This window comes from Rhyacophila brunnea, unplaced genomic scaffold (genome assembly GCF_057557595.1).
Source record: "Rhyacophila brunnea isolate RB1 unplaced genomic scaffold, BYU_Rbru_1.0 scaffold_3, whole genome shotgun sequence".
Lineage (NCBI taxonomy): Eukaryota > Metazoa > Arthropoda > Insecta > Trichoptera > Rhyacophilidae > Rhyacophila > Rhyacophila brunnea.
In genome coordinates this window covers 52,357,499-52,469,529 of record NW_028232965.1, presented here as the reverse complement: position 1 = coordinate 52,469,529, position 112,031 = coordinate 52,357,499, and the positions used below count along the sequence as shown (strand labels likewise).

General features: G+C 34.4%; 5 protein-coding genes across 6 annotated transcripts; 3 read left to right on the top strand and 2 right to left on the bottom strand.

Moving 5' to 3' along the window:
* Positions 1-16,634: 16,634 nt before the first annotated feature.
* Positions 16,635-27,506, top strand: LOC147068527 (uncharacterized). The gene is made up of 7 exons (XM_085952998.1): positions 16,635-16,845; positions 18,652-18,746; positions 19,245-19,355; positions 20,705-21,550; positions 25,077-25,189; positions 26,140-26,283; positions 27,283-27,506. Exons 1-7 carry the CDS (start codon positions 16,635-16,637, stop codon positions 27,398-27,400), a joined length of 1,638 nt encoding a protein of 545 aa, XP_085809124.1. The 3' UTR covers positions 27,401-27,506.
* A 2,175-nt stretch (positions 27,507-29,681) lies between these two features.
* LOC147068526 (uncharacterized) lies at positions 29,682-32,967 on the top strand. Of its 2 annotated transcripts, XR_015071405.1 has the most exons (3): positions 29,682-31,081; positions 32,032-32,569; positions 32,628-32,967. XR_015071405.1 is itself a non-coding variant. In XM_085953387.1 (2 exons), the coding sequence occupies exons 1-2, from the start codon at positions 29,850-29,852 to the stop codon at positions 32,258-32,260; spliced, it is 1,461 nt and encodes a 486-aa protein (XP_085809513.1). In that variant the 5' UTR covers positions 29,682-29,849; the 3' UTR covers positions 32,261-32,967. The 2 variants fall into 2 exon arrangements, 1 of the variants encoding a protein (XP_085809513.1); XM_085953387.1 differs by having other exon boundaries at positions 32,032-32,967.
* A 1,567-nt stretch (positions 32,968-34,534) lies between these two features.
* Positions 34,535-38,870, top strand: LOC147068525 (zinc finger protein 277). The gene is made up of 2 exons (XM_085952228.1): positions 34,535-34,975; positions 37,693-38,870. The coding sequence occupies exons 1-2, from the start codon at positions 34,705-34,707 to the stop codon at positions 38,778-38,780; spliced, it is 1,359 nt and encodes a 452-aa protein (XP_085808354.1). The 5' UTR covers positions 34,535-34,704; the 3' UTR covers positions 38,781-38,870.
* Positions 38,863-71,949, bottom strand: LOC147068524 (brefeldin A-inhibited guanine nucleotide-exchange protein 3). The gene is made up of 23 exons (XM_085952227.1): positions 71,582-71,949; positions 69,779-69,912; positions 69,252-69,371; positions 68,326-68,500; positions 67,156-67,285; positions 66,186-66,365; positions 63,891-63,986; positions 63,055-63,285; positions 59,701-59,928; positions 59,561-59,616; positions 58,391-58,704; positions 57,768-57,935; positions 55,692-55,875; positions 53,358-53,481; positions 52,890-53,085; positions 51,333-51,474; positions 49,670-49,916; positions 47,698-47,794; positions 46,359-46,526; positions 46,077-46,283; positions 44,986-45,159; positions 40,879-43,527; positions 38,863-39,659 (listed from the first exon to the last, which is right to left on the bottom strand). The coding sequence occupies exons 1-23, from the start codon at positions 71,664-71,666 to the stop codon at positions 39,462-39,464; spliced, it is 6,303 nt and encodes a 2,100-aa protein (XP_085808353.1). The 5' UTR covers positions 71,667-71,949; the 3' UTR covers positions 38,863-39,461.
* Positions 71,950-73,401: 1,452 nt separating this feature from the next.
* Prp6 (pre-mRNA processing factor 6) lies at positions 73,402-102,422 on the bottom strand. The gene is made up of 18 exons (XM_085953369.1): positions 102,232-102,422; positions 101,853-101,912; positions 101,069-101,192; positions 100,531-100,661; positions 96,060-96,319; positions 95,879-95,943; positions 92,928-93,123; positions 92,554-92,747; positions 91,007-91,277; positions 89,150-89,286; positions 87,335-87,412; positions 86,443-86,659; positions 83,328-83,491; positions 83,075-83,251; positions 81,476-81,609; positions 80,646-80,796; positions 79,536-79,646; positions 73,402-74,738 (listed from the first exon to the last, which is right to left on the bottom strand). Exons 1-18 carry the CDS (start codon positions 102,324-102,326, stop codon positions 74,514-74,516), a joined length of 2,790 nt encoding a protein of 929 aa, XP_085809495.1. The 5' UTR covers positions 102,327-102,422; the 3' UTR covers positions 73,402-74,513.
* Between the last annotated feature and the right edge of the window lie 9,609 nt (positions 102,423-112,031).

The window sequence follows — 112,031 nt, the reverse complement described above, 5'->3', positions numbered from 1 at the left end:
TATTTACATTGGAATAAGGGTGAGTCTTACCGATTGTTGTCAGATATCTATAACCCTCTTTGAAATAAGTAACCATTTTTCTGTTCAAATATTGTTCGCATAGTTGGCTTTTTGCACAGTATGAGAACAGTTTGATGATGAACGTAATCAGTGCCCAGAAGATGATCTAAACCTGTAATGTTCACTACCTACTAATGATTAATTGATAATTTATTTGTGATGCTGACACATGTGTTATTTAATTTGTAACGCGGGATGTCTGAGTGTCTTTTACATTAAGTTGAAGAATGACTATGGGGAAGTGTGCTACTTAAAGTTGGACATGCCTGTTGTGGATAAACCATTGCTTACAACAAACTGAAACTTGTTTTAGTGATATTGATAGGGAAACAACAGAAGGGGCTGCATCAGGCAGATGAACGGAAGTTCGATTTTATCTAAATTATTACCTATTATTTGAATTGATCTAATCAAAAGTATGGATGTGGTGGTGAAGCCAAAACGAAATGACTACCTAAGTATAACTTTTAATATAAAATAATGTATCTGTTTTTAACTAAAATGACAGCGAGTGATATTGTACCTTGATGCTTAATTATAATGAATTTTTAAAATAAAACTTTGTTTCCCAAAACACTTGTCTTTTTCTAAAACATGAACAATGGATATACAGTCGAACTTGGTTATTACGAGGAAGATGGAACCGACGGAATTTGCTCGTTATAAGCATTACTCGTTATATCAGGGAATACGTATTTTTAAATGAGTGGTCACATAACACAAAAAGTCGCAATTCAAACAAAAATACTCAATTAGAATTTTTCCTTGAAACAAGCATGGCATTCATAAACTACAAAAGAAGTTGTTTATTGTAATGAACGCTGGTAGGTACCTACATACTGACTTCACAAACCTTGGATTTTTTACATGGCATTTCAACCATATGCATGGATACTCTTTCAATATTGTCGCCGAAAACACCATTTAGGTAGGTACTTAGACACTTAACTAGTGTCATATACGTAATCCGATCCCGGCGGCATCCTGTCGGTCGGATTTTATTGCTCTTAGGGTCGAAATGTTTTGAAACGATCGCCACATTAACAGTTTTAAGAAAATTTTTGACGATATTTTAGCTCGGTATATCCGATAAGCAGCTTGTTATAAAAGTGAATAAATGTATGGAGAAAATCATAAACTAAAATGTCAACGAATGTTTCCTCTCGTATAAGAAAATAGGTAAGTATAATTTGTATAATGTGTGTTAAAGAGATAAAGATATTATCGTGATAATCGCGATGGCCAAGTCATAATGTGTCTGTTTATAGAGTTGTGGGTCTCGGGTTCGAATCCCGGGTCTGGCAAATTCACATGATGTTTTTCAATGTGTGTTTGGAGCTAATAGGTTGAGCAAGTAGTTAATATTATTTTCTAATAAAAACAGAAAATCTGTTAAGTCAGCAAGTCCATATTATGCTGTGCTTAGAATGGAATATGATGATAATTAAATTAAGTTTGTAATCTTTTAACCCAGTCAGTATACCCTGGACTGTGTTATTTATATGCAAATTAGTGGTCCAGGTGGTTCTTTTTTTGCCATCACTTTCATACGTTTAGGCTTCAACTATATACAAAAAGGTTTTCTTCAATAACCTTGGTAAAAGTACAGTATACTCAGTATCGTCAAAGAATATGTGAAAAAGGTCAACAAAATACAAACCCGACCTACCAAGTCCGACGGCTAGACAACCACAAATTACAGGGTGTAGCGGTCTACGTTAACATTGTAGGGGCGGTTCGGATATGGGTATTTACGCGGTGGCGTGCGGATGTATAGAACGCCCATCAATCCGCGGCGGCGTCCAGTCGCAGTTATTTTGATCGTACCGCGTAATATACCCATGTCCAAACCGCCCCTGAGATGTTTACCTAGGCTTCTATAATCTAGCCGTTGTAAAAGGCAGTGGGCCTAAAATTTTCTTGTTTTGACAATTGATTATATATTTATATATATATATATATATAAGTATAGGTATGATTTTTGCACTTTTTTCTTTGGATTTCTTTGGATCTTGGTGTATAGTCATAAAGAAACTAAAAATCGCCTTGTTGACGATATGGAGTACCTACCTACCTTATAATTTACCACAAAGAGGGAATCATAATAATATAGAGTTTTAGCAATCCAACGAACATTTCGAAAACAAGTTTTAGTATGGGTGAATTGGTAGGTAATAGAAGAATAAAATTATTATTGGATAATATACCTACCGAGATCTACATTGTAAAAGGTAATTATCAATTTACAATGAAACCAAATAAATATGTTGAGTGGTTTTTATTATTCTAGGAATAATTTAAAAAGTCAGCCTTAATTAGGTACACTAATAATTACCTGTAAAAACGTACTATGTAATTAGTAGTGGATTAAGATAGTTAAAGATATTGATAGCAAAATACCACAGAACATATTAATATTATTATAAAAGCCATCGCAATGGACCAAAGTTCTGAAGCGGAGTACCTACCTCGTTTATGGCCTGACCGCCATAAAACCTAAGTAAAAAAAACGCGTAAGTATAATACGTAACTTAAAAATAGCATATTTTTTAACAATTTGTGTTTAAGTTTATCCCATATTTTTCCACACTCGAGATATTTCGCCTGTTATACCAATGCCCTTAGAGTAGCACAGCGTGGTATGGAGAGGTGCATTCTGGGCATAACGCGAAAGGACAAAAAGAGGATTGAGTGGATAAGGAAGCAGACAAGGATTTGCGATGTGATAGAGTTCATTAAAAGCCTCAAATAAAGATGGGCTGGACGTATAGCTCGAAGAATAGACAATCGTTGGACAAATTTAGTCACCCGGTGGTATACAAGAGGTACGAAACGTCCGCAAGGTAGATTTAGAGGCCGCATGATGAAATAATAAACGGTCTGCGGAAACAGGTACGTGGCAACGCAACGCACAGCACCGAGAGAAGTGGAATCAGCTTGGAGAGGCCTTCATCCAGCAGTCGAAAGATTCATGCTGATGATGATACCAATACCACACCCAGTAGGGTAAGCCAGTTGTTACCTGCAAAATACAGACTTTCGTCGGTATTTTTTTCTTATCGTAAAATAAAACGTAAGTACAGTTGTAGGTATGAGTCTGTGGGATTATATTTTTCTATCAGAGATTTTACGTCATAATTTTATTTTACTCAAGTAATTATATACCTAGGTACATGGCCCCCACATCCTGAAGCGGGCCCCAGGCTAGAATCTTTGGCGGCCCCCCTACCTATCGCTAAAGGTAAAGACAGTGTGACTATCTACAGTTGTGTATTCTTAATAGTGTTCGAGGTAGAAATTAGGTTATTTTTAGCGATTTTTTTGTATTTCTAATACACCCACTTGAATTATGGAGTTACTTATCGAATATTAACAAACAATTAATAATCAAAAATTGCATCGCACAACCATATCGCACCCCCAGTAAGATACTGTCGTAAGTCTGAAATGGGCGTTTTCGAGTTATGGATGTGGTTGGATTCGTATTTTTTTTTGCTATTTTAATAAAATACTGTCGTATCTCAAACTCAAATAGTGTCAGAGAGAAAGCACTTAATACAGTACATTACTTTCCGAAAACTGTTAATAGATAATAAAATAGTGTTGTAACTAAGTTACGACAGTATTTTACAAGAAGCTTTCTAAAAAACTAAAACAATACTTTTCAAAAAAATACTGATGTAACTCTGTTACTACAGGAAAATCTTAAGATACAGCGTAATTTTCTCACTAATTGCATGGACATTAATTGTTCCAAAGTATTCAAACAAAAAAAACTGGAAGCAGCAGAGGCAACAATTTTTGTTATCAACAATTAAATGGAAGTAAAATACAAGAAGTATGCAAAAAATACTTTATCAACACATTTGGGGTGAGTGAAAGGTACTGCTCCACTGCGTGGAAAACAAGAGATCTCCTTTCCGGAACGCCAATTCCAGAACAAAGAGATCACCATGGCGATCACAAAAAAATTGGTGATGATTAAAAAAATGATATAAGAGCTCACATTAAGTCTTTCCCAGTGATCGAGTAACATTATTTGCGTGCACAGACGTCTAAATTGTATTTAGATGGTAAATTAACAATTGCTGAAATGTATCGGTTATACAAAAAACAACAAGCTGACAGCAATATGCCATTTGGAAAAGAACACTATTATACGCATCCATATTTAATGACGAATTTAATATTGGCTTCTTTAAGCCTAAAAAAGATTTGTGCGTCGAATGCGACCTATACAATAATTCTTCACCAGATGAAAAAAAACAACTTCAAGAAAAATATGAGACACATCAACCTGGAAAAAAGAGGCAAGGGATGAAAAGACCAAAGACGTAGCAGAGTCCCGAACTAATGGCCAAAATAGTGTCATTAATGTAGCTGTATATGATTTGCAGGCTGTTTTACCGCTTCCTTGCGGAAATGTGTCAACTTTCTATTATAAACGAAAGTTTGGCAATGTACAATCTTACAGTCTATAATATCACTGAAAATATTGCAAACTGATACATGTGGGACGAGAGTCAAGCTGCATGAGGATCCAATGAAATTGGTAGCTGTGTACTCGATTACAATGCATGTGAAAAATATCACCACAATGGGCATTTTATTTTTTACAGTGACAATTGTGCCGGGCAGAATAAAAATAAATACATTGCTGCAATGTATTTATATGCCACCGGGAATTCACAAAAAAATACAACAATCTCTCATAGGTTTTTGGTCACCGGGCATAAACAAAATGAAGGCGATATCGTCCGTTCTACAATTGAGCAGCAGAAGACTAGGGCTCTAAAAAGTGGACCAATATTTGTGTCCAGCCAAATGATTACCATTGTACAAACAAGTAAGAAAACAGGACAACCATACATAGTTAAACCCATGACGACAAATAATTTTCTCAACATGAAAAAACTAGCAGATCAAATCGGTAAAAATTACAACACAGATGAAAATGGAGAAAAAGTTTTGTGGCAGAAAATTAAAGTTATAAAAGTAGACAGAGACTATCCATACATTATTTTTTTTTAAACCAGTTATCATGAAGAATGTAGGAAATTGAATGTTCGACAACAGCAAATAGGTAAATCGTTACCAATAGATGGTCTCAATTTATCCAAAGCATATCAAGAGTGGCCAAAAATAACGACAATTAAAAAGATGGAGTTGCTTTCCTCTGCACCGCTAAACATCGTGAATTTTATTATGATTTTTTTGCTTCTCTTCCAAGTGATGTTTAAAAATTAAAAATCGTATGTAAAAATTTTATTTTCTCATTAAATAAAATAATTAAGTATTTTTTTGTTTTTTTGAACTAATAATTGTATTTTTCTTTTTTTTTCAATAAATCTTTAAAGATTGTACCATAACTTAATATTTTGAAAACCTTCCTTTACAGTGCCCAACAAATTAGTTGAAATTATTAGAGTGATGGTAGGGAAATTTACATAGAAAGTATTGAGTTGATTCAAATTTTACCATGAAATTGTCAAATATCCTAATAAAATACAGTCGTAACTCAGAAATATTCAAATATCTCCGTTTGTATATGTTTTAGAGAAAAATGATGAATACAGTTGAAAATAGATCATGTTTTTCCATAAAAATGAGTAATAATTTTTACATTCAGACTTTTCCTGTATTTACAAAGAATATTTGAAACTTCAAATGGCTCTCCTGCAAAATGCCAATTTTTGACTTACTTCAGTATTTTACTGAGGGTGCGATATGCTTTTAATTTTGCTTAAAGTGAAATAGCGCCGCAGGCGACAGTTTTTTAGTATTAGTGCAATTTTATGATGTGTGTTTATCTCACTTGGCTGGTCAATTTGCCAAGCCAGGCCCCCCTTAAGCCAGGGCCCCCAGGCTGGAGCCCTGTCAGCCCCCCCTTGTGGGGGCCATGCCTAGGTATGTATATTAATTAGGTACACGAAAAATGGGAGTAATAATACACTAAACTTTTATTTGGTAAATGGACTGGTGAGAGGCAATAATAATTATTTTACAATCGAAATTCTCTTATGTATGCTGTGACGTTCCGTGGGGGTACGCAGGTCATGCGTTGCATATGAGCGGCACATTATAAAAGGCGAATACGAATATTGCAACTTTTGAGAGAGGTAGCGATTTTCTGTGAAGTTTAAAAAATAATCTAAACATGTAAAATCTTGACAGCATAATAGTTATTTGTAAAAAATAAATGTTGGTTTATCGCACAGGATTTTTTCATGTCAGTACCACAGACCTCCACGTACCTAAAACGGAAATTATATAATTATCAGTACATGGTGTGTAAGCCGATGTTTATGCCGCTCGGCCATCGTGGGATTGGCTTATAATGTCGCGGGTCCCAGGTTCGAATCCTGGGTCTGGCAAATACCTACATTTTTCTATAATCTAAGACCTACACATATTGTTTTTCAATTTGTGTTTGGAGTCAGAGTATGGACTTAATAGGTTGAGCAAGTGGCTAACATCAACATCCATTTCTCGTAAAAACAAAAATCTGCCACTCTGTGGAGGCCCATAATATGATCCTATTAGGATCGGATATGGTCAAAAGAAGTAGAAGAAGATGATGTATATGTCAATTTAAAGATTTTCTGTGTATTTTTCGATTTAAGCGTTTTTTCTATAGTCTAAGGATTTAGGGTAGCCGAAAATAAATATTAAAATGGGTAAGTAGATTTGCAGACGATTTGAAAATAAAAGGGGACTATTTATTCTAAACTGCACTTTACCCAAAGACGTCACTGTATGCATGGCACCTTTTTTTGATCAGCCACTAATTATCACATTTTTACACATATCAATATTAGATATAATAGTCTCCCGAATGATAATGATTTCCAAGAATTATTATTCCTAATAAAGTACAATATTTTAAAATCCACTTGAAGTTTTAATTTGTTTTTTCTAGGGCGATACAAATTAATAATTAGGTATTTATGTAAAAACTTGGAACTCATAATTGATTCCATTTTTATAATAATTAATGAAGATTACTTAATTAATTTCAATTAAAAAATTACATCTGATAGGTAATATTATTATTCCCAATAAATAATTTTAAGTTCTTGGTAGGTATGTATATATTAATATTAGTATTAGATCATTAGGATGTATTTATTACAAATGGCCAAATCTACTAAATAGGTACCTACCTACATAATCTAGGTATGAACCTAATGTAGATGTAGCTTCACTAGTAAGTTTTACTTAGTAAAGGCAAAGATTGTGAACGTTATAGATTGGTTTGGTTTTTAATTTATTTGAAAAAAAAAACTTTCATAGGCATAGTTAAGTAGGCTTCACATTACACTGTTTTTTTTCTTCGTCATTTTCTATACTGTTCCATGGTACACTGCAACCGCTTTGCTGAAAATAATCGCACGGCAATAAAGGTAGTTCTGACTAGGGACTCGAATCCCGGGATCCCGCGCTATTTTCGATACATATGAATCCCGGGATTGATAAACATAATTCCGAAAGTTTAGGGATTGATTTTTTTATCAATTTTTATGGAAAATTAAAAAAATTCGAAAATATAACAGAAAAAAAACTTTTAATAACAAATAACTACATTAGAAATAAACTGAGTTTGAATGAAGTTTGATTTATATCCATGTGTAAGTTGCCGATTCATTTTATTTTTTCACATAAATTAATAAAAATGAGAAAGATTGGAAAAAAAGAATGCTTCGCACTATTAACAAAGTTTTTCCACCATGATCTCATTCGTTTTACGGCAGTTTCATATTTGGCTGACTAATTAGATTTATAAAGCGGAAAGGCCATAAGTACACCATGATTTGCTTTACTATTTTAAATCTTGCTAATCCATTCATTAAGTCTTTACTATCAGAAACAGCAATCTCATATTAAATTCACATTATTATTTATATTACAATATTATTTACACCGTTAATGTTAATGTATGAGTCAGAGTATGGACCCAATAGGTTGAGCAAGTGGCTGACATCCATTTCTCGTAAAAATAAAATCTGTTAATACAAACCTCTACTCTGTGGAGGCCCATATGATCCTATTAGGATCGGACATGGTCGGAAAAAAAAATATTTACTCCATTAAACTTATGCATTGCCAAGATTGAATGTATACAATATTAACAACAAATGTCTTAAATTGTATAAATTATACTAGATTTATTTTTGACTGATTTTATCAATGTTATTTTTAAATATAAAAATTTTATATTGACAATGGAAAAAAATGCTAATCCCGGGACTAGTTCCGGGATCCCGGGATTGTCAAATTGTAATCCCGAAATCCCGGGATCAGATTTTTGGCTCGGGATTGGATTCCCTAGTTCTGACGTATCAAACGGAAAACACCACAGTAAGTATTATGATCTCTTCACACTGCTTTTCGTTACCTACTATTTATAGCAGTGGTCTCCAAACTCAATAAGGATGTGAGCTACTTTCAGAAATTGAAATTGTCTGCTGAGCTTTTTTCGTGGGGTGGTGAAGTGATTTTTTTCTATAATCTAAGGGTGAGCTCCTACTTATACCTACATATTCCTTCTTTATAATTTTTTATAATCGTCAAACATTTTATCGTACCATACATAATATTATTATATTACTTAAAATAAATTAGGACATCGGACTTCCGGTTTAATTACCTATTTATTTATAAACAAAATAATAATTATTTCAAATCTCGGTGAGTACCTTGTCACTCCCATCCGAATGCAATTATTAAGATGTACATCCGTGAGTCTGTTTCTATCATCTGTGAGTCAGTTCGAGAAATATTTAATTTCGGAGTCCAATAATAAAATTTTGAGAGGCAAATTTATAAATATGATAAAAAATATCCTACGCGAGCTACCGAAAATGCCGCCGCGAACTATCGGTAGCTCGCGAGCGACCGTTTTGCGATCACTGTACTATAGTCAATGCCGTGGTAATATTTATAACAGCTGATCACACAGCCTCCTATCCGGTGACGTCCCTGATAAAATCACTGAATACCTACCAATAATCAATATCGCCGCATCAACATTATTAGCTTGAATTAATGTTTGAATCGTTAACGGTTGTTTGGTATCGTAATAGGTTTTTGGGTAATCATTGCATCATTCTTTCTTCCTCTTTACTCGACGTTTAAATGTCATGTTAAAATGTACCCAAACAGTGACGTCCCTACACAAAATATCGCCCCTAGGTAGCGCCAAAATGCCGCCCCATTTGTTATACTAACAGTATTTTTATCATCCTTCCATTACATTACTAACAATATTATCAATCATCATCAGCCTGAATCTATCCACTGCTGGATGAAGGCCTCTTCAAGCTGCTTCCACTTCTCTCGGTCCTGTGCATTGCGTTGCCACGTACTTCCGCAGAACTTTATCATTTCATCGATCCAGCGGCCTCTAGGTCTGCCTTGCGGACGTTTTGTACTTCTTGGATACCACTGGATGACTAGATTTGTCCAACGATTGTCTCTTATTCGAGCTATGTGTCCAGCCCATCTCCATTTAAGGCTTTTAAGGCATTTAAGACTAACAATATATCGGTATGCTTACCACTAAAACAAAAGTACAAAATTTAGATATAGGTAAAAAGCGAATAAATATTATAATATAGGTAATTTTGTTAGACACTTACTCTCTGGTTCTATTTGGTTCATATTTCTGACACGCATGGTTTATACCATTTAACAATACACTGATTTATTATTTTCACACCATTTTTACTACCTATGCTATTATTGTACAACATGTAAACAAAATAATTTCTATAGAGGTATACCAAATGATTCTCCTCAATTTGCCGCCCTTCGAGTAACTGCCGCCCTCAAGCGATGCTGAATCTGCCTAACGGGACGTCACTGTACCCAAGCAAAGTATGTATTACGATTACTATTTTTGTTTTTCAGCGAACGATAGGACGAACAATTAGTAACCTAGGATATATATATTTTTTAATTGATTAACATGATAAAGTTTCATCGTGATTGGAATTTAAAAGACAAAATAGCACAGCAGGCGATGATAATTAAGTATTTTTTTATTGATATTAAAATGTAGCTAATATTTTTTGACACCATGGCACCCACAAGATAGGGCTCTAGCCTAGGGGCCGGGCTCAGGGGGGGGCCGGCGTGACGGGTCGACCAGATAAATGAGATAAATACACATCTTAAATTTGCTCTAATAGCAAAAAAAGTCGCCTGCGACGCTAGTTTACTTTGGAGTTATTACCATTTTAAAATATATGGTTGTTGGGACGTGTTGAATAATTCTCGACAACTCCATAATTCGATGTGTTAAAAAATTGCTAACATACAATGAATTTTATTTGACCTCGAACACCATTTGAAAAACAATACTGGAGAGCGTCAGACTGCCTTTAACCATGGCGATAGATAGGGGGGCCGCCGCCCAAGATCCTGGCCTGGGGGCCCACTTCAAGATGTGGGGGCCATGTTTGACACACATGCAAGTTGCAAACGTAGACACCATGGCCCGCTAGACACTCCATCTCAGCCTCAAATTAAGCCAAGTGCAGCTCAGCAGCCATGGACATTACTATTAGGCAGGCCATACATAGTATTATTATGCAGAAATATTAAATATATATTCTATACCACAAATTATTTACATTAATCTAATATGAAGATGTGCCAGTATTATTAATTTATATGAGAATCGAGTTCGAATCGAAGTAAATCAGAATACCGAAAGAAATAGATATCTACTCAGTACCTACCATTATTATCTTATGCCTGAGCAATCTGTTCATAACATAATACTTCTTGCATATTGTAGTGTACCTACGTGCCCGGACAATTGACTAGGGTTTCCATATTTGACGATGATAAAAAGAGGACATATTTCATCATCATCAGCCGCCCCACAGTCCAATACCGTAGGCGTACGGAGTCTCCAACGGTGATCTCACAATACATCCTACATGTGATTTTCTCAATTCTGATTGTTTCTGCGATGTAACTGAAATTGAACCCGCGGCACTCCAATGCTTGCTAGATCTCGATGTGATCCCGAAATGTAATCATTTTACAATGTATTCTCAATATTTATTAATAAACAAGGATTAGTGTCGAGTAAATATTACAATTAAATATTATATTAATGTACTTACCACAATTATTTCGTTATAATATTATTATATCAGTGGCGCACCCAGGGGGGGGGGGCAGGGGGCCCTGGCACCCCCCAAAAATGAAAATTAACAGAATGATTTTAAACATTGAAATTGAAAGCCAATAAACTATACCTTTGGGCTTAGACAAATAAAAACACGGCAAAAAATGATTTGTAATAATTCTCCAGCACCCTTTTTAGAAAAATTTCATAGATTTTTATATCTAACACAAAAATGTCGAAACACTAATGTCAGGTTTTTATAGAAACACAATCCCTAATGGAACTGTCAAAAAATTCTCGGTGTCCACCCGAATTCCGGAGTGGCGTAGGTCATGGCTGGGGAGGGCTCTAGCCTGGGAGCCTGGGCTGTGGGGGGCCCGGCGTGTCGGGTTGACCAGATAAGTGAGATAAATACACATCATAAATTAGCTTTAATAGTGAAAAAAAATCGCGGCGCTATTATAGGTACTTCATGGCCATGAACATTTTCAATTATGTACTTATATAATTGTGTAATATATTTTTTGATTATTATGTGTTGATACTCGACAGCTCCATTATTAAAGTAGATGTATTAAAAATCGCCAATAATTCACTGTATAAGTACTCTTAATTTGAACTAAAACACAATTTTACACAGTTAATGTAGTGTTTCACACTGCCTTTAATCTTAGCGGTAGGTAGGGGGCCCGCCAAATATCCTAGCCTGAGGGCCCGTTTCAGGATGTGGGGACCATGGTGTATGTACACCGAGTGCAATAGACAAAAGACCGATAAACGAGAAATTAGGCTGTGAAAAAGAAAAAGAGCCTATGGGACTAATTTACATTCTCCTCCTTGGGCCCCCCCAATATTAAATCCTGGGTGCGCCACTGTATTATATTATTTATTTTGGTTACATGTCAATTGTACGTATAAAAATACACTGTAGCACAGTTCGCCGTGAGCTTTCTTATCGGAAAGAGATGACCGTATACTATACGGTCTCCAATTTTATTAGATTCAATAATATGAACTTAATTCAATTTCCATAGCTTTTTTTTCTATAGATTTTTGCAAAATTCATGAATTCAAGAATGAAAACCTAACCTAACCTAACAAATAATCCAGTATATCGGCTATTTTCGATATTTCTTTGCTGCTGGCTTCCTGTAAAGTGTAAACCTACAAGAACCGTGTTTTATTTAGACATGAATTTTGTGTCAGTACTATACGACCCAAAGAGGTTGGACGGTCTTTAATATAAGGCCATATACCTATTTCCGATACAACATTTCACGTTCACGGTGAAGTGTGATACGGCGAACTGCATACATACAAGTTTCCGGACACGATTTATTTTCTAGTAGGTATTAAAGAGAAATAATAAAAAGTCTTTCAACAGAAAATATTTAGTTTTTTTTACCTACTATGTTAAACAAGATATTTTTAATTAAAATAATTATCAAGCTGCTATTAATTACATACAGATATAAAGAAGCTAGTAGGTAAATACCTATACAAATAAATCAATGAAAAAATATTTTGTCAATTGATTTTACAAAATAGGAATATAAATTAATGTTCATAGCTGAAAAAGAGGACATTTTATGCATTATTCGATAAAAATGAAAAAAGATACCGGACACGGACATTGACCTCAAAAAGAGGACTTGTCCAGATAAAAAAGGACGTCTGGGAACGCTACAATAATTGACGACCGTGATTAATTGGACGCACTATAGATTCACGTGCTTATAAAAAAACCATTACATACATACTGCGAATGCGATATTAAAAAAGCAGTCAAAGTTGCTGGTAGGTAAACAATAACAATATTATTTACTAGCAACATGCTATTGTGTTTCATCAAGGGCTGGTCCTAGCAAGTGCGAGCCCCCTAGATATATTACTTCATAGAGCAAATAATTGAAACAACTAGATACTTTGGTCAAATAATGATATCTTCATTATTTTTATGCTACTTATAATATTTTTATCTGACATTTTTATTTCATCCATGGCTGTTCCTAGTAAGTGCGAGCCCCCTGGGTACTTAAAAGTGCAAATAATTGAAACAACTAGGTAGGTATTTTGGTCAATAATGATAATTATTTTTATTCTAAGTATAACATTTTATCGGAATTTTTTATCAATAATTATTATAATAAAACTGATCAGTATCTAATCAAGATTATGTTTTTGCGTTTTTCGTAAATTTGGTAGGTACCTAAAATTTGAGTCCTCGCCCTGTACCACATGTTTTTCATTTTCTTCTAATAAATGTGTGTTTTTCTGATTTTTTTCCCAAATTATGTATGAATAAATACTAAATAGTGTTGTTATAGGTACACAATTATTATTCTCATCCGGTCATAATTTGACATATGGGGCGGACTACTAGGAAAAAGATAAAAGGGGAAGTGGATATATTATTTGAAAGGAAGATAGATACTTAATTAGAATTAAGATGTCTTCAAACTCGTATGCGAAGACGATGAAACGTGGCGATGAAGGTTAAACTATGAACTAAACATACTTTGACCCCCTAGTCGTCTCATGTGTGAAATTGGAGTGACTCCGTCATGGCCCCCACATCTTGAAGCGGGCCACCCTTCCTATCGCTGGTGTTAAAGGCAGCTGGACTTTCTTACAGAATCATTTTCTAAATGTTGTTTCAGGTAAAATTAAGGGTAGGTAGTGTAGGTACCTTCGGTGTATTTTTAGCGATTTTGTGTATTGTTTAAAAAATCCATTTGAATTATGGACTTGTCGAATATCGACACACAGTAATCAAAAATTGCATCCCACAACTAGACATTTTAAAATGTTAAAATTCTACAAATAAAATAGCACCGCAGGCGACTTTTTCCACATCAAGGCAAATTTGTGATGTATGTTTATCTCACTTATCAGGTCGTCCCGCCATGCCGGGCCCCAGGTTAGGGTCATGTCAGCCTCCCCTTGTAGGGGCCATGGACTTCGTTAGGCACGCTCGCTGTGAGGCTCACGCCAGAACCATATGACTATGAGTTATAATGGTTATTTTAATGTCCTCGAAATTTTCAGTATAACATATTATTGTTGAACATAAGGGATACAGTGATATGTGAAAGCAGATATAAAAACAGCGTGAGGTTATACAAAAATTAGAGATACTCAACCAGTGAGCTGAGTTTTTTAATGGGAAATATTTAGTTCTAGCCACCAAATACCTACCAACCAAACGATTCTCCTCGAGTTGACGCCCTTCGAGTAACTGCCGCCCCTAAGCGACGCTCAATCTGCCTACCCCCACGGGACGTCACTGAATCCCAGTCGTGGAATTCGGATAAGGATAATTAATAGCACTCACCCGGAAAGTGAAAGATGTGAGTTTGAGTCGCACTTGGTACAACGTTTACAACGATTTTTTTCTAATATAAGTATGTTTGATTCCGATGTTTTTTCCGGTATTCCGGTATTTTCTTTAAAGATAAAATTGCCTACATAATATTTGCCTATAGTCTGAACCTATCTATTTACTGATTAAAATTTAATAATTTAAGATAGGTAGGTACTTTACGATCCTATTAGGATCGGACATGGTCGAAAGAAAGGTACTTGCGTATTTTCTTTTGTTTGTGTAGGTATACCCTTTCTACAATAGTTTTATGGAAGTTTTGTTGATTTTGAGTCGTAGGTATTTCTTCGTGAACAGCGATCACCAAACTTTGAAAATTTAATGAAAGAAACAAAATCGACGGACGTTGGCAGCCAGCCAATTAATATCTATGTTTTCAAATAGGTACCTACGTCATAGATTAAATACGCACAATACGTAAAAATAATGTCTAGCTTGAAATTTGGTGGTAAATATATATTTTCTTGATTAATTGAGAAAATATTTATTTGGTAAAAATAATATTTTGCAATATTGGGTAGCAATGGCGAAGGGTGGAGGTAGGCTGTTAAAATCTGACATAGATAGTGGACATTAAACATTGTTTGTCATACGTATTTGTTTTTATTGAACTAAGACTACAATAATTTACAGATGGTGTTGGTTAGTTTTTAAAAATCAATTAAACCCTGCCTAACCAAACCATAATAGTTTTGATATATTTTGGGCAATACATCGTGTACACCTTTTCATTCATACTTATTTGTTTTCGTTGAATTAGAAATTCATATTACACAATATGCTGTTGGTTATTTAAAAAAAATCATTGAGCCCTGCCTAAACCAAACTACATTACTTAGATTAAAAATATTATTCTATCTATAAAATATTCAAAATTATGTAAGTATGATTTAATCGCGTAATTTTAGATACCTATATTATAGATAGACAAGTATGTTTTGACTATTACCTATTACCTATGGTTTCGTCTTCGCAGGGTTTAATTGATTTTTTTAAATTAACCAACACCATTGTAAATAGTAGTCTAAGTTGAATGAAAATAAATACGTATGACTGACAAAGTTTAGTGTGCACTATTTGTGGCGGATCTCAACAGCCTACCTCCACCCTTCGCCACCGCTAGGTAGAAGGGTGGACTAGGGGTCGATCCACTGTCGAATGAAGGTCGCCCCTATTTGCGTCCACTATTCTCAGTCCCCATTGTCACGTACATCAATGCGTACATCCGACGAAGTCATCAAGTTCGTCGATCCAGTGGATTTTAGGGGATCCCTGTGGTTGTTTAGTACCCCTTGGGAACTTGGGTAGGTACCACTGTATGATTGCAATAAATTTGTCGATCTCCGGCCTATTTCCATTTAATAGGTTTGGCGACAACGACTATAATATTTATGATATTGCGAAATTGCAGGTACTTGTATTATTAATCTTATAGGTAACCAATATTCTTATTCGAGTTGTGTGAAAAATCTATCATAATAAACTTTAAATTTAATAATTGTAGGTAGATTATAAAATCATGATGAATATTTTCTATTCTAGTAAGTTGATACTCTTCGATAATAAGATAAAACTCATTTACATTTAGGTACCTTTTCTATTTGCTATGTGCAGATGCAAGGGTAGGTTAGATAGGTACATATTATTATACCCGCATTTCAAATTTACCAATCGTGGCAAAAACCAGGTAGTTTTTTTCTGCACCCTTGCAAAGCGAAAAAAAAATCTTATTCATAGAAGAGATTTCTAATGCATTATGTGCTCACGAAATACCGTTCTTTATTGGGCAAAAGCACCCATCGAATTGTTCCGTATGGGGTTTTACAACCTTAATGCTTTTCTTAGAAAGGTTAGGAGGGGTGGAAATATGAGTGCTCAGTACTTTAAGTTAGATTTTGAATTACTACCTGCAAGTTTTAAATGTTTTAAATCAGTATCATTCGAGAGACCCTTCGGATAAGATTCTTTTTATTTTTGCTACCTAACCGTAAAATCTGTTTGAATATTTTTAATTTTATAATCGATTGTTTATATTATTAATCTTCGTTTATAATGTCTTATCTTCCCGAAGGCAATAGTATTATTCAACAATTGTGGTTAATAGTTGAGTGGAAAACGTCTAAAAACAAACACAGTGGATATTCTCTTGTCAGTAGTGAAGATTTGGCTAACAATTTGAGTTTACAAGATCTTCACACGGGAAAAGTTGTGAAGATCAAAAGTGGTAAAAAAGTGCGGAAGGCCAGCATTGTCATAGTATCTGGTAAGTAATTTCAAATTGTTACGTAGTGTGCAATTCACAGCATGCTTTTTTTTAATTTTTGCCGCGTATTTCAATTACTAGGGCGTTATTAATATATCATATCATTATATAGATTATAGACGATACATCGATAGGGATAGAATCACAGAACTACAAAGTTGTACAGATTAATAAGATTGTGTGTTCCTTCGGTAGGCAAAATGGTTAATTTTTCTAATATGACAAAAAACAATTTTATCAGAATAAAGGTTACACCTATGTCCATATTTGTAATTAAGATTTCATATAGATTAAGAATTATATTATTATCATATTATTGATATTATTAGGTAGGTATGTAGTAAAACATATAACCTGTAACTAGTGACAACCATAGGCAAAGTGCCACCCACAGCACAGATTACAATTAAACTCATAATAGTGTTTCTATCGACTATCTATATCGACTAATCTACACATAACCGTGCAAGATAATTAATTATGTTATGTTAATCTGATATTAATTATTGAGTTAATTAAAGAAAAACCAACAAAAATGATGAATGATTAAAATTGCCAGCTAAATTTAGATAATGAATCGACATTTTTTCATCTTACTTATTACTTTGGACACAACGTGTAGGTATTTGTGTTAGTCGTGTACAACGTTATTATCCAATAAAATATATTTTGAAAAGGGTTACGTCCTTCTTTCGTTTCTACAGTCGATATTATTACAGAAATACTATTAAGCAAATAGTTTACTAGAGATTTTAAGCTAATTTCAAAAATTTTAACACATTGTTGTACCTCTACCTACTATTTTTGTTTTTCTTTCAAACAAACCGTGCCGAGTCGACAGCATGGTAATAGTTTTCAAGCGATCTATTCTCCATAATTGGTGCCGCCCTTACTTATTACATTAGACTATTTTATTAGACGGACATGCAATTTCTAGACAATATGACCTATTTACCTAGGTACCTACCTATTTGCCTAGTTTAAGCCACCTTTTATCTCACCTCATTAAAATAATGTTACCTACCATCATTTTTTTCTAACGTGTTAACGTTGTCAACAGTACTGTAATTATTATAATAATTATGTAGTATGATACTATAATTTTCAATCCGCGAAAAATGAAAAATATATAGGTATACTTACCATAATTTTAATGAAATCCTCAGAATTATCGCTCCGTTTCGTGGATATATAGTAATTTAATTTGATTTACACACTTATTTTTAGAAAATACAATAATTGGATAACAGTATTAACATTTTCGTAAAATTATCGAGCACTCCGGTTCGTAAAATTTTCCATTTCGAGCGCTGGTATATTTATACTATCGTCTCTGTTCTGGCAGAACACACTAACTGGAGAATACTAGTTTTGAGTAATTTGAATTTGAAGTTGTTAAAATGTTTGAAACAATGGTCTATCATGTGAGTTTATTAATTAATCGTAAAAATGATGACTTTAAAATAAAGACTGTTTATTTATCCAGAATGTTTCCAGACAGTAAAGTTTGAAATAAGGAACATTTTGCTACTAACTCAATATTTCATTTTTTCGAATTAGTGTCTTCTCCCAGAACAGTGACATTATTTTTAACACCTTCGAACTATCAGCAACGAAGATAGCAACACTACATGCTTATTACATTTATTTTTATAAAACTGTTGGTAATCATTGTAGAGTGTAGTGGTATATTATTCTATGACTATACCTAGTATTTTTGAGAAAACCATATAACCTACATGAATATATCTTTTTCTAATCAGTAAACATTATAGTATGATGTAGTTAATCTGATACTATTTTCAGCTGATAGGGGATTCCTGGAAATGGAAATAAAATTGCTACAAGAAGCTGTCCAGCAAATAGGATTATTGAAAAAACCAATCATCAACAAAGAAACCGTAAGTTGACCGATTATGTTAATTAATTTTAATTTTACCTATATTCATGTACCTTGTTAAGTAATCCATTTTCATGAAAGTGATTACCGACAGAGCTGTTGAAAACACTGTTTTGTTGTAGGTATTAATAGATTTTTGTTTTTACGAAAAATGCATACTTGCTCAACTGATTAGGTCAATATGCTGGCTCCAAATACACATTGAGACACAAATTGAACCCAGAACCCACGGTATTATTGGCTTACTGTCGAACAACATCTTCTTGGCTACATGTTAAAACTGTGATCTAATAGCTCCTCCCATTTTTAACCGAACTTCCATTATAAACTAACAAGCTAATCCCATTTAGTCGACGACAGCGCCTTCCAGCTTGTGTAGATGTTATAAACCCAGTATAAGATTAGAAGCGTTGTGCAGGCATCTCAGCATCTGATGGTTATGGTTGGATATATGTGTCCTGCAGTCTGCGTCTAATGAGCTTTTTATTTTGTTTTAAAGAACCAAGTAGCAGCGGCCAGCAGCGCAACCGCACCAGACAGCATTCCAGAAGGACTTTCACACAGTGACTCTGATTGGCACCCTGACTCCACCGACGGTGATTCTGAAAATGTAAGTCATCATAGCATCTCCCAGTTTTTTAAAAAATTTCTGATAATGTTATTTTTATAACTATTATTTAGTTCTTGTCGGTTTACGGGAAGCCAGCAGCAAACAAATTTTGAAAATAGCCGATGTACTGGATTATTTGTTAGGTTAGGTTACATTAGGTTTTCATTCTTGAATTCATGAATTTTGCCGAAATCGGCTATGAAAATTAGCGCGGTTCCCGCCTGGCTTCCTGTAAACCGACCTGTACCGATTATTTTTATAGTAATATAGGTCTTCTATATGTACAGGAGGTCCTTGACTTTTGTACATTATTAGTTAGTTTAGACGACTAACTTATTGTAACAATTATAATACCTCCATACCTACCATAAATATGATAAACTACCCTCTATAGCAGCCTTGTGTATAGAATAGATTGCGCAGGACCGTTTTCATCCGCTGATCATTTGAGAATGTCCTATTGAAGTTGATAAAACTGATCCTGATCGTTATTAAATTATATGGAATAATATTTTAATAGACTCAGTGCAATCCCACCAAGAACTCTCAGTGATTAAATTGTATGGAAACTAATTTCTTACCATTGTTTCTTTTATATTCACTTAAATTGACAAATGGGATCAAATCCTGATATCCAAATCTGCTGAACAGGCACACTTATTTCAACGAAATCTACTCAAAAGTTTTAATACAGTCGAACTCAGTTATTACGATCTCGGACTTAGCGAGATCTCGGATGTAATAAGGAAACATTCGTTGACATTTTGGTTTATGATTTTCTCCATACATTTATTCAATGTTATAAACGAGCAACTTATTGGATATACCGAGCTAAAATACTGTTGATGTGTCGATTGTTTAAAAGCATTTCGACCCTAAGCAATAAAATCCTATCGGACAGGATGCCGCCAGGGTCGGATTACGTTTATGACACTAGTTAAGTGTCTAAGTACCTACCTAATTCGTGTAAAAAGTATCCACGCATATGGTTGAGAAATCCAAGGTTTGTGAAGTCCAGATGTACCTACCAGTGTTCATTACAATAAACAACTTCTTTTGTAGTTTATGAATACCATTCTTGTTTCGGAGATTTTTACGATGGTTTTCAGATTTTTTATTTTTTGTGTAATGTGACCGACCGCTCATTTAAAAATACCTATTCTCTGTTATAACGAGAAAATTCACTCGGTCCCATCTTCCTCGTAATAACCAAACTCAACTGTATTTGCATTCTTCCTTTTTTCTTCTCCTTAAAATGGTACACCTCTAAGCAGCACATTACCTGCTTACTCCATTAGACGTTGTTCGGTTACCTACTCCTTAATATTACATGGATATTTTATTCACAGGAGGAGCCGATGAAGAATGTTAAAAAAATAAATTCTAAAGGCAACAAAGGATGGAGGAACAGTCCAAAATCCCTTCAGCAAGTTAAACCTGCAGCTAAGACTTTAAATCAACATCCAAATGCGAAAGAAAACCACCACAACAGGCATAATGCTCCAGGAATATCTGATTTTATGAACGATCCGAGAAGACAATCCGGCAACATATCCAATTCACCCGGACAGTTTGTAATCGACATGGGATCTTACGCGTCTGAGAGAAACGATGAGGTCGCAGAATCCCCATCGCATCTGCACGGTTATAAAGAGAGACAGAAGTCTTTTCATATGCTGAAAAACGATGTCGATGTTAATAGAAGTGTCAAAATGGTTGTTCCGCCGATGACTTTTGACCAGCAGACCCAGACCAAAGTCAGTAATGCGGATGGAATAAATGTGGAATTGTTGTATGACAATCACAATCAATTAAGTGCTGAAGTTTCATACTTGCATAAAACAGTCGTCGATCTGAGGAATCAAATGGAATCGATGCAGAGATCCATGGCGGAGATGAATCACTTCGGAAGACAAGAAGCGTCCATGATTGATGTTAATCCGCAGTCCAACACTCAAATGGAATACATTGACAACATGGAGACCATGGATGAGACCGTCCATGGCAACAGCATTATTCTGAGAGATTCAAACAGCAGGCATTCTACAGACCGGCTTGTGAGTGTGAATGTGCCAGCTAAATCGGATGTGTTGTCTTACACATCGTATTTACCGACTTATCAAAACGATGAATCTCCCTTGCCTGCTCCTTCCCCTAGAGGCCGTCAAAATTCAATTGAGGAGTCATCAGATATGGTAAGAATCAAAACTTTTCCAATTAATTACCCATCAAAATCAAATTAGGTTCACTAGGGAATGCGAACCAATGAGATCATGTCACCAAGTAATATGATTTACTAAATTGAGACACCTGCATCCTCCAAGTAACATGCTGACCATATGACCATAAAATTCCAATTTTGTATGCTATTTAAAAATAATTACAAGATAAAAATAACTTTTTATATACCACGTTTTTAAATTTTCTGTTGTTAAATACTTACTTCTGTTTTTAAATACTTTTTTTAAATTTTTTTGATGAATTATCCCAATGACATTATTAATGGACAACGCACTCAATACAGTAGCTAGCAAGTAAATTCGCCGTTGCGGCATTCGCACATGTATAGGTAGACGTCACGCATCGTGAATTTATAGCAATATGACCTTTATTGTAATGGCGTTAGAACAGTGTTTCTAGTGTCAATGTTCATTTGAGCGAACCCGTACGAACCGAACCATTCGGCAGACCCGACAAAAAGCATCAGGAATTTATAGCAATATCACCTTTATTGTAATAGCGTTAGTTAACAGATTATGCCATTCGGCAGACCCGACAAAAAAGTGAGTGTGATTTTTTTTCTAGATGCTTCGTCCATATTAATGTCACTGAATTATCCCATCAACTTGAAAGAAAATGATCAAATGCGTAATAAATAGAGCAATTATAAGAAATTTTCAAACATTTATTAATTGAATAACATATATGAGATTTTTACAAACATTAATACCAGAGCCTACTTTGTTTCCAATTTTTTTGGAGTGCCGGTCAACCGCGTGGAGGTGAGGCTTGGCATATTGAGCATAATAGGCTAAGTGTAGTGTAAACTACAAAATGTCATTTTGACATTTCATATTGATTTCCATAGTAACGCACGTATATATTAATAATTTAGTTGCTAGGACCCCCTTAGCAACCGATAGTAGTGTTAGTTAGTTGTTAGTTAGATTTAGGATTTCTTCCGAAATAACTTTTCATATAAAACAGAATTAACTGAAAAATTCTTGAATTCAATTCTGCTTAAAGATGGCTAAAAGTATTAAAAGAATGCATTGTCATCGTGTTCTGATATTCTAAAAGTTTCAAATGTCTAGCTAGTCGGGAAGATAGTTAAAAATCGATTGCAAGATTTGTATTGGACAAACAAGAATACGAGCTAATAAAAATGTGGTAATAAACATATATATGGACTTGTAACAGCATTGCCAGATAACTATTTTACCAAATCGGGATTTTTACCATGTGAAATTTAAAGAAAATCGGGATTTAGGAGCAAAAAGCAAGGCAACCTTTAAATTACAGTATAATATTTTTTCCCCGACACTCGCCTATTTGTACTTGGTTGAGGATTTTGCTTCCTGAAGACTTTCTTTCTGCGGCTTAACGGCCCACATGAGCATGTGTGTAGGTCAAAATGGACCTTTTATGGAATTTTCAGATCATAACCCTGGTATTCCTTAAACGTTGTAGATAATCTATTTATATAATTTTGAAACCTTATTATCCTTTATATTTATTTTAAGGGGGAGAGGCATGCCAGCAGAGAACCTAGCGAAAAAATACGAAGCTGCAATTTGAGATTTTTTTTTGATAATTTACAATTTCAACTGTATTAATTAATAAATATGTAGGTATCTGAAAACATTAAAAAGATTTTTAATTTTTTTCTTAATTTAAAGATAATCTTACAATTATTGTAAAATAATACAATTCTAAAATAAAATTTGATATAAATAAAAAGGATTTCAAGTTATACACATTTATATTTTTATAAAAATCGATGATTTTTAAAATAAATATAAAAAATATTAAAACGATGAATTAGTCAAAAATCTAAAACTTAATAAACTAAATTTTAATAATAAATATGACCATAAAATATAATGCAATAATAAGATGTGACCCTGCAACGAATTCACGTTTTATTACATTTTTTTTACAATTGTAAGTTTATCTATAAATTAAAAATAAAATCAAAATCTTTTTGATGTTTTCAGATACATGTTTATTAATTAATACAGTTGAAATTGTAAATTATCAAAAAAAAAATCTCAAATTGCAAGCTTCGTATTTTTCCGCTAGGTTCTCTGCTGGCGTGCCTCTCCCCCTTAAACATTTGATATTTTAGGGATTTGAAATTTTGTGTGAACATAGTAAACATGCTTTATAACAAAATGCCATCAAAATCTCAATTTTGGTCAGAATTGCAGTTGTCTGGTTTGCAGATTAAGCAGTCGATATGCGTATATCATGATGAGTTGAACAAGTAATTCCGATTTTATAAACACAATATAACACCTGTTGCTTGCATCTTTAAATTCATCTGAGAAAATACCCGTTCGGTATAGCAATTAGATATTAGTATGTATGCTTAAAATAAATAAAATTAGTATGTAAACACCTGTGCATCATGCCGTCGGTCCCTATTAAAAAAGTCGGATCTGCAAAATGCTATTTTTCAGTACGAGCAATCAAAGATGTTTCATCAAATATCCTTTGTGACCTATTGCTTGCCATAATGAGTAAAAATACGGGTTATAGAAACTTTTCTAAACGTTTATAAAAACATCCGTCTGTCCGGTGAACATAGCAGCAACTGTCAGATCCGACGCATCTTGCTCACCCACGCCCAGCCTTAGGCCCAGGTTCTTACCAACCGACATTGTTATTCGGACACTCTCGGTAGATCCGTCATTTTTAACTTGAATATCTCGAAATTTTTCAAACAAACAAAAAAAACTGTGATTGTGGTATAAATGTTTAAAGTGTTTCAATAACTTTTACGTAATAATCCGAAAATGACAAAATTTCAGATCAGACTTTTTTAATAGGGACCGACGATGCATTCATCGCATTTTTTGCTCTTAACCTAAAGGTCTTATTTGTATTTGTTAAGTTATCGTGACTGTCCTGAGTGTAACGATCTATTTTTGCTTAAAAAAACGGGACGTGTCTTAGCAATCTTAGCAATCACTATTTTGACAATAAGTTAACGCGATGTTTGCTTAAAACTATTATTGTTATGTTATATTAATGCATAGCCATAGCCATTGAATACTGGATTGAACACTGCGGCAAATTATGGAGTGAAAAGCATAAAATTATAAGTAAAATAAAATGGATGACACACGTCATGTATAAATAGGTTCGCCATGCCTGCATTTGTCCAACAACAAAGTGCAATCCTTTGCAATTAATAATTGTATTACTAAATATATCAAGTAATGCTACTATTAAAAATAAATGTTTATTATTGTGAGCCTTTTTGTTTTCCTCTTTGTTTATATATAATATATCCAAGAGGCAGAAAACATCCAAAAGGTAGACCTAGTATAGGCTGCTGGATTAATGAATAATTCTTCGGGAACGCACAGGACTGAGAGTTTGGAGAGGCCTTCATCCACAGTGGAAAGATTCAGGCTGATGATGGTGACGATATTATATTTAAACATGTCTGATATATTATACAGCTGGTGTATATTTAATTTGTATTGTTTTCAGATGCCTATCGGTAGTGGGACAACAGTTATCCCACGACACATCTTTCGTCAAATAAACTGGACTTCATACTCTCATGCTACAAGAAAATTACTGATGGCTGTATTTCCCAGAAGGTAAAAAACATTCTGTCAACATTTTCAACAATTTCCTAAAACTTACCTAAAATTTCTTATTTTTCTCAATCTTACTATAAAATCGATCACTGTTTTTAAGCCGGCTCGCACATCAAAACTGCAACGTGTCAAATACGTCGATGTGACTTTTAAGTTTGAAAAAAACATCTAGTGCTGCTTGCAACAAATCGCGTGCGTCTCGGGCTGCGAGTCGAAGCCGCCAGAATCTATACGCACACCTACGAATTGGTCATTCTCATAATGTGCCAATATGACGGGCCGGATTTGCTATGGGGCAAAATGGGCTTCAGTCATGGGCGGCCGAGTTGGTAGGGTCCCATTATTTATGGCTCGAACATGCTTAATAAAAAGCATTGTTAAATATAATAGTAAGTTTATCAGCATGCATCAATGGAACAATTCTGTCATTGGACCGATAAAAAATCACACATTGTAATTAAAATTATTTAACCCAGATAAGTTAGGTCACGCACGATGCCCGAGCAGCTAATGCGTCGGCTTATATTGTCGTGGGTCTCAGGTTCGAATCCAGGATCTGGCAAATATTCATTTTATTTTTCATTGTGTGTTTATAGTCAGAGTGTGGATCTAATAGGTTGAGCAAGTGGCGAACAGTCAATTCTCGTAAAAACAAACATTTATGGAGGCTCATATGAGGTTAGGTTTTTGGGGTCCATACGTATTAGCACAGGACCCCTTCAAAAGTAAATATGGCACTGTCAATATGAGTCGAGGGGGTTAAAGGGGATGGTTCAAAAATGTCATGATGTTGCAGAGGAGTCGAAAGATTCCATATAATTGACTAACATTAATTATTGAGAATTCTATTAATAAATATTTTCTTCATGTAGCTCAGTGTCAATTAATTTCATATGAATTGTTTTGGCGATTGATGTTTCTTTTTCTTCTAACACAAAAATTATTTTCAGAACCCTGGCGACACACTCATTAACTGGAAAGTCTTCCCCAGCATTCACAAACAGGCCGGCCAAAATGCAACTCGATGTGAAAAAAATTACTGATATAATTGTTACAGTCACAGAGATGTGCAAAGTTCCTGAAAATTTAGTAAGGTAATTCAACAGCTTTTCATATTATATTATTAATATAAAATTTATTATTGTCAGCTTGGAATAATTTACTTCAGCTTTCAGCAAACTTTTTCAAACCTAAAGTTATCACAAGCAATATTGCAATTCTCTACGTAAATTTGTTATCAAAAAATTGCCTTAAAAAGTTTATAATTGATAAACATATCCAAATGAGACAATTAAATTATAATTGTATTTAAAAAATATGTATATTGTAAAAGTCAGTTCTTATATTTACATGACACATGACACATGGTTTATGACCTAAGTCCTAAATTAGATCATATATTTAATGTAAACTGAACTCTTGTAATATATGTATAAACCCATCTTTGTATGGATCCCAAAATATTGTGTCAATCTAGATTCTAGAAATTATCTTATGTGCACCATAGACTAAAATAAATAATGTGATTTTTACTGCCACCTGGTCGAGATATACTAAAGCTTTTTTAATAGAAACATATTTTTTTACAATACAAAAATTAGATGTCATTATAAGTCACATTTGTTCATAGATACCTATAGAGATTTCACCTTAATATAACTTCAACGATGTATAACTCCATTAACGCTTCACTCAGCGGCGAAAATAGTAATTCATTTTATAGAAAAATCGATGTTTGAAATACATTATTTACATCAATGAATTATTAAAAATCCTTTAGATACTTTCAAGAGAACTAATTATTAACTATACTACATTATAATAATGAAAAAAAAACCATGAAATAATAAGATAATAATAATAAGACACGTTTAATTCTTACTTACTTATTAAGTATTTCTTTGACTTTATAATATATTTTTAGATACGTTGATTGGTTACAACAATTTAAAATCAATAAGCGTCATATTTTGCCACTAAATGGCTCTAGTAAACATAGGCATTCGCCTTAATGGGACGCTTATTATGTTAATATTTTTGACACAACGCATTTTAGGCACGATCATTTATATTTATTTTTCTCTTTGTTTCAGGAATATCATAACAACAAAGTGTGCAGATGAGAACAAAATGTACAGGATGAGAATGGAGAAGATGAAAAGCAAGAAAACTCGCGAATTTGATACAAACCAAGAAAATCAGTTTCCATAAATCAAAATATTGATACCTACAAAATATTATTGTATTGCCATTATATTATCATATACATTATTGTTTTTATTGTTATAGTTTATTATTATGTATCATTCTAAATACCATTTCATACCATTGATAGTCTTTTAGTAATTTTTTTCTTTATAATTATTATTATTTTTAATATATAATATTACATCAAAAAATCTCGTAGTTTTATTTTTTTATGAAAATTAACTTTGATATGTTAACTGCCAACCTGGTTATTATTGTCATGACGCTACAAAACCTCTGATGAATTAATTTTGTGAACATTGGTTTACACTAGCCTGGGGGCCCGGGGTTAAGAAGGGCCCGGCGTGACGCGTCGACCAGATAAGTGAGATAAACACAGTTCACAAATTTGCTCTAATAGTTAAAAAAAAGTCGACTGTGGCGCTATTTTACTTCAATGATATTAATAATTAAAAATGTTTGGTTATACGATGCAATTTTTAACTGTGTGTCGATACTCGACAACTCCATAATTCAAATGGATGTACATATTATTTGGAAAACGCTACAACAGCGGGTCGCACTGCCCTTAGCGATAGGTGGGGGGGGGGGCGCCAAACATCATAGACTGGGGGCCCGCTTCAGGATGTGGGGGCCATGACCAGTGGCAAAGGGTGGAAGTGAGATTCAACATAAATAGTGTATAGCAGTGGCGAAGGGTGGAGGTAAACTGTTAATATCCGCCATAAATATTGCACACGAAACTTTATTGGTCATACGTATTTGTTTTCATTGAAATAATACAACAATTTACAGATGGTGTAGGTTAATTTTTGAAAATTCAATTAAACCTTGCGAAAACCAAGCCATAATAGACAATAGTCAAAAAATCCTCGTATATCTATAAAATATCTAAAATTATGCAATTAAATGATACGTAACTTTGGATATTTTATAGACAGAATAATATTTTTTATCTATTATAGTTTGGTTTAGACAGGGCTTAATGAATTTTAAAAATGCACCAACAATATGTCAAATATGTATTCTTATTTCAACGAAAACGAATAGGTATGAATGAAAAAGTGTGCACAATTTTGTCTTATCACCCAAAATATACCAATACTATTATGGTTTGGTTTAGGCAGGGCTTAATTGATTTTTAAAAACTAACCTACACCATCTGTAAATTGTAGTCCTAGTACAATAAATATAAATACGTGTGACTAATAAAGTTTAATGTGCACTATTTTTGTGCGGATCTCAACAGCCTACCTCCACCCTTCGCCACTGGTGTATAGTCCAAAGAGATTGAGTTACTGAAGTATTCTTTACATAATATTAAATGCACTGGAGAAGCTGCCAGTGCAGATATAGTTGCTGCAAAATAATTTATTTCCTCATTGTCCAAAATATTTAAAAATACACACATCGTTTTTTTTATATTGCTCTACTTTTGTATATTCAACATTCATACACATTTTCAGGAACCAATTATGTATAAGCTTGAACATATTTTTTTTTTATTACAAATTGTTTCCCTTCTCCAAACCAATGCAATCCACTCTACTGGTTGCTAGATATAGCATTCGCTACAATAAATTATTTAGAAATCTTTCATCAAAATTTTTTCGATGGAAATAATACATTATTGATATTGAACAACACTACATCGTCGGTGTTTTGTAAAAAGGGCGAATTGATCAAAATGCTACTTTACAGGAGGAGGATTTTTAACTTTTGACATTCATTTGTTTTTTACTTGTAGATGATTATAAATATCTAACAAGTTTATAATAAAGCTTAGAAAGAATACTGTCATTATAATAGGTATTATTATATAATATTTTAAAAGGCCTAATATGTCACATTTGCTTTTTATTTCGTAATTTTAATTAATTTAATTTTAGTCGATTATCGTTTTTAAGTACTTTCCTGTGGAGATAAAAATTCGCCGTTTTTACACAACAAAGCTAGTGGGGTACATATTGTATTTTCATTAAAATCTCGATTTCACCAAAATGGTTGATTCGCCCTTTTTACAAAACACCGACGACATATGAGTTTAGTAATAAATATTAATAATAATGTAATTAGATTTTTTAAATATATAGTGACTCACAATTTGTCATCCATTACACTTTGTTTATTTCAATTACATCTTTGCAAGTGGTAAATATTTTTAAAAATATCCATGTTTACTTGGAGTTAACACATGTTACACCATTGTAAAGTAAGTGGGAAAGATTTGGCACTCTGCCAGCAGATATGTATGAATTTAGACTGACGTCTAGAATGGTTTTCTAGGTCAGAAAACGCATCATGTTTCATTTTACTATTTTCCCTGCCCATGCTTAGGTTAACAAATTTACCTGTAGTGAATATTTGTTGACTGAATGCAGAAGCGGGGTTAGATCAACAAAGATCACAATAAAAGTCGACTATTCGATTAATTCAGTGTTAGACATATAAGATGTCGCCCAAATGTGAAGTGCCCTCCCTCGGTGAAATTTCATTGACGATTGTGGCGAGACAGCTCATCGACGTGTTGACGTCCCTCGAGGCTGAAGATGATCTATCGCTGGCGTTCGCCGTCATATCTTCATACTTTGAAACCCTAGGTGCTACGGGAGACATACACCAAGATCTATTAAACCTGATATTGAATTCCGACTATTTGGAACCGACGGCGAGATTTTTCGCTCTCAAACTGCTGCTTCAAGACAATGTCAAGACTTTAATTACAGGCTTATTCCCCGTGTGCTATTACACCAGAATATTAGACACAATTTTAAAGCAAGGAACCGGATTAAATGCATTAAATATGAAGGGAGTTTGGGTAAAAGATGACCAATTACATGTTTTATACGAATTAATCAAATCACTAAATTGTTTGAATGTTTTGAATATACCATATATTGCAAACGACGAGGTGCTCAAATGTATCGGAGAGTACAGTGAAAATTTAAAAATGCTCGACGTATCGGGGGAAACTGACATCACCGAAATCGGCATACACGCATTATGCTCGGGATGCCCGTCTATAAGGGAAACCTTGACAGTGGTCAACATTGGTTCGTACGGAGAAGAAAACGTATGTCATATGGACGTCGCATTGTTGATAGTGAATTTACCGAACTTAACAAATCTCGGCTGTTATTCCTTCGTCGGTAAATCAATTCATCACATTGTGAATTGTAAACTGTACCCGGAATCTTTCAAAAGTAACTTGCAGTATATACACGATACGAAGACTGACAAAAAAACAATGAATTCGATAATAAAGGTGTGCCCGAGTCTGGAGACTGTTTATTTTGAGGAACCAGACACGGGCGTCATAGCGTTAATCGAGAAATTACAATATGTCAACCGCATTAAGCTGAACAAGTTTCAATGTCACGAGTTCCATCAATTGATCGAACGATGCGGCCACAAATTGAATTCGTTGATGCTGTCAATGGCGACGGGCTCGCTCAACTTGACACACATAGCGGACAAATGCAGAAACCTTCAAATAGTCGAGTGTTTTAAAATGGACGTTCTGACCCACGAGGAGGAAGTTAAATATCAAAAGTTGGAGCACTTTGAAATATTACACACTAATATCAGATCGTCCACATTGAAATATTTATTGACATGCTGTCCTAAACTTAAGAAGATAATTGTCGGCGAAGAAGTGAAACTGAATGACAATGATTTTGCAAGGTATGTAATTCAAAATTACGAATCCATAAAATATTAATAAAACAAATATTCTACAAACCATTATTTCCAATTAATAAAAAAGGAATGTCGTTTGATATTGTAAAAATTTCAGTTTGCATAGGAGTTTGAAAATTTTTCCCATTAAAGGTATTTTTTTCAAAATTCTTAATCATCCTTGCCCTCCCAGTCAAAAGCCTCTAACTAAATAATATTATGGTCATGTAAGGTGATTCATAATAATCTAACTGAATGATTGACTTATATGCATATAATATAATGTCAATGCATATTTGAATTGGGGCTCATTAGTTTGACAGTCGATTACCTACCAGCATTTTGAAATAACCGCACAAACCGTCAAGTACATTTAGAAATGGAAATAGAATACTATTATAAATATATTATTATAGAACGTATATTATTTATGGACACAGTAGGGATATTATAAGTATTCTGAGATGCCCTTTTCGGGATCGTAGCTTTAGGGACTGACGCTTCTAAGTGTGATACTCCATTATCCACATAGTCGATTGAGGAATAAAAAAAATGCAATCCACGTCCTGTTTAATACTATTTCACCAACAAATTGAGCTGAATTTGCTAGTTTATAAATATATGTACGGTGGGAAATTGCTGAGAACAAGAACCAAGAAAAATATAAAAATAAATTTAAATGGAGGTAGCTGACTTTGAAACCGTTAGTTTCAATTTTAATAAAATAATATTATTCTCTTGAAAGTCTAGACCTAAATACATATGCCCATGAGCAAATTGTCCAATAATGTTTGTAAAATTTGATCACTACGGAAATTCGCGCAAAGCTAGCGGTGCGAAACATCCGGACGGCGGATTTCAAGGGGCATATTATGTTTGGTTTAGGTATAGGTTTAGGACCAGGTTTGGACCTAACTGATTCATTCATTAATATAATGTTTTCTTTTATTTTACAGATTACTGCAGCAAAGAGTTCTGGAAAATCTTGAAGGAATATGGTTCCCGCTTGCTCCACTTCTCACCAGTCAAACTGTGGAAACATTAATGGATCGCTGTCCGAAGCTTCAAAGCTTAGGCCAACTGAGCGGATGGTCAATCACGCCGGATGATATGATGCTCCTTAAAGCTATCATCGAGAGTACAAATACAGACCTGGTACTATCCCCACAAGGAGTATTTTCGTGATGTTTCAAACAAGCTTTCGCTTTTACTTATTTTATTTGAAGATTGATTTCACAATATTAAATCCTTTTTATAATTATTAAATACAAATCACTTTTTCAAATATGTATATTATTCTAAGAGGTTTATAATAGTTGTTCCTGCATAACATTACATTTACTAATAATTAGAAAATCAATTATATAAAGGAGCATGACAATATTATACAAAAAGCTTATTACATACACAACGCTATGAACATTGCATAATAATTATATACCTACCTAGTTAAATATTGTTTGTTTTTTACATAAATAAGTTAAAAAAACATGGGTACAGAAGAAACAACAAAAATCACAGGCAAAATATTTATATTCAAGAAAAAATTTAGAACGCCTTATTAATATTAATTATATTCTGTGTCTTTGAGTTTATCTTCAGAGTAATTGAAATTGAAAAATTAACATACTATTAGTAATATCATCTCCATATATAGCCACTGGCTGCATTTTTAACAAGCTTTTATAGGTGTATCCAGTAATAGAAATCTATATAACGAGTTGTCCTATTGTAATATGTATATCATTTAAAAAATATATACGCTAGCTTTTTTATTAATAACTTATTGATATAAGTTTGTTTTGAAGTCTGATTCAATTTATTTGATTGTCCTTTGTTTGTTTTAAAAGTCAAATAAAGATATTTGCATTTTCAAACACAAATTATTTTTTATATTATGATTTTTCTATTTTAAAATCACGTTAGATACTATTTTATTTATTGTGGTATTATTTATAAATGGCCCACAAATATAGCGTTTTCACTTTCGTTTCTAATAGTGGAGATAGATGATTGTGTAGAATCTTTCTAAAGGTCTACATTTATAGTGGGACTTCTTTGTCATCATTAGACAAAACTCAAGAGACAGCAAGTAGGTATATGAAATAAAAAATGTAACAGAAAGATACAAATTTGTACAAGTAATTTTTGATTCAATTGTGTAATAGTGTATCCACAGACTGCTACATATTATCGCAGATTATTATTTTGGCTCCTAAAGACTGAGCCACACATCACTTTACTGCAAGTTGCAGCACCATGTGGTCTAGACCTAAGCGGAGCATATATACACACCCACAGAGTTAAGGGTCACCTAACAGACTTTTCTTTAAGGGGGATAGTAGATTCAAATTGTTTTCCCAACTCATTGGGTTGTTTTCATTGGCCCCACTTCTCTCGGCATTCTACAACAAGGAAGACCTATGGCACTCTTAACTATCTGGGGCATACAAGGTTAGTTTTAATATTCCGATGCAGCATGTCTCAATGCCAACACAGTGCGGGCAACATCCTAATTATTATGATCGTTAAGCCAATCGATTGTGCAATCGACAATTGTGCAATCGATACCCACTTGTGGAGGCGGCAGCACTCAATAACTCGTAGGTGAACACCCTTAGTCAAACCTTCAAGTCAGGTTTTTGTCACTAGACGTATGGAAGTATCTGGGTACAGTGGCGCACCCAGGGGGGGGGGAGGCAATCAATATTAAATGCGTGTCATATGACAACCTTTAATCCATTTATGATACAGACATTAATATTCAAAATAACGTACAGTGGAACCTTGATCTACCATTCTCGCATAAATCGTTTACCCGCACGGATCGTTCATTTTTGAAAGTCCCGCCAAACACCCATAATCCTACATTAACCGTTCCCAAATTTATCGTTTTCCTCGGTCTATCGTCTAAATATTATAGTCCCGTCACAAATATTAACCCGATTGACCGTTTTTGTTGAATATTTTTCATTTCGTCGCTTTCGTCGCTTCATTTGCACAAATCGGTCAGCGTTCAATCTCACCTGACCGTTCAGTAGCGTAGCTTTGTTTGCATAGGTCGCTCAGGCTTGCCTCGCATCTCGTATCACGAATTTTTATTCACAGTATTTAAGTTGCAACTAAAATGCCCCCCCATGAAGAAAACTAGAACTCTAGCTGAGAAACTTAAAATAATTCAAGAGGTTGATTTTTTTTAGATATCCCGCATTTATCGTTTATTTTTTGGGTCACTGGAAAACCGTAGAATCGGGGTTTCACTGTACCTATTTAATGTTTTAAAATTTTTCCCACTTTGTTGGTTTAAATGTGTACACAAGGTAGGTACCTACTTAGTAGGTCTACCTACCAAAGAGGTTGGTACCTACATTACAAAAATGATTGTAAAAAAAATCTGATGTTACCATACTCAAAAATAGCACCTGGCATTGAATGTTTTTTGTGGATAGCCTCTTTCTCAATAAAAAAAGAGAGTTTGCATCTGACAGTTCATCCGTTTATTTGACTTGTCTATGTATTTGACATTTCATTTGAAAAATGTGGTGGATGGGTTTATTGATTTTGTCGTAAAATTAGTTTTTTAGGGTATTAAATAATAATTGATTTCCCTCAATTACAAACGAATTGAAATGGAGAATGAACTCAGAATATCCAACATTATTGGTCCCCTGACCTTCAACGAGAATGCAGAAACAAACCCACAAATTATATCATCAGATCAACTATTCTTTCCTAGTCATGAATGCAAATGCATGCTGTGTGATGTTGTGTACTCTCTGCCGGAAAACCAGCAGGATTTGCTAACGCATTTATTTTTCAAACATCGATTGGTAATAGCAGATGTGGATCAGATTGCATCCCTTCGAGACTACATCATATTTTGGAAGGACAAATTTATTGGTATGTATTAATTATTTTCTCTTGACTTTCCATGAAAACAAATTCAATCATTCGTCCAATTTCATTTTATCGACTTGCATTGAGTGCCATCATGAAGTCATATCAGTTTTTATAGGATTCTTAATCAACATGGATATTACGAACAAAGTAAAATAGTGATAGATCTATCCAGTAAACAACGATTTAAATATTCGTGTTACCTCTTTGGTTGTTTACACAATATTATTATTTCCGTCTTAATTGTCTAATATAATCATTTTTCTTTAGTATTATTAGTCCTTAGTGTAAGTCAGTGGCAAAGGGTGGAGAAATGCTGTTAAGATCCGACATAGATAGTGCACACTAAACTTTGTCATTCAAATTTGTTTTCATTTAACTAAGACTATAATGTGCAGATAGTGTTTGTTAGTTTTTAAAATCCAATTAAACCCAGCTCAATCCATATATAGTCGATAATAGTCAAAAACATTCGTTTATCTATAAAACATTTTAAATTATGCCATTAAACCGTACATAGTTTTAGCACCTGTCCTGATCCAGATTTCCCTCTGATTAGCGACGGACAAAACATCGAGAGCGTCGACAGCTTCAAGAACCTGGGGGTACACATCACGAGAGATGGCATTTTGCTGAAAGAGCTCGCTATCCGAATGGGAATGGCTGGAGCAACATTCAACTCGATTCGGAATGTTTGGGACTCACAATTGTACTCGGTCAAAACCAAATGCCGCCTATTTAACGCTTGCATTCTGACGGTGCTGCTTTACGGTAGCGAATCATGGCACCTTACGAAGGCTCAGAGCAACCGTATACTGAGCTTCGAAAACAGATGTTTGTGACAAATACTGGGTGTGCGGTGGTATGACTTTAGGAGCAACGAGGAGATAAGAGAATGCACCAAGCAGCCTCTCATCACACTGAAAGTGAAGAGGCGACGTTGGTCCTGGCTCGGCCACGTGCTGCGGATGCCAGAAGAGAACTTCAATCTGGCTTGCCTGTTCTTCAAGCCGACCGGACTCCGGCGTCCTGGAAGGCCGCTAAATACAATCTACAAAGTGTATACGGCGGAGCTACGGGATGCTGGTTTGACCTGGAACGAAGCAAGAAGACTGGCGAGCGACAGGGATTCTTGGAGGCGCCGCGTGGTGTCCATATGCTCCAGTTAAGGGGCGGATATGGCCAAAGAAAAAGAAGAAGTTTTAGATGTTTTATAGAGAGATGAATATTTTTTATAGATTATAGTTTGGTGTAGGCATGGGTTAATGAATTTTAAAACACTAATATCATCTGTAATATGTATTCTTAATGCAATGAAAACAAATAAGTATGACTGAAAAAGTGTGTACTATTTTTGTCAGATCGCCCATAGCATACCTCAATTATTATGGTTTGGTTGGGCAGGGTTTAATTACATTTTAAAAACTAACCGGCACCAACTGCAAATTGTATTTTTAGTTCAATGAAAACAAATAAGTGTGACTGACAAAGTTTAGTGTGCACTATTTATGTCGACTCTGAACAGGCTACCTCCACCCCTCGTCACTGGTGTACGTAATTCATAATAAATGTAAGATGCTGACTTAAATATATCTACTATTTTCTTGTGATATTTCTTCAAAGAGGTCCGATTCTTACCAATCTATGGTTTAAATTCATTATCCACCCCCGTGCATTTCTATCTTCTCAGTATGTGGCCAGTCTTCTAATTCTTTCTATCCTGCATCCTGATTTTCCATAATTTTTGTCAGTGGCAGGTTTAAGAACGTTGAAGACTGAGGCACTGACTGATTTTGAGGTCCACCGAAAAAAATAAAAACCATAAATTTTAACTACCAATGTACCCAGGAAGAATGTCAACGTATGTCATTCCTAGAATTGCATGTAATTAAAGATAATTATTATTGAAGATAACAGTGATGAGGGGTAACATTTGCTTGGAAGTTACGAGTATTCATTTAAAATAAAAATTGTTTTTTGGCTTTCCTGAATAATTGGGTATTTGGCACTTGCATCCGTCTGCCTCTAAGGTACAGATAATATTAATGGCTATGATATTAGTTTTAGGGATTTTGTTATGCTTTGGGTAATATTGTATGTTCAATTTGTGAGAAATAGGCATCTTTTAAAGATTTTGGTATACATTACTGGTGTGAACTGTTTCGAGGCCCCCTTTTAAATCTTGAGGAATCGATCATGTCATCTTCGGTGAAGAAAATTGCCCCTGCATCTTGTTCTTGGTTTTATAATTATTACAATACATTTTGATGTTCTACAATCTCTAAATACGATGTCAATGTTGCCATTTCATAGTTCTGTATGTAGTATAAGCAGTGTCTCAACCTTTTTACACCTGCGGACCACTGAAAATAGTAGAAACGTTTTGCTGAGCCTTAACGCAAAAATAAAAAATATTATTTATATACTAACATATAAAAAGATCTGATCGCAGTTGATTTCATCATGTAAAACCATTAATCTATTTTATGAACAAAAACAGAATCCACAAATACTTGCAGGTTTTGAAGATTTTATTGGAATTTTTAGCATATGCATTTGGACACCAAAATTTCGTGGACCACTAGAAAATTTCTGTGGACCACCGGTTGAGAAACACTGAATTATAGGATAGAAGCGGGGGTCAGGCAATTGATATGTACATGAAAAAACGGAAGGATTTGCCCATAGCCATGGATCTAATATATATTTTTTGTTTTTAGGTTATGAGCTCGCAGAATTCTGTACAACAATGCTAACAGATAAAACACCCGAAGGAGAATTTTCCAAAAATGAAAAATATTACCTTTTAAGTGATGTCCTCCCCCAAGACAACCAACTGCGGAGAGACTTACAACGGACCAGATTAGAAAAAATACTGGCTCACCAAAAAATGGAGCGGGATGATAAATGCTATAAGAGAGAGTGCTTGTTTTGCAGAACTGTTCTCCAAGACACGAGGGCAAAATTTCTAGTCCACCTTTATGAAAAGCACAACTTCTATGTTGCTAAATCTGAAAACCTCATCTTCCTAGGTGAACTCATAGAATTGTTGTCTGATAAACTTGATAATTGCATTTGTATTTATTGTGAAAAAGTCTTCAAGGATAGGACTATACTCAAAGAGCACATGCGAAAGAAGGTTCATAAAAAAATAAATCCAAAAAACAAAATATATGACAAATATTTCATCAGTAATTATCTAGAGATGGGAAAAAATTGGCAATCTTATTTAAAAAATGTTGGTTTGCATAAACAAAAACAGAAATCCGTCGCCAGTACGTGCAGTGTCACATCAAAGAAGAGCAACAGAGAATCCAGTTCGGATAGCGATACAAACTGGTCAGATTGGGAAGAAAAAGACAGCCTGACGATTATTTGTCTCTTTTGTAAGTATTCAGCTGATAAATATGAAAAAATTACTTCTCACATGGCTGACGAGCACGACTTCAATTTCAATGAAATAACGAAAAGTCTTAACTTTTACGAAAAGGTTAAAATAGTCAATTTTATCAGACGGCAGATACATCTTTTGCGCTGTATTTCTTGCGACTCGCTGTCAAGTAATGTTGAAGAATTACTGCTGCACATGGAGCAGCAGAATCATTTTGTGATGGACGATTCCAAATTGTGGAACCAACCCGAGTTCTACTTTTCCACTTATGAAGACGATGGTTTACTCTTCTGTCTGGAAGACAACGATGACATCCAAGACGAGGAAGCGCTGGCCGAAACTTTAACGTTGACCACTTTAAACTCTGCAGATGCCAATATTCCTGAGCAAGTTGCAATGTCTGTACTACGGGATTAATAATAATAATATTTTTAATCTCAAGTATGTAAATATATACATGTACAATTTTATTGATCTTCAAATAAAACGAAGCATTTTTAAAATTAATTTATTTGTTTTAATTTACAAATATTTGATATTCTTGAAGTTTAAATTGTCTTCATAAAATTGTCATTAAAATAAACATATTTTTCTTTTTATATGCTAAGTTATTTAAACTCAGTTTTAAACTTTCCATTTTTATTATGATTGTTACTGGACCGCGGCTGTGCACATTATATAATGCCCTGTATACAAATAGGAAGCTTTAATTATAGAGGAAATATTTAAAACACCGCACTCTTTAAATATTCTCAATCTCGATTTTAAGGATTGTAGTAAAATAAGCTATTGAAATGGATCAAAATAAAGTTCACATAAATATGTGAATAAAAAGCTAATCTATATTTCCACAAAGCCCATATCTACAATCCACCTTAGATTCATTCAAAATATTGTGCAGTCGACAACGATCAATGGATGGCACCCATCCAATGAGATAAGCCGCGAACGGGTAATGGATTCAGCAAAAGTAATATCAATGACAGAATATTTTAATTAAACAGACTTTCCCCGGTTAAAGAGGATTATTAAAGACCATTGACCGTGGAATACACAGCTGATTTCATTCGGCCTACTAATCTAAAACACTTAATACTTTCACACGGTATCTTTCTTATTTGAAAAAGCTTCTATTCTCTGAAGGAGTAAGGAATCAGTTGCAAATTTGGACAATTTGGAGTAGCCGTTCTCTAATATTGGCGCTGTCATTTCAAATTGACTGCTCGGGAACGACAATATCAGTTCGAGGTAAGCTGCTAGTATGTTAGCCAGAGCAATTCTCTTCGCCTCAGTGTCCTGAAAACATACAATGCATTTATATCATTGAGATATTCTCACAGTTTTTGAAAACAAGGATAATTGGAAAGAATATTTACCAAAAAAGAATGAAAATAACCTAATTAAATTTGAAGGAAGGGCATGCAAAATTAACATGTAGATATCTTAAACTAAGTAGATGAAGAATACAGAAATAGGGAGGAATAGTTCAGAGTACATAAAAATATGTTGTATGAAATGGTGATCAACTTTATATATCTATGATCCTTCATTAAAAGTGAGCACAAAGTATAGGACGGTGGTGGCGAATCTATGGCACGCGTGCCATGATTACTGCCATTACGCCACTGTGAGATGATTTTGCATGGCACGTGAATGCTTTATTTTGAAGAATAAGAAATAACAGATCGCATTGTTTAAAAAAATAATAGAGAAATCATCTTCAATAATAAGCATTACGTTTAATGTAAACATGTAATTACATAGGTCTGTCTTTAGGGTTTATGGGTCACATATAATCATCGCACTATAATGGGGGAAGCCGCGCCGCGTACCTCTGATTTTGATAGATTTACATTGCGTGAGACCACTGTAGCGAGAGAATGTCTAATCTGATTGGAGCAATTCTGTTGTCAATTTGTGCGTAAAGAACCAAAACTAAGTAATACAGTAACAAACAATATTTCATTTCTACCCACAAAAATGGCTGTACCGAATAAGAAATAAAAACTTGATGGAGCTAGTAGTAGTAATTTTGGCAGACAGTTTCAAAATTGGTGGACCGAAATGTATGGCGTAATTGAAAAAAGTGGTAAAGCTATGTGTGTGCTAGAAGATCATCACTTTTAATGGGATTCTTAAAAACCATTTTTTCCACATGAAAAACTGCTCGACATATCAGTCGAAAAATAATTAATATTTTGGCTCGCGTACGTAAAAAGGTCCTCCAACCCTGGTATAGGGCATGGATAATGCTTGTCAATAAATGTCGCTTCAGCCTCACTAAGCTTTGTGTTTCATGGCGTTGAGCCGCCATTTGAAATGCATTTTATACAAGACAGTGATAACATTAATTATTGTCATTTATAGCTTTGAAACATGTCACGCATGGGAAAACACCGATATTTGCGACTACAACCAGGATACAAGGGTTTCTGAAGGAAGTTAAAATTCATTGTAATAATATGTACCAAGAAAAAAAGAATAGAAAAGTATACGATATGTGAAAATGTCTTACCTTTGCGATACTGTGAATTCTTTCTTGTTCAATTTCTGGCGGTATCGGTTGAGCTGGAAGCAGTGGTTCCACATGAACATTTGCCTTGACGGTGGCTTGGTAGCTTTTTATTTCGAATTTCATTTCTGATTTAAACCCATTGGTTTTCTCATTGTTGACAATGCTGGGCTGATTGCCGTTAGATATATTCAAAGCAGGTTGATAATCGACATGCTCTTTTGCACTTTCATCGTTGGCATCGGGGTTCTCATCATTTTCACAATCGCTAACGTGCGCAGAGTTAATTGGTTGTACTCGAAAATCACTAAACGTGAATGGTTTCGGAATAACACCCTCCGGAGAATTATTGTCTGCGACTATTTCTTCTTCAAAATCATTATTTTTGACGTTGGTTAAGTCTTCTGATAAGTCGGAATGTTCATTATCTGACGCGCCGTTTTCATCGAGGGAATCAAAGTTTATGCCGTTTAAACTTACTGATTTTTCACTGTTGGCGAGTTCAGCCGCGACGGAATCAATTTCAATTGTATTTATATACAGATCGCAAAGCATTTCCCAAGATTTCTTAAGATCCATTGATCTATTCATTGTACTTCTTATTTGACCTTTAAATGTCGTGTTTTCATTATCGATTAATACATATAGATCGGATAGAGTGATTTTCTTCATAGACACTCCTTGCAGATGCATTTCTGTGAGAGTCATCAGTTTGATAATCCAAGATGCTGTCGTATGCTTGTAAAGATTGGCGGCGCATTCTAAGTTTGACACTTTCTGCACGAGGAACTTTAGTCCGGGTCTTAGATCGAAACTTATGGAACGTTTGTAAGACATATCGAGGCACTTCAGTAATATGTCAATGTTCCGAGAGCTCAGAGCATATCTGTTGTTTAAAACTAACCCGCTCGTTTTAAAAGTGTCTAATAAAATATGATTCAGCGGGATTATATTTGAAGATCTCTGCAATAAAATTGTGGCGATGATCTGCACTAGAATCTGATGGGCCAGAAGTCCTATGACAAGACTCTTGTGAGGAATACGGATTATGTAAACATCGGGATTCAAAACATTCACGGCATCTTGCGGATAAAGGAGAAAAATATAACTTCTATCGTCAGTTAAAACGAGGTTCTTCACGGGAATTGATTGATTTTGGATTTGATATCGGTTGGAGCTTTGCATATTCTTGACATTCAACGAATGCTCTTTGCTATAGTCGTAGAAGAACACCTGCTGCGCCATGGAGTGCAGTCTGACGTTGTCGTTGATGGAGCTGTCGCATCTCGCCGCCACTTTCACGATCGCCAGATCTCCATAAAAGCTGTTCGAATTTTCATCAAAAGCCAACGTCAACTGCTGCAGGGGAGCAAGACTCGCGTTGCAGGCCCTGTGTAAACTGGCGCACGCTATTTCCCACTGCTGTTCTGACAGCAAATAGCCTGAAGTCAAAATTATATGTCGAATGCACGAGGCACCCAATCTGGCGATGATCTCGTGCGGTTGTGATATGCATTCCACCAATATTAAAAGCAGCTGTTTCAGAGCAAAGGTTACAGCTTTGATTTCGGCTATTTCGCTTTGTGCATCGTATTCTTCGTCGCTCAGACTTGTCGGCTCGCGGCGGTCTCCGCCGTTGGATTTATTTTGATGATTGTTTATAATATTTTTGGTATTGGCCCCTTGCTGCAGGTGATGCAGATATTTAACAATCAAATCGGTCGCCATGCCGCAGCACTGCTTGAAGTTGGGGGCGAAAGATTCCCATCCGACGCCGTCCTTGTTAACTTGTCGGAGCCAATTCTGCATTGCTGGCAGAAGTAAATGGTTTATGCTGTGTAACCCAAACACCGGTCCGGGAATGACCATCATGTCCTGCAATATTTTAAAGAGTGTCTCCAGCGCGGCCGTCTGAAACTGTTGCGGGCAGCTTATGGATGCCGAAACTAATCCTTCCACTAACAGATGCCAAACTTTTAAAATTCCGCTTGGCCGGTCCAACTTGACCAGCGAAGATGACGTTGTCTTTGTCAACGGTAAATTGGTTGACAATATTCTGTATGATATGACATTGGTATCCGGCGCATCGGTTATGTCGCAGAATTGTTTCACATGAAGCGCAGATTTGGGGAATAGCGCATCGACAACTTGCAGAGGCATGTCGATATTCATACGGTGAGCCGTGTTGAACGTCGGACATTTTGGCATACTGTACATCATTCCTAATATTTCAGCGCAACTTTCGATATATCTCAAAGACTCCTTGGAGATTTCCACCGTCAACTGAGGTTGATCGATGCCCATAGATATCATATCATTCTTTTCGTATCTTTGACTACTCCGCTGATTCGAATTGAACGTCATCTTCGGTGTATCCGGAGAATTCAGTTTGATATTTGACCCGTTATTATTTGAAAAGCTAGAGTTGCATCCCTTGATGTAGCTCAGCAGGCATAAAATACAATCTACCGCAGCGTTGGCGAACACTAAGGTGTTGTCGGTATTTAAGAATACTCTAAAGATTTCTAGCACTGCCGAGTATTGATTTGAATTATGTGCAGCTCGCAATGTCCCAAATAAAGGTCTCCAGCCGGAACGTATTTCTATTTGATTTGCCTCGACAAACTCGCAAATGCAAGATATTATTTGCTCCTGTAAAAATTAACACAAGACAAAATTAATTCATAAATTGTAGTGTAACAGCAAAATAAATTACTTATACAGTCGAACTTGGTTATTACGAGGAAGATGAGACCGACTGAATTTGCTCGTTATAAGCATTACTCGTTATATCAGAGAATAGGTGATTTTAAATGAGCGGTCATATAACACAAAAAGTCGCAATTCAAACAAAAATATACAACTAGAATTTTTCCCCGAAACAAGCATGGCATTCATAAACTACAAAAGAAGTTGTTTATTGTAATGAACGCTGGTAGGTACTGACTTCAGCTTGGATTTTTTACATGAAATTTAAACCATATGCGTGGATACTTTTTCAATATTGTTTCAATATTTCCGATCCCGGCGGCATCGATCTATGGTCAGATTTTATTGCTTAGGGTCGAAAATGTTTTTAAACAATCCACACGTCATTAACAGTTTTGAGAAAAATTTTGATGTTATTTTTGCTCGGTATATCCGATAAGTAGCTCGTTATAAAAGTGAATAAATATAAGGAGAAAATCATAGACTAAAATGTCAATGAATGTTTCCTCTTTACATCCGAGATCTCGCTATGTTCGTGATCATAATAACCGAGTTAGTGAGATACTCGGGGTTCCAGCGGCTAGCTCAAGTGTCCATCGAACCCCAGATTCACAAAAAAAGATATTTTAAATTGAGGAGAAATTAAATGAAACCACGTCTGTCTCGTGCGTAACTTGGTATTATCTTATATTTTATCATATCACATCATCATTTATACTTTTAAAATTAAATTAAATTTATCTTAATTACACCTCCGCCCAGTATATGATTTTCACACACCGGACGAAGGCCTTTACTTATGAATAAAAAAATTACGTAGTTGAGCAAGGAATCAGATTAAATGTTTTATGAAGCCGTTTCTAGAGGTCAGGGTTACGTTTCGACTTATGACTACTAAATGATTATTTTACACCGGGAGAAGCCCGCCTGTAACAGGGGTGTATCATTAGGCTGTATATAAATAAAATTACTTGAATAAAAAAAATAAAAGAACTTTTTATATACAACGTTTTTAAATTTTCTGTTGATATAAACTTGACTTGACTAGCTTAAACGATCAAAAAAATTTGTACTTGATAGAAATACTGAATAATGAAATGTCATTTCATATTGATTTCTATAGTAACACACGTATATATTAATAATTTAGTTGCTAGGACCCCCTAGCAACCAATAATGGTATCGAAATAACTTTTCATACAAAAGAGAATTAACCGAATATGAATTAAATTCTACTTAAAGATGGCTAAAGGGATTAAAAAAATGCATTGACATCGTGTTCTGATATATTCTAAAAGTTTCAAATGTCTAGCTAGTCGGGAAGTTAAAAATCGATTGCAAGATTTGTACCGGACAAATAAGAATACGAGCTAAGAAAAACGTTGTAAAACATATACTGACCTGGACATCGCTGTCACATAATTCCAAGCACAATAAATTTTCAAACGGCTTCAGCAACGCCTCATTAAAATGGAAATGTGGCAATTCTGTTTGCTCATTAAGTAACATAGTTACGGCGTCATGGATGCATTGTATAGCTTTTTTAGATATTCTTCTATCCTTACTGCAAGCCGCCTAAAATTATGAAAAAACAAAATTTTAAATGAAACCAATTCAAAGGCACTGAATGTCTTTAAAATCTTCTAAACAGAAGAAATGAAAGGTATCTAATAATTTGTATTTAAAAACGAAACTAATCTTACATTCACTCAATCAATAGATAATATAATATAGAACCATGTCCGAACCTAATAAGATCATATGGGCCTCTATGGAGTGGAGGTTTGTATTAACAGATTTTGTTTTTACGAGAAATGGATGCTAGCCACTTGCTCAACCTACTAGGTCCATACTCTTGACTCATACACAAATTGAAAAACAATATGTGTATTTGCCAGACCCAGGATTCGAACCTGGGACCCACGGCATTATAGTCCGGCGCTTAAGCCGCGCGGCCACCATGGGTGGATGGTCGTTGTAAATTAATTTAGTAAAATATTTCTTTGTCCACATTCACTCCCTAGTCTGATAAAAGGGCAATCGAGATAGTTGAAGATAGTTGATTTTCAAAGCAACATGTTAAGTTAATAATTGTTTTGCAGAATTTGGATTTTCTCTTGATAGTATTGTCAAATTGATAGCGTCTGTATCAGTGTATGTATTCAAAGTTGCATAGTTTCACAACTATGCCTCGGTCAGGTGGTATTGATTGAGGACAGTAAATAAAAACGGAGTGAGGATGCAACCTTGCCTGACTTCACTTAGGATTCTGAACCATTTTCTTTTTTTTGAACTATGATAGTCCATGAGGCAGAATGACAGTAGTGTAGTGGTAGCAGTGAAGCCTAATTACCCACAGAATTACCCAATACTTTTCTCATGGACTTGAAGGGCTGTCTGTGACAGTCAGTGTTACCATTTTTGACACAGCATTTATTACTGTCATGCAGAAATTTATTTATGACAATCTTGATAGAATAAATTTATTATACCTTCATAAAATGTGGGCCGACTATGGTCCACACGGCCATGTGGTGTGCGAGAGGTCTGGGCGCTTTCAAACATTGAAGAGTAACATCACCAGCTCTGCTCAGAAGACCACTGCCTCCCGTATTATTTCCTATCGTACATCGAGTGTTTCCGATTCCTTTCCACCATCTTACATTTGCTTGAACCGATTGCGAGCCTTCTGCACATAACTGCGGTGAGAGATGAATATTTAATATAAATCAGAACGATAATAATTATTACTTCTCAACAAAGTAATTTCATACCTGTTTCTCAGAAGCTATGCATAGTTGTTGAAGAAATCCACACAAGGCGGGAAGGTTTAGTTTACTCGCTGCATCGCTGAACAAGGCGTCGACATGCTGCGACAATGCACAGCATACTTTCGCCGCGTCAGTACCACTTATAGATCCAGATTGATTTGTTTTGTTGGCCTGTAAATGTAATGCATTGTATAGGAATATGTATTATTAATAGCAACGCTGCATCATTAATCATCACAAATTTTTTATACAATTACCGTATTGTCACATGATACACAATACAACACAAATAAAATTTTATTTTTAAAAAATGGGGTAGAAAAGCTTTCATTGACATGCTTGAATGATCTGTGTCGTTTGAATCATTTAGCCGGCTCTCAGATCTAAACTCGCCTCGTCTGCAGCGTAGCCATAAATCAAACCTTCTAGGAACGTCGATCCAGTATTTAATATGAAGACAGCGCACATCTAGCTAGCGACAGTTGCACGTAGCCTCTCGAAACGTATGGATATTTGGATGCGGCGATCGGTGGGCCGGTATAGGAATGACCAATTCGTAGGTGTTCATATGCGTTCTGGCGTCTTTGACTCGCAGCCCGAAAAGCATGCGATTTGTTGATAGCAGCACTAGATGTTTTTTTCAAACTAAAAAGTCACATTCGACCAATCTACGGAGCTCCATTTGGCAACGTGTGTTTTGTGAATAACGATGACGTCACATCGACGTATTCAACATGTTGCAGACGAGGCGAGTTTAGATGTGAGAGCCGGTTTAGATTATTTTCCTCTTCCAATAAAATGTTATCTTCACACTCATCTACATTGAATACAGATTGTTAGCAAGGCTACATTAATTTCTTGAAACCTTTTCGATAGATGCTAGACCGATTTTCTTCTAAGTTGTAACCATGTTGTAACAAATCCAATCCCTTGAGACTAGAATTCAGTTTTTTTTTTAAATATATTAGGTAAACACCTGTAATTGGATGGATGATTTCAAGCTAAGAGCCAATAAATTGCTGTAATTCCTTCTTAGTAAATGATATTTAAATGGGAGAAACATGGTATTATTTTTCGTTTGTTAGATCTCGAATACAACGCCAATGCCTTTTACAGAAAAATATTTTAGGTAAAAAACATCAAATTATATTCAGGACAATAATTATGTGACATCTACAATATAAACTTTTAAATATTAGTAACTGAGCTACCGAGCTTATTAAATTTATAACTACAACATGTCAACGAACTGATTCCCATAAGCCACATTGAATGTATATCTTGCATTCATGCTTTATTACAATAATTATATATTATATGCTATTCTACATTCTTGACTCACCTCTTGATTGCATTTTTCTATTATGGAAGCCACCGACATCTTTCTGTTTGTCGTTGGGCTATCAATATTGGACTGAAGAAAATTGTACACATCAATACTGAAAAGAAAAAACCATTCGTTTGAGCCAATTAATGTTCTGCCTATCATCCCTGTGCTATTTTGAGTTCAAAGCAGTGACTGAATGCAATTCAGACAGTAAAAAACAGAATGTTAATCAAGCAATACCTGTTCAAGTGTAATAGAAAGTTAAGGCGTAGTACGGGGTCAGTAATTATCCATTACTCAACACTCACTTCACCCGCTTCACATGTGGTCTTAATTACACCCCATTCTATACAGTCCACTTACTTATTTTAGCTCTTGTAGTCCAGTGTGTAAGGCGCTTCACATCTGGGGGCACCGGTTCCATTTCGGTGAGGTCACAATATATTCATGTGGTTTTCTCAAAGCCTGGGTGTTTATGCAATTATTTCATTTTGATAACATAACTGTCAGCATCACCATTTATTTGAGGTTATCACTTTAAAAACATATACAGTGGAACCTCGATATACCGTTCTCGCTTAAATCGTTTTCCCGCACGAATCGTTCATTTTTGAAAGTCCCGCCAAACATCCATAAGAACAATGTTAAATGATCCCGCATTAACCGTTCCCCGATTTATCGTTTTCCTTGATCTATCGTCTAAATATTCTGGTCCCGTCACAAATATTATCGACCGTTTTTGAATGATTATTTTTCATTTCGCTTTTGTAGAATTGTTCATACAGGTGGGTCGGCGCTCAGCCTCGCATCTCGTATCACGAATTTTTATAAGTCGCAACTAAAATGCCCCCATGAAGAAAACTAGAACTCTATCTGAGAAACTGAAAATAATTCAAAACATCGAAAAAATCCAGGAGAAAAACGAGCTTTTTATTTTTTATATATTCGGCATTTATAGTTTTTTTCTTAAGGGCGGACATGCTCAGCGTGGGTCAAAATGGAGCTTTTTTCTATTTTCAAAGCATGATCCTGGACATACCTTAAACGTTGTAGATAATCTATTTATATAATTTTGAAACCTTATTATCCGTTATATTTATTTTAAACATTTGATGACTGCATAAAGTATTTTTATTACATAAAATAGTATTCTTTTAAACCTCTCGCTCTAATGTTTTAGAATATAGTCATATTTCAGTACATAAATGTGCAGTGGTGTTAAGATTTTTTACGTTTATTAATTTTTAAACGCATTTATAAAACCATCAGTTTAATTTATATTGACATTGTTATGGTGAAATATTTACGATAAAAAATTATATTGATAATCTCTGTGATCCCAAATTTGACAAGAATTAGGCATTTTATTATTCAAAAAATGGGCAAGATTAACACATTTGAAGATAATTCTAAAGATACTCATTATAAGCTATGTCTTTGACCATTCAAGTGTTATAAAAATACTACGAATAATGATTGCTTTATAATAATTATTGACCTAAGAATAAGGTAGTGTTTTTTTGAAATACGCCATTTCTTTTAGCATTCCCCAGTGGTTAAGCTACAACATACGGCCGTAGCCATAAATTGACAAACTATAATTGAAGTAGGGAGTAAAATGATGTTAACGCGCGTGTTTGAACATGTACCCAACCGTTTTTTTTTTTTTTAAACGGTACATGACTATATTCTAAAACATTAGAGCGAGAGGTTTAAAAGAATACTATTTTATGTAATAAAAATACTTTATGCAGTCACCAAATGTTTAAAATAAATATAAAGGATAATAAGGCTTCAAAATTATATAAATAGATTATCTACAACGTTTAAGGTATGTCCAGGATCATGCTTTGAAAATAGAAAAAAAGCTCCATTTTGACCCACGCTGAGCATGTCCCCCCTTAAGGTCCCTTGAAAACCGTAGAATCGAGGTTTCATTGTAGAAGAGATTGTAGAAATGGTTGATATAGAAAATAATAATATTTACCAGGTTTCACTATCAGGTTGCGTTGGATTTAGATTGAAACTCTGCTGCAATCTGTCACTGAGGAAGTTGCCTTGTGAACTTTGTGTGAAAGATATAGTTTTATTACGGCCCGTTTGAAGAGTTATCAATGGGGTTGTTGTGTTACATTGCTGACCAAATAAGGTGTGCTCCAAGCGGGACACGTATTGGCACGCTTCAAATATGTATTTCCAACAGTCTACTGAACGCGATCCCAGTTCTAGCCCACCTGGAATAAAATGAGCCACATTTTCATAGGTAAGAAAGATATTGCCTGTCTTACCGATAGAATTGCTATTAGTGTGAGTTTCAGAAAATTCAATGAACTTAATGACAAATAGTGTCATCGCATATTTATATAGTTTGATTTTGCTTGACTGACCCAGAAGTGATCGTCATCAACAGCTCTCAAATCAAGCGGAATCAACAACTACATCTATTACAGACAAAAAATGTCTATAAATTAGAGGTGGGAAAACTGGCCGATTTTGAAGACTAAGTATACTTACTACCAGTATAAAAAAAGACTTAATTGTAATACATACTCAACTGGAACTAAAACTAACTCCATATTATTACAGTATAGTCACCATTTCTGTCCTTCACACTATACCAACTTTACAATCGGGGAAAAAAAAGAGAGAGAAATGACGATTTGAAATATCGGCTTTAATAGAATCGCTAAAAATACACCTCGGCCACATTATGAGAGGACAAAAATACAGCATTCCCCAACTCGTCATTCAAGGAAAGATCAATGGGAAGCGTAGCAGAGGACGGCGCCGCATTTCGTGGCTTAAGAACCTCCGTGATTGGTACGAGTGCAGCACCACCGAACTGTTCCGGGTAGCAGACGACAAAGATAAGATCGCCTTGATGGTGGCCGACCTCCGCTAGGGGATGGCACAATAAGAAGAAGAAAAATACACCGAGCGCTGAGCCGATTTTAAACACATTTGAAATTTATGAGTTTTTTTATGTTATATTATAATATTCTTGATGAATGAATATACAATGATTTTTTTTATTTCAAACATGTTTTGAGCTGACTTATTGACTGTGCCATCACCATATTCCCGAGGGAATGTAGTCCAATAATTACACAAAATTTATCACCTATTGTTTATACATAAGCGAGTCGCGGCGATGATATCATAGGTAGCAACAGTACCAACTAACTTGCAGATGGCGAGATCTCATAGCATGCGTTCGAACTTATCGAACCTATTTTGTATGGGTAGTACATGCCGAGACTCGAGTACGCAAACTGGTGACAGTATTTCTAACTCACCTCTACTATAAAATGTATGATGAGATTGCTCACTAAAACTGTGCTACCAGTGCTCATGTAGGATATATTATGTGAAATATGGAGAAACCAATATACATATAAGAAGATAGATAGAAATGATATCATAAGTGTCAAACCTGTGACTGAATAATAGTAATAGAAATCCAGTGGGTTAAAAGATGCAGTGAATGATGACAGGGCTGCCCTAAAACCCACTGGATCGGCGAATTGATGATTTGGCGACTAAGAAGCTATCGATCATTTGGCAGTGGATTGATACCGGCCGATGTTGATAGTTTGATTACAAACAATGATATTCGAATTAAAACAATATTAGAATAAAGCATACCGTACCAGAAATGAGTACATCGAGGGAGAGTGCGTGTGCCGATATTATTTTAGTTGATGGTGGCTCTGAGCATGCTGAATTGGCTAATAATGATAACAAGCTGCTACATCGACTTTGAAGGCATAATATGTTACTTATTCTTGCAGCCTGAAAGAAAAATATAAGTACATGATTAATAATGGGACCAATCGACGCATTTGTCATCATTTCCTTCTGTCTATATTAAATTTGTCCATGTCTGCTCCTTAGGCGGATTCAATAGTCAAGAGCATTCAAGAGTCCCTGTCACTTTTATGATACGTAGGTTTTTAGGAATCGGATTGGTTTAGGCCGGGTTGAGATTTTCTTGAGGCATCACAGCATGCGGCTGAGTCAGTTGCATATTCATCATAGGTTTGACAAGAGGTTGCATGTTCCGCTTTATTATCTCCTAGTCTCTAACAAAGTCCTACCATGCTTGTGCCGCAAGTATTTATTCTCAAAGTACGCAAGATGACTCATTAATAATTAAAATACATAATTATTAAATAGTTATGTAATTAAATTAATTAATATTAAGTACTTAATTAAAATAATTATTAGTTATTTTATTTATATCAATTACTTTATATAATAATTACAATTATTGTGCATTATGTACAATCAATTATCTCTGTGTTTACAATGACATAATATCGTGGCAAATTCATTCACAACAAACACAGTGCATAAAATATAACAGAGGCTATAATAATTATATTGCTTCAAACTTTCACGGTTATTCCAGGTACATATTTGGTTTTTGAGCTGTCACCGCATATTTCTTATAATTGATATAAGATATTGGGTCTAAGAAATAAATCGTATTTTTGCCTTTGCATAGCCATCGAAACACACTGGATCCCCGACTATGCTAATAGGGTCAACACACCACATTTAAAGATTTCATGACTTCCAGGTCATTCAGAAAATACCAATGTCCCATGTGACAGTATTTTTTTACTGAGCAATGTTCGTTGTCAGCTAACCTTAACATGTTTCGACACAAACATCTTTTACGCCAGCTAAAAATGTAACTGTGTACTTGAGCGGTATGCTTGCAATTTTTTTTTTTAAATAAGTGTTCATGACACCCGTATGGCCTCCACATGGCACAAGTATACCTAAACAGTGCAAGTTTACGCTTGAACAATGTTGTCGAAGAAAGAAATGTGAATGGTTCAAACTTGCGTAAGCCTCTGCTACACATATTCAGTTACACCAGCACTAGTGTGCATGCGTAAGTGTACTATATAAATTTTCACGTTGCTTTTTACCATTATCATTCATACACCCAAGTATACTTGAGCAAAAAAATTGCACAAATATACCGCTCGTGTATGCAGTTAGGTTTGTACCTGGCCATAGAGCAGTGTTTGCAATTAACTTTACACTACACTTTAAAATTCACTTTAGATTACACTTAACATATTCTTTTTTAAGAATGGCTTCTGCAATGAGTACAAAACGCTGAAAAATGAAGGAGAAGGAGGAATACAAGCCAAAACCAAATGTTATAAATAACTATTATACTATTTGCTTACCTTATGAAGTCCTTCAAGAGATAGCGCCACAAGCTCATCTCTAACTTTGTCTTTCTTTGATGAGAACCGTGTCTTTCTCGGCAAAAGTTTGTGCAACTTCACTCGCGAACTCAAATTCCCTCCAGAGTTGGAGTATTTTCCAATGAGTGGAGCGCTCAACAAAGTCACCATTGAATCCCACATGCAAGTGAGAACTCTAAAATGAATAAATACTCTTAAAACAAACTTCAATCAAATACGATAACTATATGGATAACTATTGAAAATATAAACATAAAAAGAAGATTAAATTATTCAAATAAATTATCCAATTGCATTACATATGAGCCAGGCCGCATAATGATATGGGTTATAGCCCTGGGCTTCTGCCATTATGAACTTGATTAACCAAAAACTGATAAATCGCACTTATCACAGGTTAGAACACTGATATCACAATATGTATGTAAAATAAACTTTTGAAATTACCTTCTAGCAAGCTTCAATGCCGCCGTCTTTTCAGGATTGTCAGCAATATTAGTGTTGGGGGTAGATACCTCCTTCAGTCGTTGCCAATCGCACATTACTTGACTCACACCCAGACCTCCAAAATCTTTAAAAAGATAATAGACCAGGAAACAAAATTAAGCAGGTATATTTTCAAATGACACTACTTATTAGAATAGCTTTGAATTAAATTGAGATTATTAGTCGCGAGATGATCCAAAATCCTCAGCGGTTACCAAAACGTACACTATCGAATGCACCATAGGAGAATGGTTTTAAAAATCTTAGTTTGCATACTAAATTTAAAGTGATTGCTTTTTTTCTCTTTCGAGAGTAAGCGTAGTTTTTAAGTCATGTTTTTGTAATTTTATTATTACAATTCCAATCAAATGAGTGAAAAAATCTATGCATCTCCATATATAGCACTGTCAGGAGAGGCTCCACAATTCTATGCCATTGCTGTGTCCAATAAACATAATCCCAAGATATTGCAATAATTTAATATGAATTTCATTGATCTAATTTCAAAGTGAATAAAACAGAAACTTAGAAGGTATAAAAAAAATTGATGGAAAGTTTTGAAATTTTCTTTGGGATGTGTGATAAAATAACATCTGAATATAGGTGAATATAAAATTATCAATCTATCTAAAGAAACACATCTTGTTTTTTTCATAAGCACGCCTACTAAACCTACTAAATTATCATTTAACACTTTGTGTGTAAACTAAAACAAAAATTTCTATCTCTATAAATAGTTATAGCGCCTGTACACATGCATGAGTTTATCTTCACCAATAGTGTGTATTTTAAACTATCGCGATAATAACTATTTACACGTAAAAATGCTGACTGTCTCGCCAATCTCATTCTTCAAGACTAAGCGAGACGCGATGTTGTCATTTTATAATACTATTTGACAGTCGTAAAAATCAGTTAACCTCAAAATGAGTCGCTGCGTGATGTAGTCCGTTTTTTTTTCTGGCAGGTTCGCCACTATTGTTCTACTGCGCAGGCGCAGATATCGAACAAATCCCAACTGTTGCGTGAAAATTCAGAAGCTTCCGAGCTTTTTTGATTCATGCATGCAATCTTGCAACTTGCAGGATAATACCCTATCCATGGAATAAGCCAAACCATATCGTTTATTACCCTCCAAACTTACGCTGTTTCCGTTTACAACATTTACTAACTAGTCGAGTGTTCATGGAAGTGCTTGCGAAACTGTATACAGACATCGCTTCGTGTTCCGTTATGCTTCACTCAAATCATAGTGTTCAGGTATGCTCGCATATTTGGATCAAGTATTCATTCTAATAAAATCAAAAGAATATCTATCTCTATGGTCACTTTTTAACAAGTTTGATGTCGATGGATGCTTAAACGTCAAACAAAAACAACACAGGACGTGATTTTTGCATTTTGCCACGAGATACCTCTAGTAGTAATACAATGCCAATATTGAAAATGAAAGATGTTAAAATCGCTACGTCACTTACATACTCATTATTTCTTATATTTTTCGATTAATACTACATTATGGCCGGATAATCCGAATGCCGAATAAACGTTATTGAATAAATAATATAATCATTACAATATAAACAAATGAAAGTAAATGGTTATCGTGATAGTATACCTACCTACCATATAATTATTATGCATAAATCGATTCCAGCATAATCATGTATGTGAATTGAGTTGTTAAAAATATTATATTATATTTATTTGATTTTCATGAATCTGCGTGATGTGTATTTACTAACGAGACTCTTAAATTCGAAAGCGTCGCCGCTTTTACGAAATTTGCGGCATTGTAAATTAGCTTCATCTACGAAAGCAAAGTTTAGTACCTATAAATAAAGCATTCATGATTGAATAAAATGAAGCACCAATTATAGGATCAATTGTAAAAATGATCATTAGACAATAATCAAAATAATTCACTGAATCATAATGAAATACGGATGAAAACAAGTACCTATGACAATTATCAGCAAACGCGGGCTGTCAGTTGCAATCTGTCAAAAATCGACTCTGCTGAATTTAGCAATTGGTTCGCTAAACTTATGGTAGAGGGGCATTAGGTGTTCGGGTTCGGCGAGATGCTTATGTACAAAATCTCCATGAACGGAATTATACGTTTTGCACGCCATCTGGCGTAAAATCGCATTCGAAAATATTGGATGAAAGGCCCCTAATATATGTTTACGCGTACATTTTATTGTTATGGCTGCGATAATACATACTGTCAGCAGTAAATCCATGCACGTGTGAACGGGATATTATGCTAGATAGTTAATTTGTGCTTATTACCGATAAGGAGGTTGACCAGGGCACTATGTTCCTGAGAAAGCGGTTGAAATCCGCCGGCCTCCAATATTGAAGTGGTGATGATTTGTTGGTATACTTCACACAGCCATGTAGCCGACAGGTATACCAGCACGCCGCTTCCGTGAACCTCTTCCACAAACTCATCCTCAGAAAGTGGCACCGATGTCTGTCAAAGAAACACATCACATCAAATGCACAATAACATTCGACAAAAGCGTGCAAATCTACAAGTGACTAATAAAAAGGATTCTACATAATTATGATTTCCCATTGTTATACAATTTTATCTATAGGTGGTTCAGGTAGCCATGTTGATAATGTGTTTCCCTATGGCACATAAACCGTGTTATGCATATGTGGATGACATTTTTTTATTATAATTTTATTTGGCTTCAACTATTGCATGACAAAAATGGAGTCTATGGAGATAAATTAATTTTAGCATAAACTTTAATTAAGACAATAATTTTATGTAATAGTTAGATATACAATAACCCAGTGGCGAAGGGTGATTTTTGGAAAGAGGTAGGCTGTGAAGATCAGAGAAAAGAGCACACTTATCAGGTATACTTACTACGGGAAATAAGAAGATAATACAATATTACACTCGCGTTTGAACTGAGAATAATGACTGGATGATAACATGATATAAATTATTTTTGTCTATGACTGAACTAAGTAACTTAAGTAATAATCATGAGATACAATTATTTTTTATTTTTAAAAACAATTTATAATTATATCATCTGATTGAACCCAGTAGAAATTATTTTTTTAAATCATCTTATTTATTTATTATTTGCTTAAAGCGGCAGTCATCTAAAATAAACATATCCATACAGAGTTTAGGCTGTTCGCCTATCGCTTATAAACTCTATTCAAATTTCCAGACATGTCTAACGTCACGTAAGCAACGGGCCATATAAAATAGACCTGGGATTATTTCTCCATTAATTCACTAGTTTAGTTGAGAACAGATTGCGCTTCTCACTTACTTTTGATTCTAAACTTAACTAAACGGTATTCTAAATTCTGATGATAGATTATCACCGGCCTTCTTGCGCTCTTAGGCGGAGATGGCAGACCGTGATAATGTCATGGCCAAGAAGCGGGGGTGGGGGACAGAAACGCATGGTGTATTTTGTCAAGGCTGGTTTATTTTTATCGTATTTGCGATTTGGCGGGCTGCAGACGTGGTGTCGCGGGCTGGGCTACTTGTTGTTTGGACTGCAGACGTGACTGGTGTCGCGGGCTGGGCTACTTGTTGCTTGGGCCGCAGACGTGGTGTCGCGGGCTTGGCTGCTGGGGCTTCGCATCCAAGGCGATGCTCGCTGTCCGATGGGAGATAGGATCGGGGCTAGCGGCTTGGCGTGCTGCCGATGTGGTCCTTTGTTTCCTGGAGATGCTTGAGAAGTCTGCCGACGCGGTCCTTTTGGCAGGAGGTGTATCTTGGCTTCGCGTCCGAGGCGAGCAGAGACGATGCTCGCTGTCTGGCGGCCAATCGAAGAGAGCGCGTGTTCAACCGTCAGATTCGGCGTCATCCCGCTCTCGGTCGCGAACCTCCCTGTTTTACCGGCAAATTGACCGGTGGCGGCGCTATCGGTAGGCCGCGTCTGTTTTGGCGGGATCGCTGACGAATTTGAATTTTTGATTTCGAGGCGGGCTCCGCTCGGCCGAGAACCGCGAAGAGTGGACGTAGGCTGTGGTATTTTGGGAAATATGATGGTTCGGTCCGCCCTTTGAGGTGGTCTCCTGTGGGAGACCTTCATCTGGTATCAAGATGATTCAATTTTTTGCAGATTTCTTTACATATTCATTTTAATTTTAATTAAATACTTGAAGATCTATATTTTTCTTAGAAGATAGGCTTAAAATAATCGCCTAGTATGGAGCCTTCACCACTGCAATAACCCTCATATTTTTAGCAAAAGTGGGGTAAGCCGGTAAAATCTATGTTGCTAAACAGTATGGGCGTGTTAAATAGCGGGAATCACTATAGTACTGAAGTACTCAATTCGCGTAGTGAATAAAATAATATGAAGTGATCTATCTACTTACAGTTTTTCCTTTGTAGTATCCTGAATAAATTAGTTTTAGATTAAGCATAAGGGCGGAGTATGTGGCTAAATAAATTCCATCGGCGTTCATAATCGTAGCTGATGATTGCGATCGAGCTGCATTAAACTGGCAACACTTTGATGCAAAGTCTTGCATGCACTGATCCACCTTTAAACAAAGAATCTTAATTTTAATTTACTGAAGTATGTAGAACTAAAAAAGAATCTCCACATCAAACTTAAGAGGAGCTGGAATGTTGTTTAACACTAAGAATATGACGAACCAACGGCAAACACATTTTGTAAATAGCCGATATACTAGATATTTCTTAGGTTGGGTTAGTTTAGGTTAGGTTAGGTTAGGTTTTCATTCTTGAAATTCATGAATTTTGCCAAAATCGTCTATGACAATTAGCGCGGTTCCCGCCTGGCTTCCCCATAACCGACTCGTACCCTAAATTCCTATCAGGAACAAAGTCGAAACTGTTTTTTAGATTCGTCTTAAAAATGATTAAATCTGATGCAATTTTCGTCAGATGCAAGTCATACCGAATTTAGTTAATGAAGTGCCATGAATTTTCTTATGAATTGTGAAAAGGTAAATAAGGTAGAAAGGTGAATTACCTCTATACACGTTCTGAAGGAAAGCAACTTCGGCACCATAATATTTTGCAATGTCTTAATAAATTGTTTGGCATTTTGTCTCTCAACATCCACGTTATATTCCGTAACATTGCATCTTCCCAGGTTGAGAGTTGTCGGTACAGATTTAATATATGGGATTTCACCGTTGGAATATTTCTCATTGCTCTTGTCTAAGTCCTCGACAATTTCACTCTGGACGTTTGAGTTGTGCCTCGAAGGGAGAAAGACGCTGTCTGCATCTGAATCTATTTCTCCTTCACCGCCAGAACTATTGTCTTCTGGTCCCGAAGTATCTTTAAAGGAATCACATGATAATTTATACGATTTTTGTTGCAGAGACATTCATGATATTAACAGATTTATTAGGATTTGATTCAGTTATCAACTTACTACACCAAAGAATTTTGTATTAAAATGAATCTTGGATGTTATTATATAAATTTAAGAGCATCTATATTATAGTAAACTAGTGATGCACAACCCACAGTCCGTCATTAATATATATGACATTTATTGCATCTCATCAAAATACTGACAACTGTTGTTTCATTGCATATAAAAGAAAAATTATAATAATATGTATGATTTGCGAACAGAAGTATAATATGACGGTTTAGTGCAAAGATATTTTATGTCCAGTTTAGTATGTTTTGAGAAAATCGAAGTTTAAAATTTGAGATGCATGATAAATGGGCATATTGTGTAAATATCCTATTTGAATGTATAATATTTTAACAGCATAAAGATATGATGCAGACGAACATTTTTTGTATGTTAACTCAATGTTGAAATAGAAAAAGGCATTAAATAAGGAATTTGACAACTTTTTACAACGGTTTACCTGAAGATCACTTTCCTAATCTGCGTAAGGCTGTTTCTTTTTTTCGAAAGCAGTTACATTTGCGAGCAAGCAGTTTTCTAAATGAAACTTAACAAGTACATTACGAAAATTCTTGCACAATGCAGAGAGAAGAGGGCATGGATATATTATTAACTGTGACATTTGTGCCCTGTGTGAACAATTGGAAAATGAATTAATTGATCCTACTGACAAAAAGGTTGTACATCATTGTACTAAACAGATAATAATAGTTTGCCCAAGTATTATCTAGGAAATAACATTTCAAAATATTTTCAATGTGAACATACCTGATGAATCGCATGCCTCACTTTCTAATTTATTCTGCATTTCAGCCACAAGATCTCTGAAAAACATTATGTTCATTGATATATTTACTGATAATGCAATATAATATTATTTTATCTCTGGTGTAAAACAAAATTCCCACCTGTAAGGGCTCGGCAGCCTAGCCAGGCTTTGATAAGTGAGTGGACCTCTGTAATCGGCGTCTTCCAAGTTTGGCCACTTGTTGTTGATGTCAGTTGCGTTTATTGGAATATATTTTCCTTCGCACAATTCCTCCAGGGCTCCTAATAATCCCACCACACATTCTAAACTCACCAGGAGGACATTCGGAGTGCAACTCATTGCACATTCTTCTATGGCATCCATGATCCTAAAATCAATAGGAAAAGTCATATTACTTGAGTTAACATTTACGTGGTAGATTAACATTTCACAATAGGATACTATTATAATTATGATATGCATATTATGAAAATGCAGACTGCTGGATTGGCCATGTGCATAGAATGCCGGAGGATATACCATCAAGGCAGGCTATATATGCAACCCCCAAGGGCAAGAGAAGATCTGGACGGCCCAAATTGAGATGTCTGGAGTGCGCCACAGGAGATTTAAGACTGCTCGGTCAACTGAAGAGTGTCGGCGCTGGATCATCCAGGATGGAGGAAGCTTTTGAAGGAGGCCAAAACCCGCCAAGAATTAGAGTGCCATAAATGATAAAGATACTGCTACAATTGAGGAATCTATTTTCAAAAATTGATGCATATGGTCAAAATCAAACAAAAAATATGTACATATTCTATGTGTAATCTCACACAATATGTAATGACGTCAAGGGTAACAGGACAATAACCCTGGACATTAACGTATAAAAAATCCTAGATAATTGACTCATCTCATTTGAAATGTTAATATATTAAGTTAAATATAATAAAGAAATAATTAATAAGTAAAATGAATGAGAAATTTTTTGACATAGATTATAGAACCATACGAAGTAATAAACTCATTTTATAAACTACTAGCTGAAGTACCCGGCTTCGCACAGGGTCACTTCGTGGTTATATTTATCTAAGATATTCGAAAAATAATAAGAGTTAATTATTTTTTTAATATTAAAATATCTGTGTAATACAATATGGCAATATGAAAATAATTCTAATAGGAGTAAAGGTCAAACATAAGAACACTAAATTAAAATCGTATCCAAAATATGAAAACGTTATTAATGTTATTAATATGTAGTAAAAAAAATCAAAATTGGATGGAACAAACAAACAACAAACTTTGTATTTTATTTAATAATAATTTAGAAACCTTCGCAAGTGTGCGCACAACAACTGACAAAAGTTTCATTGCAATCGGATGAATGGTATAGGAACGCATACGAATATTAGAAGAAGATGATTTTCTAAATCAGAAATCTTCGTGGGCATGCGCATGACAACTCACCAAAGTTTCATTGCAATCGGATTAATGGTATAGGAACTCATACGAATAGAAGAAGAAGAAGATGGTTGTACTAATTCAAAAACCTTCGCGGGCGTGCGCACAACAACTGGTCAAAATTTCATCACAATCGGATGAATGGCATAAGAACGCATACAAATAGAAGAAGAAAAAGATGATTGTACTAATTCAGAAACCTTTGCGGGCAAGGGCACAACACTTGATCAAAATGTCATTGCAATCGGATGAATGGTATAGGAACGCATACGAATAGAAGTAGAAGATGATTTTCTAATTCAGAAATCTTCGTGGGCATGCGCATGACAACTCACCAAAGTTTCATTGCAATCGGATGAATGGTGTAGGTACGCATTCGAATAGAAGAAGAAGATGATGGTTTTACTAATTCAGAAACCTTCGCAGGCGTGCGCACGACAACTCACCAAAGTTTCATTGCAATCGGATGAATGGTATAGGAATGCATACGAATAGAAGAAGATGGTTGTACTAATTCAGAAACCTTCGCGGGCTTGCGCACAACAACTGGTCAAATTTTCATCGCAATTGGATGAATGGTATAAGAACGCATACGAATAGAAGAAGATAGAATGAAGAAGAGGAAGAAGATGATGATTTTTCTAATTCAGAAACCTCATAGATGTGCATACAACCACTTACCAAAATTTCATTGCAATCGGATGAATGGTATAGGAACCAAGGAAGAAGAAGAAGATAGTTGTACTAATTCAAAAACCATTGCGGGTGTTACAACAATAACTGACGAAGGTTTCATCGCAATTGGATGAATGGTATAGGGACCATACGAATAAAAGAAGATATAATGAAGAAGAAGAAGAAGAAGAAGAAGATGGTTGTGCTAATTCAGAAACCTTCGCGGGTGTTGGCACAATTATTGACGAAAATTTTATTGCAATCGGATGAATGGAATAGGAACGCTTACGAATAGAAGAATATAGAATAGAAGAAAAAGAAGAAGAAGAAGATGGTTTTACTAATTCAAAAACCATTGCGGGTGTTACCACAACAACTGACGAAAGTTTTATTGCAATCGGATGAATGGTATAGGGACCATACGAATAAAAGAAGATAAAATGAAGAAGAAGAAGAAGAAAAAGATGGTTGTACTATTTCAGAAACCTTTGCGGGTGTTAACACAACAACTGACGAAGGTTTTATTGCAATCGGATGAATGGTATAGGGACCATACGAATAAAAGAAGATAAAATGAAGCAGAAGAAGAAGAAGAAGATAGTTGTACTATTTCAGAAACCTTTGCGGGTGTTAACATAACAACTGACGAAGGTTTCATCGCAATCGGATGAATGGTATAGGAACCATACGAATAAAAGAAGATAGAATGAAGTAGAAGAAGAAGATGATAATTTTTCTAATTTAAAAACCTTTATGGATATGCATACAACCACTTACCAAAATTTCATTGCAATCGGATGAATGGTATAGGAACCATACGAATAAAAAAAAATAGAATGAAGAAGAAGAAGAAGATGAGGATTTTTCTAATTCAGAAACCTTCATGGGTGTGCATACAACCACTTACCAAAATTTCATTGCATTCGGATGAATGGTATAGGAACGCATACGGGACAGACACACAGACAGACAGACATACAGACAGACAGACATTTATTTTTATATATTAGTATAGCCTATACTCTTCCCGCAAGTGCAAGCAATAAGTTTACAAAGTTTTATCGCAATCGGATGAACGGTATGGCTGCGCATTAAATACGAACAAACAAACACACAAACACACAAATATTAATTTTTATATATTAGATTATTAGGTACCTCGATTTAAATTATTACACTGTTACTAGTAATTTTTTGTTGGAATTTGAAATATTTTAGAGTGAGTTATAAAAAATTATTTGCAAGGGTGGCTGTTGAATCGCTAATTTAATGGAAAAGAACCATCATCCAGAATGTGAAAGATGTGAGTCCTACTCCATCGTTTTTGAGGTTTTACAAAATTATACGGTTACAATGACAACAATTGCATACTCACAGTCGTACAAGGGCCATGTCATCGCTGTGCTGTTCCATGTTGTTACTTGCCAGTCGGAGTAATAAGAGGGAGCACAGTTTATTTGGGTCTCCCAAAAGGTCTCTCGTGCTCGCTAAAGCTTCTGCCCGATGTGAGATCGGCGGATACAACAGCATTCTGTGGTACAGGGCTTCCAAAACTGGTCTAAGCGATGCAACACATCCAACTAGTCGAATCAACTGACCGGCAATGCTGGAAGTTGATTAATGAATTATAAGTTTTGCCGAAAGTTACACAATGTAATTTTTTTTGTAAATTTCAATAACGTATCAAAATTAGTATAAAAATCTGTGTGTTTTAAAAGAAATATATTTTTTAGAGAAAGATTCATTTGTTCGCTGTCTAAACCGAAACATGTATCTTCCAAGTATGATTATAAGAAAATTACATTTGTTATAGATATACCAACATAAAATCATCTGATGTTAGAACTTTGAGCGATAGTATGACAAATAAATTGTGAATGATATGTCAAATATTAGCATGTATCAGCAGATGGATCAGATGAGGATTCCTCACTCAGCGGATAATTATATTGGAAGATTTATGATCACTTTATTTTATATAAATTATATTATTCCTTATTTTTACTAATCAAAATTAATTTTTCAAATATACGGCAAATAGAAACCTGTTCTCAGATTTGGGCAAAAAAGTTCTTATGTAGATGTATTGGAACTTCATAGTTTTAGAAGTATGGATGTTATAGATGAAATGATGATAGATGATTTTAAATAAATTGGATTTTAGGATACTCTTGCAATGTGGCATAACATGGTTTTCAGCATATAATTCACCTGTAAACAGTTTTGGCCTGCTGACTATTAAAGCTCGGAGCACTCGCCAAAGAGCCAGAGCCTCTTCCTGAGTCATCTACGCCTTGCCCTTCGTCTCTGTTGAAATTTAAAATATTTTAAAATACATATTCAAAAGAATTTTACAGAACAACTGAATTTATTCATAAATTGCGTGTTTACTTTTTAAGTAAACACTATTATCAAAGCAATGTGCTTACATGCAAAAATATAAAAATATAATCAATTAGATTCACTGCTAAAGACATGGTAATATGAAAAACATAAATAATACACTTCAAAAATATGTAAACGACCATGTATTTTATTGAACCTTTTCTACAATTAATTTATAATTTTAACAAAAGACCGGTTTCATCCTGATGGACATTCTCAATTGGAAATACATAAATATAGCTTCAGCATAAGCATTTTCATAGTTAACGAACATTTATGAACTACTGTTTTTAAACATTGATATTTTTGTATAGGGACCAAATGCATAGTCATACTTAGGCACAAGTGACTTTAAGAGAAACTGAACCTTACATGTTGAAATCATAACTTAGTGGAAGCAAGAAAAACAAGTGACGTGTTTATTATTATTGTTCTTATTAGAACATCTTAGATAAGGTTAACTTAATGATATCTCTGCATTGGGATATAAGTATTTTTTTTGCTGCCAATACTTGATAGAGAGATATGGTATTAGAAATAACAAGTAATTTAATATCTTCATTATAATTTTATTATTCGTGCTTTTTTCACCGACCAAAACAGGTTTTATTCTAACGGACATTTTCAATTGGAAAACTAATAAATGGCAAAAAATTAAATTATAACTTACATATTGAATTGTTTGTCATGTCTACTGTACGACAACATTATTTAGGCAACAACAGGAAGTCGCTCTTATCGCGTATAGAATATTTCACAGTGTTGTCATTTTTTGAGAAAACATATCCCGCGAAATTAGGTTTTTAGTTTATATCAATTCTATTCTCAGTAAGTTTATAAGTACATTAATTTATAAGTCATTGTTCAATAAATATCAATAGAATTTTTTTTTCAAATAATTTCACCTCTTAATTATTACTATTATATTAGGTTAATTAATACAGCGTAATTATTGAATTTGGAAGGAAGTGTATCATTGAACCCACATTAACTGATAATATAGCTGCAGGTATTTATTAATTAAATAACTAGAACACAAATTATGACTAAAAAACAAGAAGTAGAAAGATATAACATATTCAATATTATATTGATGACCCAATCACATGTTTTATAATTTACAAATGATGTCTTTATATCGTATTTTTAGTAAAATTGTTGTAGAAACACATAGTGTGAAAATAATTTTCTATAAATTAAATTATATCCACCTTACATAAATTTTCAAACAATATGTACCTACCTACTTATCGGTTTAAAAATACAAGGACAATTCATTAACTAACTAATGATCATTTATACTTAATTATTATACGTCTAAAAATATTAATAAAATAGATTACGATACACATAACTTTATAATATACAAACATAATTTTCAGTATTTGGGGAAATATTTCTAGTATTACAACACTGAATTTTGACATACCTGACATGACAGGAACCCGTAAAATGGGCTTATTGAAAGTATTGTATAGGCTAGCCTTTTAAATACGACTCTTTTTCTTCTTCGCAATAAATCAAAAGTTTACTGATAATAATTCGAACATCATTTCGTATTGTTTTAGACATCTTTTGAATATAAAAAGCTTCAAATTACGTAAATTGATAGATGCGTCCAATACGAAGTGTCAAAAATGTAATGAAAAATTTGGGGGCGTTCCTAATTTGAAACCGGAAGTTCGATTAGCTGTACGTAGTTCACAGATTTGCCACGTAGCCAAGATGAAGTTGCCGGACAATAGTAAGTCAATTATTCTTTCTTCTAAATAGGAGATACAGGTTTTTATTATTATTACAGTGGCGTGCGGTCCATAGATGCTGTAGGTGCAGAGCATCCCCAGAAATTACTATCAATAATATTATGCATTTATTGCGCAGCTGCAAATTTCACTAAACTATAATTCATCAGAATATTATATAATGCTTGTGACTTTCACGATTGATTGTTATTGTTTGCGTTCTATATTATAAATAAAACACAAATATGTTTTTCTACTTCAGATTTACTACTTCGCAATGTCACAAATGATACTTACTACTTTAATGGTTGCTTGCAATGAGTCAATTAGCTAAAAAACGTATAGTAGTAAACATGAATCTTTCAAACACCATACCAACCTGGATTTTATATTTTTGTCGACTCTAGGAGTACCAAGAAATGAAATGAGAGCTGGGCAAAACTTTTGCCATAAAAAATTGGTGAAATGTGAATTATTGTTGACTATTTCAGGCAGACTGGTCATCAAGGTTAGAAGACACTCCAGGAAGAATATTGCGGTGACGTTGGATTTTGTTGTTCTGAAAATTTAAATAATTAAAGTCATCAGAGAGCCATAGAGAAATAATCGAAATATTCCAAATACTAGACGTGTATTTGTTCAGTTTGTCTGACCTATTACTGAGAAATCGAGTATGCTATTTCGAGGGCTTAGTGTCAAACAACACTATCTACATAAGTGCAACTTTACAGGAGAGCCAAAAATGGTTTTTTTAGATTCTTGTAACTCAACAAGGGAAATGTTTATTTAAAACCTAATGTTCATATTTTACAATTCATTGTGTATTGTACATTTAAATGCTTATGATTATGTTAAAATTTATAGGAATAGTTTTAAAAAAATATGAAAACAATGGTAACTTATGTAGTTAACATTAAACTTTACTGACGATTTAAGAAGAAATTAGAAAAGGTTGACATAACGTTGTTTGACTTATCATGTAGTATGTAAAATAACATTATCTCAAAAAAAAAAAACATTTTTTTGTAGATAAGGTTGTTTGACTTTAAGCCCTCGATTTGCATATTGAGAATTTATTCAGTATGTATTTTATTTAAATAGTTACTTTGAAAATCAATCGTGTGATACCAAATTAATATGTAGTTCGGCTATTGATTGTAGTTCTATCAGATGAGCAAAAATAGAGATTAACCTGTTATCAACTGATTCCATTTATATTGATCGAGGGAAATAATTTAGTATCCCGTGAGAGATAATATTTTTCCAATCTATAAATGAAATATCCAGATTTAATTAAAATTATTTGATATTTATTTTGGATTGTGCAATAGGACAATAAATTTACTTACAGTTGTGTTTCACAAAGTCGACTGCACAGATACTGCATGACTGGGATTATTTCACTAAAACATGCCACGGCTGACACTTTGCTTTTCACTAAAGGAGATCCTTCGCTCAGAAGCTCTTGACATTCTTCATCTAAAATGTACAAAGTCTATTAAAAAAAGAAACTGACATCTTTTATTTAAATTTTCAGAAAGAGTCATGATAAATTGTTTCTAAATTTGAAGTAAAATTGTTTTACATTGCTTGGGATATTCACGGATACATGTTATCATTGAAGGTGGGATATTGACAGTGTTCCTTGTAAGCTGTGTGCTCGTTCATGCTCATACAATCTTTTATGGGAGCATACTTGAGAAATTGATTGCCGAACATGCCCCCTAAGTGAAATTTGTTAATTGAAAAATAAATTGGTGTACGTTATTTTATTTTGGTTCAATTTATTTGTAATATTATATTATGTACGTACAAATAACCGCATTAAGTTTGTATGTACGTGACAATTCTATGCAATTTCAATTCTGGCTTCTTTTCATGTCTGTCTATATCAATGATACTCAACCTTTTTTTCTTCGGGCCAAATACATAATATATTTGTAAAGTAACACGGGCCGCATCACTACTGGTGTGACGAAAAAAATCATGAAACCCCCCCTTTTTTACAAAAAATTTTTAGATTTTAAAAATTATGCGTGTTTTTTTAATTAATCGTGTGCAATAGCAACACTCTTATACCAGATCTGATGTGGACCATAATGACAATCCTCTTCGGGTGTCACTATCTGTGCGTCAAAATCGAAATGAATATCAAGATATACGAAATTCCTGATAATAAATGTGTTTCGGGTCACACATAAAAGCTTAAAGCAGTATCGCTGGTCTATATTGACATTATTTTTTTTTACAGTGCACATCCAAATTATTTTTCATACAAAATTAAGGGAAACATTGATTATCACCCTTGACATTTCGGGCACATTACAAATGCTATTCTCAATAGATGTAATATGGTACAAAAATGTATTATGTGTTACCATTAAGTGGTAAAGTAAACCATTAAAATATACTCAATAATAAAACACCAATAATATTAACAAGGACAACAGGCCACATTTGAAAACTCCATGGCTTCCGCAGCTCTCAGAAGGTGAAGATGGAATTATATTGATTCATACCAAGGGAGAGACAGAATGCTCGGATGGTCATGGCGGCCGCAGCTCTCGCAGAAGCGGCCACAGGTGGTGCGGCAGCCGCTTCGGCGCAACGACCCGCCACCCACAGCACCAGTCGTCCGTTGAGCGCCCCCCCGCTACGCAGACCCAGTGCCAACAGCACTCGTAGGATATGCACCTGCCGAAATATCACTAAAATCTATAACTTGCACAAATTTTGGTTTATTTATCAAGTTTTTATTCAAGAAAATATGACTACTACAAAACTCTTGTCCTAGTAAATGGTATTTCTCTCGTAGTAAAAGTAGTGTTTTAAGAGTGGTGTATAAGAAAATACTTGACTAATAAATTTATAGTTACTTGAAATATATATAGAAATGTTTATTAGCCATTTCGAAACCTCTTGGGTCCTTATTTAGATCAAACACACATTGAAAAACAACATGTGTAGTTTACCAGATACATAAGTTGAACCTGCAAGCCACGCCTTCAGATGTTTTACCACTACTCTAGAGTGTGCACAGGATATTTTCTGGGCCTGATAGTGTAGATGAAGACTGCAGCATTTTCAGTCAAGGCAGTAAAAAAAGTCATTATTTTGCTTTACAATTCATTTATCTTAGGATGAATATTAGTGAAGTTAAGATAGGTAAGGTATAGATAAATAAAGTATAGAAAGATAAATAAGTTATCTGGTGTTTGGAACTTGGAACAAAGCTCATCACGGTATAAAGAATACTAAATGATATGTTAAATATTAGCATTTATAGCGTCGTCACTAAGTGAACGACGTATGGTAATGAGGTATGGATATCAAAATAGTATTTGTTTTTTGACGTGACTGAAAAAGTTAGGTTATCCGCTTATGATACATTCTCAGGTTCAGATTTGTCACTTTGAATTACATGTTATTAAAATTGCTAACGTACCTGAGTCTCTTGTGGATGGTTGGCCATTGATGATGTTGCGCAAAGCAGTTGCGACGGAAGCCACAGGGAATCGTCTTCTGGTTCGTTTCCCCGGTGGAAACGATCATCCCGCAGGATTTTCTGGAATTTGACGAGATAATTGAAAATTTGCACTGTTTAAATAGGTTAAACGGAAACTAAATATACGAAAGTGAAGGTAAAAAGGGGTTACTAAGGTTAATAATTAAATTAGCCCCGTATTGTTTCACATTGCAGATATATTTTTTGCTTAAAAATTTTGTGCTCATGAATTTATTCGCCAAGTCAGAGATTAAAATGCTTTACAACTTTATTGTTACAAACGTAAAACAATTTTTTATATATAGAATATTTAGATAACCGATCACTGTAAATATATTAAATAAATGCAACAGTGAAATATATGTATATTATAACCAAATGTTAAATCAGGCTGCCATTTTTCAATTTGCCAATGTACAGTTAGATGTTTTGCATCCTATTCTATAATAAAAAAATTTAAGCCTCACATGGAAGCCATTCAAGGAAAGGGAGACCAGTTTGGGCTTCTTGCTCTCTAGGGCCACTTGGAGTGGGATGAAGCACACCCGCCTCAGTTCATACGAAGGATCTCTCGTTGTACCTTGTTGTGTACAAAGTAGATCTGGAAAAAAGAGTTAAAATATTTCACTGCAGATTTGATTTTACACATACTTTTCCGCATCTGTACCTTCACTGTAGTACAGTGGTTCTCACGTGAAATTTAACTATGGCCGCACAATTGACATTCACAGTTCTATGGAAACGTCTGGTGGCCGCACCAAATTTCACTTTTGTTGTGATTGAAAAAATTTAAACTAAATTTTATTTACTAAAAAAAGTTCATTTAATAAATGACATTTGAACATTTTAGTACCTACATATCTATTTATTTATAAAAAATGCAAATGGAAATTCCTCAATCCTCCTTTTTCCAATGCAACCCGCATGGCTGCTTCTGAGTTTACATCTATAAACTGGCTTCGATATTTGTTTTTTCGACAATATTAATAAAGCAATTGTTACCAATTCTTTGAATTGACTTGATCCTTGGTCAACGTATAACTTCGACCAAATTTTTTCAACCGTGGTATTATTAAAATTGTTTTCAAGTACTTGGTCATGACTCATTTCCAATAACACATATTTAATATTAGCCCAGTTAATTAAATTAAATACTGAAAATAATGCTGGTGGCCGCAGTAAAATCCTCTGGTGGCCGTACATGAGAACCACTGCTGTAGTAGCATACTCAAATCCTGCAGATAAATCAAATACACAATATGTTGCTGAATTTGTGTTTCGTAATGTGTGTTTGAATTTAGAACATGGACCTAATTGATTGAATGATAGAATAGCTGTTGGTAAATTTTGTTGGTAGTATAATAATTGGTTAGTACATACATCAAATTGGCGAAAATTTGACAGATACAGGTCCAAGTTCCACTTGATGCTACAAAGATTTTTTTTCAATAGGTACGTATGTTTCTTAGGTGGTTCCAAATTATCAATTTTCAATAAAATCTGTATTCAACATACATAATTTGAAAATATCTTTTTAGAAAAAAAAATACGACACCTGATGGGACATGAACCTGTAACTGCTGGATTCTAGTGTGCTTTTCCAATTAAGCTATGGGCATCTTATTTAATTATGACTATTTTATAGTTGGTACATGAAATTGCGTTATAATGTTCATGTCCCATCGGGTGTTGTATTTTTTTTCCAAAAAGATTTTTTCTAGTGGGTATATGCAGGAGATGTTTTCAAAGTATGTATGCTCAATATATAGAATGTTCCATTATCAAATCTTGTCTTACTCGTTGAATAAAACTAGTTTATTATCTTATATATTCATTGAATATTATTTTGCACCTCTTTAATTATTTTCATATAAGAATTTTTTTAAATAAAAACATTTTACATTATCAGTTTATTCTTATGATGTAAAAAAATATAGTATCACGATATGTATAAATATATTATCTACAAATTTTAAGATTCTTCAGGCTTATATCCATTTAATTCTCCATTTCGGTCCATGTAGAATCATGGGCCATGAAGATAACCTTCACTTTCCAAATCCCCATGGACTCAAAAAAAAAAATACCTTTTACTTTTTGGTAAAATGTTGATATTCATTTATTCAAATTGGTTTCTCATGTTGTGTTTCTATCAAGAGTATTATGAAGTTCTATTATGATAATGTAAATATTAGAAAAATAATATAACTACTTACTGACATGTATTATATTATTATATATTAGAAAATAGTAAAGTGTTCTTTATTTACCATATGCAGTCTGACAAGTTTTCCTTAGATGTGCTCCTTTGATGCCATTAGCCTCCTTCATTATTTCTAAGAGGAGTTCCTCCATGTTTATATTATTATTGTATATATTTTATTAAACTATTGTTATAAGTAAAGTTTCATTCAATATCCAAAATATGGAAACATAAACATGAGTCCATTATTCTTCATAATCCCACTCGGATGCATGATTTACTTATGAAACATTTTCACTACATTGTAAAACACTTTTCTGCAATAAAGATACTTTTACAAACTGCAATTTTTGGTTAGCAAAAGCTAAACAATCTTAATATGTGGCAGATAAATTTCCATAAGGCAAGTGGAAAAGACAAGTCAGATGTTACCTGTAGATTATGCACTGAGCATGCTCAGTATCGGCCAATCGCATGACAGATAAGAAAATCAATAAAGTTTCTAGTGTTGCAGTAAAGCACAATTTTCATGAAAATTTAATATGATTATTTCATTAAACAAAAAAAAAAACAATATATTTTACATTATAGAATGAAGGCCTTCTCGAGTGTTATTGTATATTTATTCAGTGATTTATTATTAATAAAATAGTCAACAATTACAAAATACTTGCTTTTTCTTCTTTGTCGCTGTCCTCTTCTTAGATGGAGCATATGGACATCAAGCAGCGCCTCCATGAATTATTTCTATCTCTCGCCAGTTTTTTGTGTCTTACCTGCTAACTGTAACTATTTCATATAGAACCTGTCAGTGTCCTTTAATGGCCTTTCAGGATGCCATTACCTAGATGGCTTGAAGAAAAGGCAGGCCAGTGACCGGCTCTATTCAAGCAGTTGTGTTTACTGTTTTTACTAAAAGAAATTTAGCTTCTGTATACGCATCTTTCTATAGTAATAATTGATAATTAGCATTTGCAAATGCGTAAACCAAGTGGTTTACGCATGGTTTAATTGAATTTTAAAAACTAACCAACATCATTTGCAATTTGTATTCTTAGTTTAACGAAAACAAATAAGTATTACTGACAAAGTTTAGAGTACACTATTTATGTCAGATTTCAATAGCTTACCTCCACCCTTCTCGACTGCAGTGCGATCACCTTTTTTCATCACAATACGAATTGCACTTATACCCCGTTTACATGTGCATGCATTTACTGCTGACAGTACGATTATCGCGGCCATAACAAGAAAATTATCGTGTAAATTGCGAGATTGCATGCATGTATCAAAAAAGTTCAGAAGCTTCTGAATTTTCACGCAACAGTTGGGATTTGTACGATATCTCTAGAACGATAGTGGCGATCCTGCCGGAAAAAAAACGAACTACACCGCGCAACACATTGTTGATGTTTACCATTTTCCACAACCTGTCAAATAGCTCCATACAATGACAACGTCGCGTCTCACTTACACTTGTAGAATGAGATATGCGAGAGGGTCGGCACTTTTACGTGTAAACAAGTATTATCACAATAGTTTAAACTACACACTATTGGTGCAAGTAAATTCATGTATACAGGCACTATAACTCCACAAAGAATACTTTAGTTCTGCTTAATTTTAGCGATGCATTCAGATGAAATTATTATAAAATGATCAATATTGTATTATGTAATTAAAGTTATCAAAGACTAATGTAAAACTTCATTACTGAAAAGTTGTCTGTAAATTTTAATACCGTATATCAAAACGTATGTCTGATTCATTGTTATCTTGCCAACTACCTAATTTTTGTTTTAAAAAATATACTATAAATCGAATGTATTGATCTCCACCAGTGCCATTATGGAAAATATAGGGTAAACACACAGAAATAAAAGTATTACGTATTTTACAACTTTTATTTAACACAGATTCACAATAAAATTATTATTGGAAAAACAACATTTTTGTTTATTTGATGTTTATACGACAAGCATTCATATTGAGAACAGCTTCAAAATACAGTAAAACCTCGTTAATAAGAACAGGGATAATTCGAAATTTTCGCAAAAAAAAAGTCCCTTGAACATTATTTTCATATAAAACAATACCTTTAATTCGAATTTCGTAATTCGAAATGATTTCAAAGTCCTGGCATACAAAAATATTCAATAAATCGTAATAAAGTACACTATTTCATGAGCCAGTCATTGAAAATTGTGACAGATTTTTCTTAAAACATCATAAATTACTTATTTTAAGAAGGTAATATAAATAATCCTGACATTTTATGACCCATTAACACAAACGGAATCGGAAATTTCGTAGGCACATCTATGATCGTAACAAAATTAATGAAAATCAAAAAAATTTTTTTTTCAGAATTTTAATATTTTTCCCCCATACCATTTTATATTTCGTAATTCGATTTTTTTTTCGATTTTCGGTCCCGTGGAATTCGTATTAACGAGGTTTTACTGTACTTGTTTATTTTGTACTTGGCGGATCATGAATTTGAATTCAACCTTATTATAAGTGTACAACGGCAATTACATAAATGTTGTCGAATGCAATCCGGTATGACAACATTTATACAGTTGCAATCCAATAGCAGACCACGACAATGTTAAAAATTATATTGTATAACAATAGATACAATCAACATTAAATCTTGTTTAAAAGCAAAAACGCCACTGTCCTTGTCATTTCATGGAAAATAAAATTTACACGTCATTACACAATTATTATGCACAGTGGTGACTGCATGTAAACCCTATTTTTGAATTCATTTTTTTCTGTTTTTTGGGGATTTTGTATTTAATCTGTTGGGTTGTACATGTAGACAAGAATATTAGATTACTTTGTACATGTATGTCATCTTTGTATTGTTAAGGACAGTGACGTTTTTTGCTTTTAAACAACTCTTTATGTTTGCCTGCCAAACATATTTCCTAAAATATTCTCGTGGCGCATAAAATAATCACATAGTTACAGTTCTGCAAGTAATAATGTATTCAAGTTGGGATGGGTATCTCTTTCGCTACGAGAAGTAGAATCTGTTCAAAATTGAGACACCAGTTGGATATATTCTTGGAGATATTGCACCACATCTCTCCGTGATGAGGTTCTGCCGCTTTACATCGATTTTTGACGTCTTCCTGTTGTGCCTCTGTCCCGTGCATTAATTCAAATTTGTAGAAGTAGCCCCAAACATCACCGAAATCTGGATCAATTTTTACCTTTAAAATAAGCACAAAATAAATAACTTAATATAATAAAACTATAACGAGCCATAGTGGTTGGAAAGCGTATTATTATAATTGCATATTGATAAATGATTTAGACATGCGAATAAGAGTTTTGTTATAAAGTTATAAGCTATTGGTTATAGGTACAATCAGCGGCGCGTTTCTCTGACGTAAATGACGCAACCGATTCCTAAGAAAATTTAAAAGGGAGCCTCCGAAGAGCTATTAAATAATATTGAAATATAAAAATAATGTACATTTCTGACAAACTGAGTAAGATATTATGCAAAGCATAATGAAATTCCTGCATTTGTTATTAAAAAAATAAAAATAGATGGTTATTTTTTATCATAGGGAGTCTCTAAATTAGTGCGTCGGACCTCTAAAGTCCGGTTCGGATTAGTCGAGTAATTTAGTCGAGTGGCGAGTAATTATGAACAGACAAATTTAGTAAAATCATTTAGTCCAGTCAATCCATTTTGTTCTAATTTTTCGGTCGAGTAGCACCCCCACCACCTCTCACTAAATTCCAAACACGCTACGAGAGAAGTATGAACACGTTATCTTTAGTCAACTTCATTAGTTGTCGTAGAAATGACATTTCATTGGAGCGAAGATACTACCGATAAATTCGTTTCGGAATATTTAAACCATGAATGCCTTGTTGTAAATTTCTTCGTTCAATTCTTCTGATATAGCACTTATAACTGAATTTATTAACTTATTTATTTTTGCTTTGTTACGTTATGCTCTATTCATTTTGACACGTCATTCACTAATGTACTGTGTTCGGACACTTTTCAGTTACTAATCATTTAGTGGTAACTAAATCATTCGCCACTCGACTAAACTACTTGACTAATCGCGAGCCGAATACTACAAGGTTCTAAGTGTTCGTCCTTGAAAAAACAAACCCAACAATGTAGTAGTATTCTAAGCTGCCTCATTGTTACTTTTGTTTCTCCAAGGACAAACACTTAGAACCTTGTAGTTCTCCACTCGCGTAATCTGAACCGGCCTTTAGTCACTAAATATGCCACTGGGTACAATATTAACAAGCACCATAAAATTATTAACATAATCAATAGGTGGGGAAAATATATATAACTACAAAAAAAGAGACTTATGAAATTTTAGTATTAACACTTGATGGTATTTCCGGAACGTTTTTAATGTGGTATAATTCATATTCGTCGACCTTATCATTTCAGGATTGCCGAAGTTGCATTTTAACTTGCATCGCTGTGCAGTTTCAACATCCAATAAAAAGAAAATATCGTCGGGTTGGTACCAAAAGTTGGTATGTCGATAGTTTAGGTATTTAGAGTTAATAACGGATTATGTGTCTATATTATATAAATATGTATGATAGAAAAAAAAATCGAGGTCATCCGATATATAGAACATAGTTTTTTAGCTATTCATTATTTTAATAAAAATACGTAACGCCCGATTTTTCGATTATCCAACATTAAAAAAACTGTAAAGATGCTTACAGTATTAATCTAGATAAAAATCTAACCAAATGTCAATGAAACGAGGCAGTCAAATCTTTGTAATGGCAATAACGGATTTATTTTAGTTCAATAGTTGAGCTAAAAGTTAAAACTTCTTAACATACTTAATACTTCTTACAGTATTCGCGTAAGCCGCAGTTGTGTCAAATACAATGTACTAGTACATACAACATAGTATACAACGCGCATTTGCCAATGTTTTCGGCCATTTTGCGGTAACTCTCGCGCCTGAATTATCATTCTTTCTCCTACAACTGTCAGAGCAGGTTGGTGCGTGTTCGTAATTATTTGTGAAACGTTATTAAGTGTTAATAGTGATACCGGATGAAGGTCTCCCACAGGAGACCACCTCAAAGGGCGGACCGAACCATCATCTTTCCCAAAACACCACAGCCTACGTCCACTCTTCGCGGTTCTCGCAACCCTCGGCCGAGCGGAGCCCGCCTCCTCAAAAATTCGAAATCCGAATTCGTCCACGCTCCCGCCAAAACACAGACGCGGCCTGTCGAAAACGGCCGCTCGCGCCGCCACTAGTCAATCCGTCGGTAAAACAGAGAGAATGCCGGTAATCGGACAGTTGGACGTGCGCAAATAAAGCTCTCTCTCGCATCGGACACCGGACAGCTTCAGCGGATTCATTTGTCTTTACTTTCGTTGTTTGGCGATTAATAATTGTTATATTTCTCAATGTTTTGATCATAATGTATATTGATTATGATATTATAATATTACAAAAGTCCACGTGTTTATAAACATGTAATTATTAACCGGACGAAACCGGTCCTAATCTCTTGATTAAAAGTGGAATAAGTACTACATAAAAATTGCGTTTTATTAAATAAAAACAACAATACAATGCAGTTCCACCATGAATTGACAGTTAACAAAATAAAAGAAAAAAAATGTAATTATTACTTATAAAATAATTGGTTATAAATTCGTGACTTGTCACAATGCATGGTGCATCAATTCGAATATCAATAAATAACTTAATTTTAGTTTTGTTTGTAAGTTGTATTAACTATAATAATAATATAACTTATCTCATATAACATTAAAAGCCAAGTCCTCTGACCTATTTCTTAACTAATATAGAATCATAATAGCCAAGTTATGGCTTTGTGACGTGTTGCGTTTCAAGAGTAATAATTTAGAATGTCTGCCTAGCTTTAATGTTAGTGGCTCGGTTATCATTCGTTTTTATAATAACAATGATGAATAAGATTTATTAACATAATAATAATTGTTCCAGGATCCTATGCTGTTATCAACTCCTACGGAAGAAATCAAGGATCACCAAAATCATTGCCCATACCGGACGTTATACTAATTTTTTTATTAGTCATAATATGACGAGTATGAGAGGGTGGCCTGTTACCAATGTGTATAGTGAATTAAAGAAAGGATATTATACTAAAATGTTGTGATAACTAAAGAAAAGAAAAGAAAAAATTGTGTCGTGCTGGAATAATTCCATAAGAAATAGTGTCTTGTATTATGAATGTTTTTAAAATCAACTATTGATTGTCCATTAATAAATTAATTAATTTTATAATTGTATCATAGAAGTTTGTATGCTATTTTGGTTTACCCAGATTAATTAATACGATTTATTTTAAGTTTTTTCTCTTTATTAGTTTATGTAATTTTATTATTTTCCTGATTTTTCCACTGCATACTGTTGAAAATAATGTAATTCCTATGACATTTTACTATAATAAATTTCGAAATTTGTATGTTTTACTTATAATTATTATGTGTATTTGTAATATGAACTGCTGGTATGTCCATTAAAATATTTATAAATGCATTGAAATTGATCATTGATAATATAAAATTGCTTTCATATTTATTTCTTTTACCTATAAACCTTCCCTTTCTTCAATCCTAACACAATGATATGCACAGATAACTGTCAAAAGAGCTGATTCATTTCTACCAAAGGTTTGTAAGTCCCACCTCACCTTACAAAATGTGATTATTTTGTATGATTAATTTAATTTTTATGTTTTTTAACATGCAGGGATAACAGTTAATACTTCAATTCATCTAAATAAATAAAACACAAAGAAATTAGCATAATGCCTGATTTTAGAGGGCATGTTAAACTTTCAAATTGCGATTACTCCATAACATGATTTCGAGACTTACCAACATTTGGCAGTATACCGACGATATTAAAATGGTTTGTCACAAGGACACACATAATATTATTTGTAATATCGTCGTCGCGCTTGCAAAATCCGCTATGTAATAAAACACAACTTTTCAGGAGAAGGAAAAAACTGATTTACTCAACAATGCCTCACGTTTTTTACAAAGAAAATAAACTGAAAATTAGATAATTACTTCGGTTTCAGTATAAATGATATTTTATAATACAATATTTAACACTTTAGTCGTAATAAATTTTTTTTGCGAGTAAAAGGCACATAGCTTGTTTTATTTGGGTCTTTAAATCCGTTTTGTGGTTGAGGCAGCACATATCGGATTCAAATTAACGCGTATTTTAGACATAGCGGATTTTGCCCCAGGTAAAAAATGATAATTGCATAATTTAATGATATTAAATCTATGCGTAAAACAGCTTTAACCAAGCCAATAGGCTGTATCGAACAAACCTTTATATTTCCAGCTAAAATTTGACATACAAATGAGTAATAATTATCGAGTGAAGGGGAAATAAAAACATCCAGAGTAGGATGGATAAATAAGTAAACAATTTTATTATAGCACATCAAGAAAGTTACATTAGATTATAATAAACAGTTGTATAACCTACCTACTTACCGGGCTTTTAAAATTAACACTCTTCTTTAAGTAAACACAAATGATTGTGCAATATAATGTAATTTTACACTTTTTTATTGCTTAAATATTATTTGTCGACAAACGTAAATAATCCGCTATGTGCACTAGCGCTGATAGTAAAAGGCGCATTCTGAAGCGAAGGTCAGTGCAAACTCCGTCATGTGTCATTTAACAGGCGCAATTAATAGTAACTTTTTTAACTTTAAAATGCGATATGTGACCGGAATATTCATAGCGTATTTTGCAAGCCATTTTTAAGTGAAAATACATAGCTTATTTTGCATTTTTCTAAACTAGCGTTGATATTAGAAAACGGATTTTACAGGCCCGTCCATCGCGTCTCGTTCTATCACATAGTGTAAAAATGTAAAAACGCAAAAAAATGTTTGTCGGATTTTGCAGGCGCAACGACGATATGTAACTATGTTATTGATTAAGATGAAGACAGAGATACACTTACCGTCCTGTTAAACCAATCTCGGCATTTCTGATTTTTTCTTTCACTCCAAAATAATTTAGATACGGCCAAAAGTACATGAGCATCGTGTTCACATTTTTTAAGAGCATCAACCTGAAATATATAATTCCATTACATTTATAACATATAATTCAAAATAACTTATTTCCATATGCTGCTAAAGATCGATTGATTCAAAATATATCTTGGATTCACTGAAATAATTATATTGGTCTAACTAAATCAAAATAACATATTGAATATAATACCCCGTTTACACGTGCATGGATTTAATGTTGACAGTAAGTATTATCGCGGCCATAACAAGAAAATATATGGGTAAACATGTATTATCCTGCAGTCGCAAGCTTGCCTGCATGAATCAAAAAAGTTTGGAAGCTTCTGAATTTTCATGCAACAGTAGGGATTTTTTAGATCTACGCCTGCGCAGTAGAACGATAGTGGCAAACCTGCCGGCAAAAAAACGAACTGTACTCATTTTGATTTTCACTACCTGTCAAATAGTACCATAAAATGATAACGTCGCATCTCGTTTACTCTTGAAAAATGAGATCGGAAAAACAGTCAGCACTTTTATGTGTAAACAATTATTGTCACACGATAGTTTAAAATACACACTATTGCTGCCAGTAAATCCATGCACGTGTACATGTGCTGTAACTATGTTTTTATAATTTCTTTGATTCTGTGATTCTTTAGATAGATAGATAATTTCATATTCATCCAATATTCGGATGTTATTTTATAGCCCATCCCAAAAAAAATGTCAAAAGTTTCCATCAATATCGCAAAGAAATAAAAACGAGAATCGTTTATTTTTTTATACCTTCAAATTTCTTGTTTTATTCACTTCGAAATTAGATCAATGAAATTCATATTAAATTATTGCAATACAAAAAAAGTCTTTTCAAGAGATTCAGTGTTTACTTGGTGGTGATTCATGATAATCATTTATATCCCCACATATAAAAATTGCATTACCACACGTGTTTTGTTCACATGGTGAGTTTTATGAAGTAGGTAACAGCTTTTGTATGTGGTGAATACCAAGCGATGCACACATTCTATGAAAAACAATTTATTTAAACTCACACTTTTTGTTTTGCGTTGTGGTCTGGCTTCAAGGAAAATGGCCTCAGCCCAAAGCAAACCAGAATTCGGACACTCCTGGAGCGCCCTCGCCATTAAAGAGTTAGCTATTTCGTATTTCTTCCCTCTAATTTCAACTCGAATAGCTTCTAACCTAAAAAAAAGAAGCATAAATTAGTATTTACATTTTATGTATTGTAGAAAACACTCGGAACCCTTTCTGCTTCACAAAACTCCTCCATGAATTTTTGTCATTAAGCAGTCTTTTTGCGTCCGTCTAGGTCATTCTAGCAACCCGTAGCTCCGTCATCTACGCCCTGAGAGTGGTATTCATCAACCATTGACTGTTATATTTAAACAGTGCTAGTTTGACACCTTACAAAAAGAAACTGTATGCTGAGTTTCGAGAACAAATGCTTGTGGCAGATACTACTGTCGAACAAAATCTTGTCAATGTGTTAAAACTGTGTAATAAGCCCCTTCTGTTTTTAACCGCATTTCGACTGCAACGACTTCCGATTATCTACGAGTTGTCCATGTGTTAAAACTGTGTACTAACAAGCCCCTCCTATTTAGTTAATCGCACTTCGACTCCAACGACTTCCGGTTATTGCCTAGATCTTCTCGTTGGACAGTAGATGTGTGGTGGTACGATTATGGTAAAAAAAGGAGATAAAAGAGTGGACCATGCAGTCTCTCATCTCAGCCAAGATGAATATGCAACCCAGGAGGACGTGGCTCGGCCATGTACCATGGATACCTGAAGATAATCTCAACCTAGCCTGCTTTTCGTCTATTTGTTATACCAAAATAACAAATATTTGTGCACTTACCACAATTCAGGTACTTTGGCATTTCGTAGTCTAGCCTTTTCTAATACAGATCTAGTCTTCGTTATAAGGCCTCTTTTCTCTTCCAAAGCTGACAGAAGAATCCACAAAGGCACGGATGAAGAGTTTTTTTTCAACTGCAAGAGAAAACACTTATTAGTATTGAACCAAAGGTTGTTTCATCGCCGTAGAAATAATTCAACAATAAAATTGAATTAAATTTCAAATGTCTCATTATACAGGCGGACCTCAACTTTCGAACGTTTGACTTTCGCACAATTCGCTATTTCGCACATTTAAAAAAAATCATTTTTTTAAAACGTTGCGCTGTGGGGTAAAGATATCCCCCTCTCGCTCGCTCACAAGCAAGTGCATTTCTTGCATCACTTGCATCCTGCTCACACCCGTCACTTTGCTTGTGAGCTAGCTAGGATAGGTTTAGCGAGTGAGAAACGGAAAAACTGCAGTGTTGATACGAACAAAAAGAAATCAAGGACTCATAAACTTCACACGATCGAGACAAAGATGGAAATTATTAGACGTTCTGATAGAGGTGAATCTTTTGCATCAATCGGACGTTCGTATGATACAAACAGGTCTACGATATGTTGTGATAATTGTGGAAATATATCTTTAAAGATTGTTTCCAAAAGACACGGCATAGTTATGGATGGAATGGAAAAATCTTTGTCATCGTGGATCGATGACCAATATCAAAAAGATGTCCCTCTGAGTATTTCAATTATTCAAGCGAATGCTCTTAGTTTGCACAAAGATTGGAAGGCTAGATTAAAAGAAGATTGTAACACGATTTTTCAAGCAAGTAATGGTTGGTTTATATTAAATTCACTGAAGAATCGGCTGATGCGGATAAAGATGCTGCAAAAGAATTTATTTCCTTATTATCCAAAATTATTGAAAATAGAGAATATTCCTCTAGCCAAATATTTAATGTAGATGAGTGAGGTTTATTTTGGAAAAAATGCCTGGTCGTACATTCTTATCTAAGGAAGAATCAGTTGCCCCTGGGCATAAACCTTCTAAAAATCGATTGACATTGCTTCTTAGCGGAAACTTAGCTGGTGATTTAAAATTGATGCCAATGTTAATTTATCAACCAGAAAATCCCAGAGCATTGAAAGGGAAAGATAAAGAATTGCTTCCAGTCATTTAGTAATCAAATAAAAAAGCCTGGGTTACTGCGTTAATATTTAAAGATTGGTTAACTTTACATGTCGTGGCAGCAGTTAAGCAATATTGTAAAGTTAACAATTTACCATTTTAAAATATTTTATTTAAAATAAGAAAAAGAAGAGTGGCAAACAGTTAACTCTTGATAACTTTTTAAGGGAAACACCCGCAAACCTCACTTAATCATGTCTCTTAAACGCCTCTTAAACATCTTATATTTACTTGATAAATAAATATTTTAAAATACACACAATTTAAATATTTTTTTTACTTCCCTCTACTTTCGAACATTTAACATTCACACACACTTTCAGGAACCAATTATGTGCGAAAGTCGAGGTCCTCCTGTATATTGAATCTTGAATTCAAAATAACTAATTACATAATATAGTATTTTGTCAATATTCATACCCCGCTATTATATGTCGCTTGAGCATTTTCTAACTGATTGAGCTGTTCTTCAATCTGTCCTTTCATCATGACCAATTTTGGGAAATCAGGGTACACTTTGATGGCTTCTATCAACAGCTCCAAGGCCACGTCCAGATTGTTCAACGCCCATTCCAGCTTTGCAGATTTCATCATAACCTATAAACCATTAAAACATTATGGCATCCGCAAGATTGAGATTGGTTTAGAATAGCATAAGAGATTTCAAACACACCCTAGGAGTGGGAGCAGAGGCTCTAGCTTTCGCCAACAATCGTCTCGCACGGTCATACTCTTGATTTTCGCTTTCAAGTTTTACAGCGGCTAACCAGATCTCTTCTGAGTTGGGATTAGCCTGGAAAGCCAGGGAAAGAATACCTCGCGCGGCTGGAACGTCGCCTGTAAAATAAAGAAAGATCTCAAATTGTACAGTTTGCCAAATTGCTTAAATTTTATACGATGCGATAAGATAAAACAAAATTAAACGTCATGCCTGTCCAAGTACTCACATTTTGTCACTAACCCATCGTTTACTTTCCTTCTACAGGCACTCTTTGCCACTGCTATACAGCGGATTGGTCAAATTATAGACTAATTTTCTAGCATGATATAATCATGCAGACAAATCGTGGGTCGGGATGTGTAGTCAGGTAAGTCACAAAATAGCAAAAATGAGATATGAATGCCACTATACTAAAAAAAAAATTATCTTTCATTATGTGTAGTCAGGTAAGCCGTACGTCTCACCATTGGCGAGATGCAGTTTCAGTCAAAACATATTTTTTATTTTACGGGGTGTGTACACAGTTAAGTCACATGAGTAGTCAGATAAGTCAAACATTTTGTGTGACTTACCTTACTACTCATAGTTGGCTTACCTTCAAACGTCATACCTACTCAGTGTTGATTTTTGTGAATCTAATGTATTTTTTAAGATATTTTGAGAAATTTTGAATCATATTATAATAAATTATGACTTATATAAATAAGTAGGTATGTGTATTATGTGTAAATAATAAAAATATACCAAATTTATCGAATTTGATTTATTTAAATCTAAAAACACGTACACAATATCCAAACAAATAATCTTGCTTCTAGGTTCAACCACATACTCCAATAACTTGTATGTTGGCGATTCATTGATAGCATAAAAGATCCTGATTTTAATATTCAAGAATTAATAGTCTAATTTACCAACATTGAAGAACCACGCGCTTCATGCTCAAATAGTGCTTCCACGATTACACATCACAACGATGTTTTAACCTGTTACCCTCGTTCTCGATTGAGAAGTAAAAATCACCAAAAATGTAACTTAAGGGACGATACAAAGCCTTCAGAAATGATAAAAAAGTTGCACGAAATAATAATTCTGGCTAAAGTTACACAACAACTACCTATAATGGAAGTTATGAAAAAAGTCGTATCAGACAAAGCGAACCAGGAAAACAACATTTTCGCCAAGTAACAGTTCAATGTTACTTGACTGTTGAACTGTTACGGAAACCAATTTGTAAAGGTTGTACACTAGAAACATTAAGTGAAAGTCACATTTTTTTGAATATGTTTTGAAAAAAAAGTGCGACTACTTCCGGTATAGGTACTTATTCAAGAAGATGCAAGAGGAAAAATATCTCTTAAAACAAAGATAGCGAAGAAGATAGGCAAATAGCAAAGACACATATACTCTCAACTCCATCAGTATAAGATTCATAGCTCGAGAAAGGACTGTCAGAAAATACTTACCGCCACATTTGACAATAATTGTGATGTATTCTCAATATTTGAAGAGTTATTAGCTCTAATTCCATCAATATTCGTTTATACGCAGAAATATTCCATGGCATGAACTTAACATTCAAACGGCCAAATAAGGATACTTGCCAAAAATGCGATAAACTTAACTTAATTAAGAATTCCACCAACGATGAAGAAAGAAATAAAAATCGTGAGGAATTGAAAGAGCATCATGACGAAGCTGACTTTGCATGTTCAGCTAAAAGTTGTGATAAAGAGTACTTGCAAGATTCCTCTTGCCAAATTGTAACATTTGACATGCAGCAAAGTTCCCTGGCCTTTTACAAACGACATTTGACAGTGCATGATTGTGATAATAACTAGGGATATTGCTATGTATGCCATGAGACTCTTGCTAATAGAGAAGCTAACGATATCGCTTCATGCCTGTTAAAATACTTAACCAAGGGGATACATGATAATATTAAGCATGTGATCATGTATTCTGATAGATGTGCGGGTCAAAACAAAAATAGCTACGTAGCTGTAATGTGCATGATAGCAGTAAAACATTCTGAGACTTTAAACAAAATTGATCACACTTTTTAGTCCCTGGCCACACACATATGGAGTGCGATAGTGATCATCGCATAATTGAGAAGAAAAAAAAGACATTTGGTGGAACGATCGAACATCCTCATGATTGGGCCAAATCAATGTGTGAGGCTGCAAAGAAAAATCCTTTTAAAGTCACTGAAATGACTCGTGCAGATTTTTTAACTACTCGGATCGATTAAAAGGACCATTGCCACTCAGAAAAATAGACACAGATGGGAATAAGTTTGTTTGGATTGATGTTAAGTGGCTTCAATTCAACAAACACGAACCGGGAATAGTGAAATTTAAAAGAACTCTCGACGAGACGACTGCATTTTAACAAATTTCATATATAAGACGAGACAAGACGAAAGATTTGATAGACTTACTTCCATACATTTCACCGTATTATAGAGAATTTTATGAGTCACTTGAGACATCTGAGATAGTCAGTGATATTTAACCTGATACCATTGAAGAAATCCATACTGAAGTTTAATGATAACGATGAACCTTTATAATATTCAGGTTTGTGTGCCTTTTCACTACTTAAATAACATTAAAGTAAAAAAAAGTTATAAAAATGCTACTTTTAAATTTATATAATATTTTGTTAAATAAATCAATAAGATTTATGTATAAAATGTGTGTTTTATTGCTAATATTAGTCGGATTAACATGAAAACATAACAATATTACTTTGTGCGTAGTAAGGTAAGTCAATCATTTTTTGTGCAAATCCAGTTAAGTCAATTCCTTTTTTTTAAAACCAATTAAGTTTTAATGAAACAAAATAGTTAGAATACTTCTAGGACATATAATTGAAAGCCAATTACATGTACTTTGATTTGTTATCCATAAAAAAACATAACTATAATTAGGGGAATGTGGGGAATTTTTTGAACTTTGTTTTTGCTATATCTCAAAATGACAATTTGTGACTTATCTGACTTCACATCCCGACCCACGAAATTAATAAAAATGGTTACAATTTAGAAGGAAAATATGATTACCAGCCATCCATTTGGATTTGGCACCCATGAGCCAGAGGACCTCCGACTTTGGACAATGCGCGACTGCTCGTTGCAGCAGAGACTCGAGGGTAGCGCGGGTGCCACGGGACCTTTCCAAGTGCGCCGCCCGAAGCCAGATAGATTTCTTTGAAGGGAATACGGTTAGCGCGTGCCCGTACACAGCCCTAGCGCATTCGAAGGCTCCTTGATTTGCGCACTGAAATAAAATGATAATTTTTAAATACATTTTTATAACCCTCTAATTATACAAGACGACAGACGGTTCACACCAATTGTCGTGAGCAATCATTAACCTGAAATAGCAATTACACGATTCAGATGCTAATTGAATTGTTTCGGCGCTTATTACTGGTTCAAATATACGTTGTGTTGCCAGTGTTAAAAATTAAAAGTAAACCATAAAATATCTATTGGTCAGCTTGGTGGCTGGCTACACCAAACAGTCTTTCTTAATATTTTCTTAATTCAAATGCCACCACAATCTATTAGGGATTGCATTTTGATATGAAACAAGTTACTGATTATATTCACTAATGAAGTATTTTTGTTTTGTGAATAAAGTACAGCGACTATCATTATAAAAATAAACATCAGACTGATTGAGTATACCGTACGCCACTGGACATAGACAGTTCACATGCTTTAAGCCAATCTGTCACCCCAATTGTCGAGTTGGATCGGAGTAAAATAAAATATCGCCGCAGTGAAAAGATTCAAAATGACATTTATCAATTGGTCAGGGTCCGGATTGGCGTGATTTGTTGACTCTGCTCGTGTATAAGACACGAGACGACTTCACAGTTTAACGATCTGGTGTACTAGAGACAATAAAATATATACAGTAACGATTTAACGTATAAATTTGACTTACATGATCTGCATCCTCCATCCAAGTATGTTTTTGATCTTCTGACTCCACGCCATGCCCGATAATTGCACGAACGATCACCTGCAATAAACAACATACCGGTAAATGTATTTCGTGGAAATAATTATTTTTCAAAGTAATTAGCCAAGGTAGAGCAAAAGTTCCTATTTGCAGAACTAAAAATGTCAATCTTTGAGATTTAAGAATTAACCCTTAGACTGCGTATGGCATGTAAACATGCCATAGACTTTATCTCGTATTTTTGACCAAACTAGAAGAGACACTTGTGGATAATATGCTTTAAAAATTAGTTCAAACCTTTAGGTAGACATATCAGGCAACAGATCATAAAAATGTCAAGTAAAACACAAGGAAATATATTTTTGAAAAGAACACTCGTTATTCAGTAGTTTGAATCGCGCGCCATTGCGAAGACGGGTGTACTAGTTGCGTCACCAGGGTTATCAAAACAAAACATTGGTCATGCATCGAAAAGTGTGCATCGATAATATTTTTATTTACCTTTTAATTAATTATTATGATTACGTTAGTGTTATGTATTTTTTCTTAGTGATTTGTGATTTCGATAGAAACATTTTGAAGATTTGTTTTTAGTATTTTTTGTCATTATAAATATAAGTGAAATAATTATTTCACCCACCAAAATGTCACTACCACATAATATTATCGAAGAAATAATGCTGGAAAATATTTTATCGATGCACAGCTCTCCAGTAAATTTGTTTGGATTTGTTCATTGTTCCATATTTGATATTTACATTATTATAATGGGTAATAATTTTTATTTTTATGTGCCACGAAACTGTGTTAGCTCTGTTCACATGCTCATATTATGCCTGGCGATTATTCGACAGGCCCTTTGTACAATGAAAAAGCCGACGGCGCCTCATAAATTATATTATATTAATATTTTAGCAGTGCGGTAATTATTTTTAGTGTTTTATTCTCCAAAACATCCTAATGAATAAGTGGATGACATTATTTTATGGCGACGAAAATAAATATAGGTTCAGAATTTGAAACGGTAATAAAATTTGAGTTTACGACTTACTAAATGCGATAAGCGATAACCCACTGATTATTCCACAAGTGATTTAGTAATATATCTGTCAGACCGTAACTAACTACGGCAGCATGTACTCAACACAGCCCTGTGTATGACAAATACAAACGCGGCGAATTGCTCGGTAGTATGTATTGAAACCGTCTATGTGAAGAGCGGACGGCCGCCATTTTGAACGCCCGGTCAAAGCTTGGATATTTTTTAGCGTCTTCACTTTCTTCGATTTATTTTAGTGAGAATGTAACGAATATAGTTTATTTCTTGGTGCATTTGGAATAACTGATATATAGTTCATCTAGTAATCTATTTTTTAATTTTGGAATCGATCTGTTTTAGCTGTAGTGACCGTTTTAACAGATCACTTGACTGAAAATAAATTCCCGCGAAAATGGCTCGCAGCGAAAGGGTTAATAAGGATAAAAAAAAATCCACTATATTAATTATTGGCAGGGGACAATTTGTCATGAGTAGATTGACTACCAGTTAATAAACGCTTCGGCATTATTATTTAAAAATCATTTATAACTGCTCGCGTGTAGGTAAATGGCATAAAATATCTAAAGTAGGGCCCATTACTTGAGTAAGGAAATCGGAAACGCCAATATAGTGATGTTAATATCTGTGCAGTTTATCAACAAAACCATACTTCATTCATTCATTAAATTTGTTTCAAAAGTATGTTTAATGACAATTAATACACAGTAAGGACTTGAGAAATGTTCCATCGCTCTTACCTGGCATGTTTGAGTGGCTCCAGATTTTTCAGCCTCGGTGGCTTCCTTGAACCAGTGCTCTCTGTTTATCTCCACACCGTTGGCGCTCAATGATGTAATGGCACGGTCAATAATCTTTTCTACCATAGCATTATTTCCTGTTAAAAAAAATATATATACATATATTACCACACTAAGGCAGAAATTTATGCAAAGGTTTGATGCCAAGCAGTGTTGCAAACTTTTTTTAGCCCACTTTTATCTTTCTCTGTGGTTTCAACACTTTCAATCACTTTACAGTGAAACCCCGAGCTTACATTTTTGTAGGGACTGACAGAAAACGCAAAAACATAGGGAAAACATTGCTTTGAACATATTATATCAACGTATTCTTTTACGAGAATGTTCTTTTTCAATTGAACTGACAATGTTTTTCTTTGCTGAGACATTATTTGAACGGGCTTTTGATTACCTATTTCAGACTTATATTCTGGAACATATAAATGTAAAACCGGGAACTAAATGTTCTAAAATGAAATGAGACGGCAGAAACTACATGAAAATAGCAGGAAAACGTGAATTCCAGACACATAAATGGAGGTTCCACTGTACTATGATATGCATTAAAAACTACAATCAGTGGTAAACACTACATTCTGAAATTAGTGATATGTTGTGTTTCATGTTGATTTATGTTGATCAACTGTCTGTTGTATGTTGAACAACATAACAATCAAACCAGAAATTGAATAGGAATATTTCGACATATCAGTTTTAATTAAATTAACAAAAGTAGCCTTCAACTTCATTCAATTCAACTTACAAGTTGATGAACTTTTTTGAAATGTGATTTCCACTTATCAATTTAGTTACAACTGTCATTCAACAGACAGTTGACCAACAGAAATCAACAAGTAAGAACAATATTTATTTTGTATATTCAATTCAATTGCATAATAATGACTCACACACTTGACGCTCCTAATAAATGTTGAACAATTGTACACCTTTTTGCTAATTTTCGTTTTGCTTGATGAATGCTGTTCCTAACTGCTGGTAGTAAACATAATCTGCGGGACCCTAACAAAATGAGTATAAACATTGCCGACTCAAGTAGAAAGCCGATACATTCACAACGACTGGTCCTACTTTTTCCGCCCCTCCCGTTGTTGTTTATGTATGAACTGTCATTGCCTGTCATTGTTCCATACTGACGTGTCTGTCGTGTTCACACAGGGAATGGTGTGATTTGAATGGATAAGTTACATGATAAATAATACACTAGCATTAACACACCTTCTACACATGTGATGTAATCAATGCTACATATTTTTTGGAAATTGATATCACCACCGGTTTTTGTGTGAAGGACTATTCTGACTTTGACAGCTGATGAATAACAGGAATGTATATTTTTTATTAATAACACTGATAGTTAATATATTTGAATTGAGGATTTTTTGTAATTCAATTTGAAACGAGAAAGGGCGAATCAATATGTCAAGCAATCTGGGATCTGATTTTGACAGCTGAAAAGTGGACCACTCGTTGCTTGTGCAAAAAGTTATGCTCAGGCTTTATTAATCTACACCCACGTTGTCCGCGCGGCTTAAGCGTTGGACTATCACGCTGTGGGTCCCAGGTTCGAATCCTGGGTCTGGCAAGTACACATATTGTTTTTCAATTTGTGTGTGAGTCAGGGTATGGACCTAATAGGATGAGCAAGTGGCTGACATCCATTTCTTGTAAAAAACAAAATCTTAATACAAACCTCTACTCTGTGGAGGCCCATATGATCCTATTAGGATTGGACATGGTCGGAATGAATGAATTATTAATCTAAAGATGGCGGTGGTATAAGATAAATTATGAACTCACCATTAACTTCTTCCAACTTGGCGGCTGTAACCCAAATTTGTCTGTCGGTGGGAATATTTTCTCTCGCTTTGTTCAACACTTTGCGAGCGTTCTCATAAGACTCAAGCCTGGCGAGAGCCAGCCAGAGTTCGACGCTGGTCGGGCAACACTCCACCGCCCTGGACAGCAGAATTCTAGCATCACCGGGATTTTCTAACTCCACTGCAGCCTTCCATAGGCGGACCGAGTTCGGTATGTGCTCGAGAGCTTTGCGAAATACTCGACGTTTCGCCTGTAAAGGAATTATAGATGAATGTTCCTGTCTTATTACATTGTAGGGTGGATCATTACACGTAACAAGTATATATCATAGCAATGTACAATATACATGGTATTTGTTGATAGTTTAGTCTAATAGATATAATCTTGAATAACCTCAGAAACATACCAATACATATTAAAAAATTTGTTGATGAAAAACTTAGTTCAAACCAATGTTCCATATAAAGATGGAACCTTTTATGATGTCCTTATCAAAATTGATACAAAAACCTTCCAAACTCCGTAAATTCTTACTCCGTTTGTATGAAAATTAAGAGACCGGAAGTCTTTTTTGCTTCATATCCATATATTTAGACTCCATTTCTAGAGAAGGTTTTCCTCAATATCTTTGATTCAAACCCACATCAATCGCTTTTTAGGTAGGAACATTACAAATATTAAGCTCCCAACCCAAGATACTAACCATACAGATATTTCCAAAGAATTGTGTATTTAGCTCTTAAAGGAATTATTGCCTATAAGAGGATTAGTATTTTTATATGCCACTTGAAAACTACTATTAAGAAAGGAAAAGTGCTCAAAATGATAATACGATGGGACGGGTTTGTAATTTAGCGGGTAATGCTGTTTACTATCTCTTCAACTGTCGAGCAAGAATCATACTTTTACTTTCTTCTATATTATATTCACCATTATAATACTGCTTACATAAAACATCCTTTTTTCTTTATTGGCTTTAAATACGAATCTTGACTGTTTCCCAAGGAAGTTTCTTAACAGTTCGTTTTGTTGGTCATTTGCTCAAGTCCTTTGGATCTAAACACGGATTAAAAAAAAAATATGAATTTATTCCAGATGCTGAATTCCAACCCCAGATTGACGAGGACATGCTAATATTACACTGCAACGATTGTAATATTTGCAACTAACAAAACCTAAAAAATAGTACTTTACACTGTACTTGAAAACTTTAATAGCTCCAGGTAATCTTAATTCAATACACTGATGCATATCGTCATAGAGTCGTATTCTTCAATTGCAGTTTTCCCCAGATGATTGCAAAATTTCAAAGTAGCACACAGTTTCTTTTTCCGACAGACGTTTTAAATGTAATTGTTGTTCAAAATAAAGTAAATCTATCTCTGCTGCTATTAAACCATGAAGTAAACTTATGTGATTGAATACAATTTTCTTTCCATTAATTGGAATTATTTTTAGGTGCAATAAAACAAAAAAACCACTGCCCAATGTAGTAATACAGCCATGAGAGTGATATGATGAATAACCTTGGTCTCCTGCTCCAAGTCAGCAGCCTTGATCCAAATGCGGACACTAGTGGGGACGTGGCGAGCGGCCTGCGCGATGACAGCGCGCGCGGTATCCCGCGGTTGTAGGCGCGCCGCCTCCAGCCACAGCTCCTCACTGCTCGGGTTCACTTCGCACCCTTTCATTATCAGATTCCTCGCCGACTGCACCTTGCCTATTAATATCATTACATCATTAATACAACATAGCAATTTCAACATCACGTAAGTATTTATTTATGCCAAATGGAAAACACTGTTTTATAAGCCAATTTTATTGTAATGTGAAATTTTTCAGGAATGCAGTAATAAACGTAATTTAAACATACATATAGTTAAAAGAAAATGTATGTTACCTGTTACTTCTTCAAGTCTAGCGCTGGCAATCCAAGCGGGGGGATGATTCGGATTTGTTTCCCGCACCGATTTGAGCAGAAGCCTCGCCTTTTTAATGTCATTTATGTCTGCACCGTACGTCGGGATCATCGACTGTAGATCTGTCAAGTATCCTTTAGGATCGACAACTGTTTGCCCCGTCACTGAATCGGATACCTACAATAATTGAAAGACGACTTCTGTTAATATTTGACATTTTGTAGGTAGTTATATTGATATGTCAACAATTATAATATTAGGTAGAGTATATGCTTCATAACTTTGCACTCCGGCCCTAGGATGAAAATGATGTAATATATTCTTAAAATATTTTTTTCACATATATCGTCACCGTTTTAGCAAAACCATCTATGTGTCACTTTTATCAAAAATGACTTTTAAATACCAAGTCATTCCTTATTTTTTTCTCTATAGGCCAGTAAAATGATCTATGTGTTGGGTCAACTCGCTCCGAAGTTATTTAAAAAAATAAAAAACAGCTATGTGTAAGGTTCAAAAACCACGGTTCACAAAAACAACTATGTGTATATTATAGTAACATAAATAAGTAAGATGGTATTTTGATATCGAGAGTGTAATGTTTTTTTACAGTTTGGCTACACATTGTTTGTTTCTATGTTATATGCTATGCATTATGGTCTTGCACGACGGTTTGAAAGATGCTTTCTCAAAAAGAGAGACAGGAAATATTCAATAATTTCTGGAAGATGCCTACATGGTCAATAGGGTATAGGCGAGAATTAATTTAAAAGTTGGTTAAACAACTACAAACGTCTCGATGACAGTGGCCAATTGAAAGCAACAATGACAGGTTATAAGAATCTGACTGAAGATAAATAATTGGTAGTGCAACCAAAAATCAAAACGGAGAGATTTGTGGAAAAATGTTACATTATGGTTGGATCTAATTCCAAAGTTCCCAGCCATTATTGCAGAGAAAATACCTCCAGGGTGTATGTGGAATCGTGTTTCCGATCCAAAATACAAATGAATGATGAATATAAAAAATGGTCTCTGGAAAATGGTCATAAAGCAGCAGAATATACTTCAGTATATTTACCACCAAAAAATCAGTATCCACCAACCACGTAAAGATCAGTGAGCCATCACTGCCATCTGCTGTAGTTATAAAATTAAGAATGTTTCAGAAATGGAATACAATAGCCACATTATTAAAAAAAAAAGATGGTAGAAGACCAAAAATGAAATGAAGAGAGTACCAGAAGTATTACTGGATGGTTAGTAATCACAATGAATCTCCAAAGTGTGCTGCTATGTCCAAAACACAGGCACAAATGTATTATAAACAAAAGCTGCAACTACACAATTTCACCATATACATTCTTCATAATGTATCTTCTAATGAATTTGTCTCATCTCATCGAAAGCAGGACAATACAATGAAATAATTCTAATATCGGATGGGTGTGGATATTAAAACCGAAATAAATTATTCGCTACTGCTCTAAGTTATATCTTTAGAGAGAAAAAACATCGAGATTCAACAGCTTTTTCTGGAAAATGGCCACACCATGATAGAGGCCGATAGTGCACATGCCACCTAAGAAAAGTATTTTAAGCCTCCAATATATTCACCATCTGATTATATAGCACGTATGCGGCTAGCAAGACCAAAACAACCTTATAAAATTAATGTCATTGATTTTTAATTTTTAAGAATTATGGATAAGATTAAATCTGGATTAAGTTCAATCAGACCAGGAAAACGAATCGGAGATCCTGTTGTATATGATATTAAAATGTTACAGTATCTACCAGATGGAACAATCTTTTACAAACTCAACTTTATCAGTGCAACCGTTTGACCGCCTTTATAATATATAATGAATCATTGCCAATATCGCAGTCGAAATACATACATCTTCAGGAATTAAAAAGTGTAATAGAGAAAGATCACCACTATTTCTACGATAACCTAACATTTAAACCTGCTAATAGAAAGTAAACGAACTTATAAATATAATATCATCTCACTATTGCATAAATAATTATTAATAAAATGATATTGCAATTTATCACTAACGCACTATGTATATTTCAACTATTATTTATGTAACAGTTTTTCATGAATTTATTATTATTCACATTTTGATGAATAAATTAAACTATGTGTATTTACAAAACGGTCAAAACAACTTATGTGACATCACAAACTGTATTTTTATTATTTTTGTATTAAAAATAAAAGATTTTTGTAAACAAAATAATAATCTAAGACCATTTTCTGATTATAATAAAGCATTCTTCATAATTTTAATGTTTAAATGTAACATTATTTTTTTATTCAGTTTTATCCTTCTCCTGCACAATTTGAGAAAGTGCACATAGATGGTTTTGCTAAAACGGTGACGATATTATCTATTTATTTATTGATTACTTCATATTAATACAAGTGAATATCATTTGATCTAATTGTATGCGGGATAATCTGACAAAGAGGCGTATCAGTGTAGTAAAAAGTGAAAAAAAGTGCAAAGTGTATAAAACGTATATATACTTTAACTTTAATATTATCTTCTTCTTCTTGCTATCGTCTATCCTTCGGCCTGAGGCCCCGATTAAATTAAATACATTCTAATGATAATTGTGACAAATTCGAACGGCGTAACATAAAGCTTCCCAACAAAAACCTACTTGAATCTGCAATTCGACCTCCTGACGATATATGTATTTATGTATTGGCGGCTCTCGTGGTGCAGTGCGTAATGCGCTGGCTTTCCATCCCGGAGTTCTGGGTTCGATTCCCGGTGAGGTCAAAATATATTTACATAATCAAATATGTAAATTCCTCAAGCCTGGGAGTTTTACCACTATTATTGGGCTTCACGGCTTGTTGTGGTGTTTAATAAAGAAACAAATAATAATAATAAAAAAAATAATCATTTTATACCTGTGATAACTTGACATTCATCAAAGTGTTTCTCGCTTGTCCAATTTTACGTAGATCCATATCCCCTACAAAAAAAATACACATTAGATATTTGCATTTGCATAATTTGGTTGATCCCATTGTTTCGAGCTTCAAATGGATATAAAGTACTTCTTCAACATCTCCGATGTTTAATAATCACCTGTAGGCGTGAGCATTCCAGGAGTTAGAACTCCTGGGTTCATCGAAGCCAGTCCAGAAGCAGGATCGATCGAAGCGGAAGAGTCGCCGCCGAGGTTCCTTGAGAGCACACTATCGGGGAGCGGAGTGAACTTTTCGGCGCGCGGATTGCGCTGCTTTCTGTTTCGAGCATCGCCCACCTCTGGAATGGACGCCCACTCGTCCTCTGACACAGAGACCAGCTCTCGCTTCAAATCCGAAAATTGCTGCTGTATTTTGGGTCTGTAATACAATATATTTTCATTATTATGTGGATTGAATCATTAACCCGGCCGCCGCGTCAGTTTCAATATGAAAGGGGCTCTCTCTGCGGTACCATTTTTCTAAATGCTATGCTTCGCTATATTATGATAAATACGGCAATTAAAAATAGCTGGTATTACTGTTATCATGCCTAGATACATAAGGTTCGAAGTGCCACACTAAAAAATAGAATCGATTGTTGAATTTAGCTGTGAATACTTGAATAAAATCGTCCATAGTCCCTTGTATCAAAAAAAATACGCAGCCATGTTTGTGACGTAAAAACGCGTCATTGAGATTGTGCGCCTATGAAAAGAAATAAATCACTGACACTAATTTTATTTTAGTCATGTTAGAAACACTTAAAAATGCCGTTAAAAATATTGAAAATAATAGCTTTTATTGTGTCGCATATTATTACAAGTTTTATGGGTCGCGTAAAGTTGAGTCCACAGTGGTTGAAATATTGTAATAATTTCTTATGTTCTTTTTTTAGTGTAATTTGGATTTTTACTAGATTAAACTTTTCAGTTTTATTGAGCATTGTGTTATGTTAGTGATTGTCGTTTTATGTTTTATAAAAAAAAACAATATTTATTTTGTAAAATCTGCTGCGTGCTTGTAAAAGTGCTATAAAAACATTTATTGCGTGAGGTTTTAAAATTTTATAAACATTAAATTGCATACAAAGATAATATGTAATATAGTTGAAAAGTCAATATTCCATGATTTACATTTTATATTATGTTGTATACCCGTGTGATTTTTTTTATACTTACGTTTATTTATACGTTTTATATATTCCTTCATAGTAGTTCGTAATTTATTGGTAAAACTCGCAATCGTCCTAACTAAAATATAATAATATATTATATTTTTTCATTCCGTGTGGACGTATCTTTACGACATATTTACGACTTTCAATAATGAGCTCGATTTATGACTTTCAAACAATTGGGGTGACACATGACGACATGACCATGAGTAATAAAAATAAATGACATAATCCAGAACACAAGTTCAAGTACATATTTATAAATATTTTGACGACACAGGTTCGGTTTTTTGGTTGTATTTTATTCCCGCAAACATGGTGTTGTAAAGATCGCGGTGAATATTCAACTTGACACGATAAATCACTCGGCGCACACTCAACTCGAATGAAAATATTTTGTATACCTAGTGCGCAGGCGCTGAAAAATACCGCGTAGATTTGAACTGATGCAATCGTACCGGTGAATCTCAATAGATCGAGAGGGTTCGAAAGATCGATGTTTATGAAATTAAAACAACATATTTTTGACAAAGTTATATAGGTGGAAGTAGGCGGATGGATCGGGCTATTTTTTAATAAAATTCTCAATGCCGCATGAAAAATATTTCTTGCGTTATCCACAGGTCAAGGTTTGCGTATCTGACTGCTATACGGTCGCCCATGTGTTACGTACTAGCTGTATCCTACTGGAATACGGTCGCCGGGAAAGGGTTAAGAGCATACATCAGTGAAACGGCAAATAATTTTCGACAATAGGTGGAATGAAATTTCGCATTCGATGCCAATCGGAGAGCGATAGTCGAGCTGTGAGCACATCAATTTGTTTTGTGACGGTGTCGGAGGAATATATTCTTAAATCGGGTAAAGATGACTAAAAAACGTTACGCATTTACTAGAGAAAGAAAACATGTCAATGAATATATTATTACTAATATAACAATCAACATAACATTAAATGGACGCATGTTGAATTTTTATAACAAATTATGTTTTGTTCCACACGCGTCGTTTGCACAATCTGCGCGTCGCGTAGTCACAATCTTTTTAGACCGTGCCTCAGCTGAAGTATAGCCTTAAAATAAATCATTATGGTATATACGCCAAAAGAAATCAGATAGCTAAGTCAGACATACTGTCCCTGTATTTTGATATATGTAACATTGTATCAATGTATCTTTAACATTTCGAGGGCTTAGTGTCAAACAACACTATCTACAAAAGTGCAACTTTACAGGAGAGCCAAAAATCGTTATTTTAGATTCTTGTAACTCAACAAGGGAAATGTTTATTTAAAACCTAATGTTAATATTTTATATTTTATTGTGTATTGTACATCTATCTTGCTTATGATGATGTTAAAATTTATAGGGATAGTTTTAAAAAAATATGAAAACAAGGGTAACTTATGTAGTTAGCGTTAAACTTTACTGACGATTTAATAAGAAATTAGAAAAGATTGACATAACGTTGTTTGACTATCATGTAACCATAAATGTAAAATAACGTTATCTCAAAAAAAAAAAACCACTTTTTTGTAGATAACGTTGTCCGACTTTAAGCACTCGATTTATGTAATATCAATAAATTAGTCAATCACGTAGGTTAACTATGAATACAGAACACTGTGCTTTAATAACACATCAATAGCACTACAAATCTAAAATATACTTAAACTGTTAAAATAAAATGCCAATGACGCTTGCAAAATTTTACAATGTATTGACAAATGTTGATATTAGATACCACATGGTACTCTGTTAAATTACATTGTCCACTTCATGAGAGAAATATTATTGCTGGACATGTATATTCAAGCTATATGTGCCATCCAAATTCGGATTGAGTATAATGGGATTATTAGCAAACAACATCAGCCGTTCTAACAAGAAAAACATGTCTCATGTTCTTTCTCTCTTCCACTTGGGTGTTGTAATAAGAATTATATACCAATGTTTTTCTCACTGAACTTAGATCGTCGATATCGGCCCCTAAAAAGTTAGCCGCGTATCTTAGGGACTTACGAGCCTATGTATGGTTGTGCATCACGCTCTTAATGTTTAATAAAATCAATTTTTATCATTGTTGATTCTGGTCCTTGATTGAGGTGTGACGGTTTGGAAAACTAAAAGTTCACAATACCCTGGAAATACATACTCACACCGCAAAGTTACAGATATCAGTCTCTATGTGCTATACCTATCAAAGGTTTTGCAGAATCAACTATATAAACAGTTTTTTTTATCAAATGAATAATTAACAAAATTTAAGAATGTAACATTCTTTTCTTGAACATGCATAATTTGGAAACACCTCAGAGAAATATACAACCACTAAAAAAATCTTTTTGAAAAAAATATGATGCCCAGCGAGATTCGAACCAGCACCCCTGAGTAGAGAACAAGGGCGTAGGTTCGAATCCCACTGGATGTTGACTTTCTTTCAAAAAGATTTTTTACAGTGGTTATAGATATATTTCTCCGAGTTATGTATATTCAAATAAGTTTTTCCAAGACTACAATATTATTGATATTATAATGTGATAAATATAATATTATTGTTGCACAATTAACTTTGTTTGAGGATTAAAAATTAACAGACAATAAAAGAAGACAGAAAAATCAGATATATAAATGGTGTTAATCTAACGCCGCAGAAACTAAAATCTGACGAACCGGTTGGTGATGGAACTCATAAACTGGCCAGTGACTGATACCTCGCACACGGCAATCTCATAACCTCAAACTGTCAAACCCATTGTCTTTCTTATATCCTTCTAAGCTTTTTCTTTTCAAGCGGCATTCTGGCAGCCTGTAATTATACGGGCAGGAGTATTTCTCAACATCTGCCACATATTTAAAATTAAAAATCGTTTCGCCCATCTGAAAATTTTGACGTCTTGACTTGTTATTGCTTGTTTATTTCAGTTTAGTGCTACCAATTTTGGTAAAAAAAATATGATTTTTCATCGAATCTACTGATATTGGTATCACTGTTTAATGGGTGACTGGCAACTGAGAGACTGGGAGACTAGCATGTCGTGTCTCCTCGGTTTCAGTTGCGGACAATTTCAAACTGAGAGATTCCAGTCTTGCAGTCAGCGAGCCGCCATTGAAATGCATTAGCTAGATACTGGAGTTTCAATCTCGTCTTTTTTGAGTATTCACGTGAGCGGATGGCCTAATTGTAAAAATTCAGATTTGTCTTTTCAATATGTGTATGATCTGGAGTGAAAACTTTGAATGGATTGGGAATATATTTAACCATGCCTTCTAAAAAAGATTGTCAACTTAGCCCCACCTTGTACAGGCCTATATGATCCAATTGGAAGTAAACATTGTAATATTCCTTTATTAAGGCTTAGGGTTCAAGAACCATAGTTGAATTTGGTTAGAAATAAGCAATGATTTAATTTCACCTTTCTTGACGATATCTTTCCAAGTCTTCTTTTAGACGTTTTTCTCGGTATTCTTTGCGTTTCTCGTCCATCCGCTTATCAATAGCTTCATATATAGCATCTGCCTCTGCATCGTCTTTGTCATACGGATCCTGTCAAGCAAAACAATTTAATTGAAGATTTGCAATTATGAAACTTTTGACAAATAAAATAAACAGAAATCGACACCGTTTTTCTCAGATATGTATGTAAACTTTGTTAAGAAAATGGGAACAGATTTTAACATTAGATTATAGTACGTAGTATATTTTATGGTGTAATGGTGTTTGTCAATGCAAAGGTTAATTATTACTAAAGACATCCTTGTGAAGTAGCCAAGATCCACGTCTGTTTCTAGAACAAAAGAGGATTTAATTGAATTTTAATAACTAACTACTTAATTCTATCTGAATCTCCAAAGCCTACCTCCAACCTTCGCCACTGGTATTTGGCATAGTTTTCATTGTAGATCAATTGTTAACAACCATCCAAACCATCATAAATAATTTGATTAGCAAACCTTGGAAAAGAGGGAACCACTGTATCCTGAGAACTCATCGTAGTTGGAGTCATTCAAATCTTCATCATCTTCTTCCTCATCATTTTTCTTCCGCTTGGTGGGAGGTGGAGCGTGTCTATCGTCACTGCAATACAATCATTGGTAAATTGGTATATTCCACAAAAGGTTAAGTAGTGAAGTTGGTGCTGGACATCTAGTGGCAGATTATAACACCAATTAAATACAATCTACTGAAAAATTACCCATGAAAGTTTTAATTAATCAAAATGAAACTAAATAGAAAATAGTTAAAATATAAATATTTTTTTAATTCAAAGATTAATAATTTACAATGAAAAAATGAGAGAAAATAAAACAACTTCTCATTCAGTTCATGTTTGGAAATAATTATTTTTTTTATTACCTAAGTACTTAAATGTTTTTATACATATTATGATTTATTTTCTAGTTTTCCATACATTCCAGTAATCCAACAGTGCCTAAACTTATAGTGGAAAATTATTGAAATTCTACTGTATTTTGTAGTTTATGAAGATCTTTTTCACACCCTCCCTTTTCACAACCTAGGTGGAAGTTGAGTAGGTACATGGCCAACCGCAAAATCATGAAAAAAAATCTATTCAAATGTCGCTATATTGTGGTGTCTATACATTCGGTCCAAAGCAAACTCTTATAATTTCTATTCTTACATTTTTAATAGTTTGTACTAAAAAAGGTAAAGATTAATTTCATCGACTTCAAATAAAATCATCGAAATAAAAAGAAAAATATTTTTTAAACTTACGAAACATCATTTGCATCACGGGCAGGTCCAATATCCGACCGAGTAGTGAATCCTGTGGCTCTGAAAGTTTATAATATAATATTGTAGAATATAACTAGATAGCACTTCGCGCCATGTGCATCAGCATGCCAAACTTGCTGGTAAGGAAAATAGTTATAAATTAATTATGAACAGAAACTACATATCATTTTAGTTATGTAGTCTTACAAAAACTTTTTAATCGATATTGTTGGTGATTTATATTGCTGTTAAATGTGCAAGCGGCAATGACCATCAAGTTAAATAGTAACAATGTATTAATATAAGTAATAGTTTAAAATGTTCACGAATTTCAATAAAATGTTAGGTTAGTAGAAAATAATAATTTTAAATACTGTACCCTCTTCCAACACCAGCGACATAACCAAGCGGCGCTGGAATGCCAAGGAAATGCTTTTTGTTCCGATTAACAAATGCTTGCGGCGGAACCGCCATAGCAATTAGCAATGTGATAAAAATAAATATGAATTTTATATGAATACGAAAACCTATCAAGCTGTTGTCAAAAACAAGCCATCAACGACAACTACCATAGACAAATATAAAGTGACATCGAGGATAAAATAAAACAATCGTAGTGTCTATGCCTGTCTAAAGCCGCGTTGACACGGTCCAAGTACCATCCAAGTACACTTGGATCGAGTGCCATCCAAGTGACAGCTTCATACTATGTATTCCTATCCAAGTGCACTCCTATGAGACATCTTCATACTAAGTATTCCTATCCAAGCTACTTGGACCGCGTCCTACTCATCCAAGTTAACTTGGATAGGAATAAATAGTATGGAGCTGTCACTTGGATGAGACATCTTCATACTAATTATTCCTATCCAAGTCTACTTGGATCGTACTTGGACCGTGTCAACGCGGCTTAAACAACGGAAAATTTGCGTGACTGAATGCTAATAGCTCAAATAGACTCTATGACGATCCGTCAAATTATATATGCCGAAAAACCCGTTTCTTTTGTCGGCGTCCTGTGTCACAGAGTGTAAATACGATGTCAAAGACCGTCATATATATGTCAAACGATCTATGACAGCCTTCAATGTCATAGTTTTTCGGCTCAGTGTAAACACCTCGATAATTTTGTGTGACACTCGTTCCTTGTCTGTGACGTCTATGCCAAGCGTGTTGTCATATATTATTGTTTATGGGTGATAGATCGCACGGGAAGTGTTTTTTCTGTCTTTTATATCGAGCGTCATCTTGATAGTAGACATGGGTACACGGTAATTATTGTTATATAATCAGTAATGACATGGATAAAACTGATAAGAATTCGAAAAATCGTGGTGGAATCAACGGATGAATCTTGGAAACTAGTCCACTATTAATTGTGGGATTGCGCACAATTCGACTATGAAAACAGAGTTAAAATAAATGCTGCTTGAGTCGAAATAGTTCAGGATTTGGAACGCAATGTTATTGCCAATCGCTCACCGGCCGTTATTTTTCGCATACGGGTTTTTTTATAAGAGGTTCATGGGCTCAACCAGGGAACTCAGAAATAATGGGAACTGGGTGGCTTCGCAAGCAACCGATCTCGAGTAAGGTAAACTTATGCCGGCGCTCCATTGGCACGCAAGTCAGACGATTTACAGTCTTCGGACTTTTTTTTCGCGTGGAGCACCCCAGGTCTGCGGACTTTTTAATCCGCAGACCAGGCTCGTTGGATTTCAAACATGTTTGATATTTTACTCGCCGAGCCGCTGAAATTCGTACGTTCACCACGCTTTACCGTCACATTATTTATATCTATGCCGACGGACGACAGCGCCATATATTAGTCTATGAGCGCCATCATTATTTTACTGTCATTCAAAGTGTTCGGACATCGAAAACAACAATGGTAGATCTACGAGTGCATTCGAAAAGTTTCTTGGAAGATTTTATTAGTTGTTTTAAAGACAACCCGTCGTTGTGGAAGACGACAAGAATCGTGATGCCAAGTCCTTGGCGTATGCGGAACTTTTGGAAATATTAATCAAGGTGGACCCGCAGGCAACGGTCAACGATGTCAAAAAGAAAATACAGACATTGAGGTCGGGTTACAGAAAGGAGAGAAATAAAGTAAGGACATCATATCGAAGCGGAGCCGGCACAGACGCAGTATATCTACCCAAACTGTGGTACTATAAAAATTTGGAGTTCTTGAACGACCAAATGGAAGGTACGTGGGAATGCTTTAAAGCTATTTATTATACACGTGCAGATTATGAAATTGTCGTAGCTCTGAAAGTGACATCGCATTAGATTAGCTACTATTAAGCAATTAAAACATACAGCTATGAATCATTTCTAGTCACAATAAAATTACTTATTCTTTGCTGAGGTAGGTAATAAATAATAATAATATATAGGTACGAGGGAATGCTTTAAAGCTATTTATTATACACGTGCAGACTATGACATTGTCGTAGCTCTGAAAGTGACATCGCATTAGATTAGCAACTATTAAGCAATTAAAACATACAGCTATGAATCATTTCTAGTCACAATAAAATTACTTATTCTTTGCTGAGGTAGGTAAGAAATAATAATATATAGGTACGATCATGGCGGTGGAAGCGCGGCTTAAGCGTTGGCTTATTGAGTCGTGGTCGGGTCCCAGGTTCAAATCCTGGGTCTGACAAGTACACATTGAATTTCAATTTGTGTATGAGTCAGAGTATGGACCTAATATGTTGAGCAAGTGGCTGACATCCATTTCTCGTAAAAACAAAATCTGTCAATACAAACCTCCACTCCGTGGAGGTCCATATTATGATCGGACATGGTCGAAAGAAGAATAAAAGAAATGATCATGAAATCAAAAATCGCTCGAGTTAGGTTCCTTCAGAGACAATCAATAAATCGTCAATCATCAATCAAAATTAATGGTACAGTTTGGTTATGAGGAATACAGCGGAAAACACATTTTGAAAATACCTGATATACTGGATTACACCAATTATACCAATATAAATAATCATATCAATATTAACCGTATGAAGGAATGGGTACTTAGGGGAGAGATAATAAAAAACAAGTTTGAGTATTATGTTGTATTTTAACAATTTACATTTTATTTTACAGAATCGAGCTCAATATCCAGCATGGCGGACGATTTGGAAAACATGTCTCCTGATGAGAGTTACTCCAACTCGTTAAACAACGAAGATTGTATTGAGGTAAAACATTTTAACTAAACTGTTACATTGGTTTAATTTATCTATTGCTTATCATACTTTCTTGCCATGTGACAGCCCCGGTAGTATTAAAATATTTTTCAAAATCTCCTCGCGCTTTCTTAGCATTGGCAGTCGAGTTCCGATTAGTCGTTGCTTCCAAAGGCGCTAAGGTGTCCTGTAACCTCAGTCCGAGCTCTATTAAACCTGTCTCAGGATTTTCCCTATCAAGGTCATGAGAAGGAGTATAAGAATGTGTTGATTTGCGACGAAGAAAGTTGTGCAGCACACAGCAAGCTAATTCAACTGTATTGATATTTTCAATTTTCATGTTTATTGGAGCTTCTAGCAGCTAAAATGCCAAAAACATTTTCTATAATTCGCCTGGCTCTGCATGTCCGATAATTATATATTATTTTACTGTGATTTAATTGCCTTTGTGAATACGGCTTTAAGAAATCGTTACGTAATGCAAAGGCTTCATCGCCAATATAAACAAATGGCAGTGCATCAGAATTAGCAGTAGGTTTTTTTTGTGCAGGTATTTTTAATCTGCCTTCGTCTAAACGTTTGAAAAAAATAGATTTCTCAGTACGCCTCCATCAGAAATACGTCCATTTGTTCCAACATCAACATAAATAAATTCATAATTAGCATTTGCAATCGCCATCAAAACAATGCTGTGGAAATGTTTGTAATTATAAAAGTGGGAGCCGGCGCCTGCAGGTGGCACGATTGCAATGTGTTTCCCATCAACTGCGCCCAGGCAATTTGGAAATTGCCATTTACTATTAAATTCTTCTGCAATCGTCTCCATTTCTTCGTGCGTATCAGGGAACTGCAACAAAAAATAATCAATATTTTATTTACAGATAGAATATTCGCCTTCAACATCAACGTTGTCGACTACTCCAAGGTCGAATCTCAATAGAGCACCAGAACCCCATCGTTCAAACGAAAAAAATCGAATGATAGCGCCAACAAAGTGTTAGAATTAATCACCGACAAACTAAGCAAGACTGAAGATGAATTTGATGTTTTTGGCAAAATGATGGCCATGAAACTACGATCGATGTCACAGGGACAAAGATTGCTGGCCGAGAAGCTGATGCATGAAGTTGCCTTTATGGGACAAAGTGACAAAATAATGGCAGCAACTACTGTTCATACTCAACCAGTTTATCGTATATTAAGCAAAAATGTACAAAAGCCGGTATAATAAATTAATGTTTTTTGTGTGAATAAATATCTTGTAAAATATTTGTTTTTTTGTTTGTTTTTTATGCCTATAAACCTTAAGGCTTAAGCGATACAACAAATGGTAAGTATTTGAGTTATGTTGGCATACCTATATTATTATGTGGCCTCATTTAGAAATCAAATTCCATGCTTGCTTTTCGAAGAATATGACTAGTATTACAATACATTCAACAGGAATAATTAAGTAGCTTGCTTACAGCCTATATGGAGAGTCCTGGCTAGGTAAACAATTCTAACGGTCTATTGAATATTTAGCATGTCAACGATGGCCTTATTTGTGACTATATATATAGGTACCTATCTCAAATGCATCTTGTCTGTCATTCTTATGCTGTTGCCGTCTATGAGTTATATAGGTAAAACAATCCACTAAACGTTCACTTTATAAGACCAACCGACGTCTACTTGTTAATTATATATTTGTAAATTTGCCCAACTTTATTAGATGACATATAATATAATACACACCTTGAAATATTCTCCTTTCAAAACGTCAATAATGACTTGGCAAGTTTCGGGAATTATCTTGCCCAGAGTTTGTCTTCCAATCGCAGTTCTATAATGCAAGTCAGTGAACGTTCCGCCGGCAGTCAAAAATCGCAGGGTTGCACATAATCTATCATGAGGAGAAATAGCTTCCCTCATAATAGTATTTTTTTTTAATAAATGGGGAGACCAAATTATACAGTTCTGTGTATACATCCTCCGACATTCGCAAATAATTGCGGAAATCGCTCGGTTGCAAACGCAATTCTCATATTAAATTTGTGTGGGATAATGTCGTTCGTTTCCTTAACCATTGTTTCACCCAGTATTTGTGTACCCTTTGCTTCGTTATTAGATTATCTGCCACCCAATAACCCAAAAAACACAAAACGTCGGTATCATTTAACGCCATCACGATTTAACTGTCAAATTTACGTATATTATCTATGCTGTCAAAGTCGACGGTTTTACTCGTCAAATTAATAATATACCTCGTTTCGTTGAACGTCTGTTAGCCAGTAGCAGAATGTAGAAAAATCTGAAGACTTATTGTCCTCGGACTTTTGGCTCGCCAATGGAGCGCTGGCATTAAACCGCGTGTTCAGAAAACGTCACTCTAAACCAGTGTTGCCATGTCTACTGAAATTTCAGTAGATCTACTGATATTTTTTGATATTTTTGGCAATATACTGAATCTACTGATATTTTATGAAATCTACTGATATTTCTTCATTCTACAAAATTCCCATTATCCGGGAAAAAAACGAATCGTCTTTGTAAAAATTTTGACTTGGCAACACTGCTCTAAACTTGTGCGTCGGCCTGACAACTGCTCTCAGTGCTCTTGGTTTTATGTTCATTTAAAATTGAAAATGGAAATATGTTTAGTAAAAGGTTGTAGTAGCGATACAAATATGAAAAATAAAACAAATAGCGCAACTACATTCCACAAGAAAGCATATTGTTATTTTGAATATATATGTCAATATCTTAACATGCATTAAAATTTATTTTACGCATGGTATTTTGACGTTACGCACAAAAAATATTACATGTATTTGGAAAGTGGGACGCACACCATTGTATGCATTATAATACGTGTGTTTTGTTTGAATAACAGGGCCGCATTTCAGACAGGGAATATTAGATAATATTTATTATAATCAATTATAACTGTTTTCGTTTACCATAATGATTTATACAGTTGCATATGCAATATGCATAGGTAAATGTGCATTTATTTACTGTCAATATTCATTTCAATCATAAAATGAAGAGATAAACACACTAATTACATAGTACAAAGTTTAACGATTTCAAATATTTTGTGAATAATTAATGATATTATACTATTGACTTTCGGCATAACCGATTTCCACGGGACCAAGTACGGCGTACGACTTGGACTTGGAACTCATCATCAGGGATGGAAGGTCAGTGCCTTACGCACTGCACCACGAGAGCCGCTGATTATGAATTTAAAAAAACAAACACATGACTAGCTATTTTATTCCAAATTTTAAAACTACGTCGACATACCTAATCTCCATCGGCAATTTGACATAGCCATGATCTTTTTATCATTCCAAATAGGTACCTTGTTTTGGATACCCATCTCGATTGAATAAATCGTGTATAATATTTTCTTATTTATGTCTGTACCGTCGTTTTTCATTTTTGTTTACGAAAAATGAATAGCGTGTAAATAGATCTAGAGCTGCTTCCAACCCTGTTTATACTGAAACCTGCTAACCGGGTAACTGAGGATATGTAAACTAACCGAAAACCGGGTAAAATTATTAGTAGGTATATGAACAACTAAAGAGACAAAAGGCGAAAATAGCGTGTGAAAGCTTTTTCATAAACGTCGCGTCGTAACAAATAATCAACAACTTAGTCTTAGGCATAAAGCCCACCAACGCGGCGCTTGTTGCGGTTTCTACGAGGTAGGCCCCCTCCCATCCGCGCATTACCCTTCATCTATGTAATAAGGGGCTCAAAGAGCACAAAATAATTATTATTATCAGCGTCTCTCATAACAAAGCAATAAAAATATTATTAAATATCTCGGGGCTTGTAATTAATATTCACGATGACATCATTTTACCAGCGAAATATCGGACACGCAATAACTAAACAAAGAGTTCACTGTTATTAAATAATGGCTTCTCGCCCGTCTATCGACGAGGCTTCCAGGAGCGCGATTTTGCTTGCCGTGTTCAATGAATGGACTACGTTGTATTTTCGTTAATTCGTATCGCTGAGAAGCCAAAAAACGATGAATCATGGGGCAACTGGGCACAATGCGTCGTCAAATCCAGTGTGCGCTGGCGTATTTGATTACATTGTATTCTCGATGATTCACATAGAATATGCGCAAGCGCCCCGCAAGTCCGCTTTAGTGGACTTTATGCCTTACGCTCAAGTAATAAAATCGCCTACCTAAATTACTTTATTACTTACTTACCTTTTAAATGGCTTACTTTTATTGTTAAGAATAAATAATAGCGCGGCGGTCTTTAAGGATTACGCGTGGCTCAGATATCCCACGGCAAATTTGGAGGGCGATTCATGAATTTAAACAACTGCATTGGGTTTTTTGCTTAATCCCCTAAATTGAGTAGGTACACGTCTTGATTTGCCCGTAAATAATAAAATTTTGTTTGTATAAAAATATATTGTAAATAAGCAACCTAACCGCTAACCGGATAGTAAGTAATTTTCCTCATGTTAATAATAATTGGAAGCCCTACATGGGTCCCATCATTTTTGTTTATTAGATTGATTTTTTCAACCCACACCATTAATAAAATGTGTATTTGATGGATGACAGTAAGTTAGGTATAAGACAAAAATGTATACTTTCTGTTAATATATTATTATAAATGCGATTAATGTTATACCTATTTAAAATTACCTGTTGTATGTCAATATTGCTGTACTTATCTTGTTATCACTTAATCTTATGCCAGCGCTCCATTGGCGAGCCAAAAGTCCGAGGACAATAAAGCCTCCCCCAAACCAAAGCGAATATTCGCGGCGAATATTCGCAGCGAATTATTCGCCAATCAAGCTCGTATTGGCTTACGGGACAGAGCACGCTTGCGCGACCGCCTTGCGTCTTGAGTGCGAATTTGCAGCGAATATTCGCTGCGATTTTCGGGAACTCTGTCGACAGCGAATTTATTCGCGGCGGACAATTTCGCCAAGGGAATTAGTAAAATCAAAATGGCGAAGACATTGAGCAGCTGATCGAGTTGGTCCGGAAATATCCAATCCTTTATAATTTCTCTGACAGTGACTACAAAACATGAGAAAGAAAGATAAGATATGGGATGAAATTGGCAGGGAAATTGTTGAAAATGGTATGAAGGTCGTCATAATAATATCTTTTATCTTTGTCTAACCAAAGTATGTAAAGTTTTTTGACAGGATGAATACGCTATTATAAATAAATAACTTTAATCTAAGGTCCCGATATTTAAAAAATACATATTATTAATTTGCGTCATGCACAGCCTTTAATAACAGAAACTTTATAACTTTGATTGTTAGGGCACTGACAGTTCTAACTTATTGCGATCGTTTGACGTTTTGGTTTCGACTTACGAGCAGTCATATCAATAATGTTATAATTAGGTATCATTTACAATACCTACTTCAATCATATTCGGTATCGGTCACGTAAATACCCATTTTATATTCGTTGATAATATTTTTTTAGGTTAGATAGGTAGTCTTTAAGATTATTTTTTTGCATCTAACATTATGCAGCATAGCATTTCTATTGTAGCTAAAGATATAATATACATATAGGTAGATAAGTAGGTACTCCATGTCGTCATTGTGGTATTTTGTAAGGTTTTAGACCAAAAACCTTACATACTACTTACTATCGGGTTATTTACAGTAGGACATAGGTACCTAGGTTGTTTGTTTTTTGATCTCAAGAGACCTCAATCACAAAAACGATATTATGTACCTATATACCTACTAGGTATATATTTCCTTCATTATGTATAGGTATATTGAGCTAATAAACTGGTTTTGCCCAGTGCCGACCGCGAACCAAGATAATATCTACATGTTCCATGTACCTACCTAACATAACCAATGTTTTCTGTTTCACATTAATTTGTATACCTACCTACAAACATTTTAAACTTAATTGAGATGTTCTTAAACTTCTGTTCATGTAATATTATGTAGGTAGGTATATCTTGGTCTGCATTAGGCAATAAGATTAATAATTTTATGTGCATGTAAATATAAAGGTCAGGTACCTCCTCTAAGTACATAATATTATATTATCATCATGGATACCTACCTGAATGATGTTGGAGATATACTAATGCTTTGTGATGAATTTAATTTTAGCAAAGATCTTCAACCTTTCAACGTAGGTACAAAGCACCAGAAGAAATTAAAAATGAAATCCCCGGCATTAACAGGAATAAAATAATATTTCATCATCAACATCAGTCGGGGTCATTCCACTGCTAGATGAAAGCCTCTTCTAGCTCCTTCTACTATTTTCGGTCTCTAGTTCTTCGCTGCTACATACTTTTATTGTACTTCACGTGAACAAAGAGATCAACTAAGTGAAGTGTCAATCAACAAAAGTGGCATTTGTGCACAATGTTAATGAATTTTCCAAAACATTAAGTGTGATAATATAATATACAAGGATGAATAAGGCGTGGGCGAGGGCCAAGGTCCATTTTATGATTCCTCTATTGATGTACCTATTTTTATTAAGAAAAATGTTTGCCGTAGAATGGGGTGAATACTGAATAGACCCTTTTTAAAATTTCTATTTTTCTGCTACACATTATTCGGACAAATATGAATGACTTAAAACCTGTTTCTATGGACATAATCATACTCTAAAATATTTTTCAACTACCATTTATTATCAAACAGCCAATTTTGTGTGATGTCTCTTTCTATCCAGCGTTGGGGTGATTATAGACATGGCGGGTGGATAGAATCGAATAATGGTAATTTCCTAATGTTAAAAATGTAATTAAGTACCTACTGTACATTACAAATTTATGTAGGTACATTTAAGTATGTAAATCAAAATCAAAAATATAAATTTAAATGTTATACAACACAGTATCATGTAAGTATTTAAAAAAACATATACTTACATAAACATCTATTTATCCAAGAATTATTTGATACTTGAATCTGTATTTTATATACCATATTCGATGGATGT

Bases quoted from the DNA above. Each gene is read 5' to 3' on its own strand.
- Prp6 (XM_085953369.1), bottom strand. From the start codon at position 102,326: ATGGCGGTTCCGCCGCAAGCATTTGTTAATCGGAACAAAAAGCATTTC. The intron at 91,278-92,553 runs GTTATTCATCAT...ATTCCTTTACAG, and splicing joins ACTTGGAGCAGGAGACCAAG to GCGAAACGTCGAGTATTTCG. The intron at 83,492-86,442 runs GTAATCATATTT...TTTATTTTACAG, and splicing joins CAAATCCAAATGGATGGCTG to GCGACGTTCCAGCCGCGCGA.
- LOC147068525 (XM_085952228.1), top strand. From the start codon at position 34,705: ATGGAGAATGAACTCAGAATATCCAACATTATTGGTCCCCTGACCTTC. The intron at 34,976-37,692 runs GTATGTATTAAT...TTTTGTTTTTAG, and splicing joins TTGGAAGGACAAATTTATTG to GTTATGAGCTCGCAGAATTC.
- LOC147068526 (XM_085953387.1), top strand. From the start codon at position 29,850: ATGTCGCCCAAATGTGAAGTGCCCTCCCTCGGTGAAATTTCATTGACG. The intron at 31,082-32,031 runs GTATGTAATTCA...TTTATTTTACAG, and splicing joins AATGACAATGATTTTGCAAG to ATTACTGCAGCAAAGAGTTC.
- LOC147068527 (XM_085952998.1), top strand. From the start codon at position 16,635: ATGTCTTATCTTCCCGAAGGCAATAGTATTATTCAACAATTGTGGTTA. The intron at 19,356-20,704 runs GTAAGTCATCAT...TTTTATTCACAG, and splicing joins CCGACGGTGATTCTGAAAAT to GAGGAGCCGATGAAGAATGT. The intron at 26,284-27,282 runs GTAATTCAACAG...TCTTTGTTTCAG, and splicing joins GTTCCTGAAAATTTAGTAAG to GAATATCATAACAACAAAGT.
- LOC147068524 (XM_085952227.1), bottom strand. From the start codon at position 71,666: ATGGAGGAACTCCTCTTAGAAATAATGAAGGAGGCTAATGGCATCAAA. The intron at 67,286-68,325 runs GTATGAATCAAT...TGTACATTTTAG, and splicing joins AGCATTCTGTCTCTCCCTTG to ATGAAGAATGTCAAGAGCTT. The intron at 59,617-59,700 runs GTGGGAATTTTG...AATGTTTTTCAG, and splicing joins AGGCTGCCGAGCCCTTACAG to AGATCTTGTGGCTGAAATGC.